Source organism: Trachemys scripta, chromosome 8 (assembly GCF_013100865.1).
Source record: "Trachemys scripta elegans isolate TJP31775 chromosome 8, CAS_Tse_1.0, whole genome shotgun sequence".
In the NCBI taxonomy this organism is placed as follows: domain Eukaryota; kingdom Metazoa; phylum Chordata; order Testudines; family Emydidae; genus Trachemys; species Trachemys scripta.
In genome coordinates this window covers 15,345,571-15,489,749 of record NC_048305.1, presented here as the reverse complement: position 1 = coordinate 15,489,749, position 144,179 = coordinate 15,345,571, and the positions used below count along the sequence as shown (strand labels likewise).

The following is a 144,179-nucleotide window of genomic DNA, read 5'->3' as shown; positions in this document are numbered from 1 at the left end:
GAGAAACCATTCCTTAAATATGGGACCTGTTCCAGCTTGTTGATGTCAATGGGAATCTTTCCACTGACCTCAGTGGGATTTGTATCATGCCCATAGAGCATATAAAGCCAGGGTATAGAATCACATCTTGACCATTAGGCCAAGTTGAAGTGCAGCATAATTTAAGTATCTAATCAGTAGCTTATTAGGGAACTATGTCCTGCTCCCACTATAACAGAGCTAACACCGCAGATCCTTTGCTATTATGGACTCAAATTCCTAAGCAATAATGAAGGAGGAGATAGCAGTAAGTGATAGGATGTAAGAGGTCCCTGCTCTAGGACCCTACAGTAATTTTCATACAATATAAAGAAGACACCACACAGATGGCGCAGAAGAATTTGCAACATCTGCTCATACCATGTAACACAGCTCATGCCTTACTCTGAGTCACTGTCAATGCCCTTCACCCTTATTCACCACTGTATTGTTCCTTTACTCTCTTATTGATACATCATTCCAAACTGTTTCCCAATGCCAGTAACCCAGAAAGGAACACTACAGCTAAATTATATTATATGATGATTTAACAGGGCAAAACAGCTAGCTAATGTAGGAGGCTTGAACATGTGATGAGTTTTTCCCATGTATTAGCGATATGGAAAAAACTGATAATATGTTTAAACAGGCTTATTGAAAGGCAAATACATGGCTACATATGTGACATAGGTTTGTTTTCCAATACTAGTAAGTACCTCCATAGATAGTGCCTTCCTGTCTTTATCATTTCTCTCTCTCTCGGTAAGACAAGCAATGTCTTTCACTCGGAAGCAGTAACATTGGCCTACCCCAATAGCATTTCAATTCGATGCAACCCTGCTAGTGAATGTCCTGTCTTGCTGTACTATCCCTTAGCACAAAGAGTTCTGTCAGTATTTGTGACAAAACAACATTCTGGTTAGATTTCTCCCCTCTCTCCCCCCCTCCCCCGCCCCACTCTGTTTTGTAGTCACAGATGTACTGGACAATGCGTGTGTTTACCAAGCGCAGTATATAGGTTAGATCCTTATTTTACCTTTTTTATTCTTTTCCCAGGGAGTGAAATGAACAGTTTCTAGAGTAAGAGTACCACGTCCCACATGTGCACCATTAGCTGATTTTATCCAACCACCACCCGCTCCTGAGCTGAGCCACTTGGCAGAACATTCCTGTAGTTAGGAAGGAAAAAAAATCTATGGGTCAGCTTCTGCATCTTTAATCAAATAAACTCCCACTTATTTCAGCTTTGCATTATGTGGGCTCCATCCTGCACCCTTTGAAGTCAATGAGAATCTGGCCATTGACTTCAATGGGGACAGGATCAGACCATAAAGGATCACAGACTTTGGCACTGTATCTGTTCTCAGAATGAGGATTCTCATATGCAGCAGGAGGACACCACATGAATTTGGGCTTTGAGATTTTCAGTTGCGTGCCAGGGTCTGGAAAAAGCTTGGAGAAGGAAGGGCACAGGCCAGTCTTGAGAAAAGGAGCATCTCTTATCACTAGCCAACATATTAATGGCTGATGCATGGCACTGCGTAGTTTACTCCTGGGGGAATTCTGCACCACTGCGCAATGCAGAATTCTGCAGAATTTAACATGCGCACAGAATTTCCTTTCCCACACAGAAATGGGCTGCAGTGCTGCCAGCTGCCACTAGGGGCTGCTGGACTTGGCAGAACCCAGCCCACACATAGAAGACACTGCTGGGGGGATGGAGAGGGAACTAGTGGGTTCCTGGCAGCTGCATTTCCCAGCTAGCCCTGAGGGAAGGAGAGGGCAGCGCGCAGGAAACTCTGTGCAGGCCTGGGACCAAGCATCAGGCTGTTTCTCTCTCTAGATCCCTAGGCTCTGGGGCGGGGGATGGGGGCATGTATCTGAGCTGGGGGGCTCCACCGCTGAGCTCTGGGGGTGTGCGGGTATCTGGGCTGGGAGGCCCCACGTCTGGGCTCTGGGAGGAAAGGGGTTTGGATGTTTTGGCTGGGGGGGGGACCCCCGCAGCTGGGTTTGTGGGGGGAGGAAGGTGGCAGAGAAACAGGAACTGGGTTGTCATAAGGGTTTCTTTAACTCTGCTCCTGGGGGAATTTTTATGTGTGTCTGTATTGTTACAGACATACTTGCTGACTTGAAATAAATTACCAAAATAATTGAAACTGGCATGCTTATGTAGTGTTATTTTGAGAAATACAATTTGCAGAATTTTAAATTTTTTGGCACAGAATGCCCCCAGGAGTATAGTAGTTAGACACAGGTAAGAACATCAAGCCCTCCTTGGCCAGAGCCACCCTGAGTTGGAGTCTTTAAGGGTGACATAATGTCCTGGGACATTCCTTCCACATTCCTCCTCAGGGCTTTGAAACCACCAAAGAGGAGATGAGCCCAAGATAATCCATCCCAAGTTTTACACCAGGCTGGATAAAAATCAATTATTAATATTTTTTTAATTTAAAATTGTTTTGATTTTTTTATTTTAAATCAGATTTTTTTGATAAAATGCTTTTTGAGGAAAAAAGAACTATCTAAAGTTAGTTTTAATTAAGATACATTATAGCTCGAAGAGATCTCATCATGGAATAGGGATTATAAATTCTGATTCTATAGTACGAGACAATATATTCACGTAATGTTTAAGAAAAGTTTTGTAAATGAGTTTCAATAGTTTATGGATTAGGGACTCAATCTTATGGAGTTCCAGGGGCTTCTGTATAGATTATTTAGGGTAATCTTTCTATGTACCCAATAGGACTCAGTGCTCAGTCTAGAAGATACCATCAGAGATGCTTAGTTTTGCAGTTCTCAAACTGTGGATTTGTGTCTCCAGAGATATCATGCAAAAAATGTTTTTAAAATAAATTAATAAATATATAAAGATGAGAAATAACAGACCTCAACCCCATTGTCCCTCTGCAAATTTGTGTACACAGAGTCAATCCCTTACCTCTCTCTAAAAGTGCAAAGTTTCAAAAAGTTCAATGAATAGAAGATTGTTGGGGGTGGAATAGTTCTGGACAAGGAGAAGAAGTCTGGAGATAAATGTGAGAAGGGAGGGACAGGCAGTAGAAACAAAAGTGAAACTGTTTGAGCAGCATATTCCAGAAGTCTTGAGGTCTTTCTCAGTGTAGCCTTCATTGATTTGAGATCTACCATACCATTCTCTCACTAGAAGGGAAAACCTATAATGGCAGCAGGCCATAAAAGAGACCCAGTTTGGGAATAAGAATCATTCAAGAAATATACGTTTGCTGATGATGTTTTAAAGAAAGTCACACTAGTGAACTGGAGGAAATCACTTAAGCACTTGGATTCAGAGACTGCTGAAGTGATAATCTCACTTTTAACAGCAGTAGCTTCTTCTGCTGGTATAAATAGAATATTTTCTTCCTTTGGACTAATTAATTCCAAATTGAGAAATCGTTCAGGACCTAAAAAAAGCAGGAAAGCTTGTTTTTCTTTTCCACATTATGGACAAACAGGAAAATGAAGGTGAAGACGACTGAGTTAGCTGCAGAAGCCAATATTTCAAGTTTTTCATGTTGACCTGGCTCACATAGTTGATTTAATTTTTGTTTTTTTAAAACAAATATTTCATTTCACTGTTTTAGTTACAAACAATTTTAACAAAAACAAACCTGATTTTAAAAAACTTGAATGTTTAACTAAATTTGAAAATTCATATGCTTGTTTTGTTAAAATATTGTATGTTTGCTGTTGAAGAAAAAAATCCAGAATACATAACGTTGTTGTTTTAGTTAAATAAAACAGTTTAAATGTCTGTCTGGTGATGTTCTCCTCCTAATACAGCATGGCAAGAAAATCCTCCAAATATTAATAATTAACCTATTGAATTGGAGATAGTTCACCTCCCAATGACTTCAGAAATATCTGTTTCAATTACCTTTGGTAAATGAAATAACCAATCATTCATTTTCTGATATAGTTGTAAAACTAATCTGAAAAGTTTTCAAAATAAATCAGTTTAAAAATGTATAATATGTACCTTCTAAAAATGAAACCTACATCTATCCCTGAGTTGTGAAGAATATGTATTAAGATTATAACAACCAACAAGAATGCACTTTTATGTAGAAATCCATGATTAAATCGAGTCTTCCTGACTAGTGATTTAAATCATGATGTAAATCAATTTGATTTAAAATTAAATCCACCCTGTTTTATACCAAGGCTAATGCAACATGGGACAAGACTTTGCGAGTTTAGCTGGTGCTATGTGAATACTCATGCAGTGCAGACATGATCAATCAAGCTCACGGCTTTTCTACAATATGCACGTCCCAGTGCTTTAAGGATCTCCCTAGTAATCCGGGATGTTACAGGTGTGGGGAAGAATACCAGACTATACTACCAGGCAGAGAAATTCTCACTTCATGAGACTACTAACTACACCAGAGTCCAACACAGCTGAGAGCCAAGGCTAAGTAACTTGGTGTTACAGCCAGTCCTGCTCTAGTGAATGCAAGTAGTTAATGTTCATCACAGGTGCAGTCCAAGGCAGAGTCATCTTGGTTTCTTTTTACACCTACCTAAATAAACCATCCAAGCTAATTAGTCCTGGGCTACTATAAGCATGTTCCTAAGAATACCACACCTGTATAATTAAATAAAACATCCTGTTCCCAGCACTGCCTGGCAGACATTTGCTCTAGAAGGAACACTGAAGCCGCACCACTGTGACATCTGAAATTTCAAACTTCACAGTGATGTAGGTAGGTAAACGCATGTGACTGATGAATATGTGCGAATAAACATGGTCCCAGATAAGGCACTGATACCGTGTGCTTGTGCTTCTGCCAGTACTATTTAAACACCGATAGACTCTGACAAACAAAAGCCCTTTTGTGCATTGTGCATCTGTGGTTACCATCCCCTGGTTTTCCGTATGGTCTAGGCTTGTGCTCAGATTATTCCAGCTTGTGCTCACACCAGCACAGCTCACCACAGTTCTAAGGCTGAATGAAGGAGCTTTCACCCTAGCAGCAGATGTCCTATTTACTTTGTCGCAAAATCTGCCTCTTCTGGTTCTGTTGCACAGGGGACAGCTTTGTGTGGCCTACCCCGAGGTCCGCGCTCCTTCTGCACCATAGGAGACAACACTATGAGGCTTCCCTGCATGCCAGGGATGGGGTAGGTTTGTGGATGGGGTGATAGAGCCACAACTAGGCAGATCCTCTGGACATTCTCCTTTCATGGAGGGAGGGACACAGTGACAGAGAGGCTGAATGCCAAACAGAGCTACATCATCATCCTACAGACTAGTGCATTTGACTAGAAATTAATCCAGTTCTAAGCCTCAGTAAAGTTAGATGAGTATTTTGATCACCTGGCTTAACTTTGTCCTGTTTCTTCCAGTGGTGCATGGAATGACAGCTGCCTAATGGGAAAGCCTCCTTATATTTATTTCCCGAATCCATTTTTTATTTTCCATTATACTTTCCCAAATGCTATAAATTTTATTTGGAGACTGGGGGCATTTGGTTGTTTCCAGCTGGCTGTAATTTTACATTAGACAGCAAAGAACAGAAGCAGATATAAAGGTATATTTTCTTTTCTTTTTTTTAATTGTAGGACCCATCAAGACAACTACAGTTCTATCCTACATCATCTTAGAACTGTTTACTGATGATGTGCCCTATCCTGCAAGTTGCTGAGTACCCGCAACTCCCATCCACTACACTGAGCATTGTGGGAGCTCAATACACCTCAGGAGGCCTCAGAACCTCACATGACTCGAGCCTATTGTCTTTTTATAGTGGAAAATATGTTATTAGATATAGAGAAATAAGCCTATTTAATTACATTGAATTCCAATTTGTCTCTACTGAGCACAACTTGTCTCCCATAAAGATTCCCTTGCTCTTTTACACATTTACGAGACTCACAAGAGCAAGGTAGCACTGGTGCATTTTTTTAAATGTATTTTCTTTTATCACAGAGCTTATAGATGACGAGACAGCTCTACTCCATATATGCATACACAGAGCATCTATAAAGGTATCCTATTCTTGACTTGGACTAGTTATTTAACTGCTCCTGCCTGAAATATACACAAATATTATAATTCATACAACTGTGTTTCTTGTTCTGTGTTTAAAAAAACCACAGTGGGTAGTATTAGTTGCCACATTATAAAAAAGAGGCAAATCTGAACAAAAAGAAAAACCACCATTTTCCTGCTACCCAAGTTTGCTGGAGACATTTATTGTGCTTTGTAAGTGATTTTTAATGCATATTAAGTCCCTGAAAGTTATTTTTTTTTAAGTTAAAACACTAATGCAGTTTTTAAAAGATTAGATGTTCAAATTTATTTGTAGCTGCCCATGTAACGTTCACATGGGGAGATTGTGCGCCCAAATGGCTGAAGCATTTGCATGCAGTTTTCCAATTTATGCACATAAACCTGCCAACTGCATGTTCAGATTAAACATGCAGGGTTTTTTAAATGAATGAATGAATGAAAAATATTGATCAGACAGTAATCCTTCAGTCTTCACTTCCTCCTGTCTATGAAGAGTGCTGTAAAAACCCCAAACATACACAACATTTTCACACAGCTAAACACAAAAGCTAAGAAATGTCTGATTTGCACATGAAAAATCATGATTTAGACCTACTGTGTGACAGATAATAAATGGGAATTATCAGGTAAAAACGGTGCAAAAACAAGCTCTGCTCCAGGCTAAAAACCCTAGGTACCGCCTACAGTCCAAAGAAATAGCAACCCTCAGAAGTTCCTCTTAAACCCATTACTCTAAGGATAGCATGCTTGAGTCCGTCATTGCAAATCAATGGCACTGCTTTAACATGAGGATTAGGTAAGAAAGTTGTAAGAAACAATTATAGCCTGCCCCTCCTTTTGTGTTAGATAATAGACAAGAGTTGATGTTTGTTGCTGGTTTCAATAAATTGAGCCCCAAATCATTGATTTGCTGATATTTAGGAACAGCTGCAATAGTTACGAGAATCTCTTTAACCAAACCTGTCAACAAAGGAGATGAAAAATATGAAAAACGTTCAAAAATTAGTGGGAAAAGGGAGAGCGTGGGCAACTTTAACCAATGAACCAATTTTCCCCATGAGCTCATTCTTTTTTTAAGCAAATGTGAAAGAAAGTTATGCATCTTCTAATAAAGGGAACTAACTATCCAAAGGTTATTTGCAGGAGGAAATCATGTGCTGTTGCTCACATTATTGGAACACCAAACATAATGCAATTTCTAATACACTAAGGCCTGTGATATTAGTTGTTTCTGTTATAACGCTTAACAAAGGATACTGGGCATATAGACCCAAGGGAACACTTTTGCACTGGTTAATTAACTTCTTAGAAGCAAACATTGCAGGGAGGTGCCAGCCTGAGTTCACTTCTTGAGCAGCAGCTGTACTCAAAACAGTATTTTATAAAGGGACTAGCTTGAATGAACTTAATAACCTTTTCCTGTTCCTAACATTGGTAAATGTTTTTATATGATGAGTAATAAGTGTCTTTAATAAACCCAGCCTTGTAAATGCTCCATATTCAAGGAGTTTTTAAAAGCCTCTTTAATCCAACTGCTACTAGATTTGGCTTATTGTACATATTTTCCGCAACACATTTGTTTATCTTTCCCTCTAATTAAAGTATACTCTGCTCTCAATATGAAGAAATAAAAGCAACAGTATGTGCTATGAAAACTTATTTCATGATGTAATGAGATGGCAGCAAATCCCGCATACTCTCTAGATATGATCTGAAAATACAGAAAAGCTACACACCGTCAAGCTACTGTAGGTCAATTTGCTTTTTCACTAAATTATGGGCCCAATCCTACAAAGTACTAAGCACCTCCTATATGATACTGAGTGGCTTCAACTTCCACTGACTTCAGGGGCACTCAGCACTTCGCAGCACCAGTTCCAAGAATAACTTAAAAGATCAGGCTACACCACACTGTAAAATGGGCCAAGATAATTCAAGTAATGAGTCATTTATATAAAGGAAGCCACCAAAAACAAATTCAAATCATTGGCTTTGTGATGGCCAAAGTGCTGCACAGTGAATGCACTTCAAACACATTTTTCTTGTAGCCTTTGGCATAAAGCAAAGTCTATGGAAGTTTTTAGGTTTAAAAAAATATCTAATAGTATTCATCAACCACTTCTTGGAAACATAATCGTGTTAAAAAAAACAAAATCAGCTGGAATGAAATGAGGAAAAATTCCTCAATCTTTTTAAGCAGTGGGGAGGTCTCCCACTAACTTGTTTCATTGCTCAGCCTTAATCCTCACTATTTTCACACAAAGGCCATGGACAATTAGCACCAAACCTTTTCCTCTGAAGCTGAACTCCCATTAGGATAGAATAAAAGAACAAAAGGACACGTTTCATAATTTCCCCCCTGCACCCCACCTGACAGTCCTCCATTCTTTGCAGACAGATTGCATTTCCTCCGACACATGGTGTTCTCCTCTCATCATCATCTCATCCTGTCTCTATCCACTTGCTTTTTCTTCCTTCAGGGGATCCAAAAGGGACTTTTAAATGGTTGCAAAGAAAAATGGTGAATCACACAAATGTTTCTAACATTTATATCAAATTAAAGAGTGGCTCCTCTCTAGCACAGCCAGTTCTTCCTGCATATAGGCTAATGATGATGTAAATGGTTAAACCTATTACTTTATTAGACTTACAATGAAATAATCTTTTGGTCACAGCAGAGGACTGGGAGCCAGGAAATCCTGAATTTGAATCCCATCTCTGCCAAAGACTCACTGTGTAAACTTGAGCATGTCAATCTCTGTTTCTTGATCTGTAATATGGCATGGATAACGTTTGGCTACATTAGGAAAGCACTTTAAGACCTGGAATGAAAGATGTTAGGGTAAATGCAAAGTACCATCAACCACCAGGAAAGGTTACATAAAAATCCAACAGTTTTACCTCCGAGCAGAAAAGTTTGGTTCCTAAATGGAACAGACAGAACACTGGGCCAAGGAAACAAGTCAGCCTTCTTGAAAGACTAAACAGTAAAGATTGGCCCAAACACCAACAGCCCCAGGCTCTAGGGAAGTCTTGTGGCTCAAACCCATCTGCACTAAACAACACATATTGGGTTTTATTTTGTTAAAAATTTCCCAATTAAAATTTCATGGAAAAACAAACAAAAGCATTTTAATCATCACACACTAAGCTAAAGCAGTTCTTAGTGAGGCAAAGAGATAATGTACCTTTCTTTTTTTACAAGCAGCTTTGGGTAGTCCGAGTTTAAAAAAAGTCTACAGTTTAACTCCTTAAGGTTGCATTAAAGTGGATTGAGGGAGATGTCAGCTCCAGGAAACTGATGCCACATACATGAATCTACCATTTCTGCATGGAAACCCAGACATTTGCTTTGCGCACTTTGATGGGGTTTTAAAAATGTTGGATGCTGTTTACGACTTTAATGGCAGGCCTGCTTAAAAGAAACAGAGCCAATTCTTGGAATCACTGAATTAAAAAAAACAAACCTAAATTAATAGTACCTCCCCCTACCAGTATTACCACAACTCCAAATGTCATTTCTAAGGTGTGGTAAAGCCTCTTTACAAGCTAGTGGGTAAAATAGGATTAAAGATGTTACGGATGGACAAGACAAAGTAGATCATCAGGTCAGTCTCCTGGAAAAATCAGAATACTGTCATCTCAATGGAAGATGTATCAGATATTAAAATAATACACAACACTGATACTGATGATATATAGTCTTTTAAATTGCATGTGTGACTTCGAAGCTGACATTTTAAGAATGGTACCAGCTAGGGCCGGCTCCAGTGTTTTTGCCACCCCAAGCGGCGAAATAAATAAATAATTGCGATCGGCAGCACTTCGATGGCAGCTCTACTGCCGCCACTTCATTCTTCGGCGGCAATTCGGTGGCAGGTCCTTCCCTCCGAGAGTGCCTGAGGGACCCGCCGCTGAATTGCCGCCGAAGAGCCGGATGTGCAGCCCCTTTCTGTTGGCCGCCCCAAGCACCTACTTGCTGCGCTGGTGTCTGGAGCCAGCCCTGGTACCAGCTCTACAAATGAAAAGAACATTTCCTTCAACAGGAGGATCAAATACAACTCATAGTCAGAACCTGACTGCTATGGCCCCTTAAAACGCACCCAGGGCCGGATTAACCTTTTGTAGGCCCAGCACCAGACATATTTGTGGAACCCCATGGGGGCAATGGGACATGGCATGGAGGACGGGGTCCCCAGAGCAAGGGGCCAGCCGGGGGCAATGGCATGGCGAGAGTGGCCCTGCTCCGCCCAGCCCAGTGCAAGGGCACTGTTAACAAACCGGCAGCCACCAGACACATACTGACCCAGCGCCCAGCCCTGTGCTGCCAGTATGCCCCTTCCTCTCAGGGGTAGGCCCACACCATGCCATACTGCCCCCCTGCCAATCGCCCCCTTACTCCCTATGCCCAGCACCCCCTTGCCCAGATTCCTATGCTTAGCACCCCCCACCCAGAGATCCACCCCCCAGTCTCACTATGCCCAGTGCCCCACTGCCCAGAGACCCCCACCACAATGGCACAGCGCCCTGCACACACACACTCCCGCCCAGCACTTCTCCACCCACAGACTCCCCACTGCCTTGCAAATCACCATCTCCGCCCAGTACTTCCCCAGCCACAGACCCCCCACGGCCCACCACAGCTCCACCACCACAACCGCACAACACCCCAACACACAGACCTGCCCGGGCCAGGCTCCCTCAGGACCCACTTGCCTAGTTGGGCCCGGCCGAGCCCCCCATGCTACCCTCTCCCCCACTACCCGAGACCAGTCCAGTCTCTGCACTAGTCCCAGCTGCTCAGTCCCAGGGAGGTAGGTGGGGTCCTGCAGATGGGGGGCACCAGAGAGTGTTCGGAGCTGGAGTCATGCTGGGGAGCAGGGCAGACCCCTGGGACGCAATCCCCGAGAGCCCACCCAGCTTGGCCGCACCCATCTGCCTCAGGGCCAGCACCCCTGCTGAGCCCATATGGCGGAGCCTGGCTAGTTCCCGACAGGTGAGCGGGACCTGCTGGCTGGGAGCCACTCACACAGGAAGGCCTAGACACTGGACTGCACCAGGTGAGGGGCCAGACCCAGCCATGTGGATGGGTTAGAGGGGTCCATACTGGGCCCCTTCCCAGTGTGGGCCCGGCCCCACAGTGCCATTGTAAACCTGGTACTGAACACACCCCAGGAACTGAGTCAGAGGGTATGTAACACCTCTCTGGAAAAAACTGTGCAAGGCAGGGCCGGCTCCACCGTTTTTGCCGGCCCAAGCAGCAAAAAAAAAAAAAAAAAAAAAAAAAAGCCGCGATTGGCGACACTTTGGCAGCAGCTCCACCGACGCTGCTTCGTTTTTCGGTGGCAAGTCCTTCCCTCCGAGAGGGCCTCAGGGACCTGCCGCCAAATTGCTGCCGAAGAGCAGAAGTGCCGCCCCAGGCACCTGCTTGCTGCGCTGGTGCCTGGAGCCGGTCCTGGTGCAAGGGAACAATTGTCACCACTGCGAAACACAACGTCCTCAATTTTATAGATTCATTGATTATAAGGCCAGAAGGGACCACTGTGATCCTCTACTCTGACCTCCTGTATAGCCCTGGCCATAAAACTTCCCCAAAATAATTCCTAAACCACCTCTTTTAGAAAAACATCCAATCTTGATTTAAAAACTATCAGCAATGGAGAATCCATCATGATCCCTGCTAAATTGTTCCAATGGTTAATTACTCTCAACGTAAAAAAATTACTCCTTATTTCCAGTCTGAATTCATCTAACTTCAACTTCCAGCCATTGGATCGTGTTATTCCTTGGCTAGATTGAAGAGCCCATTACATTCAGTATAGACTGTAAGCAATTTACCCTTAACCATTAAATTAAATAAATTAAATTTGTTAAATAGTTAAATTAATGGAGATATCCTATCTCCTAGAACTGGAAGGGACCTTGAAAAGTCATTGAGTCCAGCCCCCTGCCTTCACTAGCAGGACCAAGTACTAATTTTGCCTTAGATCCCTAAGTGGCCTCCTGAAGGATTGAATTCACAACCCTGGGTTTAGGAGGCCAATGCTCAAACCACTAAGCTATCCCTCTGCCCAACTGTTTCTTTGTTAAGCTAAGTAGATTGAGCTCCTTGAGTCTATCACTATAAGGCATGTTTTCTCATCCTTTAATCATTCTTGTGGCTCTCCTCTGAACCCACTCCAATTTATCAACATCCTTTTTACATTGTGGGCACCAGAACTGGATATGTTATTCCAGCAGCGGTCACACCAGTGCCAAATACAGAGGTAAAGTAACCTCTCTACTTCTACTCAATTGTCCTTTGTGTTTATTATGCATCCCAGGATTGCATTAGCTCTTTTGGCCACAGCATCACACTGGGAGCTCATGTTCAGCTGATTATCCACCATGACTCCCAAATCTTTTTCAGAGTCACTGCTTCCCCATTGTGTAATTATAGCCTACATGTTCCTAGACATACACATTTAGCCATATTGAAGCATATATTGTTTGCTTATGCCCAGTTCACCAAGCAATCTAGCTTGCTGTGAATCAGTGATCTATCCTCTTCATTATTTACCACTTCACCAATTTTTGTGTCATCTGCAAACTTTATCAGTGATGATTTTATGTTTCCTTCCTGGTCACTGATAAAAATGTTAGATAACATAGGGCCAAGAACCAACCCCAGTGGGACCCCACTAGAAACCGAACCTGTTCAACGACTATTCCATTTACAGTTACATTTTGAGATCTATTAGTTTTTAATCCATTTAATGTGTTGCAAGATAATTTTATATTCCTCTAATTTTTAAATAAAATGTTGTATAATACTAAATCAAAACACCTTACAGAAGTCTGTTATGTCAACACTATTACCTTTATCAACCAAACTTGCAATCCCATTTAAAAAAACAGATCTCACTTTAGTTTGATAGGATCCATTTCCCATAAACCTAGGTTGATTTGCATTAATTACATTACCCTCCTTTAGTTCTTTATCAAGTCTCATATTAGCCACTCCATTATTTTGCCTGGGATTGATGTCAGGCTGACAGGCCTATAATTATCTGGGTCATCCTGTTTCCCCATTTAAAAATATTGACACATTAGCTGTCTTCCAGTCTTCTGGAACTTGCCTAGTGCTCCAAGACTTATTGAAAATCAACATTAACAGTCCAGCGAGCTCATAAGCCAGCTCTTTTTAAAAATCTTGGATACATGTTTATCTGGACCTGCTGATTTAAAAATGGCTAACGTTAGTAGTTTCTGTTTAACGTCCTTCAGAGATACTAGTGGAATGGAAAGAGTGTTATCACCATATGATGAGATATCATCTGTTCTTTCCTCAAATACAGAACAGAAATATTTAGTGAACACGTCTTCCTTTTCTACATTATTACTGATAATTCTAACATCTCCATATAGTAATTGACCAATACCATTATCAAAATTCTTTTTGCTCCTAATGTTTAAAACACTTATTGTCCTTAACCGTGCTGGTCATAGATTTCCCTTTGTATCTCTTGGCTTTCCTTATCAATTTTCTACAATTCCTAACTTTTAATTTATATTCATTACCAGTTTCCCTTGTGTGTGTATACGTGCACGCATATACTTTTTTTTTTTTTTAAACACAGCTGCTTTCATGTCCCTTCTAGTAAGGTGTTCTTAAAATGATTCCCAATTATCATTTTCAATGCCTCTTTGTAATAAGAGGCAAAATAAACTCTCTTGTTTCTGAGCAGGGCCTGGTCAACTCAATTTTTGTTCTGGTATAACTATTTTAATGGAATCAGATATATAGGGCTTGAAGAGACCTCTAGAGATTATCTAGTCTACCCATCTCCCCACTTACCTCTGCTTATGTTGAGGGAGGATCAAGTATATCTAGAGTCTAGAGACAATCTCCCTTGGAAGCCTATTCCAGTGCTTAACTATCTCTACAGTTAGAAAGATTTTCCTAATATTAACTTTAAAGTCCCTTGGTGCAGATTAAGCCAATTACTTCTTGTCCTACCTTCACAGGACATAAAGAACAATTGATCACTGTCCTCTTTATACAGTCCTTAAGACCTTTGAAGTTCTATCAGGTCTTCCCTTAGTCTCCTTTTCTCAAGATTAAATATACCTAGTTTTTTTTTTTTTAACCTTTCCTCATAGGTCAGGTTTCCTAAACCTCTTATTTTTTTTGTTCTCCTCTGGATTGTCTCCAATTTGTCCACATCTTTCTTAAAGCATGGTGCCCAGAACTGAGCCGAGGCCTCACCAGTGCAAGGTACAGCAGAATTACCTCCCATGTCTTACATGCCACACTCCTGTTAATAAACCCCAGATTATTAGCCTTTTTTGCAACTGCATCACACAGTGCATCACAAATTGAGTCTGAATCCCCAGATACTTTTCTGCAGTACTATCCCCAAATTTGTACTTGTGCATTTCATTTTTCATTTCTAAGTGTAGTACTTGGCACTTGTCTTTACTAACTTTCATCTGGTTGTTTTCAGACCAATTCTCCAATTTGTCATTTTGAATTCTAATCCTGCCCCCCAAAGTGCTTACAGCCCCTCCCAGCTTGTGTCAACTACAATTTTATAAGCATGTTCTCCATTCAATTAGCCAAGTCATTAATGAAAATATTGAATGACTCTGGACAGGTCCCTGCAAGGTCTCAATTGATACATCCTCCCAGTTTATCAATGGTTCATTGTCAAATACTCTAAGTATGGTTTTTCAACCATCTTACAGTAATTTCATCTAGACCACATTTTCCTAGTTTGCTTATGAGTATGTCATGTAAGACTGTTTCAGAAGCCATAAATCAAGATAGATCAGGTCTACTACATCCCCCTATCCACAAGGGCAGTAACCCTGTCAAAGAAGGAAATTAAAGGTTGGTTTAGCATTATTTGTTCTTGACAAATCCAAGTTGGCAATGTATCACCCTATTATCCTCTAGGTGCTTACAACTGATCTTTTAATAATTTTGGTTAGAGGTGTGATTTATTTATTTTTAACTGAAATAGCTATGCTGTAACAACCTCTAGTGTGGACAGTTATGCTGATATAAAGGTTGCTCATAGAAATATAGCTTATTCCTCTTCCCATACAGGAATAGTTATACCAGTATAAAGCACCTTGGTATCACTATAAGTGCACCCACATTAGGGGGTTGTACTTCTTTATACCAGTATAGTTAAAGTGCTATAATTTGTTGTATGCAGACAAGCCCAGAGTCTCCTAGATCTTTTATTCCATACACAGCTAGCTAAAGGGTCCAAAGCAGCTTGACATTTCTTATATGGAAATTGAGAGATTTTTAAACCCAAAGTAATTCACTATAGGGTCAATCTATTTTTTCATTTGTGCTTAAGCCCTCTAGATTCCCAGAAGTAAATTCTCCTGTTACCCCATCTTTTAAATTATCAAAGTGAACCCTTACTGGGTCATTCTAACGGAGAAGTATAGACCTCTGCAGCATTTTCTCTACTTCACATGCCACCCCCTCCCCCCACCACACACTTAGAACCTGTTCCTCTTGCATTTCTGTGCATGTTACTTCCATTTAATGGGAGTTGTATGTATAGGGTTAGCAAGATTAACCTAAGCCTTTGATCTGAATGCAATTTTATCTAAATAAAAAGACAGAGGAAAACACAGCGGTGTGGCATAAAGCTCTTATAGGCATAAGTTTGGGATGGCTGCATTACTGAGTGAGCTATGCATGTCATCCCAAATATGTGCCAATAAAGCCTCACCATCATGTATTCTGCATATGCCATGGCATGAGAGAGAGGACATTACAACTGTCACTGGGGCAGAAGTGAATACTCAACTTAGGCTTCAAGCCACTATCCTTTTTTGTGGGGGGAGTGAGAGGGGGGAGGAAGGAAGGAAGATAGTTTACATTCAAGGAAAAATATATTTTTATGCAAGGTTGATATAAAAAAAACATGCCTGCTATTTAAACTTGCTCAAGAATTTAGAATATTGGGAGTCCTAGGGTGATGAACTAATGGGCAAGGGAAGAGGCCAAAGGTGTGCGATAAATTAAATTTAATCACACAACTGTCAGCACCACCTGTGTGGTATAAAATGGTTTAACTGCCATAAGATTTGCTTCTTAACCTCAAAATAATTATTTGAACTTGGAATTTAGAGAAGCCAGTGTGGAACTCCATTTAACAACAACAGATCCTTCAAGCCCAACCATTCACCCATTTTTACAGAATATTCCCCCCACATCCTTATATGCCCCTCCCCCCCAAAAAAACTAATGATTCCTTAAACTATAACTGATATCTTAAACGAGTAATTGAACATCTTGGGCAAGTCTTTGGCCATCAAATGAATGGAAACAGGAATGCAAAATATTCCAGTTCTCTGAATATACAAGACCAAATAAGGCCCAAACGTCAAGAGAATAAACATGAGGCTAATCTACCAAGTTTGGGCAAATGTGAATTCGAGTTCTCTAATGCTGCAGATATTACTTTGCAGGGTAAACTTAATTCTTCCTGCTGCAAATGTGTATACTTATTCCTATTTAAAAAGGAAGGCTCTGTGTAACCTGCACAGATCTTTGTAAGTTCAACTGCTCATTTGTCACAACTGTATAATCATGAAGACTATGAATAAATCATTTGACAAACAGATAGAGTTATACATTCTAGACTAGCAAAAACAATTTAAAATTGTTCATATAACCACTCGTTTCGAAACTGCCAGAAGGATAGCTAGTATTTGTACATTGCCTGAAGGACTTGACAAACTGTTTATATAAAGGGAGAAAGACCTTGAATTTCAGGAAATAGATGTGTAGAAAACTTTCTTCTAGCAGAAAATAAAGTTCCATTTGTACCACACTGGTTTGCAAGACATTAAATAGATGGTATTCGCAGCTGATATCCAGATCCCAATAAAGTTCATTTTCTAAATTAAACACTTGTCTACAGCAAAAATTGCTACATAAGTGACATTTATTAATGTTCTGCTATATTTACAGTTTTAACATAGTAAAACTCCAAAGTGAATTACCACTTGGCAGAAAGCACGAAAGTGCACATTAAATCTACACTTATAATGCATCATAGTTTTTGCTAACACAAATTATAAAAGCAAGAATTACAGGTATGTTAGGGATCATCTCAAAAGTCCCAAAGCCAACAACAAAAAAATGATGACCTCTCTTTTGCAAGGTCAAATTTTTTTTACACAAAGTTGCATTATGATCTTTGAGCTTTACACTACCAGTATATATTGCGGAAATCCCTATATAGTCCAAAAAGTATGCAGTATGAAAGTAAAATATACTGCAAGATTTAGAAGAGACTATAAAAAAAACAAATACTGGTGCCACCTTCAAAATAATACTTTCCCCCCAATTATGCCATAAAGAATCTATTGTGCACACTGATTTTACTTTCAGGTATAGAGACAGCACAGTTTTAGATTTAACAGCAGATAGATATGTGCAAAAATGTAGTCATAACAAAACAGTCTTCTAAACTTTTGAGAACACCCCTTCAAAATAGCCAGCATTATACATATTTTACACTAAAATATTGGATTCCAGAATCATTGTTAAGATGGAGAATGAAATAAAGCAAGACTGCCCCCTACTGGCTACAGGGGCATAGCTCATGCTATACTACAAATACTATATAAGGCATTATTAGTACACCACAGACTTGACTGCAATAGCTTTTTCAAACATTAGCCCACTAATGATTCAATGATTACAGAATTCTGCATTAACTATTAAAATTTTACACCTAGAAACAAATAGAAAGAAATGCTTCTCTTTTTCAACAGTACTTTTATTTATTTATTTTAAAGCAGGTGATTATTTTTTCTTCTGTGTTCAGAGTCTTGATTCACTTCCTGCAGGTGTCCTGTTACTTCTTGAGGGAGAATTCATTAACGCAGGAAGACATTTGCCAGAAAACATCTGTCAGAGAAGGATATTGAATATTGAAACTATAGTTAGATGGTTATTTTGGTTAAGAGAAGGATGTAGTTCATAAAGAGTGCAGGATGTTGGAAGACATATGACATGCATCTGAGCACAGTTACAAGATTATAGCGATGGTACAATTACACAGTAGTTTTCTGCCTATTTGACAATTTTAGAGTTCAAACCCCTTTAGAACATAAAGCAACAGAAAAAGGAAGACAACGGGCCAGATTCTGCTCTTGGTTATGCTGGTGTAAATCCATAACAACATCACTCAAGGCATTGGAGTTAACCTGTATTTGAATAATGGCAGAGCAAACTTTAACCCCATGTTTGGTTTGATTTGTTTGCGCCCCTAATATGGCTACATGCTAGCAAACATATGGGATATAGGAGAAGCCAAACCTCCTAAACTCTCTATCCTAATTACTCGGGCTGGGATGTTTTTGCACCAAGGATAAAGTATGAAACTAGTACACCTACAGTGTAGTTTGTATCTTCTGCTTGGATACTGATTTGCCCTGCCAACTGCATGCAGTCATATACCAGGAAGATTTCCAGCAGTGATAGATAACATGACCCATTAGAACACAGTATTTAAATAGCATATGCCAAGCTTTCAGCCAGGTTCATTTTACTGTTAACTACTTTTGGCTTGCACAAAGCACCCTCCCCAGTCCCTCAGAAAACTAAAACCAACAATCACCGTCCTAACAGTGATAGGTTCCAGAGCATTCTGTGCACTTCTGTCACTCACTAACAGCGGATGGGATTTTATCCAAGAACAGCTCTGTTCATTTATTTTTTTTTTTAAAAGTGATACACACTGGCTTGTAATTCAAGTTAACTAAAAGCTGTACCCTCAGAAAATCCCCACTCCAAGTTCACAAGCCACTTGCAAGCTATGATCCTTGGGCCTCTTCTGGAAGCCTGAGCCATGCTTCGGAATCTTTTACCCTCTCCTCATTCCGTGTCCTCACAAGGTCAATCAGTACAGGCATATGTGGAGAAGGTTCTGACATGCTGGATTCCATCACCAAATTTAAATGATCTAATTCTAAAAGGATCTGTTTTTTAAGGAAAAGTAAACAGAGAAAATGTAACACTAACTTCTTCATAAGGTTCCCAATACATAGGTAGTGATTCTTTCCACCACCTACCTTCAATATTACTACAAATTGTGTATTTATAATATCCCCTCTTTATTAAGTTCAGCATGTCTGGCTCTCATCAATGGTGTTATGATGTGGGTGGAGTGCACTAGCAAGCAAATGCTAATTAGAAGTAATATTTTCGTTTCTTCAGTGGTCAGCATTTTTCACAGCTATTGATTCTCGGAGACTTTAAGGGCATTTTAAAAACAAAACATGTGAAAAGTCTTCTTTGAATTATGTCTACTTCCGCTCTCTCAGAAGGAGAAGTGGCACAAGGGCAACTGGAAGAGCTGGTGTTTTGTTCCTACAAAGCACCTACACAGACCACAGAGGCACAGCAGATGTAGAAACCCCAGGGAGATATGTGCAGCTACAGCAGCTGCATGGGGACTGATCAAATATGTGCTATAATGTTTTTTAGACATATGCAATGCAGTCCAAATAGTTGACTTACACAAGTCAGTCTTTAGTATTATTGCTAAGGACAAATTAGCCTCTATTTCATCCTTAAAGCGGCATGTTTAGAGAAGGATGGGGGTATATTCCCGGGGCTATGGGGAGAGTGAAGAGGGTAGAAAGAACTTTTTTGTTGCTTTGATTTACTCGCTGGCGGTTTGTGTATATCCAGATAGGATTTCTGTTGTTGCTGGATGATCATTATTATGCTGTTATAAGGCTTTCAGGGCACCTACAGTTCTTTGTATAGTTTGTTTTAAATCTAAATAAATAAAACAGATGTGGTTTAACACAGGAAAATCCAACATTTTAGGGTCACAAAATCCTTTATTAAAACTTTTTGTCTTCTCTGTAGTCAAATATACACCTCACATATAATTATATTCAATTTGAACAAGACAAAGAATCTGAAAGGACTGTCAAAGAGAACTCACATTTCAGTATATATAGCATATATATGCTTGTCAGAACTGAATAGTCTGTGTTGATTACACAACAGTCGTCCGCTCTGGCACAGCTAGATAATATTTATGGGTAACTTTATAAATTTGACTCTTCTCCACAGCATGCACAAGCTTTGCCATACATGAGATGTCTCAGTCAAAGAGGAGTAAAAGGTCATAATTGGGGGTTCTCAAACTGGGGGTCGGGACCGCTCAGGGGGTTGCGAGCTGTCAGCCTCCACCTCAACCCCGCTTTGCTTCCAGCATTTATAATTGTGTTTAATATATTAAAAAGTGTTTTTAATTTATAAGGGGGGGTCACACGCAGAGGCTTCCTATGTGAAAGGGGTCACCAGTACAAAAGTTTGAGAATCACTGGTCAGAACCATTCTGATAAGGACTCTAGGCCCCTTCATATAGTTTTTTTTTTAAATTAGGTTCTCTATGCTATGAAGACAAATAAGCCAAACACAAACAGTCAAAACAAGCTACTGTACATAGGAACAGTTCCAACAGACAACACTCTCACATGAATCAAATTCCCACCCTCCTTGTAAAGAGCAAGCAATACTCAGATCTGGTTCTGCCAATTAAAATTTTAACTTACATACCTAATCTTCACCTGTTAATTATGGTCTTGTTCTCAGCCTCCATAACATCTATCCCAAGAATCTCCTTTTAGTATATATCAGAGGGGTAACTGTGTTAGTCTGGATCTGTAAAAAGCAACCGAGAGTCCTGTGGCACCTTTAAGACTAACAGATGTACACTAATACATCTGTTAGTCTTAAAGGTGCCACAGGACTCTCTGCTGCTTTTAGTATATATGTATCTCAATTCCTTTCTTAGCAAAACAAACCAGACTTTTGGTGACTAGCTACAATTAATATATGGCAATATAGATGTTCTTACAATATACGCCTTCTTTCTAGATACAAATATGGAATGAAGTTAAGACTACCCTTCTCAAAACTTCTGCATTAAAGAATCAGGAGAATGAGATCACCACCATGTAGTGCTTGTTCTAGATACTAGAACCAAATGTATGAATTTAATGTTAACCTCTAATATCCTCTAACTTTCATAATAAATAATTTTTAGATATATAATCAAGTTTTTTAAATTGTGAGACGGTAGGTAGGGAAATAGCAGCTTCCCTTCACTGTCACCAGAAAAAGTAAAAGAGGAATCTGATTTGAGGAAGGATGCTATAGTGATACCAGAAGTGTTTTGAAATGCTTCTCTTCAATATTTCACATTATTGGTTTATCTGAAGAGTCCAACAGAGTGAAGTTTAGGGCATGTGGAAACATCAAGGCCTAAATTTTCATAGTGCCTAGTGTTTCTGGATGCCCAACTTGAGACATCTTAAAGAAGCCTGATTCAGAAAGTGCTGAGGACCTACACTTTGAAAGACAAGCCCCTTTAATGTGTCTCAGGTTGGGCACCCAAAAATGTAGGCACAAAATCACTACTTGCATTTCAAAACAAAGGCTTCAAGGTCTATGCTACCAGGAACCAAGCAACTCCTATAAGAAATGAAGAGTCAAGTCACTTGAAGAGCAAGAAGACCAGTTGCTGGGACCAGAAATAGCTTTAGCATTCAAGTATTAAATTCATGGCTGTACAACCAGTAACAATGTGAATTTAAGAGGGGTTCAGAGGTTACCACAAACCCTAAGAAGGGGAAAACCCAAACAACCAACTCATCACATAGTAATTTCTTTTTATAGCATTTTCAGGTTCAGTTTAATAAAGCAGAACCATTTGCAATGTGTGTGGTTCCTGCCTAGTGAAGAGACAATGGAACACGAAAACAAAGCCTTGGTTTTGAGAGCCAAACAATTTAATGACACCTGATTTAAAGTTTTGTGTTTCTACTATTGCCCTGGTTACAACTGCTTCAGCTCTGTCCTGGGGAAAACTAGCTTCACGGAGCATCGTGTTGCACTCATCTGGGAAGCAACTTCTTTCTTACAGGGATTTTTTTCTGCCTCAAGAGAAAGAAAGTTAATGCTAGCCATTATCTATTGTATGAAGGAAATGCGCTAAACAAGCTGAACTACTTTAGCCTCCATCAAGGTCCCACCAAGATTTCAGCAAAGGACAAGAACAAGACAAGTTAATGTGCAGCCTAAAAGTGGGTGAATTTTAGATGTTTAAAAAAAAACAAAACAAAACAAAAAAACCCTTAAAATCATTCAGGTACTACAATTAGTTAAAGGCATGTTGGAGTGGCTTTCAGAGTTTCTCCCAGAACTTGGCAGAGAATGAGTAATACAGAAACCCAGATGAAGTGCTGGTTCTGGGCCATAAGCCAAAGATATTGCTATATGCCTCTGCTCAGGCTTGGTCTGTGACCTTAACTCATGTTGAAGGTATGCCACATGTTTCAAGCGCATTACTAGTTCTTAAAATCACATCCTCCAGGGTGCACAAGTGTACCAAGTCATAGGGATCTGTTCTGGTATTTCAAATCTTGGAATCTAAGGCATCTAAAATTCCCTTCATCAAATTCTGGAACAGATACTTGATACTTCAAATTAAACTCCTGCTGTGTTGTCATAGGGAAGCTGGACTAAGAAGCATGTACAGTAGCTGGTAGCCCAGGAAATAAAATATCAGCCACTGACTTTGGCCTATGAAATTATAGCAGAGCAGACCCAGCCTAAAGAAATTGCCCAGTAAAGTAAAACAAAAACAAAAAACAGCAAAAAACCCCTCAAAAAGTGTATAAGATTTACCTTTAGTAAATAAAGAGAACTCTGGTCCTGGGGAGAGTGGAAAATGTATCCGGCATCTTCCGAACCTTTGCATAATTGATAAATCCTCTGAGAAACAGCAGAAAGCCTAAGTGGGGAAAAAAACACATTTGTTCACTTAAGAAACAAAATCTATATAATTTCCAATGTTTTCTTCTCTACTTAGGAAAAGGACAGTCCATCTCAGAATGTCTTACAGAGCAGGCCTCTGATTCTTAGCACTTATGGCATTTAACTGAATATAGACTTGTTTCTGGACTATGATATTAAAGGTTTGGATTTCCATATTAATGATCAACAAGAAAGTTTATTTTAAGGGTAAACCTAATTACCAAGAAGTTAGTTCTACAAATCTGGAAGTCAGCTAAAGAAATCTAAGGGTATGTCTTCACTTACCGGAGGGTCCGGCGGCAGGCAATCAATGTTCCGGAAGTGCTCGCCGTCGACGCCGGTACTCCCGCTCGGCGAGAGGAGTACGCGGCATCGACGGGGGAGCCTGCCTACCGAGTCTGGACCCGCGGTAAGTTCGGACTAAGGTACTTCGAATTCAGCTACGTTATTAACGTAGCTGAATTTGCGTACCTTAGTCCGAAGTGGAGGGTTAGTGGGGACCAGGCCTTCATTGCTGATCAGGATGAATGCTTTAGTGATCAAGCCAATCTAGAAAAGGTAGTAACTCAAATAAATGAGGAATAGTTTTATGAAATTTAGTCACGTTTCTTGGAAATTTATGATTATGTCACTAAAGATCCGGTATCATTTTCTCTGACATATTCAGTACAATTCTGCTGCAATCTTTTTACAGTTGATTTTTGCTGGTTCCTGGAGTGTTTCCTACGACACATTTTACCTAATTTAAGAATCTTGGCTTGTTCTGAGTTGCTTGTACTAGGTTAGCAATTCTCAAACTGTGGGTCGGGACCCCAAAGTGGGTCACGACCCCCTTTAAATGGGGTCACCAGGGCTGGCTTAGACTTGCTGGGGCCCGGAGCTGAAGCTCGAGCCCCACTGCCCAGGGCTGGCTTTAGGCCGATTCCGTTGAATCGGGCCCCGCGCCTAAGAGGGCCCCACGCCCAGTGGTGAGCTGGAGCTGGTTCCCAAGCTCCGGCAGCTGTCCGCCCCACCCCCGGCCCCAGCTCACCTCCCCCTCCTCCCCTGAACGCTCTGCCCCCCCTTCTCCTCCCCCTTCCCTGCTTCCCGCGAATCAGATGTTTGTGCGGGAAGCCTGGGAGGGTTCAGAAACACGCGACGGCTTCGCAAGTTAAGCTGGGGCAGGGGGGCGCGAGAAGGGCTGCAGGGAGGCACGGCGCAGCCCATTCTGGCTCCGGCCCAGCGATGGCGGCGCAGCCCCAGCCCCGTCCCGGGGCCCGGCCCCAGTGTGGGTAAGTGGCATGGTAAGAGACCAGGGCCGGGGGATGTTTTGGATAAGGCAGGGGCAGGGAGTCCCACGGACAGGGAGTGGGTGGGGGGGGTGGATTGGGCAGAGGCTCTGGGGGGGGGGGTCGGGGGATGGGGGGGGGGTTGGGTAGGCGTGGGAGTTCTGGGGGGTCTGTCGGGGTGGTGGTGGTGGATGGGCTCGGGGCACTCAGGAGACAGGAAGCAGGGCGAGCTGGGTAGGAGGTGGGGTCCTGGAGGGCAGTTAGGGTGTGGGGGTCTTGGGAAGGAGTGGTCAGGGGACAAGGAGCAGGGGGGTGTTGATGGGTTGTGGTTTCTGAGGGGGGCAGTCAGGGGCAGGACCTGGGTGGGGGTCGGATGGCGGGGGGAAGGCGCTGTACTCACCGGGCGGTTCCCTACTGGGTCTTCAGCAGCGGGTCCTTCAGTACTGCAGAAAACTTGGAGTGAAGACCCGGAGCGCCGCCGGGTGAGTCATCCCTGCTGGGGCCCCGTCGAAATGGGCCCCGCACTTCCTAAAGCCGGCCCTCTGGGGCCGAAGCCAAAGCCCAAGGGCTTCAGCCCTGGACAGCACGACTCGGGTTGCAGGCCCCTGACGAGGGGCTGAAGCCCTTGAGCTTCAGCTTTGGCCCCTCTGCCCGGAGCAGTGCGGCTCAAGCTATGTCTTGTGTGTCCCCGCCCTCCCAGACAGTGGGGCTTGGGCAGGCTCAGTCTTCAGTCCCCTCTCCTGGGGTCATGAAGTAATTTTTGTTGTCAGAAGGGGGTCACGGTGCAATGAAGTTTGAGAACCCCTGTACTAAGTAAAGGAATTCTGCCATCTAGTGGTGACTTAGTTTGTTGCACATAAAGGAGGTAGACCATTATTTAGTACTTAGGTAGCACTTTCCGTCCGATGCTCTCAAAAACTGTGTAAGTATTGATGAACTAAGCTTCCTACAGTGAAAGGATAAAAAATAATTGTAGAAACATCAGAAGTGTGCATTGTGGAACCAGAAACCTTATTGTCTGTCATGTTGCTGCTTATTTTGTGTGTTTATATGTAGATTATATATCTCTTCTACATATGATTGGGATTTCTAGATTAAGAGTGTTATAGAAAAGAGATATTATTACTAATATATATTTGGTTGTGATACTTTTTTCTATACTTAACCTTATAGAAAATAAAGGCATTTTATTAAAATATTACAAATTAGAAATTAGAAGCCCCAGTCCCCAAATACACCATTTTTGATGGGGTCTCTTTCTTGAGTAGGGAGTTTGCAGGATCAAGCTCCAGAACAAAGTCTTTGAAATGGAAAGTTGAAAACGGTGATACAAGAGATTTATCTTACTTATCTTATGCACCATTGAAAGAACAGACCCAGTAAGTTTCTGAATTGAATTACTTTTGAGATAGATTTCAGTAGACGATTAAAGGGAAAAAATATATATTAAAAATATTACTTTGACAAACAACAATAAGATTTCTGGTTCCACACTACACACTTCTGATGTTATTACAATTATTTTTTCTCCTTTCACTGCAGGAGGTTTAGTTCATCAATACTTCTTCCAGTTTTTGAGAGCATCAGATGGAAAATGTTATCTAAGTACTAAATAATATTCTTTTACCTCCTTTGTGTGCAACAAATTAAGTCGCCGCTTGATGGCAGAATTCCTTTATCTAGTACAAGCAACTCAAAACATGCCAAGATTCTTCAATTAGGTAAAAATGTGTCGTAGGCAACACTCTAGGAACCAACAAAAATCAACTGCAAAAAGATGCAGCAGAATTATACTGAATATGTCTGGGGAGACTTTGGGGTGGTCTTTTCAGGCAACAGGTTGCCTTAGAAAGGTGGTCTTTTGTACCAGTTTCACTGTACTATCATTTTTATTCTTCCACATAGGTAGATTTACAGCTAAATATTAGCCACAGAGTCAAAGAACAGAATTGCTGAGTATCAGCTGGCTACAACTCCAGGAGGCATATTTGGAACAGTGACATGCATTACAGATTGATACTACAAACTTAAGTATCACTTGGTACCCATGTAACTGGTGTTTTGGTGCAGCAAAGTTGATCTACATATTTGTAGAAAATTAATTTCTCAAAGGGCCCACCAGTCCTCATGATGGTCCCAAGAGTGTCTGAGACTCAGTATAGGATTTAGAACAAATCACAGTCTACTTGCATTTTAATCACTTGAGTGCCATAGTCCAGTGATTCAATTCCTAGCAGCTACTGTCAGTGTGAGGAAGTGCTGCTCTCTGATTTTCTTACTCTTTTTTGGTGAGAGGACGTGTATGCTTTTGCTCCTTAATTTTTTGATGACAGTAGAGGAATTTAAATACACACACCAATCTAGAAGACATTCACTACCAGAATAAAATCATTTAAAAAAAGATAACATTTTGGCCGTACACCTTTAAACATCTGGTAACGAATACAACAACACTTGTCTCTAAAAGACACTTTTTGCATAACTTCAAATGTTATAAGGACTTACCTAATACAAGGAAAACCCACCAGAGCCAGTACTGACCATCAAAGTAACCAGGGAAATAGGTTGAGAACTAAAAAAAAAAACCAGAAATTATAACACTTGATACTTTCTGGGCCCAATCCTGCTCCCACTGATGTCAGTGGTAGCCAGACTGGGCCCTCTATGGTCTTGTCTACACTGGAGGCAGCATGTAGAATATGTGCATCCACAAGCCACAGTGAAAAGCAGGCTGCATCCACACTGTAGTGTGTAGTCACACGGGACAGTGAAAGGATCTAGCAGTGGGATACTACACTGCTTAAAATAGCAGTGTAGATGGGGAGGCATTTCTTGGAAGCGTAGAGGGCTATCCAGGGTATATACCTTAAGGTTCTGGTGCACCTTTACTCTTCTTGCCTAAGCAGTGCCTCACCATCTACACTCTAACTTTATACCTGTGCTAGGGAGGCATGTGGTATATGTACTCCACACACCGCCATAAGCATAGACATAGCCTTACTGTAAGAGAAGCACAAGTTACAAATCCCGATTATTAAAAACTGCTCCACTGTGACCAAGAAGACGTATACAAGACAGTTCAACACTCACTAATACCTCTCCTGAGATCAGCTAGTAGGGAGACACTGCTGAATGACAGCTCTTCCCCTTCTCCCTCACCCACCTGCTGCCTAACAGCCTCTGCCAATTTTGGAAGCGAAAGGCCAGGCTTGCAGTAGTAACCCCTGCTAACTACACTTCAAGGTTGGATGATGTAACAAAACAGCAGTGATGCCGAAGTTAAGCTCTTGTAGGTATGAGGAATCCTCAGACTTGAAAATCTGTTACTGGGAAAACTGCTTCCTATTAAATGAAAAGTGCCCTTGGTGCTGATATAATTATAGAATCCAATTTCATTATGTTGTCAGTGGTAGATTATTAACTTGATTTTTCATTTTTTTAAAGTTTAAATCAGAAGAAGGATAAGTTAGAAAAACTAGATACTAAGGCTGAAATCAAATTCACAGTTAAGGCTGCCAGTCTCTCTCACTTCATTTTCTTATTATCTCAGGAAATGGCACTTAGGTCTTCTGTATGAGACACCTGTAGTACCTAAGCACTGTACAATGGAGACAGTTATCTCACTAGATGTCATATTTGCAGGATCTGAGTCCTGGCACAAAAGGATTAAGGATAAAGTGATGACCTTAACTCTGAATCTCTTTGCTTTTGGTCTTCAGAGCCTATTTTTTTATTGGTTTCCCTTGCACAACATCTGCCTGCAATTTTTCTAGTCACAGGCTGCACACATGACATGTTTGCTTGGACAGAAATTGCTTTGACATTTTCACAAAGATATAGCTTTATAATTTTTCATTCCTTTCCCCATTAAAAGCCTTTGCTTTCCTGACCTGCTTTATTTTCACATAGAAGATTTTTTTTTACTTCAAGAATAAAACATCTGGGGTAGGTGGTATCTCTTTTAAACAAATATTGCTTAACATACAGCTACATATTACACAAGCTGCTTTACTTAATAAGAAAGAGACACTTATAAAAATGCAGCACTCCTCTGGCACATTATTCTTATTTATTACAATAACAAGGACCATCCTACCATCCCAGAGCAGTGTCACGTTACCAGCTCTCTTCAACCTCTAGACAGTCTATAACAGCCCCCATTCCCAAAGCACACTGCTAGATGTGCCACAGCAGGCAAGTTTACTGTTTCAGATGAGAATAAAGCAAGCAGAAAGAGTTATTTAAAAATCACACCTGGATCGAAACAGTCCCCAAGAAACTTTTGTGATGGTCAAGGAAACAAACAAGCTAATCTTCAAAAAGGAACTGCTGAAGGATTTAGGGCAAATTTCACTCTTGGCATGAAGAGTCAGCACAAAGCCCTCTATGCCTCACATTAGCCTTACTGTGAGTTGCCTGAGGGGAGCAGCCATGCAGAGAGGCCTTATATCCCCTGTATGCTGTGGGGGTCCGCTCCACACCGCCCTGAACAAGTCAGAGAGCAGAGATCTTTATGGAAGCTGAAATGTCAGACTGAGTGGTGCCACCAGTGGGTGTGGAGTGGCAGCAGCTACTCATGTGGGTTGGGGCACTAGCCACAGATGCATTGTACCCCTGCTTGTGGGGTGGGAAAGGACAGGATTCTTCCCCTTCCAAAACACTCTGATTAGTGCACAGTACAAAGCCCAATAACCCAGGCTTTTGCAGGTGCAAGTTTTGCCAGGCAAAAAAGCTATTTAATTGTGAACTGAGATGAGCCACTTATTAAGCAATGTAGCAAATACACAGAGGCCTTATGTTTGTCTGGGCTGCCTTTTTGTTTTTGTTTTTTTGCACTAACTTACCCTGACAATCAGGATCCACTTAATGAGAGACAGACCAAACCCTGAAATGGCCCCATATCGTCCTGCAGCTGAAGTGGTCAGACAGAAGGACAAGAAAAATCCAATCCAGTTGAAGAGGAAAGCCACTGAGAAAGCAAAGGGAAAGCAATAGGTCAAAATGGCTGGAAGCTGAAGCTAGACAAATTCAGACTAGAAATAAGGCGTAAAAAATTAACACTGAGATTAATTAACTACTGGAACAATTTACAATTGGAGTCTCAATCACTGACAATTTTAAAATCAATATTGGATGTTTTTCTAAAACATCTGTTCTAGGAATTATTTTGGGGAAGTTGTATGGCATGTGCTATAGAAGAGACTAGCTGCTCACAGTGGTCCTCTCTGGCCTTGGAATCTATGCATCTATTAAGAGCCTCTTCATATTTTTAGGCTGTCTTCTTCTCGTGTCTGTCCACCACACATCACAGTTTTTTCCAGTGTTGGGCACATGTGTAGCCCTGCCGAGATCTTCCACAGTACATGGTTCCTTGAGGAGCCAGCAGACTAACAGATGTTCCATTGTTTGTGTTTCACCACAGTCACATATATGTGGGTCACTGGAACAGCCTCACTTCCACATACTGACTTTTGACCTGCCCACTCTTGTTCGGAGGCAATTTAAACTTCACACAAGTTGTTGCAAGTGAAATGAGTGTTGGCTTCAACCAGGGTTTGCCCACAAATCTTTATGAACAGCAGACAAACTTAGATTTAATATCTGACCCTCTGTGCATTCTGAGCTGCGAAACCCTACATCCCCCCTTTTAACTCAGACTAAGAGAAAATGCCTCATGACAATTTAGCTACACTATATTTCCAGTGCTTTCATGCTCTTCCCATACAAACGCAGAGACAACTGCTACTAGCCCTTTCCTAAAATACTGAGAGCTACTTCATTTTTAATATTAATCCATTACCAACTAAACTCAATTTTTAAGAGTTCAAACAGAGTATGGGTTTGCCCCCCCAAAATAAAAAATATATATAGTTCCAGAAGTTTGACTGAACCAAATAAATAACTAGTTTTCATAAAGAGCAGAGATGTTTTAGGATTTCTCAATGACACGGTCAGCAGCATACTATGTGAATGAACAGCCTTGGAACTCCTGATCATCCATTCATTTTATACAGCCTCTTTTTTTTTTTTTTTTTTTTTTGGGGGGGGGGGAGGTGTAGGACGAGACAGCATTCACCATACTTGAGCATGCTCTAGTGGTACATTATGGAGTGGCAGGAGTCTCTACTGCTATTACCCTACGGCTAGAAATTTTGGTTTGCATTATGGGAGATATATAAGGCAAGAGTTGGTTTAGTAGTGAATGAAGAGGTGCATCTCCACATTCTTGTCACTGCCTTGTGGAGGTGAACAGCTCTTCACAACATGTTATTAATGAGGTTTATAGGGAGCAACAGAAACAGATATTGGGGGATGAGCTTTAGTGAAAAAAAGAAGAAAAAGAAGGGGATGGGTTTGTTTGTAATGAAACCCTAGACTAACTTGGAGAGTTTGATACCTGCCTGAATGGTAGATCATTTCTAGAGGAGGAAGGGAAATTTTTTCCTTCCCAGAATTTCATACTGCCATATCTAGTTTTTCCAGCTCTACGTCACGTACATAAAAAGGTTAACTTCTTCTTATCTGGACTGAGGAAAAGTTCAAGGTTCTATTGGGTACTTACTGAAGAATGTTAGCATGAAGATGCCATCATTTCCTATCCTCAGCTGGTCAGTATCATCAAAATCATCCCGTGCCACAAAGTCATCCTCCTAAAAGTGAAGAGAGAACAGGGAATGGAGGGAGGTCAGGTTTAATGCAATCAAAGTCATACAGCAAGCCTGAGGTTATGAGCTTACACAAGATTTTACGGGAAAGGACTATCAACTTGCAGAGATCACAAAGCTCACATTGCAAGGGTACAGAATATCTTTTCATTCAAGAAAAAACTCCTTAAGGACAACAACATTTCTGCATCTAAAACTTCTCCCCTTTGTACCTGAATAATTGCTAAAGATAACATAAGACATGAAATACTGACTTGTCAGGTGAGATTCCCTCTTTTAGGTAGCCCCCCCGAAAACAAATAAGGATACTCCCAATACCGACCACACAATTTATCTCCCTGTCTTTGTCTAACATTTTCCGTCACTGGGATAACATCATATGTGGTCTCAGTGGGACTCAGGCTCTTATGGGAGAAGAGCTACTAGCATTAGACAGCAGATGCTGGTAGCACTACTACCAAATGCTAGCTGCGATCAAGGAGCATGAGGGAGGAGGGCAGACAGCAATGGAAGAAGAGAAAAGGAAAATCTCTCGTCAGAGACAATGGATTTTATTATTCACAGACCAGAAAAGACCAGGAGTGACGAGGAAAGCCAAGTTACCTAACAAGGTAGGAAAGAAATCAAAATATGACCGCCTACTGTTCAAGTTTTGTTCTTCTTTGATGAGTGGGTAGGATATGGTCTACCAGACAAAGGTATGAAGTGAACCTTGACCTCTGAAGCTTTGCCAACTCCCGTTTCATAACAATGAATTTGAACTACAGGAACTCACTCAAAAATTGGGTGCTGACAGATCTTCTGATGGGAGGTACATTGGAAGTACAAATTAGTAAGTTGTAAGATAAACAGCGAAGCTACACATGTAGCCTATATCAGCTTGCCAAATTAATCAGTACTGCATGCACTAGTGCAGGGGTAGGCAACCTATGGCATGTGTGCCGAAGGCGGAACACAAGCTGATTTTCAGTGGCACTCACACTGCCCGGGTTCTGGCCGCCAGTCCGGGGAGCTCTGCATTTTAATTTAATTTTAAATGAAGCCTCTTAAACATTTTAAAAACCTTATTTCCTTTAGATACAACAATAGTTTAGTTATATATTATAGACCTATAGAAAGAGACCTTCTAAAAACGTTACAATGTATTACTGGCACGCAAAACCTTAAATTAGAGTGAATAAATGAAGACTCAGCACATCACTTCTGAAAGGTTGCCGATCCCTGCACTAGTGTTATTGACATGTCTTACATCATGCCAGTGGACCAGACAAAAAGTTTTTCAAAAAAATATTGTAGAACACTGAAAAAAAACCAAAAAAAAACCCGAGAAAAAATAAATCAAGATTTTGATTAACAAAGTATTTAAGTTAATTCAGTTATATAAATTCTACAAATGGACCTTTAGGGACATTCAGCACACAAAGTGAACTTACTCTTCCAGGAACCAAGGGAATGGTAGCTTCAGCCTTACTTCGCTCCGCTTCATCGTAACTAGGCAATGTTGTGGCCACATTGTAAGAAGGGGGCTTGGGAAACCCTGATTCGTCTTTGTAGTCAAAATATTCTGCAAAGAGAGAGTTTACATGAATTGTAGGATGTAATGTGCCTCTGACGCCGGATATAAGCAGCTCTATAACCGGCAAAGAAAACAAAGTACGAAGAAGATCATGATTTTAAAATTACCATGTATTCTTTGGTGAAAGACTGTAATTTAAACTCACATGTATTGAACTATAATGCCATAATAAAGAAAACATTAAAGCAAATTTGAGACCTACAGTAGGATACTAACAGACTTTCAGAAGGGGAAGGGAATTCACCCTAAATAAATTAGTATGACAGTCATCTTGATCTAGACAAGGAAAAGCAAGAAAAGTTGAAACCTTGTTAGAAACATATGCACACTATGATACCACATACAGATATTCTTGAGCTTTTTAAGGACTGAAACATAAGAGTTCCACAACAGATACCGAGTATGAACAAGACCACTTTATCGAGGGTGCACAAAGGCACCTCCCAATCTAGAGCAACAGAGACAGGAACACATGCTGTGCCTCCCCTGATTTCAGTAAGAGACAGAGAAAGATATATTTTCAAATTTCAAATGGTTTTGATGAGTAAAAGAAGAATCCCCATAAGGTATTCAGCCAAAGGTGGCCAGTTTGTCTGAAAAAGACCCCAGTTTCCTTTCGAATGTCTATTTACTCCTTTGAGCAGTATAAATTGGGACAGGGAGGGGAGGTTACCACAATGATGGGGCTATCTTTAATCTTCTCCTTTTTCCCCCCTCCCACCTTGGTTTCCATATGCTATCTTTATGCATCTGATGTGCCTGATTCTCAAATGTGATTCTGACTTTTTATTAAGAAAATGTGGGTGGGGGAAAAAAATCAGGATCTAGATTATGACCAGCATGAATGTGATAGCTCCTCTGAAAAGTATTATTGGCTTTTAACTCAGGTATGATCATGCAGAAAAGGTAGCTTCCTCATGGGCACTCTCCTTAGAAGGTTTAACCAGTCTCCATTCCCATTTTTACCAAGAGATTATCATGTCCATGATCATAATTATCTCTATAATGAAAATGATATAATGAATGCTAGTCCAAACCTTCACATAGTGCAGAATATGTAGTTTTGGTGCATGCATATTACATCTGTGTTGCATACACATCTATTTACAGGTGCCAATTCAAGATGCTGATTACAATCTAGAAAGTTAGAAATCATAGGACTGAAAGGGACCTTGAGAGGTCATCTGATCCAATCTCCTGTACTCATGGCAGGACTAAGTATTATCTAGACCATCCCTGACTGGTGTTTGTTTAATCTGTTCTTTAAAATCTCCAATGGTTGAGATTTCACAACCTCCCTAGTCAATTTCTTTCAGGGTGCTTAACTACCCTGAAAGTTAAGAAATTTTTCCTAATGTCCAACCTAAACCGCCCTTGCTGCAATTTAAGCCCATTGCTTCTTGTCCTATCCTCAGCGGTTAAGGAGAACAATTTTTCTCCCTCCTCCTTATAACAACCTTTTATGTACTTGAAAACTTAGGTCCACTCTCGGTCTTCTTGGTTTGGGACTTGGCTACCTTAAATACTGCCTTTACACCCATACCCAGGTGTGACAGCAGACATCAACTGGCTTTTACCAAGTCCCTAGATGTGAACTCAAGGTCTGGAGGAAGGGTGTTTTCAGGCCTGGTCTACACTGTGGAGGAGGGAAGGGGGAAAATCAATCTAAGTTACGCAATTTCAGCTACGTGAATAACGAAGCTGAAGTCGATGTACTTAGACCTACTCATCGCGGTGTCTTCACTGCGGTGAGTCAACTGCTGCTGCTCCCCCGTCGACTCTGCCTGCGCCTCTCGTGTCGGTGGAGTACAGGAGTCAACGGGAGAGCGCCTTGGGATCGATCGTGTCTAGACTAGACGCGATAAATCGACCCCCGCTGGATTGATCACTGTCCACTGATCCGGTGGGTAGTGTAGACATACCCTCAGAGGCAAATCTCTGTCTGTGGAAACTACTCCCTGGACTAAGCACCAAAAGATTGAATTTGTTAGAACAAAAGTGCAAGGTTCATGTTTTGGGGCAACATTTTATCAAATGGGTCTGAACAAAGGCATTTTTTCTAACTTTTCTGATATCTTCATTTTAAACTGATGTTTGCTTTATCAGATATGTGTTCTGATGCCACAGAACACATACTGGCTAAGTTACTGAAAAAAATATACGCATAGCCTCTTAACGGGTCTATTTCTACTGGATTTCTGCTCTAATTAGCAGAGAGTAAGAAGACTGCCATGTTATATCTGAGTTGAGCTCTCTTCCAAGCTTTCAGCTCCAGCCACTTTTTTTTTTTCTATAGTTGCAGATGACGAGTATTTAAAACATTGTAATGCATTCAAGCATTGTTAATCTACAGTATCATAAAAGCATTTGTATATACTTCACAAGACAAAAATTCAGCATAATGACCAAGAAAGAAGCCCTGAAAAAGGACAGTAAAGTAAAAGAACCAGTAAAGATACCATTAAAGATCACTGGGAGAAGCAGATATTACTCAAATACCAGATCATTACAGACCACAAATCCTCACTGCACTACCATTTTCACCTTCTTCTGTATGCTAAGAGCGCTGTAGAAAGTAACTTGAGCACCATTTTATGGAGATGACATCAGTTGATTGCCACCAAGGCATGTTTTCTTTCAAACCACAAATAACCACAATCTCTTTGGATCAGGTCCCATACTTCCCAGTCTTAATAGATGCTGCAATGTCAAACAGCAGTGAGCATATTATAGAAAAAGAAACAAACTAAAGGGATGGGAAAGAAAACCAAGAAAAAAACAACATTTATTTCCTTGCTGTTCATTTTACCTGCATTCTCCCCAGAAATGCTGCTGTAAGGTGGAGGGGCATCGTTCACAGTATGTTCAGTCTCTCCAGGCTCTTCCTCATTCTGCAACTGAACAGAATCATTTACATTTTAATAGGGCTGAAGAAAAAGGACAAATAAATCGGACTCCCCCATAACACAGAAAATTACACAATCATGGTGTCCTGGTCAAAATCCAGTTGGGTTAGTTACATTCTGCCTACCTAAATTACCCCTGCACTTTCAGGTGCATATGGCAATCTCTTCTTGTCTTAAACTGTTGTACAGAAATGCAGTGCACTGTTAAACACTTGACACATTTCACTTCAGAGGTAGCCAAAGTAATCCCATTGGTAGATTTTAATCAACGTGCCAGTTATGATAAGTTTGTATGCTAAGTCATATTTCTACATTTCTGGTTCCAGACTGCTACAGCACATCCATGTGTATTTACTGTTGTACCTTTCCACTTCCCCAGCACTAATTTAAAAGCTATCAGGTCATGCTAATTGTGACAAGACCAAATTGCACTTGTTTTCATAAAAAGAGGAAATGGTAGGAGACATTCAGTCAAAATCTCCATTACCATCTGTGGCTTTGCTAAGAAAACTGGTGCTCAGCTGAGTTATGCAAAATAAACTGTTTATCAGTCAGTTATGCTGTGGATAAGAGGGAATCCAGTGGTGAGATTTGTAACTGTACACTCTGTTTTGGATTAATACACACACACAGTTTAAACTGGCATATAGCTTTTCATATATACAGTATGTGACTTGTATTATGCAGAGTTTGCAAACATTCTTTGATCATAAAAGCTGGCAATACTGGGTTAGGCATGTCCAAAGAAGAGTGTATCAGCTATCATCTAGCTACTTCACTCTTTCTATTGCACATCACTGAAACAACAACAACAACAACAACAACACACACACACACACACACACACACACACACACACACTTGCATAACAAATAGACTCTCAGATTTAGAAAGAGTTCTTGGGTCTGAACCACTTTCCTACATCTGGAGAGAGAGAGATTTTTTTAAAAAATCATAATTAAATGACAGTAACACTGCAAATGGCAATTCTTTTCTTAATATCTTCCTGGACTACCCTTCATGCATAATAATGCTAATATCCTTGAAGCCATCTGAGACATTTTTCTTCCTTTTCTCTACTGAGACACTTATGACCTCTTTTCACTATTGCAGGGGTAGGCAACCTATGGCACGCGTGCCGAAGGCAGCACACAAGCTGATTTTCAGTGGCACTCACACTGCCTGGGTCCTGGCCGCCAGTCCGGGGAGCTCTGCATTTTAATTTAATTTTAAATGAAGCCTCTGAAACATTTTAAAAACCTTATTTACTTTAGATACAAAATAGTTTAGTTATATATTATAGACCTATAGAAAGAGACCTTCTAAAAACGTTACAATGTATTACTGGCACGCAAAACCTTAAATTAGAGTGAATAAATGAAGACTCGGCACATCACTTCTGAAAGGTTGCCGACCCCTGCACTATAGTATCTAACTGCCTCCCAAGTACTTAAAAACAAAATTTTCTCTCTCTTCCTCTTCAGCCTGCAGAAGTAACAGATCTATTACTTTTAGGGATGAGTTTCTGTTTTAGTTGCACATATGTGAAGTCCTTGAAGGTCTTGTTTTACATGAGCTTGGTCTATATCTTGTGTTCAGTATGTATCTTTTGCTGTTCATACAGTCAACAGCTAAGGCTCAAACTGCATCCATACTGCTTCTGAAAGTCAACCTCAAAAACTTTAAGGACCACATATTCAAGTAATGTATGTGTGCAGTTAATGCATGTGTGCATTGCAAACATTTGTGTGTCTAGGTTACTTGAAAATCAGGCCCTAGAAGTTTGCTAGAAAATATGTGGGGGTCAGATTAAAAAAAAAAAAAAAGTTAAATGGACAAATCACATGCCTAATTCAGTTGTAAAATTACCATGATTGCATACACAACAGGTAACTGTGCATGCAAATGGCTAATTAGGTACAATATAAAGTCTCCCTAAATTCCTCAAATCTTCATTCTGGAGATGAATTATCGACTCCACAAGCCTCCAAAATTGCCATTATTCTGACACAGTGGCTTTCAACCTTTCCATAACAAGTCTCCCTTTTCTGTACCAGGATCCCCTCCACTTCCACTGAGATCACCCTCCCCTTCTAGCTAGGATACCACTCATTTACCAATATGGGCACACTGGTAGCAATTTAGGCTATGTCTACATTTACTAGATCAGCTGCAATCAATGCAGCGGTGTCAATTTAGCAGGTCTAGTGAAGACCCACTAAGTCGATGGGAAAGCGCTCCCCGAGTACGGTAAGTCGGCAGGACAGCATCTCCCGTTGACACAGCGTGGTATAGACACTGTGGTAAGTCAATCTGACAGTGCCTTACTTGGTGACTTTGGGCAAGTTCCTTTTCTCTGTTTGTTTGTTTTCCCATCAAGCTACTAAAAAATTGCTCACAACAGGAGAATTCTGATGTAAGCACAACTTGACTTAAGTCAGAACAGTCTCCTGCTCTAACTACTATACCATACTCCCCCCCCCAATCTAATCTTAAATATATAATCTAAAAAAAGCTTTTAGATAAAAAGTAGTATCAGATTAATTTCCTGGGCATGCCCAGTTCATTAAATACTATTTTATTAGTCCAAATGCCAATAGGTAGGACAAGATGAAGTAATCTGGGGCCAAGAATGATACATGTAGTTTGGTCATTAGGGAAAAATATTCTCAATTTGAAGAATAATTGTATTCTGAAAGGAGGCAGCTGAGTTATCACTGCAGAGATTGAAGAACAGGTTGGAGAAAACACAGCAGGTAATCTAGGGAACAATCCCGTAAAATGCAGAGATTCAGACCCGATGACTCTTCTGTCTTCCCCTTCTATGAAGTGTAGGCCCCATTTCAATTCCTGAAAGTTACACTTGAAAATGAAAGCCTAAAATACTACCCAAGAAAACTGCAGCTATGTAATCTGCTGAGAAATAAACTTGCATAAAAATTCATTACATTAACAGTGAATGAGGTAAGGGTCTGGCAAATTAGATGTTCTGTTATTACTCTCTGAGTAGCATCACCTGCTATCTTAACAGTGGAAGGAAGTGTCCCACTGCCTCTCTAATGTTTATAAGTAAAAAAAAAAAGGGGGGGGGGAGAGGGGGGAAGGGAGGAGGAATTAGAGACTTGAGAGATGTAATCCCAAAGGGAGAGAAAGTGAAAGTGCTGGCTAAATGACATAATATTACAAGATATAATAAAGAAGAAAATGCACATGTGATGGAAGAGGGCAGAACAAAAAATATTCTTGCAATTAAGAAGAGTTTAGAAGATTCCAAGGCCCACAACATTCTAAATAGTTATAAGAAAAAGATTTCCCTTCTAATGCACATGGTACGCAGACATGCCTTGCAGCCTTTTTAATGTTTCCAGGCATCTAAAATTCAACTAAGTGCTCATTAACAAAACAATAAGGGTTCATGTGGCAGGAAGAATGAATCATCAGGCCTCAAGTGGCCCAACACTGCCATGACAGCACTAGTCTTGCATTTTCCATGCAAGATGGTGCAGGCACCTGGCATACACAATTAAAAATGCTTTATTATCTGCTCTTGCAAGAGATTTTTCCCCCTTCAGGCTACTAAAAAATTGCTCACAACAGTAGAATTCTGATGTAAGCACAACTTGAGTTAAGTCAGAAGCGAGCTTTTTCATTCTCTGATCTAGGCCAAGAGTTACTTTCCTTTTGATTCACTGAAGTAGTTTACTTTAAGAACATTCTTTTTTGTTGGGTTTTAAAGAAAAAACGTTGGATTAAAACGTTAGTAGATATTTAGAGTGTTAGTTTAAAAAAATCAGCTAAGTATTTCCCCCTCACTCACTTAGATATTGGAGCAGTAACGTACTGTGGTTAGAGTATGTGAGAGATGCTGGAATATTCCATTCCCAATGAAGCCATGAGGTCACTGTAGGCTATGGTGAAGGCACTCACCCTCTGCGTCTCAGTTTCTTCTTGTGTAAGAGGTGTATAACAATATTTACATATTTCACAGTGCTGGTGTGAACTTTAACCTTTGTAAAATGCTTTGAGAACTTTGGCTGAATATTTTTCTCCTGAAATGCAAAGTCTTCATTTAATAACTAAAATATTTTTATTTTAGCAATCTTTCAAAACGTACTGTTACATGGGCTTCAGATATAGTATCATTTCTGAAATATCTTTTGGTTAAACTCCATGTCTATGTTATCCACAGATCTCACACACCAATTCCAAACAAGTGTTTAAAAATCCATACCCTGGGTACTGAATAGCACATTTAGATGTGTTTTATAGATAATCAGGAGTAAAATCTGCAGTTGACATACTACTCAACAGCACTGCAAGATTACTTTTGAACAAATTACAAAAGCTATCAGATTTCCTAGCAAGTTCTAACTCTTAAAAAGCCATAGTTAGAAAACAAGAGGCTTTAGAAGAATATCAGCATGTGATACTCGGGCATTCAAAACTGAATCTAACAAATTAAATTAGAAGATTATTGCAAATGGAATGGAAAGAGACAAAATGAAATCCATTCTCCATGCTTTTCTGAACTATTACAAGGGCAATCCTACAGAACGGAACAGGTGCCGAAGCGTCTGAGTAGAAACCTGCCTTTTAGATGTTCACAGTCACAAAGCAAATTGAAATCAAACAGAATAGCCTCCAAGAAAGCCTTTGAATTTTTTCTTGTAAAAATCACTCTACAAAACCGTGATTTATTACCGCAGAAATAAATGAATGCAGATGGGTCTCTGATATTACTGCCATGACAATATGGCATCGTGCAACAAAACAAGCTCTAAATAGACCTCCATGCCCAAGTGTTCCTGAAAAAAAATCAAACTAACGGTCTCAAGATTGAAAGTCAAAGTTTTGGCCTGACCAATCTAGCACTCAAAATCATCCCTATAAGATATGGGGGTGGGAGAGAAAAAATAAGGAAATAGTTTCTAGCTTCCAAGAGGTGTTTCTAAACAAAAGAGAAGTTCTAAAATATGCCTTGATTGTGTCTATTTTAACAAGTTCACAATCAAATTAGTTCATCCACCATTTTTGAATGAGTGAATTTTAAATTACATTTGATTTTAATTTGACATCTTGTAGATATAAGCCAAGATCTGTTTCAGTACTGCTAAACATTAATTAGACCTCAGTGCCAGGAAAGAACAGATGAGCGCTGCAGTCTTAGGCCACAATCCTACAAACACTTATGCACATGCTTAACTTTACTACTGTGACAGGAACTGACTACTCATGGTAGTGAAGTTAAGTGTGCGCATAAGTGTTTGTAGGATTGAGGCCTTAGCAAAAAGATGACAATGAAGTTTAATTATTTTTTCGAGCTCAAACATTCTTGTTTTTAAAAAGTTCCTTAATATAAAGTTTCCAACTTAAAAAAAAAAATCCAATATCATTTAAAACATGCAATAAAGATGACTACTTTACCATTTATCCAATACTTTAGTTGTTATCAGTGGTCTTCTATGATTCTGTATGTTCCATTAAAATTGAATCACTCAGTTTTTGGAGGGTTAAATCACTAAGAAACCTTTTAATAAAAAGGATTCACAGACTGGAAAAATTACCATTGCCACTAGTTCACAACTGTATATTCTCATTCAAAGGAAACTCTGGTAAGTACTCAGTAACACCCGTGTCACTGGGCAGAATCTACACTCAACATGTATTTCAGTTACGGAAATACATGCTCACAACTTCTGGTGTGCTCAAGCAGAAATGCTGAACAGTCCCATAGTGATAACATCCAAGAAGCTCTAACTGCAGATAACTTTCATCTGATCTCCCATCTCATGCTGTTTCTATGGTAGTGTAAGGAGTTCCATGAGACTTCTAAAAGGAAAACACTGCAGTCACAGACTGCATAAGAATCAATACCAAAAGTTACAGCCTTTCACCACAGTGAAAATCACAGAAGTTGTGAAAACCAAGTATAAACAAAACACACTTTCAATGTATATATTGCTAATAAATTAGAGACTAGTACAGAGAGCCAATAGCCTCCCTATATAAAGGTTACAAGTAATTTCCATTATAAAGCCCTATTTCTGTCCCCCTATAACTTTGACTTGAAATAGGATATGACCTAAAACTGCCATATTTACTTTAAAGGCAAAGGAGACTATTTTTGCAATCTATGAAGGAGAAAAAAGAAACATTTCTAAATTTGAGTTAGTTATTTAACATTTGAAATGTTGACTTGTGTGTGATGTTGCTTTGGGTCCTTCCAGCTCAAAATCTCCAAACTTTCTATTATTGCTAAAACTCCCTGAAAATTCATGCAAAGAGAAAAAGTTGTAATTAAGCAAAGTGATTAACTCTTTTTTATTGTGGATAATTTTGTGTCCATTGATTTTAATGAGAGTTGTGGGCCCAAAGCTACTCACATTAATGTAACTGGAAGTTTTTTACCATCACTTAAATGAGAACAGGATCAAGCACCACAGCCCTGATCCTGCAATTTGGCACACGAAAGTGAACCTCTGTACAGCTCCACCCACACGGATACCATAGGCCTTGGCTACACTGGCGCTGTACGGTGCTGCAACTTGCTGCGCTCAGGGGTGTGAAAACGCGCCGCCCCCCCCCCCCGAGCGCAGCGCTGTAAAGCGCCAGTGTAATCAGTGCCTGCAGTGCTGCACGCTCACTCGCAGAGGTGGAGTACATACAGCGCAGCGAGAGCTCTACACTCTGTACACACAGCGCTGTGAATTCCCAAGTGTAGCCAAGGCCTTAGAATCATCTGTGGCCTTGTCTCAAAGGACAGAATGGGTGTTTTCTTCAACATTGTTAGCTCAACTGAGTTAATTTAATGCAACTGAAAAGCCATCTTAACACTCATTAAGTCACAGGTGAAGGGTCTGTCTACACATGGAGCTGTTCTGAACTCCGTAAGTGGACACACTTATTCCAGAATAAGAGTGCCTTGTTCCTGTTTTACTTTATTCCAGAATGAGTGCCTTGTTCATAGGTCTGGTCTATACTACCCACCTGAATCGGCGGGTAGAAATCAACCTCTCGGGGATCGATTTATCGCGTCCCGTTGGGACGCGACAATCGATCCCCAAATCGGCGCTCTAACTCCACCAGCGGAGGTGGTAGTAAGCGCCGCCGACAAAAAGCGGCAGAAGTCGATTTTGCCGCCGTCCTCACAACGGGGTAAGTCGGCTGCAATACGTCGAATTCAGCTACGCTATTCACGTAGCTGAATTTGCATATCTTAAATTGACTCCCCGCTGTAGTGTAGATGTACCCATAGGTTAAGCAAAACAGGAACAAGGCACTCTTATTCTGGAATAAAGTGTGTCCACACACGGAGCTGTTCAGGAATAGCTACTGCACTTGAAATTCACACCCTACCTTAATCCGAAACAACTTTCAAATGTAGAAAAGTCCTCTTACCTTAGGGTATGTTTACACAGAAAAAGCTGTGCACAGGTCAGCCACCTGAGCAAGCTTGAATCCAGCAAGCACAGATAACAATAACTATGAAGACAGTGCAGGCAAGCTTCAGAATGGGCTAGCGAGCCAAGTACGTACCTAGGGACGATGCTGGGCTTCTACTCCCCATGCTGAAGCCAATATTGTTACTCATGCTAGCTGGATCATTCAAGGCGTCACGCTGCACGGTAAAGCACATGACGCCTCTTCACTCCCCGTTAGCTAACTCAACTGAGGAAGAAACAAAAAGCACCAATACCTCTTGGAAATTTCATGCCATCAAAACTTCACCTAAATGACAACAGTACATTTACCAATCACATCCACTACTAACTGCAAGAGTTAAATAACAAGGAAATGAATAGTTGTGGACATCATAAATCTAACCGTGCCCACACAATAAAGCATAAAATAAACATGTCCTTTGCATTTGTTTTCATGCCTTAGAGATTAAAACCTCACTTCAACTGGAAAACTGAATATAACCTTAACTACAGAGTTGCTACTGATGTCTCCATAACCTTTATATTTAGTTACAACTTCTAAAGATTGCTGGATCTTCCCAGACTCTTACACACACCTACACTGCAATAAAAGACCTGCGGCATGACCCTGGCTGGCTCAGGTCAGCTGACTATGGTTCACAGGGCTCAGGCTGCAGAGCTAAAAATTGCAGCACAGTCATTCAGGCTTGAGCTGGAGTCCAGGCTCTGAAGCCATAGGGGAGATGGGCCTCAGAGCCCAGCCTCCAGCTTGAGCATCTACACTGCAATTTTTAGCCCTGCAGCCCAAACCTAAGTCAATTGACCAGGGCTCTGAGATTTGGTGCCACGGGGTTTTTGCAGCGTAGACATAACCTCATCCTGATCCTGAGCCACTCCAGAGGCTGAAGAGGCCCTCAGCATAACTTAGACAGCTCTAGAAGCCAAATTATGGCAGCTTCCTGGGGCTCCCCTATGGGACAGAGTGCTGCCCAAAATTTCCACAACACTATGTGCTATGGCCCCATTCCCAACACATCCCTCCCACTTCAGCCTTCCTCTGGCATACCTCCCTACGCCACATCTTATGAGGGGGTTCCTGAAAGACAGCCTGAAACTGTCTTCCGCAGTTACCCTGGCCAGCTCCTGTAAGCTACTCCAGCCCCTTTTCTCTAACATAGAGGAGATGGAGTGGGGTTGAGGATCTCACCACAAATTACTTAAATCTATCAAAGAAATACAGCAGACTCTGAGCCTAGTGAAAAAACAATAACCATAGAAAGCAGAATATACATTATTAGATTAATTGTTGCATCACTTTGAGAGCACAAGCATATGCTATTTTTGATCGGTATCATCTCGTATTTGAGCCAATCACAATGGTTAAAAATGCCGAAAGATTATCTTTAAAAAAAATCAAAATCAAACACCATTTTTATGTTTGTCTTATTGGTGAAGTGACTTAGCCTCCGATCGTGCACCGAGACAAGGCTCATGGCGGATATGGGGCCTGCACACAGTTCTCAGTGGAGGACTGGTACTGGGAAAGAAGACTTTTTCTTTCCTTACACTGAATTTTACCATTCATTCCTGTTGTCTTTAGGATATCTAGACAAACTCATTTTTTCTGAAACAATAACTTCCAGTTTTTGGAAGACACACACTCATAAAAACATTTTATACAAGCTAGTCGTCCCATGAACTCAATGGGAATGTTTATGCGCATAAAGTTCAGCACATGCATAAGTGTTCGCAGGAGTGGGGCTTAAATTACCATACTGTCATAATACATCTAAAACCCTTATATTTAGCTTGCCATGGACCAGCCAGTAATTCACCACTGCTATTATACAATCTGAAACCCACTGACAAATTAAAAGTAAGAAAAACGTTAAAATCAGGATTTCCACCCTCCTCTACCCTTTCATAATCCTGTAACATAAAAATTAAGTGTGTGATTTCAATGTATGAGCCTGTTCTATGGGTTGCTTTCTGGGAGCACAGTTTGTCAGTTTACCAGTTCCTGAAATTAAATATATCCGCTGTGGTTATTAACTCAGGGCTATATTTCATGTCATAGTCACAAGTGACTGATCCTTATTCACTTATTCATTACAATACATAGCAACATGGGATAAAATTGATTTAAATTTGACATCTTCAGTGTTAGAAAATGATTCTCCTCATCCTTTCTACAGCTAAATGTCAGCTATGTATCTTTATTTTCATAGCATACACTTTTGGAGCAAGACAGACCACAGCATACCAATCAATCCAATAACATATTTTTTAAGAGAAGAAAAGAAGAATTGAGAAACTAAGATTTTTTTTCCCCTTTCCTGCATGTCCCTTAGGGTCCCGCACTCCAATTACATTTACTCTCAAAGATTCTGTTTTATGGCAGCCTTTTCATGGTACCTTCCATTTTCTGATGCTCCTTTTGGAGCAGGGACGATCTTTTTAATCTGTAAAGTACCAGGAAAATTACAGCACTATAATAACAACAACCACCCTGTTATGTGCATGGTTAAGAGATTAATAGGACCTGGCAAAATGACAGCTTTGATTTCCTTACAGAGAACTGTGTAATGTCATTCTTATCAGTCAGAGGGGAATTAAAGAGTAATACAATATTCTCCTTCTAGGGAGCAGCATGCTTCCTCCACATATACCCCCTCTGGGCTCAGGACCATAAGACCAGAACTTGAATCCTTCTGTAACATAGGCTATGTTTCACTAGAAACACTGCACCAGCATAGAAGCAGCACTACATACTGTGCCACTACAGCACTTCTGTGTAGACACCCACTACAGCGATGTCAGGGGTTCTCCAATTGCTGTAGTTAAGCCACTTCCCTAAGAGACAATCGCTAAATTGATAGAAGAATTCTTCTGTCGACCTAGAGCTATCTAAACCAGGGGCTAGGTTGGCTTAACTATGTCACTCAGGGGTGTGGATTTTTCATACCTCTGAGCGACGTAGCTAGGTCATCCTAACTTTTTAGTGTAGAACTGGCCACACTCTGGCTATGTCTACACTACGGGTGCTACAACGGCACAGCTTTGATTCTGTAGCTGTGCTGCAGCATCTCCAGAGTGTAGACGCTTCCTACAGTGACAGAAGGGGTTTTTCAATTGCTGTGTTTAATCCACCTCCCTGATTCTTCCATCAACCTAGACGTGTCTACACTATGGTGCTTCTTCACATCCCTGAGCCTCGTACCTATGTTGATCTGAATTTTAAGTGTAGACCAGGCTTCTGACTCTCAGAGGCGCCGTACAGATTAATGTTTAAATACTTTGAGATCCTGAGATAGAAGATACTACAGAAGTGCAAATATTAGCGTAAGAAGTTTGGGGTAGGAGGAGTAAAGCTTTTTTAAATATCTGAGACCAAAAAATATGACTGAAAACTTTCTTAATGGTGAAAACACGTAAAATCTATATATATCTCAGATATTTAAAAAAAGCTTTACTCCTCCCACCCCAAACTTCTTACGCTAATATATATATTAAAAGACTAAATAGAGCTTTATCTAGCTTTTAGACATACGTAAAAAACCCTAACCTCTGAGTTGAGAATAATCATGAAAAATTTAATCCTAATGGGAAATCATTTTGAAAGGTTAAAGCACTCTGAAAAGAGAAAGTGCCGTTATGGTTTACTATCTACAACTTATTATAGTGTCACTACTATGACCCTGTAATAAGTAGTAGATAGTAAATATTTCATACAAATTCATTCTTCCCTTAAAAATCTAATATGTTTTTCACTGCCCATACCGTTAGTTTACTTTCTGCACTTCACTCAGCTAGAACAATTAAGACCAGTCAGTTTACCTTTCTAGTTCTGATGCACTAGCACAATGCTGAAATATTTGAATTACAAATGCAGGAGAATGTTTAAGTTCAAAATAAAGCATTATTTTAATTAGAAATATTCTAATGACATCAAAACTATTAATTTAATTTGGGGGTTGGTAATTTTCAATACCTGCCCACATGGGAAACCTATATTTTGGAGACTCTCTCACACAGGCCCTTTAAACAACAAAACAAAATTTAAAAAATTATCAAAAGGAAACCTTCCAGCAAGCTCAGATAGGACCCCTGAGTCTGCACTGCATACAAGAACAGGAAGAAAAGATAAATACTGTGTGAAACCAAAACTGAAACTAGGAACGGAAACTATATACAGAATCAAAAGATTTTTGTAATGCTTTTATACTGATCATAATTATTCTCCTTTGTTTTAATTAACTCTACATGTTGGAATGTGTGGGTGCAAGGGTCCACTCGTACTGTCAGTTGCAGGACTGAGGCCTTTGTCTGTCTAGTTTAGAGTTATGTTTCTCAAATATTTTGCTAGACACATGTTCCAAGCAATATACATTTCCTTCCCACAGAAAGCCTGAATCACGTGGAGCGAGGGGATGGAATTCAGCTCTTCAATATGTGGGCAGACTGTGGGGCTCCACTTCATCTTCTTTATTGTTAATAATAATTATTTGTGTATCACAAACAATATGCTCAGATAAGGACAGTTTCTGCCCAAACGCGTTTTTAATCTAAGCGAGTCACATAGAGAAGACCAGATGTAAAAGGAAATCTAGAAGAGGGGAAAAAAGTAATTTAAAAAACATTATCTCTGCTTACGGATACTGCAGAAGAAAGTAGTTTTTAGGAAATATCGGCATAAAATAGCGGCCCTGACAACTGGGATTGGGAGATCATTAAATGCAGTAACTTGCAACATGGAACTACACACAGACAACTAAGAAAGAAAATGAGCTGAACATCAAGACCAGGGCCGGCTCCAGGGTTTTGGCCGCCCCAAGCAGCCAAAGAAAAAAAATAACCAAAACACAAAAACAACCCAACCCGCCCCCACCCCCCAAAAAAAAGCCACGATCTGCGGCGGCAATTCGGCAGGAGGTCCTTCGCTCCAAGCAGGAGTGAGGGACCGTCCGCCGAATTGCTACCAAATAGCTGGACGTGCCGCCCCCGCTCCGGAGTGGCCGCCCCAAGCACCTGCTTGCCAGGCTGGTGCCTGGAGCCAGCCCTGATCAAGACTAGCGATATCAAGGGCAGATATTTAAATGCAGATCCATCCTCATTGTTGCACCCTCCCCCCAACCCCAACAGTCTGCAGCCAATGGCCAATTTAATGCCAGTCTACTGAGAACTTCCGTTCAATCCATCACAGGATAGGCACCAACCACTATGTGGCTGCTCGACTCATGCCCATCTTCCCATGCAGACCTCAAGTGGCATGCAAAACCTTATTCTGACCCTCTGTGCTTGGATGAGTTTAATGTCACATACATTAAATTATCTCACCTAAATTCCCACAATTAGGGATTTTAGTTTCAAACTCTTCTATCCAAAGACCTATTATGGAGAAGGTGCTTTAACCTGTCAGTGACCGTGAAAAGTCCAAAACACCCAAATAAATGTTACATCCTTGGTTTAGTTTACTCCTGACTGAAGATCACTTAACTATTAATCAGCACCAAGTAAATTCATCCCATTAAATCATCCTGATGCTAACCCAGGATTCGGCTATACTAAGACACATCGGACCCCCCCAAATTCCACTGGCACACTCCACCAAGCAATACTGTATGTGCATTCAATGCCACCCGGCACAGGGAAGCCCAATCTGTGTATGTTGTGATCACACTGATGAGCCCGGCCTAGATGATTTTGTGCAGATTTTCACGCCCGCTTGGCCAGGCTGCATTACGGCCAGGACCTCTGTTCCCGGAGGCTGATGTCTAGTTCTTCCCCCCACCTGTAATGTTTAGGTGTGTCACGGGCTCTTAGCCAAGGAACGGGCATTGACTTTTGGAATGGGGGGTTACAGTCCACACAGGAGTTTGCCTTGGATGGTCTCACACTCCCGGGCCCCTCCACACACCAGCGGCCAAGGCTGCCAGGGTTGTTTCAGTCGGACGGGAGGAGCGGCCCGGGGAGCAGTGGGGGGCTCGCGCAGCCCCACGCCCATGCAGGGGCGGCAGGTTCCCGCTGCCCCTAGGCCCAGGGCTCGGGGTGGCCAGCAGAGCCCGGGGGCTGGCGGGCTGTGGGGTCACCCCCCCCCCCGGAGGAGGGGCTCTGCTCCCCGCCCCACACCGGGTCCCACGTCCCGACCGCGACCGCTCCCTATCTCGGCCGGGGCGGGGGAATCGGCTCTCCCCGGAGCCCCACAATCCCAGCCGTGCGGCCTAGAAAGCCGCGGCGCTCGCGTACCCGCCCTGCCGGGCCCCGCTCGCGCCTCACCTGCTGGTATCGGCCGCTGCTGGGCTCGGCGGCCGCCATGGCGCTGGAGAGGGAGTGTCAGGCGGAGAGAAGAGACCGGGCGGAGGCCCCGCGGGGCGGGCTGGGGTCGGAGGGCCCAGAGGCGAGTCGGGGCGGCTCTGGAAGCGGCGCGGCTCCGCGCAGACACCCCTGCCTGCCTCCCACACTCAATGGGCGCTGCCTGCCCCTGCTGCTGCTGCTGGAGGCGGAGGTTGGCAAGTGCAGCGCTGCCGGGTCACTGGCTGCTGCCTGCTCAGCTCCAACCACTTCCCTTCCCCCCGCTGCTGCCGCCCTCCCTCAGCTGTCACATGCCTGCCTCGCCTTCGCTGCCGCACTCCCTCGCTGGCACATCCCTGCCGCCTCCCCCGGCTCACTCCTGAGCCCCGGGGCATCCCTCACACCAGCCCCCAGCCACTATTCAGCTCGATACGGATTGGGTTTAATAGGTACAAATGGTAACCATGGGGCATTCCCAGTTTCCCACCTTCTGCAGGAACCAAGCACTTTCCTAAGGGCCGGTAGGATGGACCCTGCCCTCCTCTTCTGAAATTGGTGCCTTGCACTGTCTGACACACCCTTTTGGAATGGGGGGTTACAATCCATACAGTAGTTTGCCTTGGATGGTCTCACACTCCCGGGCCCCTCCACACACCCTAGGACACATACCGGTAGTACATGGTAGTCCTGCTTAAGGGACTCGCTCTGGGTACCCTTGGTGCACAAATTCCCTCAAAAGGTGCTGGGCTGCAGACTTGGTCATGTGCCCCTTACATCTTTCTCCACATTGGTTACAAATATGGTAGCATGTCCTCTAGGGATGGTGTACCATGCACACTCCCTATCCCTGCTCTCTGGAGTTCTTGGTAGGCAATGTGCCTATTCAATTGAAAATGAGGCATCTGGGTGTCATGTTGGCCCAAGGATATGTCTATGTAAGAGCCAGCTCTTCTAGATGTTCCTCTGAGTTGCCTTGCAAGGGAGAAGAATCTGTGTGTTGCAGGAATTCTGAGGAAAAGCTGGGAATAGAACATGGATCGTCTCACTTCCAGGCATGTGACTCACACACAAACCTTCCATGTTAGCATCATGTATGATTTATATTATAAGAGAAAAAGATTTACAACCCAATAATAAAATATCCCCTCTGCCCTTGTATTGTATGATTGTATTCATTACTGATCATTAAGAAATATCTTTTTTAAAAATCAAGAGGTAACAGGTGCAGTTAGAGCTATAAAGGCTCGTTGGGATTTGCCCCTCAATGAACCGATGGGCAAGGGGTGGGGGAGCGCAAGGTGGAAGTTTCACCTAGGGAGCAAAATATCCTTGCGCCAGCCCTGACTATATCCACTGGATGACCCTTGTTCACATGTTTGTTGACCCTCCGCCCCCAAAGAATTCTAATAGATTTGGGAGGCATGATTTCCCTTTACAAAAACCGTGTTGACTCTTCCCAATAAATCGTGTTCATCTATGTGTCTGATAATTCTGTTCTTTACTATAGTTTCAACCAATTTACCTGGTACTAAAGTTAGGTTTACCGGCCTGTAATTTCCGGGATCGCCTCTGGAGCCTTTTTTAAAAATTTGTGTCACATTAGCTATAACTCCAGTTATCTGGTACAGAAGCTAATTTAAATGATAGGTTACAGACCACAGTTAATAGTTCTGCAATTTCATATTTGAGTTCCTTCAGAACTCTTGGGTGAATACCATCTGGTCCTGGTGACTTATTAAAGTTTAATTTATCAATTTGTTCCAAAACCTCCTCTAACTCTAATGACACCTCAATCTGGGACAGTTCCTCAGATTTGTCACCTAAAAAGAATGACTCAGGTGTGGGAATCTCCCTCACATCCTCTGCAGTGAAGACTGATACAAGTAATTCATTTAGTTTCTCCGCAATGGTCTTATCTTCCTCGAGTGCCCCTTTAGCACTTCAATCATCCAGTGGCTCCACTGATTATTTAACAGGCTTCCTGCTTCTGATGTAATTAAATTTTTTTTTGCTGTTAGATTTAAGTTGCTCTTCAAATTCTTTTTTGGCCTGCCTAATTATACTTTTACACTTGACTTGCCAGAGTTCATGCTCCTGTCTATTTTCCTCAATAGGATTTAACTTCCAATTTTTAAAAGATGCCTTTTTACCTCTAGCCACTTCTTTTACTTTGTTATTAAGCCGTGATGGCACTTTTTGGGGTCCTTTTACTATGTTTTTTTAATTTGGGATATACATTTAATTTGAACCTCTATCATGGTGTTTTTTAAAACTTTCCATGCCGTTTGCAGGCATTTCACTTTTGGGACTGTATCTTTTAATTTGTTTAACTAGCTTCCTCACTTTTGTGTAGTTCTCCTTTCTGAAATTAAATGCTACTGTGGTGGGCTTCTTTGGTGTTATCCCCCACACAGGGATATTACATTTAATTAGAATATGGTCGCTATTACCAAGCAGTTCAGCTATATTCACCTCTTGGACCAGATCCTGTACTCCACTTAGGACTAAATCAAGAATTGCCTCTCTTCTTGTGGGTTCCAGGACAAGCTGCTCCAAGAAACAGTCATTTATGGTATCAAGAAATATTATCTCTGCATCCCGTCCTGAGGTGACATTTACCCTTTTAATATGGGGATAGTTGAAATCCCCCATTATTATTAAGTTTTTTATTTTTATAGCCTCTCTAATCTCCTGGAGCATTTCACAGTCATCATCACCATCCTGGTCAGGTGGTCAGAAGTATATCCCTACTGCCATATTCTTATTATTCAAGCATGGAATTTCTATCCATAGGGATCCCATGGTACAGTTTGGTTCATTTAAGATTTTTACTACATTTGACTCTATGCTTTCTTTCACGTATAGTGCCACTCCCCCACCAGCATGACCTATTCAGTCATTCCTATATATCTTGTATCCTGGTATTAGCATATCCCATTGATTATCATCATTCCACCAAGTTTCTATAATGCCTGTTATATCAATATCCTCATTTAATACCAGGCACTCAAGTTCACCCATCTTAGTACAGTATTTAGACTTCTAGCATTTGTATTAAGAACCTATAAAATTTGTCACTTTTTAGCTGTCTGCCTTCATGTGATGTAGTTGAAGGGACACCTTTTAATTTGACTGTTTCTCATCAGATCCTACCTGTACTTTATCATCTTCCATCCTCTCTTCCTTAATAGGATACAAAGAATCCCCATTAATAGATCCTCAGCTGAGGGATGTCTCTGTCCAAACCACATGCTCTTCCACACCTGTTGGCTTTCCCCTAGCCCTTAATTTAAAAAATCCTCTATGACCTTTTTAATTTTACATTCCAGCAATCTGGTTCCATTTTGGTTCAGGTGGAACCCATCCTTTCTGTATAGGCTCTTCCTTTCCCAAAGGTTCCCCAGTTCCTAATAAATCTAAACCCCTCATCCCTACACAATTGTCTCATCCATGCATTGAGACCCTGCAATTCTGCCTGTCTAACTGCTCCTGCGTGTAAAATTGGAAGCACTTCAGAGAATGCTACCATGGAGGTTCTGGACTTCAGTCTCTTACCTACCAGCCTAAATTTGGCCTCCAGGATCTCTCTCCTATCTTTCCCTATGTAATTGGTACCTACATGTACCACAATCACCGGCTCCTCCCCAGGACTACACATAAGCATGCCTAGGTGTCTTGAGAGATCTGCAACCTTTGCATCCGGTGGGCAATTCACCATGCATTTCCCCCAGCTATCTATATTTCTAATGATCAAATCCCCCACTACTATTACCTGACTCTTCCGAATAACTGGAGTTCCCTCCCCCAGAGAGGTATCCTCAGTTCTAGTGGATACCATGACATCATCTGGAGAGAGTGTCCCAACTATGGGATCATTTCCTTCTGCTCCACTTTGATGTTCTCCTTCCCTGAGACTTTCATCCTCCTCAACAGCACTAGTTCTGCGTGTAGTTGCAATTTTCATTGGTTGTAAGTTGTAATGATAAAAAGTGCTCTGTCATTTCTGGAGTGCCCAGTTTGCTGTAAAGAGGAATACTCCCACAGCACACATCTCATACCCTCCTCCTACCCAGACTGGATTATTCACAGCTATGCGTTGTTAACCCAGGCACATAGCTAAGGCTCTACAAGTCATGGACTATTGTGGGGGAGGGGAAATAAGTATACCAGTGGTGCCAAGATGGCATGGAGGGCGGTATTATGAGCACACTCCTACTCCCATTGAAGTCAGTTCTGGAACTAACTCTCAATGACTTCAAAAGGAGTAGGATTGGCCCTGTGCTTTTACAAGGCCTAATGGTTGTAATGATTCTCCAGGGTGCTGTGGGAGTATGCTAAGCAGCAGCTTTTGGTATCCCTTAGTAAAGTTGTAGATTATGCTCCCTCCAGTGCAGTTTATTGGCATTTGTTGAGCACAATCATTACTACCCCCTGCTCCACCAAGACAATCCCCCTTCCAGGGCCGGTCCTACCATTTGGGCAAACTAGGCAGTTGCCTAGGGTGCCAAGATTTGGGGGGCGCCAAAAAGCGGTGCCCCCCAATTTTTTTTACAGCGTTCCTACGCCCCCTCCCCGAGCGCGCGGTCGCCGCTCCACTTCTCCCGCCTCCCAGGCTTGCAGCGCCAATCAGCTGTTTGGTGCCGCAAGCCTGGAAGGGGAGGAGAATTAGAGCAGGGGCGGCGTGCTCGGGGAGGAGGTGGAGCAGAGGTGAGCTGGGGTGGGGAGCTGCCGGGGGGGGAGCTACTGCGGGGGGGGCGCCTCAGGATGTGGGGGAGCTGTTATGGGGGCACCTCAGGGCAGGGGGAGCGGGGAGCTGCCGCAGGGCGGGGGGGGTGGCCGCAAGATGGAAGTTTCGCCTAGGCAAGAGCCGGTGCGCCGTACCGGGGCGGCCCAGCTTCCCCAGGTGGCAATTTAAAGGGCCTTGGACTCCCAGCAGTGGCTGGAACCCTTTAAATTGCCGCCAGAGCCCTGCTGCTGGAGCCCTGGGGTAGCAGCGGCAGCCGGGGGCTCCGGCAGCGGTTTAAAGGGCCCGGGGCGTTAGTGGCGGCCGAGCCCTGAGTCCTTTAAACTGCTGCCGGNCCGGCAGCGGTTTAAAGGGCCTGGGGCGTTAGTGGCGGCCGAGCCCTGAGCCCTTTAAACTGCTGCCGGCGCCCCCGGCTGCCGCTGCTACCCCTGCAGAGGAGGGGAGGGCGCTTACTGGTACAGGGCGGGCCAGCACTGGCTCTGACCCTCCTATCCTTGCCCCTTGCGCCCAAGGCCCCACCCTTTCCGGGAGCCAGAGCCAGCCCCAACCCAGCCCCGTACCGGTAAGTCCCTGTTTCTACTTTCACCCCGTAAGGCACTCAGTTTGGTACCGCTATAACTTTTTCAGTTAGAGTTGTGATTTTTTTTACTAATATAGGCCATGTTGACACTATCAAGTTTGGTCAGGTATGAAAACACCATACACCCTAACTGACATAGCTTTGCTGGCAAAACCCACTGTAGTCACAGTAAGCTGACAGAGTGCTTCTGTTGGCACAGATAACATTGTCCAGGGAGGTGGTGATAGCATGCCAACAGAAAAACTCCTTCTATTGACATTTGCTGTGTCTACACTAGGAGGTTCTGCAAATATAGCTATACTGGCAAAGCATTTGTAGTATAGACAAGGCCACAGTTACAGCACTACAACTCTAGTCTGGATGCAATTATGCTACTATAAAGGTGCCTTATATCAGAATAGTTTATTTCCCTTCCCATATGGGACTAACTATAGTGGTATAAAGCAACTATATCAGTACAGTTAAAGCATCACAACTTTTGTGTGTAGACAAGCCCTCAGAAAGTGCAGCAAAGATCTTGGTATAAATGCTTAGCTGCATTGGATCAGACTAGATAAAGTGAGTTTAAATCATCAGGAAGGTTAATTGTGTGATAAGGCACTGTACTGAGACAATGGGGATCTGGGTTGTATACCTGAGTTTGCCACAGACTCCCTGGGTGACCTAAGGCAAGCCACCTAATTTCTCTGTGCCTCGGCTCCCCATTATTGAGGATAAATTAATTGTGAGGCACTGAGATACTATGGTGATGCGGGCTGTATAAGCATACAGTGACAGTACTGGCAAGCTCTGGGCCTCCTAATGCAGCAGGGGTTTGATGGTGACTTGTGTCATTAAGCCCCTACTTCTGACAAACTCATGATCCAAGACTGGCATCCAGGTTCTGCTGGCAGGAGCCAGACAGTGAACCAGGCTCCCAGGGTGCGTAGTTTCATGTTTTTCCTTCTTATTCATCTGTTTTATTCTTTTTTTTTTTTTTTTTTTTTACACCGGGGTGAGAGGAGAAGTGGAACATGCCCAAGCAGTGAGGGATGTCAGATGGTAAAGCTGAAAGAAGCCATGTCAACTGAGGGATCTAAAAGAGGGTCCCTGGTAGTGGTGGTGTTTTACAGACATTAAAACAGGAATTTTCATTCCCCCCCCCCCCACAAAATTAAAAGCTTCTCAAGCAGCTCCCAAAGGGGAAAATCCTGGTCTCTAAACTCGGCTGGGTTCTGCTGAAGGCAACACAGAGAGTAAGAAAAATATTCTGCTTATTAGTCACCTATTTAAAATGTACCTGCTCTGAGGAGCAGAATTGTTTGCTCCCCACAATCTGCTAGATGTGAGGAAAGGAAAATGAGCCTGTAGAGGTACCATGGAGCTGTTTAACATTTAAATCACTGACAAGAGTCGACTATAAATAGGAAAACATTGAAATGTGTAAATAATCATACCTGCACATGGACTGCATGTTATATTCACACAGCTGCTCATTACACAGTGACAGTGTAAATGGACCTGCATAATATGCAGACACACATAGTACACAGAGCATGGCCGCTCTCATAACTGATGCCTACACCTGGGTATCTCTTGGATTTTTTTCCTCCTGCTTTGGGGTTTTATTTCTGCTTTGCTTTTGTCAGGAGCTGCCCATGGCCACTGTGCCTTTGTGCAGTGTGACGAGCAAAGTATCTTTTGAACAGAATGTAAAACAAGGTCCTGACCATTTGTGACCATTAAAATTTCATGGCATTTTTATGAGATGTGGGGAGTTAATCCAAGTGTCCTGGGCAAAGTCTAGTTCATGTACTATGAATTAGGTTCATTCAGCCTATTCTTGATGATTGGTTGGATATTGTGGGATCAATCCTCAGATGCAGCAGTGTTCCACTTAGTGCATCTGAGGGGCCAAAGGGCCATTGAAGACTATGCTGCAGACAGTGACAGGTCTGGGCAAGTGCCATGTAGAAGCCTTTGAACCTGATAGTGTTCTAATCACAGCAGATTGGGTGACTAGCTGCTTCCACCCAAAGTGCCATTGCTGGGAGAGGCTAGTGCTGTCGCTCTCGTAATAAATTCTTATGCAGTCTGTGTCTTCAGTATTTGCTTTTTAGAAAACTCAGAGACCTGACCACGTTACCATAGTAACAGCATGAGATGTGAGCTCTGATGAGGGTTATCTGCAGTCTAGAGGTTCTTGTGTATTGTCGCAGGGGGACTATTCGGCATTCTGTCTTTGCACACCAGAGGTTGCACATGTGTTTCAATAACTGAAATGTTTATTTAATACCGATTTCAACAAGTGACACTGGTATTGATAGGGAGATTTACCAGATTTTCCTTCAGATGACAATATGAGAAAAGAAGAACCAGGGATCAAGGCTCTTTTTTTCCGACCCTATGGACCAGAACTGGTCAGAACTTAAAACTATCACTGGTCCCTCTGATTAGCAATGTTTGCTGACATTGATCTAGAACTGAACATTTCAAGTTACAGCTCTGAGATCAGTGTTTCATTCCCCAGGGATTGACAGAAGTCATAATTCATAACCTATGAATTATCTTGAATCAACAGGTATATTTAAACGATTTAACTCACAAGGCAAAAGATAAGAAGCACCATCACACAAGGCCATTGATACAGGTGAATTTATTGGCCATTATATTTCCATCTCATTGTGTGGGGGGAAGCATGTGGGGGAAGCCCAGGCTATCACTGCAGCTGCTCATGATGTCCCCACTTTGTGGACGTTCACAGCTCTTCAGGCTTTGCCTCCTTTAGCCAACACTACACTCTTTTAAATTATTAAAATAAGAAAACCACACAGGCAGGATCACAAGAGAAACTGCCTGTGAAATTATTCTTAAAAATAAAAAGCTCTCTAAATAGGAAATAATGAAATAATCTGAGAGAAAAGCTAGATTTATAAGTGCCTGTGACAAGGTATAAAGGTGCTCCTTAAGTCCCAGCATGTAAGGGGTTACAAGGAGAGCCCAGGTTCTCTGTCTATCATATGGGGGAGCTAGGGTAGGGCTTTAAAGTACAGATGAAGCTATTACAGGGGTCATTAAGTAGTATCTTTTCCCCTTATGATCCCACTTTCTGAAAGCTAGAAAGACCTCTCTCTGGTGCTTGTTACCCAGTGTTCTGAGTTGTTCTGCTCTTATAGATTCATAGATTATAGGACTGGAAGGGACCTCGAGAGGTCATTGAGTCCAGTCCCCTGCCCGCATGGCAGGACCAAATACTGCCTAGACCATCCCTAATAGACATTTATCTAACCTACTCTTAAATATCTCCAGAGACGGAGATTCCACAACCTCCCTAGGCAATTTGTTCCAGTGTTTAACCACCCTGACAGTTAGGAACTTTTTCCTGATGTCCAAGCTAGACCTCCCTTGCTGCAGTTTAAATCCATTGTTTCTGGTTCTATCCTTAGAGGCTAAGGTGAACAAGTTTTCTCCCTCCTCCTTATGACACCCTTTTAGATACCTGAAAACTGCTATCATGTCCCCTCTCAGTCTTCTCTTTTCCAAACTAAACAAACCCAGTTCTTTCAGCCTTCCTTCATAGGTCATGTTCTCAAGACCTTTAATCATTCTTGTTGCTCTTCTTTGGACCCTTTCCAATTTCTCCACATCTTTTTTAAAATGCGGCGCCCAGAACTGGACACAATACTCCAGCTGAGGCCTAACCAGAGCACAGTAGAGCGGAAGAATGACTTCTCGTGTCTTGCTCACAACACACCTGTTAATGCATCCCAGAATCATGTTTGCTTTTTTTGCAACAGCATCACACTGTTGACTCATATTTAGCTTGTGGTCCACTATAACCCCTAGATCCCTTTCTGCTGTACTCCTTCCTAGACAGTCTTTTCCCATTCTGTATGTGTGAAATTGATTTTTCCTTCCTAAGTGGAGCACTTTGCATTTGTCTTTGTTAAACTTCATCCTGTTTAACTCAGACCATTTCTCCAATTTGTCCAGATCATTTTGAATTATGACCCTGTCCTCCAAAGTAGTTGCAATCCCTCCCAGTTTGGTATCATCCGCAAACTTAATAAGCGTACTTTCTATGCCAATATCTAAGTCGTTGATGAAGATATTGAACAGAACCGGTCCCAAAACAGACCCCTGCGGTACCCCACTCGTTACGCCTTTCCAGCAGGATTGGGAACCATTAATAACAACTCTCTGAGTACGGTTATCCAGCCAGTTATGCACCCACCTTATAGTAGCCCCATCTAATTTGTATTTGCCTAGTTTATCGATAAGAATATCATGCGAGACCGTATCAAATGCCTTACTAAAGTCTAGGTATACCACATCCACCGCTTCACCCTTATCCACAAGGCTCGTTATCCTATCAAAGAAAGCTATCAGATTGGTTTGACATGATTTGTTCTTCACAAATCCATGCTGGCTATTCCCTATCACCTTACCACCTTCCAAGTGTTGGCAGATGATTTCCTTAATTACTTGCTCCATTATCTTCCCTGGCACAGAAGTTAAACTAACTGGTCTGTAGTTACCTGGGTTGTTTTTATTTCCCTTTTTATAGATGGGCACTATATTTGCCCTTTTCCAGTCTTCTGGAATCTCTCCCGTCTCCCATGACTTTCCAAAGATAATAGCTAGTGGCTCAGATACCTCCTCTATTAGCTCCTTGAGTATTCTAGGATGCATTTCATCAGGCCCGGGTGACTTGCAGGCATCTAACTTTTCTAAGTGATTTTTAACTTGTTCTTTTTTAATTTTATCCGCTAAACCTACCCCCTTCCCATTAGCATTCACTATGTTAGGCATTCCTTCAGACTTCTCGGTGAAGACCGAAACAAAGAAGTCATTAAGCATCTCAGCCATTTCCAAGTTTCCTGTTACTGTTTCTCCCTCTTCACTAAGCAGTGGGCCTACCCTGTCTTTGGTCTTCCTCTTGCTTCTAATGTATTGATAAAAAGTCTTCTTGTTTCCTTTTATTCCCGTAGCGAGTTTGAGCTCATTTTGTGCCTTTGCCTTTCTAATCTTGCCCCTGCATTCCTGTGTTGTTTGCCTATATTCATCCTTTGTAATCTGTCCTAGTTTCCATTTTTTATATGACTCCTTTTTATTTTTTAGATCGTGCAAGATCTCGTGGTTAAGCCAAGGTGGTCTTTTGCCACATTTTCTATCTTTCCTAACCAGCGGAATAGCTTGCTTTTGGGCCCTTAATAGTGTCCCTTTGAAAAACTGCCAACTCTCCTCAGTTGTTTTTCCCCTCAGTCTTGATTCCCATGGGACCTTACCTATCAGCTCTCTGAGCTTCCCAAAATCTGCCTTCCTGAAATCCATTGTCTCTATTTTGCTGTTCTCCCTTCTACCCTTCCTTAGAATTGCAAACTCTATGATTTCATGATCACTTTCACCCAGGCTGCCTTCTACTTTCACATTCTCAACGAGTTCCTCCCTATTTGTTAAAATCAAGTCTAGAACAGCTTCCCCCCTAGTAGCTTTTTCAACCTTCTGAAATAAAAAGTTGTCTCCAATGCAGTCCAAGAATTTGTTGGATAGTCTGCTCCCCGCTGTGTTATTTTCCCAACATATATCCGGATAGTTGAAGTCCCCCATCACCACCAAATCTTGGGCTTTGGATGATTTTGTTAGTTGCTTGAAAAAAGCCTCATCCACCTCTTCCACCTGGTTAGGTGGCCTGTAGTAGACGCCTAGCATGACATCTCCCTTGTTTTTTGCCCCTTTAAGCCTAACCCAGAGACTCTCAACACTTCCGTCTCCTATGTCCATCTCTACCTCAGTCCAAGTGTGTACATTTTTAATATATAAGGCAACACCTCCTCCCTTTTTCCCCTGTCTATCCTTCCTGAGCAAGCTGTACCCATCCACACCAACATTCCAATCATGTGTATTATCCCACCAAGTTTCAGTGATGCCAACAATGTCATAGTTGTATTTATTTATTAGCACTTCCAGTTCTTCCTGCTTATTCCCCATACTTCTCGCATTTGTATATAGGCATCTAAGATACTGGTTTGATCTTTCCTCCCAGTTTTGTCCTGACTCTCCTTTCTCTCTGCCAATATAGCCCACACTCCCTCTTGTTTCCGACTCATTTCCCCGGTCTCCATGTTCCCCACTTACCTGTGGGCTTTGCTCACCTGTCCCCGACGAACCTAGTTTAAAGCCCTCCTCACTAGGTTAGCCAGTCTGTGTCCGAAAAGGGTCTTTCCTCTCCTCGAAAGGTGAACGCCATCTCTGCCTAGCAGTCCTTCCTCAAATAGCATCCCGTGGTCTAGGAAGCCAAAGCCCTCCTGGCGACACCATCTTCGCAGCCAGGCATTCACCTCCATGATGCATCTGTCTCTGCCCGGGCCCCTACCTTTGACAGGAAGAATTGAAGAGAATACCACCTGCGCTCCAAACTCCTTCACCCGTACTCCCAGAGCCCTGTAGTCACTCTTGATCCGCTCAGTGTCACACCGCGCAGTATCATTTGTGCCCACATGGATGAGTAGCATGGGGTAGTAGTCAGAGGGCCGGATAATCCTCGACAATGCCTCCGTAACGTCTCGGATACGGGCCCCCGGCAGGCAGCATACCTCCCGAGATGAAATGTCAGGGCGACAGATGGGCGCCTCCATCCCCCTCAGCAGAGAGTCTCCGACCACCACTACCCTACGTTTCCTATTCGCAGTGGTGGCAGCAGACTTTCCAGCCTTAGGGGTACGAGGCTTCTCCTCCTTTACTGTAGGGAGTGATTCCTTCTTTCCTGTATCAAGAAGAGCATAACGGTTACCTATAACCACGGCAGGAGGGTTCGGAGCAAGGGTGGAGCACTGCCTACTGCCAGAAGTAACCAGCTGCCAGTGTCCACCCTGAGCCATCTCCTCCTCCACCAGTGGTGTATCAGCAGTCCTGTGTACTGGGACAGCTATCTCAGCTGTCTCCACATGGACACTGTCGAGGAATTGCTCGTGGATACGGATGCTCCTCAACCTAGCCACCTCCTCCTGTAGCTCTCCCACCTGCTGCCTGAGAGATTCCACCAGCAGGCACCTCTCACATTGGATGGTCCCCCCAGCCTGGATATCAGTAAGTGGAAATTGCAAGTTACAGTCTTTGCAAAACCACACCAGGATCTGGGTAGAGGCATCCATGCTTAGGCACTCTGTCTGGCTACAGGCACAGGTGGAGGAGACAGCAGCAGTGCTGGCACAGGTGTTGCGGGTCTTCCTAACCATCGTAAGCCTCCCTCTGTCAAACTCCCGTCTGCAGCCCCCTGTCAGCTGAAAGGGTTGTTTAAGCAAAAAGTTAGAATGTAGTTGCTTTATAGGTATTAAGGGGAATCAAGAGAAAACAGATGGAACCGGCAAGGGACCCTCGCCCCCTTCCTGCTCCCCTTCCAAACTCCCTTGCGAAACTCCCTGTTAGCAGCCCCTGTTCGCTCTTGTTTTTTTAAACTTTCGTGTGTGAAAGCCAGCCTTGAAGAAGGGGACTTGAGCTGTGCTATAATTTGGGATGTTATTTTACCTTCCCTGACTGGTGTCTTGAAGTGCCTCCTTCAACCAAACATAAAGCAAACTGCCTCTGGGCCCTGTGGTCCTGTGTTCCATTTCTCTGTGTCTCAGTTTCTCCATCTCTGAAAGAGAGAAGATGGATTGGATAGCATGATTGACTGTACCTCTGTATTAAAGACTGGTGGGGGGAAAATTGATCCATTTCATATAAATTAGGAGGGCTCTAGGAAGTTGCTAGTACAGTGCTCAGATGGGCAAAGTTTGAGCATTTCTGATGTACACTGTGGCGAGGCTCTTGGAAATGCAGGCAAGGCAGATATGCTTATGCATCTAAAAATGTATCAGCTTGTTTGGGGTAATGTTTTAACTGACTTTCTGTTCATTTATGAACCACATGAAAGTGCTAAAATAACTTAATAGGGGAAAGGGTGGGGGACAAAAGAACAGTCACACATTAAAACTACAGAGGAAATTTACTTCTGCAAGGTCTAACTGTCTGTTTCTGAAATCTGGCATCTGCCTAATGAAAGAGCATTACAGCCAACATAAAGAACCAACTCTCTGCAGCCACAGGATGCATTACTTCATCACAAGGAGAGGGGAAGCAGAGAACTGAGGTTGGGATGAGGTGGCCCATTGGCACAACATCCATTTCTGCTAATACTGTACGTTACCTTAGGAATGGGAGGTAGGGAGTTTTGTTGTGTGTGAAGAAGATGAATCAGCCCAGAGCCTGCTTCCTTTTCCACCCTTGGCTATCTACCTACTACAGCATTTTATACCACTCACCTCACCATGGTATCTGATCATCCATCAATAATAAAATCCCTAGTACTTATAGTATGTTTGTCCAATAGATTCCAAAGCACCTTACTAAGGTGACTAACAGTTATTGTCCCCATTCCATAGATGGGGCAAGGAGGCCAAGAGAGACAGAGGGATTTGCCAAGGTCAGGCAGCAAGGTGTGCGGTTTGGATGTTCAGTGATCTAATTTCCCTTTTTCTGCCCCAACTAGAAATCTTCTTCCTCTCCCTCCCCTGTTCTGGAGGTACAGTGAAGCTGGAAAAGTGAGTTTTAGGTTTGGTTTGGAAAGAGGCAAGACTTGTGGACTGTCTGGCCCAGATTCTCAAAGATATTTAGATGCTTAACTCCCACTGACTACAATGGGGCTTAGGTGCCTACAAACCTTTTATATAAGAGTTTATATTGATTAGGAGCAGGATCAGACCCCAGAAGAAAGCTAATCTGAAGTAAATAACTGCAAAATGCTTTTAGGAGAAGGATTTAGAGAAAGTACATTTGAGAGAGTGAGAGAAGGTGGTTTCTTTCTACCCCAACCGAGACACTGCTCCTGGCTTTGCTTCACAAAGACCTGGTTGCTGAGATACCATGTACAAAAGCTGAACAGCTGGGCAAACAGACCATTACAGTGAAATGCACCCTTCTAAGAGAAGGGAAAAAAAGAGAGGAAAATGTAGGGTTTGTTGGCCTTTTAATAGCAAGGGAAAATGTGCCATTAGTTCCAAAATATACTTATTTCTTTATATTTCAAAAAAAAATTTAAATGATTTTCTGAAGAGGAATACACTCAAACAAAACATTTTCTTTAGAGATTATTTATCTGAATACACTTTTAACAGCCCAGGTACTTTAATTATAGGAAGTATTTAAACTCAAACCACTACTATTTTAAGTCCCGATCCTGCAAAAACTTCCATAGGATAACTCATGTGAGTAGAGTTAAGTACATACATAGATATTTGCAAAAGTGGGGCCTTATTATTAATTATTATTATTATTAAATTTGTACATCTTCTTCTCAAGGAGCTGCCTCAGAAAAGAGGATAGGTATTTTTAAATGAATTTTACAAATACCTTTATAATAATTTGCAATGGATTTAGCCCTACATAATTCTCTCTCTTCCTCATTTTTCAAATCAAAGATCCTGCAATGTACAAGATTTTATGAGCAGCATTAAAAAATACACCAGACATTTTTACACTGATAAGGTAGATAAGGAATTACAGAAATGTAAAGTTAACTGCACGAAGGATTTCATTTTCACCGCTGTGGTTTAGATTGTGACAGCTCTTTTGCAATAAATTTAGTTTTTCATGGGTTGGTTATTCACCCCTGAAAATTTTACTCCAAGCTTAAACTTGTTACAATACATCTTACCACAAAAATTAAATTTGTGAAGGACCGTAGGTGAGAATTCAGTAATGATCCGGACTTGCCATTAATTCTAACCAGTTCAAAATGCTACTATTTGCATTTCAGTAGAAGGAAGCCACTAAATCCTGAGATGGAACTGGAAGAAACATTGTAATTCTCCAAATGCCATTATTGTAAAATTTACAAGCCAGAGGGTTACGGGTGAGTATTTTTGAAATCTCAAGCCTCCAGGGGGGTGTAGTGAAATCTATTGTCAAGAAAGATTTTCAAGGGACAAAAATAGGGCTCTTAAGAACTCATTGAATAAATGACTCTTGTGTGGATATTTAAACAAATAAAAATGTAACTATAGAAAGATACTAAGTAGTAACACAATTTCATGTCAGTCTAAAGTAAAAGTGACCTTTTTTTCCTTTTGGGGAGAAAATGGTTTATTATTATTATGAAAACCAATTTGACTTCAACAGGGAATTTGTATTACAAATAAAGTATTACTCCACACTTCCACATCAACTCCTAGCCAAGGCTTTCAAAGGACATTACAAACATCTAATTAAGTATAACAGCATCCCACATTGAGAACTTAAGGAATAAAATGGAGTCACACTTTATCCACCAGTGAAAGGCAATCATTTCCAGGGAAGAACACAGTAGTTGCTGAACAGTATACATACAAGGCAGCAAAATACAAAAGAAAGAAAGAAAGAATATTCATTTGAAACGGCAGGGTGAATTTAGATGGAGAAGGTACTCACTCAGTAGAAGTCTTCTAGGATACCGAGGTTAATACCCCTACTCTTACAGAAATTTCACAGGAGCTTCAATGACCTGAAATTATCAGGACCCTAGTTTTATACCTTATCTGAAAGATGGCAGCTCCGGTAGCACAATGCCTCCTAGTAACATGCTAGAACCAGTGCTGACTCAGAGGGAAGAGAATAACCTATGGAATAACTAAGGCCCTGTTTACACTACAGACACTACGGCAGCACAGCTACGGTGCTATACCTGCTACAGTGACAGAAGGGTTTTTTTACAATCACTGTAATAAAACCACTCCCTCAAGAGAATTCTTCCATTGATTTAGCGGTGTCTACAGTGAGGCACAGGTCGTCTTAATTGCGTCTCTCAAGGGTGTGAATTTTTCACACACCTGAACAACATAGCTAAATTGACCTAAATTTTAGGTGTAGACCAGGCCTAAGGCCCTAATCCTGCAAAAACTTAAATACTTTGTGCACTGTGAATGGTCCCACCGACTGGCAATATCTGAGCCAATCGCTGCTTCCTGCAGTACCTGTGGGTATCCCATCTAAGCACTGACTATTGTCCCATCATGTCTAAAGGTTTCAGAGTAACAGCCGTATTCATGTCTAAAGTTAGGTCCAGCTCTGCACCAAACCCCATATAGATGCCTTAGACTGAGAGCTCTTTGGGACAGAGAACGTCATGTCTTTTAATTCAATCTATAAAGCACTGAGCACATTTTTGGCATCATATAAATAATACATAATAATAGTGACCCAATCTGCTTCGCTTGAGAGGGCTAACAGTATCATAGCATCATAGCACAAGGCAGCATAGCTTTGGCATACCGCTTGCAACTATTCTTACAATGTGTCATGTCAACCTTGGCATAGTCATTTATATCACTGGTATAATCTTCTCCTGAATACAAAATAGAGAAGACTATTAAACATGAAACAGAGATCAGAATTAAGGTGCTTTTTCACACATAGTCAAGACAACACACCTTCTTACCCAGCAGCTCACTGTCTCACATATACACCTACAAACTAATTGAACTATTTATCATACAAACCAGGAAGGAAGAACTAAAAGGAAAAAGTTACTGTTATATCTATTTTTAAATACATAGGAGGTATTCAGATACTACCATGGCCTCTGCAGTCCACCTTGCAAGATTGGGGTCCATACTAGGGTGACCAGACGTCCTGATATCTGCCGACAGCACTGCGGTTTTTTTTTTTTGTTTTTTTTTTTTTTGCTCTTTCCCTTATCTGGTCATCCTAGTCCATACACATACCTACTTAGATTAGCTATTTTATAAAATAGTGTCATTGTGGTTTTAGTTTACCCAGTATTCTCAACCCTAACCCATTCAAATCATGAGTCAGGACCCCCAAAATCATGAGACTGGCTTTAAAAAATAATGTAGTTAAAAATAAAAATAAAGGTTGGGTTCTATTTATTTGTTGTCTAGTTTCTGAGCTTTAGAATGCACTTGGGTCACATTTTCAAGCTTTTATCTGCAACCATGAGGGCTAGAACATTATTATTTTTTAAACAAAAGGTGTGGTTTACACAAATCATATGAATCTAGGAGCTGGGGCTTTAAGAAATAACCAAATATGGCAGGATTTAAGATATAATCCAGATTATTGACAATGTTTTACTTTATCAGCTCTTTTCTAAGAGATCCTTACATTTCTGACAACATAGGAACAGCCATATTGGGTCAGACCAATGGTCCAGCTAGGCCAATGTCCTGTCTTCAATGCCAGATGCTTCAAAGGGAAAGAACAGAATAGGGCAATCATCAAGTGATCTATCCCCTGATATCAAGTCCCAGCATCTGGCAGTCAGGGATTTAGGGACACCCAGAGCATGGGGCTGCATCCCTGACCATCTTGGCTAATAGTCATTGATGAACTATCCTCCATGAATGTATCTAATTCTTTTTTGAATCCAGTTATATTTTTTGTCTTCACATTTCCTGGCAAAGAGATCCACAGGTTGACTATGCGTTGTGTGAAGAAGTACTTACTTTTGTTTGCTTTAAACCTGCACCCTATTAATTTCATTGGGTAACTCCTAGTTCTTGTGTTATGTGAAGGAGTAAATAACACGTCCTTATTCACTATCTCCACTCCATTCATGATTTTATAGACCTCTATCATAACTCCCCTTCGTTGTCTCTTTTCCAAGATGAATAATCCCAGTCTTTTTAATCTCTCTTCATATAGAAGCCGTTCCATACCCTTAATCATTTTTGTTGCCCTTCTCTGTACTTATTCAGTTTCTAACATATATTTTTTGAGATGATGTGACCAGAACTGCACACAGTATTCAAGGTGTGAGTGTACATGGATTTATATAGTGACATTTACTGTCTGTGACAATCTGTATCCCTATGCTCACCCTTTTTACAAGACTATGATAAATTTTGTACAAAGTATGCCTTGTAAGGTAGTATTTGAAAACTCACAATTTACTGATCATTCTTGTCCTGATAAAATATGTGTAGCAACATTGTATGTAAAGTTATAAAATTCTACTGTATAAGACATGTTCTGAGTCTAGGGAAACAGCTTCAAACCAGTTCCCCAGAGACAAAAGGCTAGCTAACACCTCATCCCAGTGTCAACATAATCAAATGGGCTATCACCTGGTTAAGTGGCCATTCTTTGGCAGGAAGAAGGGTGTGAGTGAGAAATTTACATATTGGCAATGGAACAGCTGGAAGTTCCTGACCAAACAAACTTTCCGTCTCCTGAATCTCAGCTGATGATTTTCAAAAAGGAAAATAAGAAGTGAGAACAGAGGACACAAATTATCTCTCCCTTCATATGTAGTCACGCACAGCATTGACAATACTTGAAAGACAAAGCAAGCATCAGTCAACTGGGGAGGGATCCTGGCTGAAAGATCCAGTCAATAAGACTGCTAGAACATGTGGTGAGAAAGATCCTTTTGCTTTAAGTTCACTTAGCTTGTTAAATTAGGTATTAGTTTGCATTTCACCTTTTATTTCTTTGTAACCAATTCTGACTTTTATGCCTTATTCCTTGTAATCACTTAAAATCTATTTTTTGTAGTTAATAAACTTGTTTTACTGTTTTATCTAAATCTGTGAGTGTTTGGAGTGATGTGTTTGGGACCTTCGATTGGGATAACAAGATTTGTGCATATCATTTTCTATTAATGGATTTTATATGAACTTGAATTGTCCAGGAAGGTGCTGGGCAGTAGAAGATGCACATTACTGGGGGAAAATTTGGGACTGGGAGTTTGCTGCTGTTGTCCTGCTGGTGTAATTCATGGGTGGATAGCTAAGCACACATACAGTATAGCTGGGAGTGATTTATATGCTGGAGGCTGTGGGTAGGCAGACCAGGCATAGTTGCTCTCACAGCAAAGCAGTGAAAAAGGCACCTCAGGGTGGAAAATTGAGGGGACATAGCTATCCATCAGTCCAGACTATACCCTGGGAAATATCACACTGTCTCATTATCTATCATTGTCCTAATGGTTCCTAACCTTGTTAGCTTTTTTGATTGCTGCTGCACATTGAGCAGATGTTTTCAGAGAACTATCCACAGTGACCCCAAGATCTCTTTCTTGAATGGTAACAGCTAATTTAGACCCCATTATTTTGTATGTATCTTTAAGATTGTTTTCCAAAATGCATTACTTTGCATTCCTTCAACATTGAATTTCATCTGCCATTTTGTTGCCCAGTATAGGAGCAGCAGAAGTGCCCTAAAAGTGGGGGGACCACAGGTGCCGGAATCATGCCTCCCTGCCCCTTCTCCCCAAGCCCGAGCACTGCCCATTCCTACAAGGCCCCGCCCTCGCACTGCCCATTCCTACAAGGCCCCGCCCTCGCACTGCTCCTTCCCCCCGAAGTCCCCACCCTCGAACCACACCTTGCCCAAGACCCCACTCCTGCACTGCCTCTCCCCCCCCAGACCTATCCTCGCACCACTTCTTCCCCCAAGATCCCACTCCCGTGCCACCTCAAACCCCAAGAGTCTGCCCCTGCTTGTTCCTCTCTGCCCCCTCCCCTGCTCACCCTTATGGCCAGTAAAAAGTGGGAGGGGCTATGTTCCTCTGGTCCCCCATTCCGGAGCCCTTGGCCCAGTCACCCAGTTTTGTGAATCCCTTTGTAACTTCACAGTCTGCTTTGTACTTCAATATTTTAAGTAACTTTGTATCATTTCCAAACTTTGCCACCTCACTGTTTATCCCTTTTCCCAGCTTATTTATGAGTATGTCGAACAGCACTGGTCCCGCTAGAGCTCGCTGGGGGACATGCCTATTTACCTCTCTCCATTCTGAAACCTATTCTTTCCTACCCTGGGTTCCCTATTTTTTAAGCAGTTACTGATCCATGAGAGGACCTTCCCTTCTTGTCTCATCCCATGACAGCTTGCTTTGCATAAGAGCCTTTGGTCAGGGAACATTATAGCCCCTACTCACGCTGGTCCACATGTTGGTTGACCCCCCTCAAAGAATTCTAATAAATGCTGTCCAGAGATTGTTGTTTTGGCTACTTTAAAAATGAAGCGTTAAGAACACAGCTGCTGGTTGGTTAATAAATACGGTATTTCAGACTCTGCATGGAAGCAACCCAGGATTGTGTTGCCCAAGCACCAAGCAGCCCAAACCGGGGTAGGAGCGTTCAGGGCGAACCGGCTTCGGAAGCGAAGCGTGAGCGGCGCTCAGGCGGTTGCAGGAGCCCTGCACGCCTCTGGCACCGGCCGGAGCAGGGGAAGTGCTCGGCAGGGGGAGGAAGCCTGGAGTCCGCGCTGCTGAGTCAGCTCCTCCAACATGACCCGCCCCCAGTCATATGACGAGAGCCGCGGCTTGGGGCGAAGCTGAGTGGGGGGCGGGCGCAGCAGGGTGCGGCGCGCCTGGACAGGTAAGTGAGCCGCAGCGGTGCGGCTCCGGCCGTGCGCTCCTTGCGGAGGGGCTGCGCCGGAGAGGCGGCGGCGGCGGCAGGAGGCGCTAGAGCGCGCGGTGCGGGTGTGGCTGCTGCGGGGCGCTGCGCCGGGGCCCCGCGGGGAGAGTAGGGGCAAGAGTTCGAGTTCCAGCCTCTCACTCGGGGTTAAAATGGCGCCTGTGGGACGCGGCTGGCTTCCCTTTGTTGGAAGGGCTTTAAATTCCCGCTCCCACCTAATGTGCGAGCCCCACTGCCCGCGACCTGTAACGGCACCTGGGTAGGGGCGTTTTGCCTGCCGTACAGCGCCGGGGGCTCCGGAGTGCTGGGTCCACGATCAGTTGTAGCCTCCCGGAGTGACCGTGGGCAGGTGCTCGCTGATTGGCTGATCTGTGTTCATAGGATGGGGGGGAAGAGACCGGGTCCTGTGGAGGAAGCTGTATACCCCTCAAACTCCAAACTACTAGGGTAGGGTAAGCTAATGCTGATCTGGTCAACGTTAACTTGCCCCTTTCTTTCCCTTTGTAAGTGGTAACCCTATTTGGGCAGGTTCTGGGTCACTGGCTTGTAGTATGGCTTTTGCCAAGCTATACCGCCAAGAGTCAGAGACCGCTGGGAAGGAGAGTCAGCGTGAAGGCATGGGTTCTGTCAGATTACCCTGTGCCTCCTCTGATTTGAGGAGGGGTATCCTTAGGAATCTACGTCCAGTTTCTTCCAGATCCAAAATGCCACACCATTTCAAGAAACTGGATGCTCAGTAAACCCAAGCTCTTTTCCTGGCCCTATATGGGAATAACTTGTCTAGGGAGCAATCTAATCCTTAGTGGCTAATTCTTCTTGGTAGTATCTGCTATTGGCTAACAGTGTTCCTTTCACAGGGCCAAAGTAACTTGGTTATTGCTTCATGAATGCACTCAGATATTGTATGTACCTCTTGCAGTGAGAGGTGGAGGGAGAATGTAACTGTACAGAAAAATTGGTAGCGATATGAGTTCCCAATATTTATTTCAATGTAGAAAATGAACTCCTTTGTTGAAGCTTCTTTATTTTAGATGTGCAGGAGACAATGAAACTCATCATTCTTGAGAACTATGTGCAAGCCAGTGAGTGGGCTGCAAAATACATTAGGAATCGAATTATCCAGTTTAACCCTGGCCCAGACAAATACTTCACTCTTGGACTTCCCACAGGTAGGTTTTGAAAGAGGATTCATTAAGATGCTGATGGTACCTTCTGTTTAAGCAACTGTAAAGCATCCTGACTATTTCACCAGTTGGAGCATTTAAGTGGCAGAGTATTCCCCTAATGTGAAGGGAGTGTCTCCTTATGCAACATATAGATGGATGGTTCTGTTATTTGGGGAGCAACAGTCTATATAATTTACTTAGCTTAAGAAACCTTTCTCTGTTTTTAAAGTAAATAAATTATATAGAGTGATGCCTCCCAAATAACAATAATATAGAAGCTGATGCATTGCATGACAAAATACCCCTTCACATAAGTGGAATAGTCAATGATGCTTTGGAGAACTGTGTGCTTCCCCAATGTGTAAAATAGAGACAGCATTCATCTACTTACAAGATTAGACCCTTATTACTTGAATTAAAAGAGAATCTCCAATATTAGCTATACAGGGCTGACACACAGTTGAGCAGTTCTGATTCTGTCCAGTTGAGGGTAGCGTAGCACACACTCAGCTGGATTATTACAACTGGGCAGAATTGGAACTGCTCAATTGTGTGTCATAGCCCCTTTATGGCTAATCATGGAGATTCTCCTTTAGTTCAAGTAGTAAGGGTCTGTAATCTTGGAGCAACAGGAGCTGGACTCTATACTATTGAAGCTGAAAGTTGATGTAGATTTGTTTCCATATTATTTTTTTTAATATTAGGATTGTGATCCAACCACATTCTTGTTTTTGGGGAGGCAGCATCAGAAGTGCAACCCACTGGGCTGCCCTTCCCACCACACCATGGTGTTTGCTAGTTTGCTATATTATAATCACTAACATAATTAATGATGTATATAGCTCTTACGCAGCTCAGTGTTTCACAGTGCTGCGCATACACTAATTCCACTAACGGTTTTTAAATTTTTCCCTGTATCTCTCTTAGGAAGCACTCCTTTAGGATGTTACAAAAAGTTGATTGAGTATTACAAGAATGGAGACTTGTCCTTCAAATATGTGAAAACCTTTAATATGGATGAATATGTAGGTGAGTCATCTTATTTCATGAAATGTTGTGGTAAGGACACAATCAAGCTTTTTTTTCTTTTTTGGCCCCAAACTTTATTTATTCTGGTGAGTAAAATCAAATTAAATCAGACATTTATGTTAATTCAAAATCACTTTGTATAGAACCCAATGTAAAATGATCCTAAAACCAGATGGGGAGGAGAAAGAGAGGAGTTTGGAATGCTGTGTAATACAAATTAACAAGCTGCAACTTTTCCCTCCAATTAGAGAGATCACATTAGCTATAACTCTCTTAAAAGCTGAGTGATATACTACCTGAGTATATAATTAAAGAAGTCCCACTGAAGATGCTGTTAGTAGATTATGTGTAACATCTTTGAAGTTCCCATTTTAGCTCAGCTTTCTTCTAATCAGGGAAACTGCTACTTGGCTGGTTTGGATGGAATGCTGCAGCCCTGTCTTTAATTAATAACCGAGACAGGCCGTGCTCCAGCAAGACTGCACTTTAGACTTACTGATATGTGGTCCTATTATGTTAGATTAGGATTGCCTTGTTTGTAAAGTTGTGATGTAATATTCCCTTCTCAGAGCTGGTTCAGAGAGAAAAGTGAACAAATCCTCTGGTTATCAAGGTACCAAACATACATGCTTAATATGTGTATAAGTTTGCTCTTTGGCCCTAGTGCTATTGCATTCTCTTCCTGATTTGAGTGGACAGATTTTTTTTCTGTGAATAATCATAGTCTGAGAGCTTCGGGTTAGGATTAGACAGTTCTATAAAGGATGACTCTAACAATCAGGGAGTTCTTGGAAGAATTCCCTGACTGTTAATCAGACTAAAATTGCTTCTCTGGTTTTGGCATAGTGTTAACAAGCTTGGACTAACAATAATTCTGCAGAATGTTGTAAAGATAAGAAAAATTAGACCTGCTGTGTATCTGCTCTTTTGGAGAACCTGCTCCATAATATTAATGCACCTTATCCATGTAACTAGGATGATCTGCCTCTCTGTAACACTGTGATCTTACTGGAGCTATTGTGACTATTTTTTAAACTCACGGAAGTTAAGGAAGCCCAGCTTGAAGGGCAGATGGGGATACTGGTATTGATTTGTAATCAAAACCCCTGATGTCTATGCAAATATATGTAAAAGTTTTTATATAGGGTACTGTATCCCTCTCAAATCTCTCATTTGAGGCCTCAGTCCTGAAAGCTGTAGCAATCAGAGTGTGAAAGTCAATGGGGCCTTGGATTGTAAGCATTTGAAGCAGGGATTCTGTTTGTACAATGTCCAGCACCATGGGTCCTGTGTCCTGAAGGGGTCTGCAGGTGTGACTGGAATATAAACATGAAATAATAAATGTTCCTGGTCAACAGGTCTCCCAAGGGATCACCTGGAAAGTTATCACTCCTTCATGTGGAATAACTTTTTCAAGCACATTGACATCTCTCCAGAAAACACCCATATTCTGGATGGAAATGCAGCTGACCTACAGGCGGAGTGTGATGCTTTTGAGGGGAAAATCAAAGCAGCTGGTGGAATCGAACTCTTTGTTGGAGGTGAAAATCTGAAGGAATAACAGACTTGGAGAGAACACAGCCTTGTTTTTGCCATAATTTTAGCTAACTTTGGGGAATTCCTTTTTCATTTTGTTTTGTTTTTTGAGCCACTTATTAGATTTGCAGTCAGTAAAGCCACATGTGCATCCCATTTCCAATTAGTGTATGCGCACCTGTCAAGTGTCGCCTCTATCCATTCCCTTCTATGGTATTGATGGGGACAAATGCTATGCATAGGTGACTCACTTGTGGTGTATGTGTGTTTGGGGTTTTTATTCTGTCTCAATGAGATGTTCAGATTGTCCTAGTAGCTATTCCATCCCTGGTCAAGCCTTACGGCCATACTGGGTCAGTGGAATGTGCCTCCTGGTCAAGTAGATGGGTCTCAAAATGTGAAGAATAGACTGGCTCCAAAGTCTCAGGCTACAGGGGTAGGGGATGATTTTAAAGTTCAGCTATTTTTGAGGTATATTTGGCCAGAAGGGGGCAGGAGTGTAACTTTTTTTCACGGAAGTCAAATAGCTAAAGATTTTGTTCAAATTTATTGATTTGTTTTAAATTGACATTTCATCTAAGATCTAGATTTGAAAATTTCAGTCCAATAGGTGAATTCTTTAGAAAAGTAGTAAAAATTTGGGGGTGGGGGAGAAAGGTGTGCTAACCAAAACTGTGTTGCAACCTTTCCAATAGCAAGTTCTACCAGGTAACTGCTGTAATCAGCTATAACCCCTCTGAGACAGTGGTATCTTCTAACCTGAGGCTTTTGGGTGCTAACATTCAAGTTACTTGAGTTATTACGTCCCAAAATGCAAAGGAACAGTGTCTCTGCTCTTATTGACGTTAGTGGGAAATTTGCCATTCAACTTCAAGGGAAGCAGGATCTTGGAGCTTGAGCAAAGCTGCAAGTTCTTGTATGAAAGTAATGTGCTTCACCTGTTCTGTAGCTATTCTTAGGAGCCTATAGCATCCTTACAGTAAGAATGATGTTGGCTTTGCTTCCTATGATGTGTTAAGGTAGTGACATAGTTCTTAAACTGTCTCCAACACAGGTATTGGCCCAGATGGTCATATTGCCTTCAACGAGCCCGGCTCAAGTCTGGTGTCCAGAACTAGAGTGAAGACATTGGCTATGGACACCATATTGGCTAATGCTAGATTCTTTGATGGCGACCTCTCCAAAGTTCCCACAATGGCTCTCACAGTTGGAGTAGGCACAGTCATGGATGCTAGAGAGGTTAGAATTAAAATACAGTGACTTAATAGCATGCTCCATGGAGCATCAAACAGTTGTCTAGTCTTCAAGCAGTGGTACTTTCTGCAGCCCAGCCCCAGGCATTATAACTGGGCTTCCAGAGCGTAGTTTGCTCAACTAAACAAACAACCTAGCTACCTTCTTGAACCCTGCACAACTACCTCATAGCTTTTTTTCCCTGGGGCTTTGATTGCAAAGATCAAATTAGCCATGATCAAATTAGACACAAATTGAAGGGCTTATAAATGCAGCATGATGGCTGAGATTTGGTCCTAATAAAAGTAAAGCCATACCTGCAGGGAGAAGAAAAGACGGGTTGGCTCACCAAACAGTCATATGCATTACATCAAAATGAGCTTATTCATGTGGCTTCCATTATGCTACTTTAACATTTTTCATGTAACTATGCAATACAGTTGTATTTAGCCTGGGGGGGGCTGGGTAAGGGAGGTTTCCAGGGGACAATCTCACAAGGTAAATGTGAGAACCACTGACTTACTCAGAGGTATACCAGCAAATTGTGAGAGTCACAAGGTGGTGTGTAGTTGCATTTATTTTTACACCTGTAGTTCATAACCGTTAATCACCTCCTCTAGCTGTCTAAAGTGCTCTAGTCTATTCTTGCATAAACACTAAAGGGAGAGCTCACAGTAACAGGTGGATAAACTTTAAAATGGCCAGGCAAGCCATAATTTTACTACCTAAAACAATACAGCCAAAGTGAACTGTACCCAGTCAATGAAGTGAAATACTGCTGGGGAGGACTAAAATAGTTTTCTTCTTTGGATGACTTACTCATCTACTGCTTCAAATCACACTTGGGTGTGTTCCCTTTAAATGTACATCACAAAACCTAACAATGTTATTCCTGTGTTTTGTTTTTTGTTTAATTCAGGTTATGATTCTAATCACAGGAGCCCATAAAGCGTTTGCTTTGTACAAAGCCATTGAGGAAGGGGTGAACCACATGTGGACAGTGTCTGCCTTTCAGCAGCATCCCAGCACTGTCTTTGTGTGTGATGAGGATGCCACCCTAGAACTCAAAGTTAAAACAGTGAAATACTTTAAAGGTAAGTATTTGGCCAGATCAGGCCACTTTTTCAGTTAGCTGGGGGGGATAGCTCAGTGGTTTGAGCATTGGCCTGCTAAACCCAGGGTTGAGTTCAATCCTTCAGGGGGCCACTTAGGGATCTGGGGCAAAATCAGTACTTGGTCCTGCTAGTGAAGGCAGGGGGCTGGACTCGATGACCTTTCAGGGTCCCTTCCAGTTTTGAGATAAAGTATAGAAAAAAAAAATGGAGATATACCTCAGGCAGGGGTGGGCAAACTTTTTGGCCTGAGGGCCACATTGGGGTTGCAAAATTGTATGGAGGACTGGGTAGGGGAAGGCTGTGCCTCCCCAAACAGCCTGGCCCCCTCCCACTTCTCGCCCCGACTACCCACCTCAGAACTCCCGACCCATCCTGCTCCCTGTCCCGACTGCCCCCCCCCAAGAACCTCCGACCCATCCAACTGCCCCCCTGTAACCCCCTGCCCCTTATCCAACCCCCTCCCTCCTCCCCTACCCCCTTACCATGCTGCTCAGAGCAGCAGAAGCTCACAGCCCTGCCGCCCGGCTCCACGCTGCCTGCGTGGTGGCATTGTGATGGAACAGCAGGGGGCTAGCCTCCCCGACGGGAGCTCAGGGGCCGGGCCAGATGTGGCCTGCAGGCCGTAGTTTGCCCACCTCTGCTTTAAGGGCTACCATTTAATTTAGCAAATCTTTCCTGTCAGAAAAATTGTGTTTGAAGGAAGTGCTGTCAAATAATTCTCAACCCTAAAGGTTTAAAAAAAAAAAAAAAATCTCCACTGACTAGAAATCTATTCAGGGTAACATTTAAATGTAAATTATTTATTTAAATGTTCCCCTATAGTGTTACTAACCCTATGTTGAGTTAGTAACTCAAAACTAGAAATGGCTATTGCTTAGAAGCCATAAATGAAGAGTGAGGCTAGCTTAATTCTCCAAGCTGAGTGAAGTATGTCCCTCTTTCTGTACATAATGGAATGTAAAGTAGATTTAATAAATTGTTAGTCTGTAGTGGTGGTAAATGACTAAGTAGTTTTTAAAATTAATTATGCTGACACTCCCTCTAATATCAAGCTTACAGCAATGGGGTGAAAAATACTTTAAGAGGGTTGTGTGGGAAGGTGGAAATATAAGGATATTACTAGTGGCCATAATTAAAAGCAAAAGTCCTCCATTTATTGCACTTACTACCTCTACTTAACCTTTCCTTTTCCCCCTGCACCAGGTTTAATGCTTGTTCATAACAAGCTTGTGGAACCCTTATACAGTATGAAGGAAACAGGAGCAGAAAGAAGACAGTCTAAGAAGCCGTACAGTGACTAGTTTCTTGGGGGCTGGTATGATGCTAAGCAGGCTCTTCTCTTGGAAATCAGCACTGGAGAGGAGGAATCCCTACACATTCTTCTTGTTCATAAATAAGCAGAGATGTGCTCATTTATTGTCTCCATCTTTTAAAAGAGATGAATGTTGAGTACTTTGGGGTTAATAAATTAGATGAGGATGAGACCTTATGTATTATGTTCTAGCAACCTCGAAACTACTCACTCGCTACTGGTGAAGCCAATTGAAATGAGGTGTGTAATCTATAAAGCAAGTAAATGAACAGGAAATAAATATCCCTCAACTCAAAGGTGAGGAATATGAAAGGAAGTAAAATCAAATGGGTAATTGTAGAATGTATTACCCACACACATTTAGGTTTCTCTCTCTTCTCTTCCCCCTTTCCCCCCATGCACTTATTAATCTCAACTGCACTAGCATCATGAAATTGAAGTACTAGCACTAACTAGAGTTAGCCATTAAATAAACTTCCTCAAAGCTCCCCTGCATTAATTTGTACTATTTTAGTTTTGGGGCTTTCTTGAGGAGATGCTACTAACTTCAGTGTTCATTGATGTATATATGTTATGCACCCTCCACTTCAGCAAAATCAAACGCTGCACCTACCCTGGCTCTTTAGTATTCTCAGCTTAATGAAATAGCTGCCACCAAATGGTTAAACAGCAATTGTTCCTTATCCATCTGTGTAACTCTAGCTACTATTTCACTTTATGGTCAGAATTCTAAAAATTCAAACATTATGTGAATGCCACTGTATGTCAAGACTAAGGCACTGTCATTACAATCAAGTCTAAATATTTAATCCCCTGTCCGTCCCCTCCCCATGCCATCAAGTGTTCTGTTAGTTGTAGCACTGTAGGGCCAACTGCCCTCCCCCAAATCTTCTAGCCAGTTCCCCTCTTGCCTTTCCTCATAAATCATGGTGGTACATGCAGGGAGACCTGTCATAATTCAGCTGTCCATGAACTTAGCCCATATATTTAACCACCTAAATCCACTTTGTGATGAATGAAATACTCTACTGCTCTAGACTATGCTACTTCCAAAACTCTATTGGCTTTACCTTTATTACTACCAAAAGGGCTTACATCAGACTAGTGAAGTGTAAGTCACTGGTGCTGTTTAAGTGGGGGAATATGTATTTGTTTACATGGAAATCCTACAAACTATTCATAATGTAACTTTCTACATTAAATGCAGTATTTTTTAATCCAAATAAACTGAGTCATGTTGACTGTCTTTACCCATTAACTCTCAAAGTTTTATTAGGAATTAAAACATCCTGCAAGGCCAGACAAATAATTGTAGGGGAAAGAGATGCTGGTGTATCAAAGATAGTTAGCGGCTAAAGCTTGATGGTAAGGATTGTCACTGCCCACTGAAAAGGGATCCTGTGGAAAGAGGAAGAGATGGAAGTAGAACTGGAGGTAAAAATTTCAAGAGTAGCTAAGTTACTTAGGACACACTGGATGTCCATAGGACTTCAATGCTCTTGAAAAATTTTACGCTAAACTTTTCATTTAAAAAAAAAAGTTAATTGAGACAAAACAACCAGAATACATTGCTCACTATATGGCAGAACCTAAAAAGTGATGCAAATCTTGGCTTTCTATACATTTTGTGTATTACCACCTCTGGATGTAAAAATAGGCAGGAAAGCATGTTTACTCAATTCCAGAGCCACCTCCTTCAAGCTAGCTTCCATTGTTGCAAGAATTCTGCCTTCATCCTAAATTTGTGTGAAATTGCACCAGAAAAACTGGAGGCCCATTTTTAAAGCAGGCCATACACAGTAAATAGATATGTTCCTGCTAGAAAAGTTTACAGAGCTGCTGTAGAAAAATTAAGTATTTTGCTTGAACCATAACTTGGGCCCTCTAACAGCTATGAGTAAGATACTGTTAAATAGCTAGAACTATTCCAGCTTCCATAACTTGTATGCCTGTAAAGATTGACCTAAGGCCAAAACGTGGCTTTTAGCTGTCAGACTGTACCATATACTACGGTATTGAGCATCACAAATTATCCACAGAAGGAAATGGAAAGTTAATGTCAAGGATGTGAAATCAGCAGCAAAAGCACTGAGCCTAGATGCAAATAAGAGCAAATAATCTACATTTTTAAATAACATTTATTCATCCCCATCTTACATTCATCGTGGTAATATAGATTTACATCCTTTTTACAAAAAGGAGGGAACAAGGCTCATTTGAACCATTAAAACATTATTTTAAAGGATAAAAATTTACCAGCCTCTTTACTGCATAACATCTCATGGTTATTTCTGCAAATAATGCTTTGCAAACTAACACAGGTAGATTGAGAGAGATTAGGAAGCAGACACTTTATCCAGTCTATATGCATAATCCTTCCCTGCAAATACTTGATATGCCATACGATGAGTTTTAAAAAAAAATAAAAAATTTTGAATTGGAAACAAGCACATTCCAGAAACAGTGCTTAAATAGGAAACCTCCACCTGAATTAACTTTAGGGTTTGAATTCTTGATCATTGTATTTAAACAGAGCAAAAGAATACAGAGCTAGCAAACACTTTGCCTGGTATGCACCAGGGCTAGGCATTACCATTTTAATATACATGATTACTACAAACAGCTAAGCTAATTTACCAGCTGAAATGATCATCACAGTTGCTGCCCAGAAGCAGAATAATAATATATTCCGTAGAGTGACTTTCTATGTGCTGATATACATCCCATAATGGACACAACTGTGAAGACAATTGAGTTTACTTTTAAAAAGGTGAAGTTAGTGCATGTGAAAGGTGCTGGAATGCAAATTAAACAGTCCACACACAGGAGTAGTCAAGCTTCCCCTACCTCAACCAAGATTAAGGTGGACCAATTCCAGGCAAGGGGAATCTGTCTCCATGCGTATTCTATCTTTGATCTCTCTCAGGCTACCATGCATGATAGCGAGTTGTGTAATGGGACTCTTTGTCCCTTCCAGAAATGGCCTCAAACTATTTACTCAATTCAGCTAAACAGATATCTGAGTAAAGATTTATTTACTAACAACCAAACCTGCATATGAAGAGTTGACCTTGACTCTCTGTATCATTACCTAGCTCCTGAGCCATTCAGGCCCTGCTGTCTTATTTTGAACAAGGTATATTTCTCATTAAAAAGTCAAAGCAGCTGTTTTCTAGCCCATCTTATAGATGAAAAGTATTTCTAAAATGTAATCCAAGCCCTGTTCTCATATGTGAGTCTGTTTGTAAAACTACAGGGAGGGAGATTTGTTTTTCCAATAACTTCTTATTTTGAAGTTTGACGACAGTGAGAATGAGTGAGCTAGTTCAGCTGGAAGGCCGCACATTAGTCCCGGCCATTTATCGAGAGGTCTTTGGCCAAAGGACTTAATTTCACAAAAAAATTTTAACAACTAGAAATTGGGAAGGAAAAATATGCAGTTAGGGGATTCAAGTCACAATTGACTGTGTACCTGTAAAATTTCAGTTCAATGTTTGAGGTCACTTTTTTATTTATTTATTTAAGCACCTCATTAATATCTGAGTCAAGAAACACTGCACAGAATTTCACAGATTGGGCACACAGACTGTTTTAATATCCATCATTATGAAAATAATCACCAGACCATATAAATTCCTTCCCTGTTAAGATATGATAGCAACATGGAAATTAATTACTGAAACTGAATAAAAAAAAAAGGTGAGAGTTATGAAAACAGGAAATGTTTGTCAATAATTGTCTACACAGGACCCAGGCATTAGATCTACTCTGTGGTGGTGGAAGGACAGGAGGAGAAGGAATGGAGGGCAAAAATTCTGCAATTTATAAACCTCTACCACCCCAGTGAAGCGTGTCTGGGTTAGAACAGTGAGCCACCACAGAAAAATCAGTTTGGATCCAGGTCAGGAAATGCTATGAAAGCAACTGGCTCAGCCTCTGAGCGAGGGGAGAAATTCTTATGCTATGTTTAATGAGTCTTCCTGCAATGGACACAAGAAGCTTCACCAAAGGGCTCCAGGGAGAGCACATCTAGCCCATCTCAGCGATAAGAAAGATTACTGCAAAGTATGCAGGATGGAATCCAGAGATCCTTGCAAGGCCAAACTTCCTGGAGAAATTCCCAAACAGAAATTTCTAGGATGTGTTTCAGAAAAAGGGGCACATTATGGTATTTAGAGTTTTCTCAACTATTTTTTAAGCCTTCGGATGACAGTTTGTTCCCCTCTATTTAGCACTGGACATGTACATGGGGGACCTAAACCACTAGAAGAGGAGGGAAATGGTCTCTTCTGTTTGTGGCAATACCATCCAAATGGTTGTGTGAGCAGCCTGCAGTGTGAAGTGTTACCACTCATCATATGAAAGCAAACAAACTTGACGTAAGCAGAAGAGATTCATTTCTGGTTTCTTCAGCTTTAGGTGATACAGAACATAACTAGTCTTCATCTTCAGCATCCCTGAAGTCACCATCAACATTCATAGCTTGAAACAACCTGTGAGACAGGCAAGAATCTGTATTAGGAATCACTGAACAGCAACTTGAAATTGAAACTATGATTTGAACTTTGCAGCGTCTTTATTTTTGTCATTTCATTGAAAAGCATGCATTGCAACAGCCCAAAGTTGACTCAAACAACAGTGCCTAGCACAATGGTGTCCTGGTCCATGATTAGGGCTCCTAGGCACTATGGTAATAAAAATAAATGATAATGATAATTAAGCCTCTAAAGATCCCAGAGAGTATTATTATTAATCATTTTTATTATGGTAGTGCCTAAGACCAAACGGGAAGAGAGCCCCATTGTGCTAGGCACTGTCCAAACACAGTAGTAGAGAGTACCTTGTCCTGAAGAGTTTACAATCTAAGTGGACAAGGATAGGAGAACGGGGTGTAACACACAAGCAGAGTGAAAAATGTGATGCTGCAAACACATCAAATTAGTTCAATGATTAATCTATTTTTTGGGGTGTGGGTTTAAATTAGGAGGGAATAAGCTAAATGGAAAGAAAAGAGAAGGGAGATGGAACTTTGAAGGGAAGGTGGGTAAAGGGGTGGGGCAGGGAAGGAGAGAAGGGTAGCTGTGGAGTGAAACTGAAGAGAGGAGAGGAGAAGAGAGTGTGGGGGAGGAAGAGGGAGGGTTGGAGCAGACAGCCAACCAGCATAAGCCAGTCACGAACAATTCTCTGAACATAGATCCTTTCCCCATTTTACAAGCAGGCAAATTGAGGCACAGAAAGTAGCTGACTTTTGCTACCGACTTTCATTTATTAGAGAACAAGGAATAGAACTCAGAAGTCCTGACTCCTATTCCCTCCCATGGAAGCATCAATACAATGTCTAATATAAGAGACTCAATGTCCTAGTGCTAATCTTTAAAGCCCTCAATGGTTGGAAGCCTGGCTACGATAAGACATTGGTCTCCTTTGCTAAAATCTGCTATGATCAAAGGTTTTGTTGAGGCTGATGAAGCCCAGAGCTACAGCCAACGCCCTGTTGCTGGGAAGTTCCTACCACCAGAGGTTAGGAAGAGTTCACGTCTTGCTGCCTTTACAGCATAATGCATGACACTCCTCTTTGCACAGCATTTACTTCAAAAATGGCTGCACAATGACCAGCAACATTTCCTCTGGAGATAAATATTACTGAACACATCCACTTAAGAAAGCAGAATAAGCAATGGAGGGATGAAAAATGTGGTCTTAGTATTCATTTGATATGACACCTACATACCACAGTGAGGGGTACATTATACATGCACAGAAAGATCTAGGAATGAAATATAATTGCAAAGAATTCTTCGATCCTGCTTGATTAGCAAGACACACAATGCAAGTCAGTGAACCAAGCTTTCATGCTATTATACCTCTCATCCACTTCCCCTACCATCTACCCAAGTAGCAATGATCTCTTCTATTCTTCCTCACAATCCCAATGCTGATGGCGTTAGCCTCCAGTTCTGCAATTCCTTTATTGCTGCCTTCCTACATATTTATACCAGACTCACCACTGTGATATCTGAGCACCTATATATGAAAATGAACTGTTCCAACAACAGGGGGGAAAAAAATCCCTCAAAGGCATACCATATTTCAAATCATATCTGAAAACATTTTATTCTTTTGCCTACATCTCAAAATTTCTCTCATTTGTATTTTAACTTTGTAACTAGCTATATAATTAAGTGAAAAAATAATTGGGGGGAGGGGCTTGCAAGAAAAATGCTATACATATGGAGCTTGTATTGTGTTTGAGGGCATATATCGTGAATACGTACCGGTTAAAGCATGGGGAGGATGCATCATTGAAGTGCTTATATGGGTTCGCCCTAGACAGAGAACCCATACAAAGCCAGCAAAAGTACTGCCTGCAGCCAGTGCATGTCATCTTGTTACAACCATCTAGTTTCTGGTGGGGGAACAAACAGGGAATAGTAGTAAGAATCAACCATATCTCATGTCACTTCTAAGCCTTCAAACCTGCCTTTGTGCAACATCAGCAATCAGTATGCGACAAACGATAGAAATGTGTATTTTCAGAAATGGAACATCTGTACAGTATTTCACTACACGTCACACCATCTTTGACAGACTACAAAAATTTTAAACTATAAAAGATTATTTTATAGGCTGTTTACCCACTGTATGAATAAACGAACAATTTTATTCAAAAGAAATAACTTTTCATCACCAGTTATTTCATTCAACAATAAGGTCACCAGCTGGGCCTGAGCGCTGGATCTTCAGATCCCCAGCACAGATCTCTGCCTACTTGAATTATAGGAGTAATTATCCTCCATGTGGACTAGCCACTAAAGGGGGGAGCTAAGTTACCTAAGACAATTATGCCAGACAGGTACACAGCTATTTGTTAGACAGCAGTATAATACTACATCAGGATTTCTGGGTTCTATCTCTGACTCTGGAAAGGGACTGGCACGCACTGGTTAGATAGGATAATCAAAATACCTAGTTTTGGCATATTAGCCTGAAAAGCAATGATGCATAGTGGATAAAACTTGATTGTGCTATATTACAGACCTCTGTTTTCTTCCCAATTCTCCTTGAAGTGACTTTGGATAATCTGTTAATTTATTTGCACAATGGGAGATGAATACTTGACTGCCTTCTAGGGTTGGGATACAAGGCCATGGTCAATAACAGTATTTCCATTCATTTCAGATTTTAACAGCAATCAGGAGAGGTGAGGTTTGAAATTATGATCTTTTGGCTCCCAGCTCAGTACACTTTTGCCTAGTTTACGGAATATTTGGTAGCAAGAGAATCTCCCTGGTGTCTGCGGAATACTGCCTGCCTTGTGGTAGAGGGAGCCTGATTCAACCAAAACAGAAAACAGACCATAAAATCTAGTATCCTTGTGAGGTCTGTTGCATGTCGTCACTTCAATCTGGTTTCAGGAGATGTGTACCCACAGGAGGAGTTTCTTCTTACTGTAATGCCAACTGCTTCTGCTGGCTGCAGAAGTGAGGACAAGCTCTATTACAAGTGTAAGTCTACAATATTGGTGAATGTCGTTTCCTGTTTGTGAACCAGTAGCCTGTGTCACAGAAGCTTTATTTGGCTGCATTACTAAACACACTAGAAACCTCACTTTTTCCTGAATTGTTTGCTGGCAATTACCCAGCACCTGGGGAACTACTGATGAATACCTTTAAAAACTGAAAATACCTACTTTTTATTAAATGTAACACTCAAAAGTAAGACTAGAGTAGCCAGCAGCAGGGATGAGGCACAAATGGAATCATACGGACCCTACAAATGAAAGTCCTAATTCCCTGGCACTGGTCCCCATAGTGAATCGCATTAGCAACATAGGACAGTAACAATTAAGAACAAATGTGATTCTCCAAGTTTGGCCCAATACACTCACCTCTATATGAGTGCCACAACAAGGGCAGGCCTTTGAGTTCTTTTCTAGCCATTCTTTACTTTCCATCTCCTCAAGCACTTTCTTAATCACTCCTTTGCCATGGCGCTGCTCCAAAAATATTTTAGTGGCCTCATCTGCTTCTTGGTACTCATTACGCAAATCCATTAGCTTTTCTAAGGAGTGAAATAAAGACACAGAAAAACACATTAACCTTACATACCACACTGCATATGGAAGTCACACTCTTAGCTAAGCCAACGAGCCAAACTCATTGTAAACATAATTCAGGAGATTCCAAAGATTGCAAGGGTCAAGAGGATTCCAATAACTTTGATAGGAGAATGAGGCAGCAACAGACACCCAGAAGTTCAACCCAGCTGCTGATACTAGTATAATCTACCACCTCTCAGCTGTGGAAACTCCAGGACCACAAAACAGAACACACCAGGGACAAGTACTTTATACTTTTTAAAAAAACATGTTATGTTTGAGATTCTCAAACATAGTACAAGGAACATCTTGTTATTTCATAAATATCTGCTCAATATGCAGCTTCAGTTAAAAAAGCAACAAAATGGTAGGATGCATGAGGAACAGAATGAAAGTTTATATTGAAAATATTGCAATTCCATCATATGAATCACCTTCACTGGGAATGCTGTGTTCTAGTCACCCTACCTCAAAAAACTTAAAGTGGAAATAAAAGGTTTGTGACCAAAACAATTACAGGCACGGAGGGAAAAAAATCATACGACATGAGACTGAAAAGATTCGGATTGTTTAGTTCAGAGGGGAGAAAAATAAGAGTGTACACGATAAAGGTATACAGAATGAACAGTAGAAAGAAGGTAGATTGGACACTTGTATTTACCCTCTCTTGTAATAAGGACTGTCAAAATTGAAATAGGTAGCATATTAAAAATTGATGCAAGGAAATATTTTTTGCTAACACCATACATTTAGTGGAACTCTATCACAAGACATCAAGGCCAAATGCTCAACAAGATTTAAAAAAAGGAATGGACATTTATATAGCTAATATCTTGAGTTACATTAGTATGGATTTTAAAATGTCTGGAATATAAACCCTCATGCTTCATGGCATATGGGTAAACTCCTCAAAGGCTGGAAGAAACTTCCTGTGGACATGTTATTCCATAAATGTCCACTTTAGGGTTTCTTGCACCTACCCTCAAGCATCTGCTACCAGTCACTGTGGGAAACCGGAATGTATCCTGTGTATCATATTTCCCTCTAAGTTATCAATAATAATTTTGTTTTTAAAAACCTCAAGATATACAAATGGGTATAGTGAGCAACTACAATGCCATAACCATTGTCCTTCTTAACTGTGTCATTTGTTCATCTAACTTGTTGCAGCATGTCTAGACATTCAACTGTAAACTCTTCAGGGCAGAGGCCAGCTCTTCAACTACATTTAACCTCTCATCCTCATTACACAGAGTCCCACCACACAGACGGAGGTGTCAACTCACTTACCCCTTACTATAGCAGATACAGAAGTAGAAATGTTTCTGAGTATCTACTTAATGTCACTGTATTCTACAATGAAAGCTGCAATTCACTTTGTGTTCCATTTCCAAAACAGTGCAACTCACCTGCAGTGACTTTACATGGAGAGACTCCATGATAAGTCATTTTACAGAGGGTACAGAAAGCATAGTTGCAACTGGAACATATGCCCATGGTGCAACCTGGCTCTTGCATCACTGGAGTCTGACAGCATGGACGAGGACAATATACCACGTCTGCCATCAAGTCCAAGCTGGACTGCAGAAGTAGGCGGTCATAACGTGCAAACAACTCCTCTCCAACCAGTTCCTTAACCTAAACAAAGATCAAACAACATTATATTTGCTGGATTCAGATGTTCAATCTATTAGCTCTGGTAGAAAAAACTTTAGGACACGAGTACCAACAACTAGTTTGAATTTGCTTTAGCACATTTTAAACATGACTCTCATTCTGATCAGGAGATTACTGCAACAATCAGAGAGAAAGTATACAAGCTATTGATGATACTCTCATTAAATCTGCAGCTTCTTTGCATGGTCATCTTAAATATTCTGAAGAACAGATTCACTAGCAATTCAAATCCTTGGCACTGACAGTTTAGAGTCCCATAGTGAAAACAATTAGCACAGTAAGTGGGATCATATTAATTCAAATCGGTGTTCAAGACATCTGAAACTAATAGTGGGCAAAAAATTTTAACTCAGGAGCATGTAAGTGGCCTCTGGGTAGCATGAAAAAACTGTGCTTTAATTACTATGGTTTGAGCAAAAATCAATTATATACAATTCAGCTTTATTAGTAAGCTAGAGGTGTGCATGCATTGATTATATACTTCTGCTATTACCTGGCCAGGAGTAGCAACAGAAGAACACTTTGGTTCTGGACAGCTGAGGCAGTGGACCTGACCATCCCTGATCTGAATTTCGAAGTAGTCCTTTAAACAGGATTTGCAGTATATATGCCTGCACTCCATGAAGTACATACAGTCACTACCCAGCTTCTCAGAAAAACAGATGCTGCACAAGAACATCTTACTGTTAAAGCATTTTTTCTGCTGAGCCTGATCAAAATCCAAGATTTCCCTTATCAGACTTGACAGAGACTCCACATCCTGTATAGCTCTTTCATCAAGGATTTCTTCTTGTGCTGTTGCAGCACCGGCTGCGCCACAACCATCCAGCTCAGAGTTCAGAGGAAACAGAGATGTCCTGCTCTGCCCATTTTCTTGATGGCACATTTTTAGTTCATACGGGGAGGTGATGTTCAGGTAAGCTAGTGTTTCTTCCTTAAGAAACTGCATCCAGGCAAACAAGACCACACAGCCTCGGTTCTCTTCCCACAAGTTGTCTAAGTGCTTGCAAAGTGCAGTAAGCTAGAAAAGAAAAGTTTGAGCTTAGAACCCAAAAAGAACAGCTCCATCTTCCAGCAACTCCTGACTCATCTTAGAACAATTTCCCTCTAATATGGTAGCTTCAGATTTCAAATTTAGGCCATGAACTAATTTAGTTTAACAGGGTCTTTGTTGTTTGTACTCATTGGGAAATAATAAGAGAGCATCACTTTACATCCTCACCTGATCACTTGCTAACCTCCAAAGCATAAATCCTCAGTCTACACCTTATGCTAGACAGAAAAACTCAACTGCATTACAAAATATTAGAAAGTATTGCAAGTAATTGTTAAGAAATGTAGATTTAGAAATAAAAATCATATGATGTGATAAGTAACTTAGATAACACAGTTCTATATGCTTTACTGAACAGATTAAATAACATTTGCTTCAAGGTGACCTAGCTAAAATATTTTTAAAATATATGTCTGGTGCCCGGCCTTTTTATGTTTAAAGAAAGCCTGAATAGTTTGTTTTCAAGTCTCTCTCCTGATGGATTTTCCCTCAGAAATATCAGAATGTCAGGTCTTGTCTTCCCTATTTTTAATTGAGGACTCAACTATACATTGGGCAGGATTTCTGTTTTTTTTTTTTTTTTTTTTTTTTTTTTTTTTTTTTTTTGAGTCCTTAATTGTCAGGGTGCTCAATCTTAAATATACCTTTCCTTCCAATTGCTCCCTGCATGTCTGAATTAAATACGTACATAGAACAGAAGTTTTAAACAGTCAGTTAAAATCACTCCCCTTCTTTCTTAAATCAATTTTCACTTGCTTGATAATCTGATATCCAAATTTTCCATTGGTCCACAGAATCTTCCAGGAAAGATGGGGTAGGACAAAGCCTCAATTTCAAAAGTAAAACACATACAGGAAAAACTAATTTTGAATAATATCTTGCCTTCTTCATAAATCATAAGGCAGAAAAAATGGACACCTAATTTCCCACCAGCTTTGCAGTTACGTTTAAACTTATAAATTAAAAGCCACCTGTAGCATAATCAGAACTCATTTCCTTTCAAGTGAATAGGTAAGAACACTAATTACTGCCAGACCTACATACTGATCTAGATATTTTGGGTTACAGGAGGAAGTTATTTTTAGTGAACAACAAAAACAAAGTAACTATGATGCATATTTACAATCTCAACTTTGAAGTTCTGAGGTTAATGAAAGAAGTCAGCCTCGTTATTCTGACTGGACTAAATGTAGCACATTTGGAAGTCAATTCAAGATTCAGCCAACTACTCACCTCTGGTTTTACGTATAATGCTTTAAGTGTTTTATCATCTGATGTACTTTAATTGTGTTATTTAAAACATTAAAATCTGTATATACAATAGATATTACATGCCTGCACTAATTCATAGAGCATTTGCCTTTGGGGCTTTCATTATCAAACACTGAACACATTCTAATGTTGTGTACTGGAATAGACATCTGCTTTGTACCAGAGACTTCCCCCTCTTCTACTTTTGCCTGACTTGCAGTGAACTTTTAGTATTCCCATTTTATATAATTACCTTAGTAATTTAAACATAGTTAGGATACGAGTATTCTGCTTATCTTGCAACTAGCTTTATTTGTTTTGAGTGTTAGTTCACTAGCAGCAGTGCACTTTGAAGACAGTCTGAATTCTTGGCCAATTAGCACGTTCCCATTCATAACCTTTAGTTTGTCTCTTCCAAATTATACTAACCAATCACTGCTCATGCATTGAAACAGCTCATGCTACAATTACTGCATATTAATTCAGACAATGATTATTGCTGTTTCAGTAAAAAAGTCAAGTTAACTCAAATGTGATCACCTCACCTGAGTGCACATTTCCCAAAGACTAAAAGCCGGACATGTTAGTTGGATGATATTTTCTCTGAAAAAGCCTAATCTATGGAAAGAAACTGATTCTCTAGCTTCCTCCCTTATCTCTTATACAGCAGGCTATCGAAGGAAAATAAATGTTAACTTTAATAACTCAAAGTATAATTTACGAAGGGACACCCCTCCACATACCAAGGTTTGTGTTGCTCTTACTAAATTCTCCACTGCTCAGCAATGAACTCTAGGTGCTCAGTCTATTAGTTGCATGATCAGGCACAATGTTTTGATCACAATATTCACTGGAATTATTTGTACACTGACTACCACAATGGAGCTGGCCTGTAGATACTACTGTAATACAATAATAGCATACAAGAAATAAAGGCCTATGCAACTGAAATTTTAGTTCATTTATGGGAAAAAATCTAGATGACATGCTTCTTTCATATAAACTCACTGCTGCACAGCAAAGAATGTAACAGATATAGCTGCATGTTAGACAATTTTTATTCAAGGAATACTAGCTATTTTGCAAATACACAGCAACATTAGAAATAGCTAATGCAATAATAAAGAGTTCAATTGGAAGTATCCAGATGTGTTATACCCACTGTACCCAAACATAATGGATGCATTCTTCCACCTATGAAATGATATGGGTTGTTGTCCTGTATAATCTCACTATCTAATGCAGGTTTTTGGTTTGTGTAATTTTTAAAAAAAATGTATACACCTCATACACAGTTCGTTCTGATAATGTGTTTTTGAATAAGCAAATTTAAAATGCTTTAAAGTTACATTATTTTTATAATCCAATTGCTCTCTTTCTTGCAAGTTTGAAATTGAAGTGTCCTCAGTGAATACTGCTCTCTATCCACACATGCATCCTGGATTGTTATTTTTGGATTGCTCACAAATGCTGGGTTAATAGCATCACATGTTTACTAACATCAGAAAAGGCAGGTTAAATTCTGGGGCTATCAATCCTAACAGCATCTCTTTAATCTAGTATTGCCTTTATCAGCCTTTGGATCTCAAGATCTTTAGCTGCTATTGACAGAGCTATGTCTCTCTCCAGAGATTTTAAAAATACAATGCACTTATGTGTTCTTTCACTAAAAATTTTTGTTCTTCAAGAAAATATTTTACAATATCTTACTCTTAAATAGTAAAAAAAAGTATTTCAAGAAGAACGAGTATACATTAATACCTGCCCTTCTTAAATGGTGGAAGGCACCTGAGTCTCATGACACACAATACAAAAGATTTTCAGATATAGGCTGTATTTGCACAGCACAGTATATACATATTCACATGTACCTACTCTATAATGCACAGGATATAAGCAGAGATGAAACAGGACATCGAATCGCTATGATTGGGATTTTCAAAAGTGCCTAAAGGCCAGATTTCCAAATAGGTGCCAATAGATGCAGATAAGCACCCAGTAAGATTTACAAAAGCGCCTAAAGCAAGTTAGGTGCCTAATACCCATTGAAATCAATGGGAGTTAATCACCTAGGCACTTCTAAAAATACCACTATGCATCTCTCTGCATCTTTAGTACCTTTAAAATTCTGGCCATAAGTGACTTAGGAACAGTCACATTTTCAAAAATGACTTCAGCACTTAAGAGCCTATGTTTCTTTGACAGTCAATGGGACTTAGGCTCCTAAGTCACTTAAATGCTTTTAAAAATTTTACCCTAAATTTTACCCAAATAGAATTTAGCAGCCTAAATTCTATTGATTTTCTATGAGACTTGTGCACCTAAGTAATTAAGATACTTTTGAAAATCCCATCCTTTATCCTTAAGAATCTTGCAGCATGAAGAGAAAAAGACTGTTGGCAAAGGGCACCAATAAAAACTACTTCTTATACAATTCATTAGAAGTATGTATTACACTTCATGACGCTAATTGTTTCCTCCAACAACCTGGATGTTAAAAGCGAAGTTCTATGCAACTATTCCTTCACCTGCTGCATTTACAACTATTAGAGTATTAATTATAAAGAATTTTTTTTATGTTCCTGAAAGGTACAAGAAGTGTCAAAAAGATTTTAAACCAAACCTGGGTCTGGGAGAGCCACTTGCTGCTGAGTGTGAACACGGGCGAAGAGGCTGATGGGTAATCTGGTGGGAGTTCAAAATTCAATACAAGTGGAGGCAGAAAGCAAATTGTGTATTCAAATCCACTGTTCTGAAGACACTCTGTGGGACTTCCTGAACCAAAGACAATTGATTGATACAAGTTGAGAGAAAGATCAATAGAACTATGATTATAGGTGTTGCAGCCTAATGAAATTTAACTGCAAGATAAAGTTTCCAAGAAACCTCTTTTCATTTGATAAGTCTGAGTAAACCAGTTAAACTAAAAATTTAAGTAAACAATGTGCCTTTTTAGTGCTATAACATTTCATAAACAGTTGTGTGCTGGAGGCTGAATCAGTGAATATTGACTTTGCTAGTACTATGACCTGTCAGATAAATCACAAACCAGATAGTCTGGAAAGGCAAATCCTCAAGAATAAGGGTAAATATACTTTGTTGTTCTAAGAACAAGAAAAGGAACAAGCCTCTCTAATTCTGATAATTTATCAGTGACAGTTTTCCTTAGAGAAAAAGCAAATTCATATTTCAGAGGACTTTCCAGAGACGGGAGTGTCTAGTGGACAGAGCACAGCATTGTGGATCTGTCACTGTTTCAATGTACCATCTTGGGCAAACAACAGTTAATAGGTAAACTGAACCAGAGGCATCTCTGATGGAGTTAATAACCACTTCACAGATTGGGAAGCTTAAAAGGACACAATTAATTTGAAAAATAGTCAAATTAAAAACGGAGTTAAAGGTAATTTCAAGTTCCTCTGCCAAATGTTTAAAAGTGTGGGTTTGTTATTTGTTACCTGTGTTGCTGAATTTGACCCATACAAACAAGAGAAACTGAATGACTGCATATGGGAACCAAGGAAGACAGCTACACATGCACAATGGTGTCAGATAAACAAATTAAATCACCTGAACAAATACAAAATAATATTTTATTGAAACTGAGAGTTATAGTAATGCTCGGTGTTACCTGTAACAGTATGCAATTTTTTTTTTCCAAAGAGAAGTATCATTTTTAAATTGACAGTGTTTTTTAACTAATATTTCAAAACACGGTCTCAGGCACTACAGAAATGCAAAAGCACACCAGATGGACATGAAAATAACACTTAAAGACGTAGACTTGTTTGCTCCAAGGGTCCCCGATGGTCTAATGAATGCTCAATTCACACAAAAATATTCCAACTTTAATTTAAAATATTTTAGAAAAAAAAAAGTATTTTTAAACACTACAGATGAATTCTCCTTAGCAAGTAATTTGAACAAACCATTAAAAATTCCATTCTAGGAAGCTACTATATTTGAAATTTAAAAGTCCATCCTCTTTAGTTTTGATCTTTAAGAATAATATGCAAATACTTAAAGCAAGAATAACATTGTGAAGTTATAGGTATGAGTGATACCCATCCCAGCTGTAATTTGTTATAAATTGTTCATGACTCAAAGTTCTAAGAAGAGAAAATGAAGAATGTTTGGGTAACCACCTTTGGAACATGTGTAGGAAAATACAGACTATTTTAATAAAACCTAATTTCAAGATAATGCAAAACATCTGGACTCACCACTCACAAATATTTTGAAGTTTTGGGGCAACTCCAGACAAATTCTTGTTTCTCCTCCTTGGGCAGAGTCTGCCCTCTTAAATTCATCTTCATCATAAATACTAGCTAGAGCCAGCAGCTCATCCTCCTGAGCTTCCTTATCTTCTGAAGACATTTAACTTCTCTGCAGAATCAAGAAAACCAACCAACAAATCAGTTAGGACTAAACAGAAAAGTCAAATGGTCTGTTAATGTATATATTTAATGTTATTGGAATCAAATTTAGAAGAAACAATAAAACATGAAAACACTACCAAACATAAGTACTCTTTCTTCAGGTTAAAGATCCTGCACGTGGTCTATCATTTGTTGGCAATTTTAAAGTTATAAAAAATGGTTCTCTTCAAAACGTTGATAATGAGAGACCAACCCTTAGAAAGTCAGAGGCTGAAGAACACTGTAGAATGAAATGTGCAATGGAGTGTTAATAGTATCAAGATGACACTTTGTTAATGCTTGAGATGGAAACCACAGACCAAAGAAGGGACAAAGACAGGAGTGGGAAAGGAAGTAGTAACAGTGTAGCTCTCTTTCAGTACACTGACTATCACCTACCAGGTACATCTAAAAATATAGTTTGATTACAATTATTTCAAATGACAAGCAAGAACACACGGACCTCAAACAGACATCATGTTGGTGCATTTCTATACCGTTTCAGTAAACAATTTAAAGGAGCTCTTTTAAAAAAATCTTTGCAATTTCATTACCTTTTCAGTTACAATTGCAAAACAGTAGCAACTAGAGTTGCAGGTACTGTTAGTGACCCTGCACAGCCACGTTAGTAAGGCCAGGGCACAGACACTGCTCATTCTTCAGAAGGAACTGGGAGTCACAAGTTTTTTCTGTGGGAAAGCAAGAAGACTGTAGGTTCTGTTGCCAGGGCAGGCATGGTGATGAAGCTCAGTATTTGTCTGCTGCCTATAACAAAAAATTAGAGAGATTAAAATCCTCTCAGCATTTCCATTATGAGCTGCTATCATCAACTGTTTCACTCAAGTGAGCCTTGGCATGCACACTCAATGACATAGAGGTTTTTTGTTTGTTTGTTTTTAAAGTTTCCATAGTACACATCTCAATGATGTATGTTAGCCCTGATCTTGCAATTGGATCTATTAGTGCAGACCCCTGGGCTGAGCACAGTCCTACTGAAGTCAATGGGGTTCCATGCTAGTGGATCCAATTGCAGGATTGGGGGCTTACCTTATTACAGCTCAGAAAAACTGCTCACTGGTAAATAGTGATGGGTTGGAGGAGATCTGTTTCAAACCATTTGAAGTTATCCATGAGATTCAAATGAGTAAATAATACTTTTGAAAAAAGTCCATTCTTATACACTTCTATTTTTGTAAATATAACCAAGAAAGGTGCATTTAAAAAACAAACAAACAAAAAACAGAGAGATACAAGTCCAATTCAAACCCTTACACACTAGGAAACTCAGAGTTTTAATTATGTAAATCTGAAATCACTCCTTTCCTTTAACATATCACTGTGCCTAGCATATAAAGAACTCTGCTAACTCTCACTTGGCTAATGCAACAGAATGACAATTCTCCGAAGGACCTGCATGCTTCCCTCTCACCATGCTTCCAAACAAAACAAATAATACATAGTTTAAGCTACAACTCTCAAAAGTGATGATTAAAGTACATTTTGTGATACAATGCCCTTGATTTCACGACTTGTTTACTTATTAATTTGCAAAGGAGCTTTCAATCATCAGTACAAATTAGTGAAGTTCAGCTGTAAAAGACTGACTGTGTCTTTCTAGTCTCATGCTATGCCTACATTGCAACCAGAGGCATAATTTACATCTTGTGTAGACGTATCCAGGCTAGCTTTAATCTAACTATCTTACTTAAGAAAGTAGCAAAGACGTAGTGGTCTGGGCTGTTGAAGCCCACTGTGGTCTCCAGGCTATATACTTGCACTAGTAGCCCACACTGACATGTCTCTGCTGCTATGTTACACAAGCCGAAAATTACACCTTGGTTGCAGCGTAGATATAATCTCAGGCCTGGTTTACACAAAAACATTAGATCAACCTAGCTACAGTGCTGTGCTGCAAGAAGTTACATATTCTGAGGACTATGGCTATGTTAACTGAAGAATTCTTCTGTTGACCTAGCTATAACCTCTGAGTGGGAATTAACTACACCAACAAAAAAATTCAATTGTAGGAAGCGTCTACACTAGAGTGGCGCAGCGGCAGCACTGTAGCTGTGCCACTGTAAAGCAAACATGGCCTCCAGCTCCTGCAACACTTAGGCCTTGGCTACACTTGTGAGTTACAGCACAATAAAGCAGCCCCGGGTGCCCTAGCTCACTCTCCGTTCACACTGGCAAGGCACATAGAGCACTCTGACTCGGCAGCTACAGCGCTACTGGTACTCCACCTCGGCAAGTGGAATAATGTTTGCTGTGCCACCAGAGCGCCGCGGCGCCAGTGTGAACAAGGTGTTGCATTACTGCGCTGTGATCAGCCTCCGGAAACATCCCATTCTTAAGTCAAGTGGTCACTCTTGTCATTGTTGTGAAATCGGCTGCAAGAATGCAGAAATGCCCTTTCAAAGCTCCTTTTCAGAGAAGCCGGCTGCTTATAAGCTCTGGGAAAAAGCAAACATTTATTGTTTGCTTTGAGTATGTGTGTGTGGGGGGTGTGTGTGTGGCTGAACTTACAAGACAGCACCCTCACACACACTCAGCACCCCAAAAACCCCCCAAACACACAACACACTCCCGGTCACACTCCACTCCACCCCCCACATTTGAAAAGCATATTGCAGTCACTTGCATGCTGGGATGGCTGCACATAATGCACCACTCCCAATGTCGCTGCAAGTGCCGCAAATGTGGCCACGCCAGTGTGCTTGAAGCTGTCAGTGTGGAGAGACTGCAGCGCTTTCCCTACTGTGCTCTACCAAGGCAGGTTTAACTCACAGCGTTCTACATCTGCAAGTGTAGCCATGCCCTTAGTGCTTGTCTTTGTTGCAGCTGTTATAACTCAAGCGTTGCCCCTAACACAACACCTGTCCACGCACACAGACCTTAACTCAAGTGCAGTGACACTTTTAAATCAAGTTGGCTGGCCTGTAAGGAGATACAGCTCAACTCAAACAACCTCTCAGCTGCTCACGCAATCACACTGTGCAGTTCAAGTAGTATTTCCAACTCCCAGTGTGGCCGCTCTTGCTGGAGCCGTTAACTCTAGGGTAGACAAGTCGAGTTAACGCCACAGAGCCCACAAACTCCAGAGCAGTGTCAGACATAGAACACGCATCACCCAGGGTAAGGACGACTCTCACAGGCAAGGTGAAAGGGTTGTGAGATAACGAGAAGGAACAGAGAGTATTTGAAAGGAGACTTTTGGCCTGGGAAGTGCGCCCCTAGCAGGTAACCCCAATAGGACTTAGGACAGAAGAGTCAAGCCCTTGATTCTTAGCCAGTTTTCCCAACCCTTTTCCCAGCCAGCCCCTCTCCCCGCCCCTCACTGTCTCCCCCCCCCCCGCCAGCCCCTCTCCTCGCCCCGTTCCCCACCGTCCCCCCCCAGCCAGCCCCTCTCCCCCCCCGTCCAGCCCCTCCACCCTTCCCTTAGCCAGCCCCTCAGCACTTCCCACCCTTGCCCCAACCCCGACTTTCCCCTCACCGCTGCCCCCCAGCCCTTGTTCCAGGCCGCCCCACATCGCCCCCCACCTCCTCAGTCCCGCCCCGCCCTGCCGTCACAGCGCCCCCATATCCCGGCCTCTCGCTCGCTCCCACCTCTGCGCTCCTCGGCCCGCACGCTCCGCTCCCAGCGCCGGCCCCTAGGCCCCAGCCGAGGCGCAGAAAGCGGCTGGATCTACTCCGCGCGACTCCCTGTCCCCGGCTCTCAGCTGGGCCGCGGGCAGCCTCCACCCTGCCCGCCCCTCACCGCGCAGCCGGGCCCTAGAGCGGCCCGGGCTGAGCGCTAAGCAGCGTGGCTCGGAGCCGGCGCCCCCTAGAGGAGGGAGGCGGGCCCTGCGGAGCGGGACTGGGCCGCTGGTGACCCAAGGGCAGGGGGAAGCCGCCGGTTGGCGACACACGTTGAGGGGAAGATCCGAGCGGCCCTCGGCTGTGCCCAGCCCCGCCCGCGCGGGCTTGAGGAGGCGGAGGCGTGCGGGACCCGAGCTTGGCTTTTCCGTAGCTGCGAGTCTGGAGAGCAGGGGCAGAAAGGGCTCCCGCGCTGCAGGTTGCTAGGTGATCGGCTAGGCAGCGCGCAGCCTGGCCTTGCCGGCCTGTGTGTTGCCCCGGCCTGGCAGCGCCTGGGCCCGGCTGCACACGTCCCTACGGAGCGCTCGGGATTAAGCGGGCCCGGGGAGCAAGAACGGCTCCGAACAGAAGCAACTCCGCGCAGCAAGAGCCCGTCTGCAGCCGTCGACGTGACTTCAGTCCAAACGGTGTTGCATAGAGCTCAGCCTGGGAGTCTCTGAGCGAGCCCCGCAGCCGTGGGACATGCGTTTAAACAGGCTCCCCTCGGAGCGCCTCAGCTGACTCCCCTCAGGCCGCTGTTGGGGACCCACTTCTCCAGTGGTGCCCAGGGGTGAGGGGTACAGCAGATCCCCCCTCTTAGAGCAGCAGGTCACAGGCCAGCTGCCCTCAGAACAGGCATTTGGGGTCATTGTCAAACTAATCGAAAATGCTATTGCAACATTAAATTAAAACAGATAATGAACTGAATTATAAATGCCTCTAATGGTAGGATCTCTTCATTTCGCAAAATTACCAAAAGTAAAGGAATCCCACCAGATATTGTGTAAACTCAAACGCTTGTTTCGCTCACTCAAGGAAGTTGGTAATATCTTTTGTTGGACCTCACCCAGCTTCTCTCTCTTATAGCCTGAAACAAAAAACTCTGCTTAAATTCTCTCACTGTAAGCAATTGTGTTTTAATGTTAGGTTACTTTAAAAAAAATCAGTAATTTTAACCTATTAAGACACAGGCCCAAATGCTCAGAGACCATATTTAGGCCCTTCAGTGCATAATTTTCAAGGTGAAGGTGATTTAGACATGTAGTCCCACTGACTTCAAAACAAACACTGAGGGAGTAGGTTTCAGAGTAACAGCCGTGTTAGTCTGTATCCGCAAAAAGAACAGGAGTACTTGTGGCACCTTAGAGACTATGCATCCGAAGAAGTGGGCTGTAGTCCACGAAAGCTTATGCTCTAATAAATTTGTTAGTCTCTAAGGTGCCACAAGTACTCCTGTTCTTTTTACTGATGGAATACAAGTTAGTAGTTGAAGCATTTCATTTTTGTGTAAATTTGATATAACAGAAAGGGATGGTGATTGCAAGTAAAGGCTATTTATTTACTAACTTTGAATCTAATACAGAAACTGCTGTACATCTAGGTTTACTCATAACTTGAGCGGTGCTGTTTTCCTTGTAATCCTGGTTCTCCCAATGCAGTTCCTTATGTAATTTTGCCATTAGACCTAAGCTCTTCAGGGCAAGGACCTGATTTACTCATGATTTACATATCTAACATAATAAAGGTGCTAATTGTGGCCTCTGCCTACACTGTGAAAATAGTTTTTGTATTCGTTAAAATACTAATCTTATGGGTGACATTGCCTGTTGCCTTTGCTGGCTCCACTGATGGGTGGGGGGAAAAAAAAAAATCAAATGAACATGATTCTATAGGTTGGTTTTCCTCTTCAGAGTATACAAATGCTTTTCAGAAGTCCCAGATTTCAGCCACAGCTAGCATTTACAATTTACTTCAAATTGTGTGTCAAATTATGCTGCCTTTTCAAAAACTTAGAGCATGTTCCCAAAAATAAGACAACCCTAACCCCACATCCACAGAAGATGGAAGGAACTCTGAACTCTCTGGAGGAGGCAAGCCAACTATAGCCTAAAAAAAATTACAAAAATAGCCAGCCTTTGCACAAGATATGCCATGTTTGATCATGTTGTGGTTCTGATCCAATTTAACTAATTAGTATAGGCCAGTTCTTTGCTAAAGGACTGCACAATTTCATTGTTATAATACAGCTAAAACCTTATGACTTTACTTCTGAAATGATTTGCCATGCTGGCTATCATGAACTGGTTCATCATGTATACACAGCTTGAGTCACCTACCTCACAATTTTAGGTACAGCATAAAACTCATTTTCCTATTACTTTAAAATTAATGTTTTAAAAGTTTTGTATGTAGAGGGCTGCCAAAATATGATTCATATTTCATGTAAACAAGCTCAGTCTTAGGTCTGTTTGCAGGATCAAATGGTGCAATAAGATTCCCAATAATAAAATTCTTAGTTGTTGGCTGTCTGGCATTCTCCCAAAACATGCTCATAAAAGTTAAGCTACATTGGTCTGGGCATCTCATTTGTACAGCAGACTCAAGAATAACCAAGGCCATATTTTATGGTCAGATAAATCAAGGCACCTATTCTCCTGCTGGCCAGCATCAACAATATAAAGACACCCTGAAGTCAAACCTGAATTCAGATGAGGTTGACTCCAGCACCTGGGAAGCAACATCCCATGATCGTGCCAGATAACAGCATGTCATGTTGCTGTTAACAACTTTGAAGCAAGGCGCAATATGTAATAGGAACAATGCAAAGCAAGGATACAACAGCCTGTGATTTTGTGTCTTACAGATAACTGGTTGCAGTTCTTAAAAAAAATTAAAATTGGTGGAACTGGAGGATGGAAGGAGGAGAGATGTGTGATACTGCTGGTTTCCAGTACTGTCACTGAAAGATGAGTGGAAATATTACAGGAGTGTAGTGGGAGTATTAATGGAACTAGTATTAATGGCGCTAGCACTGAAGTGATTCAAGCTGAACTGATGAGTGCTGATGCAGTTCTAAGATTTGCTCAAAGACAGTGCATTTGGAGTAGTACCTGTACTGTTTCACAAGCATTCTAATTTTGAGTGTACAGCACTTAAAAGTGTTTCCAGTACTTGAAATGAGTGTTGTAAATACTATCAACAGGATAAGCCCCAAGGTAATTCTTAATAGCCACTCTACAGGAAATATTGCACATGTGGTAGTATCATTTAACAGCAAGTTCATTAGTCACAATCCTTTACCTTAAGATATTAAGATATATACTATTTCTGAAGCCCCATAAAATGGATTTAAGTGAGCCAGTGTAGAAGCATGCAATGTTCTAATTTATTTTTGTTATTAAAGGAACACCATTCAATTCTTGCATTTGTCTGAAAAGAGCAAATGGAGCAGATTGTACACACTGCAACTTCTTGTTCCTTCAAAAACATCACTGTGGCAAATAAAATTGAGGCTGCTGTCACTTATCAATTCATCCCCAACCCAAGTTGCAACTGTTGCCTTGACTATAACTGACAATTTAAAAAAGTAATCCAGTACAATCCAGTGCATTTATTTCTTGTAATGTGTGGATGTTTCAACTTTTGATTTAACACACATACAAATTAACGTTTTCAGGTTTATATGACAATTATCAATACTAGAAGCCAAGTCATGGGTAGAGGAGCTCATGAAAAAAAAAGACAAATTTTTCTCTTGCTGGAAGATAATTAAACCAAGCATTTCAAATGCAGGTCTCATGGAAGCAAGTATCTCTCTTTCAATGGTTAGCAACTAATCAAAATCATCCATCAGTGCAAGCAGCCAGGAGTATAAACCCTCAATCTCTCTACAAGCAGCTAATTTAACTAGGGACAAAAGTTCTGTACAATATTTAGATGGCTGGGGGGTAGGGGGTTACCATGAACATACACACTTGCATATCTAATAGCAGGCTCAGATAGTCTGAAATATAGATGTATACAATTGCTACTCTGCATATCAGATATATGAATTTGATTTTATACTCTGTATTAATACTCTATCCATAATGGAGAATGGACGCCAGCTGAGGAAGAATCTTAGAGCTCAGTTCTTAGGAACATAATACCACAGGTATACAGGTCACCTCACCCATGGCTCCATACCTTTCATAGCTATCAACTGCACAAGTGCAAACATGAAATTAGTGGAATTCACACACCCTGGAACATGTCTGTATTGTGTCTGTTAATGAGAAATAAGAACTAGATTCAAATGGTATTTCATTTAGCTTATGTTCCTCTGTGCTCTGGAAAAGAGCTAAAAACCTCACTGCCATCTCCATGTAGTCTTTGAAATATTAATGGACACTTACAACATAGCTGCTGAAAACCACAATAGAAACTTAGTGGTAAGTTAGAAGTTTCAAGTTCTGCCATCTTACTTCTTTAAAACAAGACTCTGCATGAACATAATAAAAAAACAGGATCAGTTGATGTCTGTTTCAGTAAATCTATTAAGAATTACTAGGGACTTCTAAATACACTCATTATGGCAAGAGATACAATATACTTGACTAAGTAGTAGTTAGCTACTTAAGTATTCTGACTCTCAATACATTGACCAATCCTCTCCAAACATTGCTGTGATAAAGTTGTAGTATTCACTTGCTCCAATTTATATTCAGAACATACAAAGTTGACAATTTAAAGCTTTATTGTAGTTTGTAATATAAACAAGTGCTGACATTCAGTCAATGTCCATTTCTGGGAGTTTCTTTTCTGTAGCTGTTGGAGCAGTTGTATTAGTGCCCTGTTCAGCAGGCTGGGACCCCGTGTTGGCATCTCCCTGGCCTTCTACTGGTCCATTCTGTTCAGCTGGATTTTGCTCCTCTTTAGGGATTTCTGCCTTGGGTTTTGGTTTTGTGACTATAGGATTGCAGATACCTGTCAATTCCTAAAATAAGAGTTGAGAGAATTTAAGTTAGAGCACACATTAAGGCTTATACCTACAGTCATCGCCTAAAGCAGCTTACGACAACACTAGTTGAGTGTTCCCAGCTGAAGGCAGAAGTGCCACTGCATAGTTTTGGGAGGTTTTGTTGAAAATAGTACTACTCTTCTTTTATTTCCCACCTTCCTTCCTCCTCAGAGCCTCTCTGAGTATAAAGAAATACTGGCAACTATAACAATAACTGGTAACAATAACTGTTACACTTATGCAAAATGAAACTGGTTTTATATTTCTCTGCAAAGTCAAACAAGATCTTACTTTAGTTTTAGCTTGGATGTCCTTAGTCTTTATAACTGGGTCCAAAGTAAGACTTCTCTTGTTCTGAAGATTAAGCTTATTGTTCATCCATTCCATAGCTTCACTTACACTCTTCTCCACTTTTACCATATCTGCTGCATCTAAATGGTCATACTGTTCATCCTGAAGTATGAAAAAATTACACAGCACATTTTACATTACATTTCATTTGCACAGTAAGGACACTACTATTTTAAACATCTAGGCAACATATTTGTTTTGCTTCTTCATCAAATCTTATCCTCCAATTTCAGAATGGATTGTCAGCTGGAATTTGACCAAAGGGAAACTTTATTTTACACTTAGCTGGGCAAACAAGTTTGCTGAGCAGCCCATTGTACCATTCTGAGTATGGTCAAATGGAAGAGAGCTGGCAGCCACAGAACTTCATAATGCTCTGATTTCCCCCAGTGGAGGGAACTTGTCTGGGAGAAAGTTGGTTTACAAGCATCACTAGTAGTCATCATTCCAATTATATGAACATACAAGAGTGCTAGTTTTATTCGTAAGAAAAAGTCAACATTAAGTATTGAGAAGTTAATTCCTGCCACTGCTCCCCAAACCAGGAGACTGCATTATTTGTTGGCCATTCCCACCACATCTTATACTGAAAAAAGGTGCAAAGAAGAAATCCAAGATAGCTTTTCAACACTTTCTTATAATCATCAGCAAAACATTTGAAAAACTGAAGATACCTTTGCTTTGAATGCATGAATAACTTTCATATACTGTTGTATTTGCTTCCCCAGATCCTCAAATGCTTTTGGTCTTTCCTCTGATTCTTGAAACCGTGCCTGAATAGGCTGACCCAGAGACTGAAATAAAGGACAGAACAGTTTACTGAAATTTTAAACACAGCACTGTATTGGACCTACAGTGACTTTTTAATACATGGCAGTGTTTCCCAACTTTTGAAAGCTGAGTCCCCTCCTCCCATTTTAGGAAAATGAAATTGGTCTCACACCCTCCCTCCAACCCTGCCATGTGTCGTTGAAGGCATATCCATATTGTAGCTCTTCATAATATGCTGCTTCCTTCCCTTTCTTACATGCTTTGATGGGAAGTGAAAGTTAACTATTGACATTTAGATTATCACTGGCATTCTAGTTAGCACAAAGTGAAGTGTAGGAGGCAATTCATGTCTCTGAACTATTGTTTCATGCTCTCTGCCAACTCAAGGCTTGTGTACACAAAGCAGCAATGTGCACTAAAGGGGTGTGATTTCTATAGCATACTAACATGTTGCACATTATTTGATCTGTGTAGATCCCGCCGGCGTGCACTAAAAGTTCCCTAGTCCGCTTTAATGTCCACCTCATGGGGCATGTCCCACATTTTGTCAAATACTGGTATTGTGTGCATTTCATCACTATTGTCAAGTGATAGTATAGGGCTCTACTTATTCACATATTAAAATATTTTATCAATCAAAACAAAAGCCACACTGGGGAAGCTTTGCCAAGACTAATTACAAGTTTATCTTATTCAAAAACATTAAAATAGTTAATTATACCTTTTCATAATAAATTACAGAATGATTTCAAATTCACTAGTATTCCAGCTAAAGACATTACAGCATCTTCTCCCCTGCTGCCAATACAGAATATAGCTATCCTTTTACTTCCCATTTACTTTAGATAAACTGCACAGGAGATTAAGCTTGACTAACATTAGGATTAAATCATATGGCAAGGTAGTTTTCTTCTACCCTCCAAAATTAGTCTTCCATAACTTTAAAGCTCATTTGTATAAAAACGTTTTCCTGTTATAGGTCACCTGCGTTGCCTTTTAAGAGCAAGTAGCAATTCTCACATCTACCTTTCCAAAGAGATTCAGGAGAAAGATAAAAGCCTACACAATGCAGCACTCGCATCACTAGCATTTCCTTTCACTTTAGGCTCAATGAAAAGCTTCTCCTGCCTATGCTCTTAAATTATTTTCTTCATGTTTGCAAGCACCACCACCTCCCAACTCATTTAAATAATTTATTGTTCATTAGGGCCTGATTTATAGCTTAACTTGAACTAAATTCAATTGAGACTTGAAGATGACAGTTACAGTGCTGAAGTGCCACTTACCTGGAGTTCAGTTAGTTTATCAATGTAAACTTGTTTGGGTTGGTCTTCACCATCTTCATACAGCCAATTTTCAGTGTCTTCCAGCTTCAAAGTGAAACTATTTCTATCCTGAGACCAGAAACAACCAATAGGAATTGAATACTGAATTTAGAGATCATCTCCCATAAAACAAAAGTGATAAACATCTGGTGTCATTTGGATACTCTTTTCTGAAACATGATGGACATTTTGTCTGGTCTGTTAGAATTTTGCTCTGATGAATAGAATTCAATGTAGTTTGCTGCAGAACTAAAACAAAACTCAAAACACAATGCCACCTCTGAGTTTAAGAAAAATATACATCTCTAATCCCCAAATAAAAACTTTTCATTTGAATAAACCAAGTACTGTTGCAGACTTAGAACTATTAGCCAATAATATTTACATTAAATTGGACCACACCATTTGCAGCGCACTCTCCGCTTCATCCTTTTCTCGTTTTTGAACTTTTGAATATTTCCCTTGTGTTCTGAAACACATTCTGATACAGATTTTCATTTTCTTCCCCTTTTAGTGTGTCAAATCTTTAAACTGTTATCTAATAGCCTGAAATGTGTACGTGAGATTTATCAGTACGTTCAGATGTGCATGCACTTCAAAGCTTATGTGTGTGCACGCGCCTTATTGTGTATATGTATATCTTCTAGATTGCCAATACATAGTCTTACTTTAACAGGCAGCTTTGCATATACACACAGACTAATGTATTATTGTAATACATGTATCTCATGCAATGTATTGTATTTTCCTAATAAAACAAGTTATTTTTTATATATTTGAATGATACAAAAGTAGAGTGAAATTGGAAACAAATTTTTTTGTAAAATCTGGGATTTTTTCAGCAAAAATCAATTTAAACTGAAAATGAAGGGGCTTAATTACAGTCTATTAAATATTTGTTCTCCATGTAGATATTTATAATGGGCTCTTCAATCTATCAGAAAAAAGCTATAACATAATCCAATGGCTGGAAGTTGAAGCCAGACAAATTCAGACAGGAAATAAGGTGTACATTTTTAATGGTGAGAGTAATTAATCATTAGAACAGTTTACCAAAGGTTGTGGTTGATTCTCCATCACTGAATTTTTTCTAAAAGATATACTCTAGGAATTATTTTGGGGGAAGTTCTAAATTATCACAATTGTCCTTTCTGGCCTTGGAATCTTTGAATTCACAGCAGAACTTGTGGGAGATTTGCATTGAGATCAAGGGTAAAAAAAAACAACAGTGGTCCTAAAAATGAGATTATTTTATTCACCAAGTGAGGTTGATCATGACAATAAAGTACTCCCCATTCCCATTTCACCTGGGAATGATCACTAATTAATGCAAATATTAACTTTTTAAAGTGTTATCATTTGGGTTCTAGAATTAACATTTCCCTGAGATTAATGTAGGGCAGAGGAGTTGACACTTGAGTTCTTATCTCAGGTAGTTTGCAAACTAAGAAAGGCATTCTCAGTTTACACTTGGTCTCATGTTTGGAATGTTTATTCTCATAACCATGAGGACTAGAAAGTTACTTTTCTTAAAAAATGAAAGTTACATTTCTGAAGTTACATTTCTGAATGTAACATGCAGGCCACAAACACATCCAGGGTGTTTGACACCCTTGGTTTAAAGACTTAATAGAAGAGACCTGAAATATTAGACCACAAAGAACAAAAAAGGTATTAGTCAGATTGGCGATACTTACATCTTCACTAACAAATTTCTCATACAAGCCACAGAGCTTGTCTCTCATATCATACACATATTCCTCCACTGCATTCTTGGCATCATTCCGCTCTTTCTCCAGTTTATCCTGCATGATCATTTTACCCTGCAGAAAAGAAATTAGTTCAGTCTTACTCAAGAATTAGAACTCAACTAAAATTTTTATAATAGCATTAGAGATGACATACTGAGGAGCAAGTATAAACAAATGCATGGATGCATCTGAGATGAATGAAGCCATCAGGATAGAGACAATTTCAATTGAGTATTTTTGTGGGGAAATGCATTTTTAAGCTCATCTGCCCACACTACAACAGCCATTGAGAAGCAGATTGATGTCAGCCTTTAGGGTATCTGTGCCATCTAAGTCTAAATTTTAATTGATGAATGATTTTATTCTCCTGCTTGTTGGTTCCTTGAGAAGAAACTTGCTTTCCATAAGGATTGCTGTATTTTTAGTTAGAGATGCCTATGTAAAGGCATGTAACCCAGACTTTAGGAACCAAATCCAATTCTGGGCACTTTCATTCTGCTTGGATATCTCCAAGGGAGAGATGCAGAGAACACAATTCTCCTATGGTTTGGAAAGGAAGTACTTTTTGGTAATCAGAGTGCTATCATCCTGCTCTGTTTCCTCTGCTGAGGGAGGATGAGTACCAAGTGTAAGTAGGATTTGTATCCTGAAAGGGAGAAAGAAAATGTTTCAGGTGGCTGGGACTAACCCCTCCCAGAAGCCAGGAGTCTCCAGAAATTCTCCCCCATTCTCCAACCCTTTGCAAGGTCAACACTTCCTGAGCCAGTGAAAAAACTAGCACAGCAGCACATGCGTCTGCCAACCCAGTGTCCTTAGATTTCAGCAGCAAGCCAACACATTGCTTGTCGCTCATAGAACAACTCACTTTAAGCACTCAAACTATCAAGCAAGATCACAGGCAAATCAGGAAGAGGATAAAGAGGCAGCTAAATAAGAAACATTGCCATATGGACTTGTATTTCAATGAGATAGTTTTACAACTTTGCTGCAACTGTGAAAGATGGAAGGTGGTGGTGAACAAATTCCGTATCGGACATCTAGCTTAAGACGACAATGACACCTACAGGCTAGGCTGTATTATTTGTATTACAGTGGAATGTAGAGTCCCCAGTCAGGATTGAGAACTCATTGTGTTGCTTGCTGGGGTGACAATCCCTGGCTTAAAAAAACTGACAGTCTCAGAGAGCTGAAAAAACAATTACTTTTAAACACAGAATTCAATTTAAGCGGCATACTGATCCAACTGAAAATTTGCTACCCTAGTTTTCCAGTTTTAAGACTGACTAACATAGCAAGAATTCCCAGGCCAATACAATCTGAATTGCCCAGGTAGTTGGAGGACAAGTGCTCTAGCTATGGCCATCTGAAGAGATACCAATGATTTAGTAGCAGACATTCAGGGAACCAGATGGATTGACTTTGATTGGAGCAGGTGACAAGAGCTTCAGAATAAACAACAAGCCTATAAAGCAATCCAGTACTACTGAAATAAAGAACAATCAATACGAATCAGAAAAATTTAGCTGCTGTAAACAGTGTGCACAGGATTTTTTTTATCACACTGAATTCTTTACACCGTTGTAAAGAAAAAGGAGCTACTGGTTACCTCATACTGTGGTGTTTTTATCAGTTAAGAAGGTCTCAGATGTACTTTGAAGTCTTGTGATTTGAAGTGAGCAGCCTTCATTAACTGACCTATTAGCAGCTCCCCAAATACCGTTTCTGGTGGCAAAAAATGCACTGCAAGCTTTTCTTTTGGAGTTTGTATTATATAATTAAATTGTCCCATTCCTGCCAACATTAAATGCATTTTTTATACCTTTAACATTTTTCCACTGAAAACACTAACTTGCAAGACATTAGATAGGTGCTCAGAAACTAACGTGGTAAGTGCAGTAATAAATACCTAGGTTATGGGTTCAGAAACTTAGTGTCAGTTCACAAAGCAATTTTTCTAAAATGTAACCATATTCCATATTTGCAATTGTAGAATATCCCTGTAGCAAGTTATAGCAGATGTTCATTAGGATAAGGTGTGTATTTTTAGCTGTCTCTAGTGCAGTTAGTTTTGCCCTTCTTGGAGAAAGTTAGCCATACTGTCTCCTTTTGCTGTTCATAACGTCTCACCCTCTCCTCTGCCTTTCTCCAGCTGGAAATGAGGAGAGTCAGCATGTCGTGACCAGCAGTCTCTGTGCAGACCACTTTTGTAAGACTATGGCCTAGACAGAGGTAAAAGTACCATTCAGTTATTTTACCTCATTCTCAATGAATAAGTTCAGCATATCCTTCCCTATCTGCCAAAGCAACTGATTCTCAATGGGAAGGTCCACTGTACTAGTCTTTACTTTAGCCTTCTTGGCTTGAGGAGGTTGATCCATTTTCTTGTCTTTTGATGCAGCCTGAGATGTCTGCATTAAAAAAAACAACATTCAGAGCGCAATAGTCACTAAAGCAGGGGTGGGCAAACTATGGTCTCGGGGGGGGGAGGGGGGGAGGGAGAGAGGAGACGGACACACATCTGGCCCTTCAGATGTTTTAATCTGGCCCCTGAGCTCCCGCCGGGGAACGGGGTCAGGAGCTTGTTCCGCTCAGCGCATGCCGTGGCTCCACACAGCTTCCAGCAGCAGTGGCAGCATGTCCCCCCTCCGTCTCTTATGCGTAGGGGCATCCAGGAGGCTGTGCATGCTGCCCCAAGTGCTGCCTCCGCAGCTCCCGTTGGCCGGCAACCATGGCCAATGGGAGCTGCAGGGGCAGCGCCTGCGGACAGGGCAGCACGGAGAGCCGCCTGGCTGCGCCTCCACGTAGGAGGGACATGCCGCTGCTTCCGGGAGCTGCTTGAGGTAAGAGCTGCCCAGAGCCTGAACCCCTGACCCCCTCCAGTGCCCCAACCCCTTGCCCTAATCCCCCTCCTGCCCTCTGAACCCCTTGGTCCCACACTCCTGCACCCCAGGGCCCGCACCACCAGCTGGAGCCCCCCTCCCCCCACCTGCACAACCTCCTGCTCCAGCCCTCTCATTTCTGGCCCCACCCCAGGGCTGGCACCCCAACCCCCAATTTCGTGAGCATTCATGGCCCCCATACAATTTCCATGCCCACATATGGCCCTCGGGCCAAAAAGTTGGCCCACCTCCGCACTAAAGGAACACCCAATTCAAGTCACATTCATCTTAATTTTTTTTAATACTATGTTTATTAACATTTTAAGTTACTTGAGCAAACTATCAGTCAGTGCTGCTTCATTTCTTCTGAATGGAATTCTCAGCTGCTTTGAAATTCTGTGACAAAGTCTACAGGTTTTGCAGTTTTCTAGTTTGGTGGTAAGGAAATTCTGCAACAGCTTCACTTATAGTAAAAATGAAGACTTGTTTAAATACTGTATTGAACTGAATGCAATCAATACAATAGCCTTGTGCTATTTATTTTAAAATTGAATTTAGTTTTATGCTGCTCCAAATTTTCTGTTTTAAACATGTCACATATTTCTGTATCAAAGACAAAACTACCTGGTACAAATTGTTTGGGGAAATTTGTGGTTTTGGCAGCTGAGTAGCAGACAGTGGGAGCATTTGGTACTAGGAGTGTAGCTCGAGACTGGGCTAAGCACATTTTTGCTTAAATGATCACCACTCAGCGTTAACATTGACATTTAAATAGTCAGTTTAGTGTTTGGAGTGAACAATCCTTTCAGATGAATGGGGCAGTTCACAAATCCCAGAGTTACTGTTTCAAGTTATCTGCAGTCTCCGGGAGACAGCATTGCATCAATGTATGCTCTGTTCGTATTTTTAAGGCACTAGTCGCAACTAGGAGAACTAGAAATACTTTTAAGTGAAAGCTTAGTTTCCAGAGCCTCGTTCTGTGGCAAGGGATGGAGAATGGGTCCTGATTATACATTACAGAGCAAACATTCCAGAAGGCAAAATAGCTCATCTGGTTGGACCAATCGGACAATAACACATCAAATACACTTAGTACCTCCATTTCTTCAGACTCTGCCTTACTGTCAGCTTGTGCTTGCTGCTGCTCTTCATTCTTTTGTTGCTCCTCCTGGTCTACTTGCATCTTCTGAAATTAGAAGAAAACACTTAAATGTAGAGCTACATCTCAAATACTTAGTTTTATATGACCCAGTGTAAATCAATTTAAACTTCTGGACTGGTCACTATGATTGTATAGTTAGTACGCTTCAGGTCCTGCAGTGAAAATCTAAATTTAGTTAAAGTGAAGCTAGAAACTATGTAACAGGGTTAATTAAGCCTTTGCAGCTAACCTTTATTGATAAATATTTGCCATACTGAGATTTCTAATGCATATTAGCACAACTGTTTTGTACTGGTTTTTAAAAACAATGGTTACTTACCCTACAGTAACTGCAATTCTTCAAGATGTGCTGTCCACACAAATGCCACGCTCTGTACACATGCACATGAGACTGGATTGTTTTGGCCAGGAGTGACCTTGAGGCCAGGTCTGCCCTGGAACTCCCCGACTCAAGCGCTTAAAGGGCAGGGGGCCCAACTGTCTCTCAGGCTAGGTCTACACTACCCGCCTGAATTGGCGGGTAGAAATCGACCTCTCGGGGATCGATTTATCGCGTCCCAGCGGGACGCGACAATCGATCCCCGAATCGGCGCTCTTACTCCGCCAGCGGAGGTGGGAGTAAGCGCCGCCGACAGAAAGCCGCAGAAGTCGATTTTGCCGCCGTCCTCACAGCGGGGTAAGTCGGCTGCGATACATCGAATTCAGCTACGCTATTCACGTAGCTGAATTTGCGTATCTTAAATCGACTCCCCCCTGTAGTGTAGATGTACCCTTAGTTCCTTCACCAATACCGACTCCCCTAGGAATAGGATTGTGTAGTCAAGGGGAAGGAAGGCAGGCTGTGGAATCGGTGATAACACATCTCAAGAACTACAGTTACTGTAGTTAAATAACTGTTCTTTCTTCAAGCGAATGTCCACGCAGATTCCACTCTTGGTGACTACTAAACAGTTGTCTAATTGCTTGGAGGTGGGAAACAGGAATTCTACTTAAATAATGACTACCACCAGTTTTAATCGGGCTGTGCTGCATTCAGCCTGGAAGCCTCTACTAAGGAATAGCATTTTTGGTGTGGCTTAGGCTGCATATAGCTGCTCTACAAATTTGCTACAAGAATGTTCCTCAGCCATAGGCTGCCTGAGCTCTAGTGAAATGAGCTCCAATTGGCTAAGTAGATCTATCTTGGCTAACATATCTCCTTTTACTCGGAGACCCACTAGGACAACTGTTCTCAAACTGTGGGTCGGGACCCCATTTTAATGGGGTCACCAGGGCTGGCTTAGACTTGCTGGGACCTGGGACCAAAGCCTGAAGGCTTCAGCACTCAAGTTTCAGGCCCCCTGCCTGGGGCTGAAGCCCTTTGGCTTACCCCCCACCAGGGGCCCAGGCTGGTTCAGGCTTCAGTTCCCCCTCCTGGGGTCTCACAGTAGTTTTTATTGTCCAAAAGGGGCAATCAGGGATCGCCGATTCAGGGATCGATTGAGAACCCCTGCATTAGGATAACCTCCATGAGGACAGAGAACATAGTATAAACTACAAATAGTTAGTATGTTCCTGGATTATTCTTCAGTACTCTTACTACATTAAGCATGTGAAGCCTACAGTCTTCTGGGGATTGAGAGGTTTAGGAACGAAAAACTAGGAATGCTTTATATGGAACTCTAAGACAATCTTTAGTAAAAGCTAGGGTGGAGGTCTAAGAGTAATCCTGTCCTTATGATATACTGTATATTGAGAATTCAAGTCTCCCCTGCCCTCCTAAGCTCATACAATGGTTACCAAAAAGACAGGCTCCATTGAGAGGTGGTATAGGGAACAGGTTGCTAAGGGCTCAAAGAAGGCATTCATCAATTCTGCTAAAACTGTATTAAAGTCCAAAGAAGGAACGACTCCCAAACTAGGGGGAAAACAAGCAGGATGCCCTTCAGGAATCTTGCTGCTGTAGGATGGGGAAAATCCAGTGTGGCCCTGGATCAGAGGGCATTGTGCAGATATTGTTGCTAAAAGGACCCTTATGGAAGGGACAGAAAATCCACATGGTTTCCTAGCCCTGAAACAGTCCAGTATCACTGAGATTTGGACTTCAGCACCACCTTTCTCCCTTATTTCCAAATAGAAAACCTCTTTCATTTAGCTTTGTAAGTCATCCTGGTTATGGATTTCTTGCTTTGGAGCACACCATCGTGAACAGCCTCTTTCAGTGGATGTACCAAGGCTGTCAGGTACAATGATGCTGGGTTCAAGTGCAGGACCTGGCAGTTGTTCTGGGAGACTATCAGTCAAAGCAGCTAAGGTTTTTGGGGAGCTGCACTGAAAGATTCATCAGATCCTAATACCAGAACTCCTTAACTCATGCTGGGTTTTTCAGTCCTGTGCCCTGCATCCTCCATTTTCTCAAGACCCTCAGGATCATGGGGATCAGTCAAAAGGTATACATCAACTCCAGTGTTCAAGGGATAAGGAAGGCATCTGTTAGGAATCCTGAGCTTGCATACCCACCGGAATAGAATATCTGACACTTGTTCTTATCTGTTGTAAGTGGATTTACTTTTGGAAATCCCCATTTGCAAAAGATGTTCTATATGCCTGAGTCTTATAGATAACTCATGGTCATAGACATGCCCACTAAGCTGGTTTGCCAAGGTGTTCTGAAGGCCAGGAAGGTGCAGAGCCACTGCTGTGATTTGGTTCAGAATGCACTGATTCCACAGATGTATGGTTTCCTGACAGAGTATGGAAAACATACATCTGGCTGCTCCTCCTTGACTGTTGTTGTGCATTGCTGTGATTGTCTGTCCTCACTTGTACCATGAAAAAGGCAGGAACGCTTTGCATGACAGACGGATGGCCCTGAGCTCTAGGACGTTTATGTGGAGAAGAGCTTCCTGAGGGGACCACAGGCCTTGAATCTGAAGGCCATCTAAATGAGTGGATGCATCCATCAGAGCCTTGGCAGGAAAGCGTAGAGGAGGATTTTCTGTTGCATACTTGAAGAGTGTCTTTCCACGGTTTAATTTGGAGAGGATTTCTTGTGGTACCACAACCCTGTTCATCTGGTGTCTCTGGGTAGGATGTACTGATTTCAATCATCCTTTCATGGAGCATAGGTGAAGTCTGGCATGCTGTGTGACATAACTGCATGAGGCAGTTAAAAACATAAAAAACTTTTACAGATTTTATGCAGGGGGTGAGAACAAAAAAATTCTGTTGGTCCTATTAGGCTCTTGACATTTGCATCAAACCTGCTACCTAATGGAAGCCCCAGATTGTAGGGTGGCAGGAGGAAGTGGCAGAGGGTAGTCACTAGGGGAATTTGTTTTTTCCTCACCAGCTATAAGGATCTCTGTAGCTGACTAACACTGGACAGAAGAGCACCATCTAAAAAGAGGATTTATCATGTCTGCTTCCTCCTTGAGGTCAGGAAATAAGTCCTAAAGAGCACAGTCATCCTTGAATCTTTTAGGGAGTGGAAGGCTTCCTCTGTCCTGCCACTAGCCTGATGCATCAGTGCCTTCAACACTGGTAGTCTGGCAGGCACCTCAGTTTCTTGAGTAGAAGTGACTATGGTACCAGGTCCACCAATAAGTAACTTGACACTATATGAAGTTTCAGTGCAGAGATGGAAGGCAGTCAGCACTGAGGTGGAAAGTACCAGGGCTACTGTGAGTGACACTCAGTGCCCAGGCTTTGAGTACTAAGGCACCAGGTGCTAGGGTCAGTGCCAAGGGATCAGTACCAACAGCAGTGTGGTCTGCTGATTTGGAGGGTATTACATTTGTTGCCTTGGAAGTCAGAACCACCCTATCGTACTCCCAATATATTGTTTCGCTGTCTGTCCATTTAGACTAAGTACCTCTAGACAAGTTCACTCACTCTTACGTACAAGTGCCAAGCACACTGTTGTATGCAGTGTTGTTGTGGCCATGTCAGTCCAAGGATATTAAGAGAGAAAAGGTGGGTGCGTGAGTATCTTTTATTGGACCCATCTCCCCTATATGCCAACCTCTTCACGGGCCACCTTGAAGAAGAATTTCTGGACAAATGCATCAAGAATCCAGTGATACACCGGATACATCAACGATATTTTCGTAACAGAAGTTGGTCCAACAAAAGATTACCTCACCCACTTTGTCTCTCCAAGCACACTGTTGGCATTTACCAAATACATGTTTACTTTTTGCCCTTCATTCATTTTCAATTAAACTGCAGGAGAACATTTAAATCAAAACCAAAAAACCTTGGGGGGGGGAGGGGGGAGACAAAACAAAAAAACTTGGAAGTTTACATTTACAAAACAAGTTTTGCCTGTAAGCTATCAAATACCGTTTCTTAAACTAAAGACATTAATTTTGTCTTCTTTGTTTGTTAGTTCACTGACTCATCTGAAATAGCGTTGTGCAAGGCTGGTATTCCCAAAATACAGAACTATTAAGTATGAAATAAAGGTACAGCCCTGTATTATCTTCCCTATATATTTAGCAACATTCTTAAATCTACAGCTGTGTCACCAACCCAGTCCTTTAGTCATGGGCTTTCCCTGGGCAGAGACTGACAAATGAGTGGTGATTTTTGTGATGTACACAAATTGGGAAAGAACTATCCACTTGTGACTTGCCTATAATTTGGCCCCAGTTTCAGGAAAAGCCAGAGCTAATGCATTACATTTGAATACTTGCATCATAATCTAGATTAATTAAGCAACATTCATACACTGTTCAAATCCATCTGATGCCTAAGCAGCAACGTGGGTGGAAAGGTTACAATTGTTACTTGATCTGGTTTAGAGGGTTAATGCTCTAGTCCTGGCTTTTTTCTGAAACTGAGACCAAATTATGAGCAATCAGTTTGTTCTCAGTCCCAAGTTCTTTCCTAGATGACCTCCATACCAACAAAATGCATTACCTCTTCCTCTTTCGCATGCTGGTCTGTTTCCATGGGCTCTTCATTCTCATCAGATTTGTGAACCTCTACTAAAGATGCACTGGAAACACTGAAAATACCATGGATGTTTACTCTGACTTTGACTTTCACTTTTGAACTGGATCCATCTGTTTGTGGCATGACCTTTTGAACCAAAAATTGAGCTAAACATTCCAGAAGAGAAAAAAAGGATATATTTACTTAAGATAAATAATCAAGTGTGAACATTTAGCAGATCCTGACTATTGCTGATAACAGACTGCAATTAAATCCAGTTGTGGAAGTCATTTGCCAAAAATAACTGAACCAAATGATTTATTTTATTCAATTAGTCATAGTAACATTACTCTGCTTTGCAGTTTGTCCCTTATTTCCTGGATACACTTAAAGTTTGGAAATGTGGCATTTGGAAAAATGGCTGTGGGTACTTTCAGGAAACTTTTAGCTTTTCCCAAATATGAAACTATCTTTTTCCATTTGGCATATGTTTCTCCTCCACCAATTAATGTGGCTTGGGAGTTTAGGATTTTCTTCTCCACTCACATGGCTTTAAAATCCAATCCGAGTCATACTAAAAATGTATCCAAAAGATACTAATGTGCTAACACACCATCAGTACCATAATAAGTGGGATGGGAAAGTCCAACCTACAAGATCAGAAAGTTGACAACATGCCACCCCCACCCAATGTTCTTTTCTAACTATACAGAATTAGTTCTTATTTCTTTTTCCCCCTTTGTTAAATACCTATAGCAGGATCTGGGTAAGGCAACTCCTTGGGAGAAGTATAGTAGGCCTCAAGAGTGAAAGGCTCCCTTCTGAAGAATGAGAGGACCTTGGAGAATGGAGCTGCATGATTCTTGGGGAAAACTTCACAGTTACTGTGGAAGGGAAAGATGTAAGAAAGTAGGTAGCTGTTATAACATCTAGTGGGAAATATTCAGCAAGACCTAACAGAAGCACTAAAATGTCTGATAGAGGTGGATACAGAGGTGACAATTTAAGTTTACTGGACAACATATGGCTTTACATAGGCTCATTAGCAATGATACAAATTAAAACATGGGTGTATTTAAAAAGCTGAAGCATTTAACTAGGCAAAAGCTAAAAAGATTGTTTTTTACTGTTACCACCACAAGAGGGGCAATTGAAGTTTTGGCATCTAGGCTTTAAAAACTTTCACAATAAGTGAGTCCATCTGGTTTAAGTTTCGGGAGCTTCCGTTTTGAGCCTTTTATAGGCATGCTAAAGTTTTGGTAGTGTTAAATTCTTACCTTAACCCTTCCTCTGCTGGTGAATTCCATCTTAAAGAAATAGGGTATGGTACCAAATCTGTGATAGAAAATTCTCTCACTTTGAAAGCCGGGGACAAAATAGCACACTATAAGAAACAGCAGAACGGTAAGTCCAATTGTGCAGAATGAAAATATAGGTAAGCAGTAATGCCAGACCTTTAGTTTGTTTAATTACTATTACAAATATGTTAACTCCAAGTTAAAGACATCATTTTTTAAAATATCCTCTTTCTGTTCTGATGGAATCATGTGCTTTTGCTATAGTTTAGCGCACAGTTATCAGACAACTTCAGGGACAGTCATGTTTTGTTTGTGTTCATTCTAAGGGAATCAAATTTCTCCTCCAGTTCATTCAAGACCATCTGGTGGCAAGTTTTCAGGTTCTGAATATTTTAATGGCTCCAATAGAATGTTTTTAGTGCTAACAGATGATGGAGTCAAAACCTTAAATTAACAGGGATTTGTAAGGGGCATATCACCATGGTATTCAAGTGCCATACAACAATTAAAGCAAAGGCCCTTTCTTGAGAATAGCTAGAACTAGAAACAGATGTTTTACACTATACTAATGGCTGAAAAGGCAGTTGTCAAAAATGACATAATTAGTGAGCACCTGAAACAATACATAGTATTTGCTTCTAGCTCAGGTAATACGCAAGTTATTGGACCTTTAAACTTGTCACTCTACGAATGACTTTAGCACTGCTCCAGGATTGGCTATAGCAAGCGTCACACCAATGTAATTTTTATTTGCAAGAATTTAAGTCAAGCCATGTCACCTTATTCTTTATTTGAACTATGTTTCACTTCTATAAAAAAATATGCAATACATTGAACTAAGCAACAATGCAATGTAATCTTGCTTTGCCTAATTTCATGATTACTTTAATGTCAACCTGTTCTTACTGTTATCTAAATTCTTCTGTAGAACTATCTGCCACGATATCAGTAAAAGTCTTGCAGTGGAAAAAATAATTTAATATTTTACATATTTATATAGCATCTATTGTTTCTAGTCATAACTGGAATATATACCCAACTCTAGATGACCATGCCAAGTTGTTGCTTGTGCTGTCTGCCCCAGCCAGACATCTCAGTTGATCAGCCAACATAAACAGTCTATGCAGTGAGCCAATCTCACCTGTCCACTGCCTACTTCTTAATGTTCAATCAAATCACTTCTACAACACACATGTACTTCAAAAGGTGAAAAATAAGTTTCACAATGCCTGATACTCTAGCAAGACATGCCCTTGGGCTTAAATGCTCATTGACTTCCAACAACAAAGACTCAGGAGACCCCTAGCATACAGGCAATTGTTTACCTGCAATGCACAGCCTCGTGCAACGGCCTCATCTGCGTTCAAAGTTGTACTGACTTCTTTACCGAAAAATTTACTGATCCTCTCCTTTACAGCAGGGATTCTTGTAGTACCACCAACTATTTCTACTGCATAAATATCCTCCTTCTTTAACTCTTAAAAAAAAGTAGACATACATTAGCAACTTTGTGTTATGAAAATTCCTACACTAAATTAGCAGCAATTGGTTCCTCTTAACAAGGAACAAGATATTGCACTTTATTACAATAAAATCTCTAGAAATTTTATTTAAATTATTCTAGCCACCATTAAAAGTTTTGTACTCTCACAGATATCAAAATATCTTATTTTACACAGGGATTATTTTTTAAGGAAATTTTTATGCAACTTGCAATTAGACCGCCACATAACACTAAGTGTGCAAAATTTAATTTAAGATTTGGCAAACATCTAAGGAAAGCTAAAACCAGGGATATATTTTTCTCCTGTATGTATACCATTAAACATTGTAGTCAAGAGAATGCATGTACACTTACTAGCTTGTTCCAGAACACTGCGAAGAGGTGGTTCTACTCTAGCTAAGAGACCATCGCACATCTCTAAAAATTTGCCCCTGTTGGAAAAAGCCACATGTCAAGTTAGAATCCCATGAACAAAAATTTAAATTGCAAAATACAACTGTATGCAGCTGAAATTGAAAGGCAATTTTAAGTTTGCAAAGTGTAAATTTTCTATTTCTCCATCCAGAATCCTTCAGTATTTTATAAAGTTCTATGTTTCATTTAAGCGATTTTTTGAATAAGAAAACAAGGCTGAATATTCCACAATACAAGTGTTCGAGATTTACAACATCCCTACACCCATTCCAAAAAGAAAACCCATCAAGAGTAAGATACTTTGGTATATACTTTTGGAGAGAATCCCATGTACAAATGATACCTATTCTGCCATGATCCCTCCAACTCCAGCCACCTTTTATAGTCCCTGTCCTGAAGAACTTACACTATATCATTTTTATAGCAATTACATGCATTAATTACAACAATCAACAAAAAATAATCAAATGCTAAACTGAATATGTCTCTCTTCCCTTGCACTTGAAGGTCCCTAGATTTGGGTTCTGACAGGCCAAGGCGCATGAAGTCTGAAGGTAAGTGCTCACTACTGCTGATGAACAGGGTTCAAACTTAGGTTCTACCCTAAGTGCTTACAAGCTGTTCTTAACTTGTTACAGAATATAGGGCAAGAGATGGTGAAACTTACTAACTCAAAAGTAGTGACAATCTCTATGAAAGAGTGTATACTAGTCATTTCCCCTCTTCTCCTGCTCATTGTCTAAACTATTGCTATTTATAAGCTATGCTGCTATGTACCAGTTTGTTGTTCCTTAAGTGAGAGCCTCAGTTTCCTATTACCTGTTAAATGCCAACATGAAATCCTTCTTTTAACTAGTTTCAGTGATCTAGAAAGTGCCACATTAACAGTTTAGTAATTCAAATGGTCAAATCCCCTAGTGATCACATGTACAACATACAAAGAGTCAATGTATATTTCTCCCATATTTCCCCAGAAATGTTTGTGAATGTTGCTCTGGAGGTATCACTGTACTAGTTCTAATACTAGAAAACAGGTGAACATGACACCTGTAAGGGCAAGAAGATGGTTCAATCCTCATTCCCATTCACACTGTGACCTTTGGTCAGACTGATTGGGACACTAGTAACTCAGACTGCCTGCTTTAATTCATGTAGGCTACTAAAGAGTCATTGTTCAGTACTCTTGATAATAACTCAAGTTAGAACCAGTGACCTAAATGTATCAAAGGTGATCGAAACATTTGTATTTATCTATTTTTGCAGTTTTTAAATCAACTCAGACTTTATGCTAAGCAATCAGAAGATACCTGTTCATAGTTCCAGAAACATCAATATCATTCATGAAGCATTCTATGTTCATTGGGAGATCAGAGGCATTAGCACTCATCAGCTTCTTCAGTTTCTCACACTCCTGAAATAGTCTCAGCAATGGACGAATCTTTGATTTGATGTCCAATTTATATTTTTTCCCAAATTCTTCACAAAAATAGTTAACTAACATTTCATCAAACTTCCTGCCACCAAGTGTGGTGTCAAATGCTGTAGCAAGAACCTAAAAACGAGACAAGGAGTAAAATATTTCAGTAAGAAAATGGTTCTATTTACTGATTACTCACTAAAACTTGATAGTAACCAATACATGTTAAGCAATTTCTTTGTCTGAACACACAGTTCCAGTAATTTATATTTGACATCGTAATCCTATCTAGGAGAACAACACCTGGCCGCTCCAATACAGATCTTCTGCTATGGCAGAAAGAATCCAATATATTGCTCAGCTTTATTCCTCTACTGCCACCATGGTTAGGTAGATGCTTTGTGTTGGAGCAGCCTGGTAACCGCTTTCTGCTACTAGTAAAAAAAACACCCAATTATTAACCTTTTATTTCCCTCCTCAGTGCCTCCACTTGATTCATTCCCTACCAGCAATAAAGTGTCAGTCCCATGCCACTCTGGCACATTTCACTTCACCAGGACTGCTATCAGAAGTAGTTATTTCACTCTGATGCTCCTACTTGTGCCACTGTAAAAGTGCCTTATGTATGGGCAGCAAGAGTGCAATCCTGACAGAGCTGATCTTTCCCCTAGGCTAGCATTGTAGAGACAGTTTTAAGATTAGATGATGCTTCTAGTTACCAAGTTCATAGCTTGTCAAGGATAGTATGTCATACACTGTATCTGTCTACACCAGTTACAGGTGACATGGATTACACAATACACCAAAATGGAACAGAGCAAGAAAACTCATGTTTTGACTGTCCCAGACTATTTTTCAGCAGCTGTACCAAGAAGACATTACTCACCTTGTGCAGTAACTTTGGTTCTTCAAGATGTGTTTCTCTATGGGGCTCCACTCTAAGTGTATTCGTGTTTCTGCACCTCAGATTGGAGATTTTAGGTAGCAGTGTCCGTTCAGTCTGCATGTGTGCTTTCCCTATCTCATGCTTTGCCTCGCTGCTATATAGTGCTGTGCAGACAAACCACCCTCAGTTCCTTCTCTATCGCACAGCTCATTGATAAGAGCTCCAAAACAGAGGGGAGGAAGGCAGATAGTGGAGCACCCATAGGGGGATACATCTTGAAGAACCAGTTACTGCACAAGGTGAGCTCTTCTTAAAGTAGCATCCCTATGGGTGCATCACACTAGGTGACTACAGCAGTGCCTCTAATGGAGTGGTGGGGCTTCGGAGCAGAGTCCAATACTGAAGACAGTACAGCCGAGCCAAATACAGCAGCAAATGCTAGTCACGGGTGACTGCAAAGTGTTCAGCAAATGTACTAGCAGATGCCCAAGTCACTGCTCTTCTATTTCTATGATCGGAACGTTATTGAGGAAGGATGTGGAAGTACAGACAGATCTTGCAGAGTGAGTTTGCACTCCAGAAGGAGAATAAAGGTCCTGTGTGCAATAGCAGCAGATAATACAGTCTGATATCCCTCTAAAAAGACTTTGCTTAGAGATTGGGGATCTCTTAGATCTGTTGATTAATAGGATTTCAATCCAAATAAATCCAGTCTTTTCCCGTCCTTGTCATATGGTGTCATTTTAGCATGGTGCTGTCTGCCACATTTGTTAACAGCGTTGACAACCAGGGAATTGGGAAGGGGTGAGAAAATAAAATGTTCATGTCTTTAGAGGGCACACAATTTTTTTTGTCTGCCCATTTGCACGTAAGGGGTATTGTGGCTAGTGCCTGCCACATAGTTTTCACCGGATTGAGCAGGGCCTCATTGATGGGGCACGCAATTCTATCTGAGAACTACCTCAATTCTATCAGAGCCTGAGACGGAGAGCGTATGTGCAGGCTGAATAGACACTGCTACCTAAAATCTCCAATCTGAGGTGCAGGGATGCGAATACACTTCAAGTAGAGCACCCACAGGGACACTACTTGAACAGTAAGTTAGTTCACTTCAAATTGCTAGTGCTTGCAGGAGTTTCAAGCCTTTATACAGATACAGTCCTGAGCTCTGGCGCACACAAAAAATCAATATCCCCAAATATTAAAAGGCAACTACATGTCATATATGCATTAATATGGTGATATTGGAGATTACCGTAGCAATTATGTGATTCCCCTGCCTTAAATTGTCATAACCTTTGTTCCACATAACACCTGGCACCAATCTATTTCTAGACACCTCGGTCTAGTGATAGCACTAGGGTAGCCAGGACTCCCACTGCTACAGGAAGACTTTTCAGTTAAGTATACCAACACGGAACCTTTCTTACACTACTGCCACAGTTTGAGTCATATCCCAGCTTAATGTATGATGCCTAAAAGGGTACTGCCTGTATATCCACACCAGGCTAAAAATAAACTCATTTGTTTTCTTCACGTTTAACTCCTGCAGATGAGTGCTCATTCATCTGTTAATTCACGTCTTTAAGATGACAACTCCCTTCTCTACTGCCTCTCCAATTTGCCTGAATTTCAGATAGCTTTGAAATGCATGTACCACTTGCACATGCACACATCACCTCAATCTCAAAAGGCCTCCTCATCTACCATTACTAGAAAATGGCTTCTGAGATTAGTTCCTTCACTCCCACATCTAAACTCATTCTGGTCTTAGAACCACATTCTAAGATTGATCTTTTCCTGTTGCATCATTTTACCTCCATCTCAGATTTCTCAATCCCTTTTTCAGAATATGCTGAATTCACAATTCCACACCCCCTAAAAGTGCCGTTATCCCGTTCTGCACATCAGTGCTTATTAACACTTCACCTATTTCCTTCAATATGTACCATTCCTATTGTTTCAGTGTGTTAACTTTATATAAAGTTTCCATACAATTAATTTGTTCTTGGACCCATCAGAGCACATTGTAGCCTTCTGGTTCAGAACATTATCTCAGCTATATTCCATTTAAACTAGCATTCTGTAAGACTTTAGCCTACTTTTCAGTTCTCTTGAGGCACTACTCTCCTAACTATCTGAGCACTTATCACAACACATTTACTTGTTCCTTCAACTGAAGCAGCAATATAGGATTATTGGATTTTAGAATATGTTTTTGGCTATAATGCTAACATTACTGAAGATTTTTATCTCATAGAAAGAAGAAATGTTAATACCTAATAGAAACAAGAAACAAGTGTTAAGGCAATTGTGCTTCAAAGTAAGACCCAATCTAATCACCTCCTTAAGTTGAGAAAGTTCTAAGAAATTTAATTAACTGTTGACACTTAACATCTATATTTCCTATAGTGCTCACATCATAGGTTTCAAGGTCAACAAGTCAGACCTTCATAACAATAAATTAATTCAGTAATTCCTGCTTTAAGACATGAATTTGTGGTTGAATTAGAGCACCTTTTTGAAAAAGACATCCTGTCTCCTAAGTTGTACTATTACTAAAGAGAAATTAGTTCAATTTATTTTTTATTCTCACACTATACCAAAAAGTAACTGTGGAAAACATGTTTGTTTCAACAAGCGTAGCAATGAAAACTTAAGCAGATAGTCTCCCCAGTTCTCTAACATAGGACAAAGTTGAACCTTTGGAAAGTATAAATTGCATTGCCTGCATACACTGCCATATTAAGGCAGTCAACCAAGCCTATTGTAGGCCATAAACGTAATGGTGAATGTTTTTACAGGTAATTAAAATGGATGCATAAGATTGTTTACTTTCAGTTTTCCTTTGTTGAATGCGCATACTGAAACTTGATATGAAGAATGTCCCATATCAACAAAAACAACGTTTCTTGGCTTCTCTTCTAGGGCAGGCAGGTCTTGTTTATAGATTCCATATGCAAGAGCAACTACAAAAAAAGACAAATCAATATAGTAAACAAAATGGCAGTCATTCAACTCCATTTCTGGAGTTGCTTTCCTAAACAGTACTTGTTAAAGAATGACTATACTGTCAAGATTTAATGCTACTTTTCAAAGTTATAAAGTTTGCATCTGGTTAAATAATGGACCAGATACAAAAGCCATGGCATGGAAGACTAACTACAAAAACAGTTAGTTCCTCTTATCTCTTGCATTTATTTCTTGGATGTCTATTTCTAAGCATCTTTAAAGAAGAAAATCTGGAGCTGTATTACTATAGAAAACTCAGATCCTAGGAACCTTGGAGAGCAACCAAAGTCAGATTAGTGTATAGAACTGGTAATTCTAGATGGAAGGGGTCCTGTGACAGACATAGGGAAAGAAGTTTTATAATTCCAATCCTATATACATTTTAAAGAGAATAAGATTACCTGAAGTAGTTTCATTTATTAGTCGCAAGCAGTTGAGGCCAGCAATCTGTGTAGCATCCATCACAGATCTCCTTTCTGCATCTGTATAGAAACAAGGAACCTGCAAGAAATGCACAGCAGTGAGATACATATTTAGAAGGGCAATCCTCAACAAATCACCAAAAAAATATTGCTCAGAGGGTTGGTGCACAAGCCAACCCCCCACCCCCTTTATTTATTTAAGTATTCCTGCAATTTTAAGATTTATTTTTATTTTGAGTGTTGCAAGCAAGGAAAAGTGAGTAGCTACACGGGGAAGAGAATGGTTTGATTTAATTACTTACATAATTTTCTCATGCCTTTCCACTTGATCTCACCTTTAGTGAAAACTGAGCAAAACCAGCTACAAATAGTATTATTGTATTGATTAAATCTATAAAATATATTTTACAATGTTAGCGTGATAAGCTAAACATCAGTTTTCAGGCAGAGATCTGAGTAAAAAAAGGCACAAGGTTTACTAAAAACAAGCAGGGACACTGGTTTACGTGAACCTGGTTTATGAATCTGGTTTATAAATTGCAATACAACTCCATTACCACCATGATTCTTCAATTTATGCAGATACACTATGTAGCCAAGTTAATGTAACCAAGTTTACCATCACCTACTTACAGAAACAACACAGTCAACTACAGGCTTCTTAAGGGCATTCTCAGCAGTTTCTTTTAGTTTGGTGAGGAGCATTCCTGTCACCTGCTCAATGGTGAAGTTTCGTTCTTCTTCCATATACATAACCTTTAGCGAAAAGCTCATATAAGTACGGTAAATGACAAAAACAAACAACATGCTCAAGTGATATTAAGGAGTTGACCTAAACCTGCAAAAACAAAATTTTTAAGTGGTCCTTAAAACCAAGCCTAGGGCCTGCAGCATACTTGTATAATTGCCCCCACTTCACTGCCTGAGCCATGTAGGGAAGGCACCACAGGATAAGATGACAGTTTCTCATTTTATTCATATTTACATTTGAGAATTCAAGAGATTTTAAGAGAGGCAAGTTGAAAAGGACATACACCTCCACCCCGATATAATGCTGTCCTCGGGAGCAAAAAAAAAATCTTACCATGTTATAGGTAAAACCACGTTATATCGAATTTGCTTTGACCCGCCGAGTGCGCAGCCCCACCCGCCCCGGAGCACTGCTTTACCGTGTTATATCCGAATTCGCGTTACATCAGGGTAGAGGTGTATATACAAATGCAAGTTTCCTGGGTTCTGAATGCAAGAATGTATGCAGTTGACTCTTTACTGGGCCTTTAACAACACCCTATTCCATTAGATACCACTAGACTATTTTTAAGTTAAGGAAATTCCTCCCATTGTTGAACAGGTTTTGCAACTAAAATATAAATATATTTATTGAAAACTGGTCTAAAATATTCTGCTTTTCTCCTCTAGCCTTGCAGTATATCTGAAGCATTAGTACTGAATACTATTCTGGTATTTTCTTCATCTCCCAAACTCACTATGGAGTGCAAAAGACTGTTCACACAGCAAAGAGGTTTTTTAATTTAAAGCAGACCTTGATAAACAATGGCATTCTAATAACTGAATTCAAATCCTGGATTAGCTAAATCACAAGTGAAAAGCAATCTGAGTCTTAATCCTTACTTGTGCACATCAGTGACCACTGTTTGTTACAATTGGGAATGTCTAATCAAGATGCTCAGGATTCAAAAGGGTATTACTATTCAGGCCTCAGTCATATGAAAAAGTTCGCATAGATCCTTCCCACACTACATACAATGCTAGTCAATTAAGTTCTCTACCATCTGAAATCACTTAGTTTATTTAAAGAAACAGCCAAGATAGTCTATTTCCCAACGCGGTTCTAAGCCTCCTTCATAAAATAAGAAGATTTTACTAGCTTGAATTTTAGCCTACACTACAGATCTCCCTACATTTATTAATCCAGCAACAAAGATTTTTCTAATGGAAAGTGCATTTGTAAAGAGAGAGGCCTCAGTGCAAAAGGGTTCAAAGCTAAACAGACATATGAATTGTCACTGAGTTTTCCCTATGGTTCTCTTCCAAGTATGTCTGACTCACCTTGATGCCAGCTGAGCCTGTTGGCAGCTGGACAAGTTCATATGCCAGGTTATCTTTTTCAGCTTGAACAAAGGGATCTGAGAATGCACGGCCATGAAATCTTTTAAAACCTTGTACAGTATTCTTTGCATTTGATATAACCTAAAGGGAGAAAAATACATTAGTCTGAGATGGCAGGGGAGCTTCTGAATTTCAGAGAAAATAAGCCAATAGCAAGTTTGTTTATGCTTTTCTAATTACAAATTTTGATTTGGCAAATCTATATTTTCCACCAATATAAGGTGTCTACTAAAATACGCAAAGCCAAAATCTTCCCCTTTCATCTCCCAAATGATTCTTGCAGGAATTTGTTTAGATTTTTTAAAATTCTATTTTAAAACCTTGAGCAAACGTTCATGAAAATCCATGTAAACACAGTTCACTTTTAAAAGGTGTTCTGCAAATAGCTGTAAAATTCCATCCTTGGCAATATACCTCTCTTCACTGGATTCTTCTTTCCCCTACCTTTCTCCCCACTTTGACCACCTTCCCCAACTGCCACCAACTAAGCTAGGAAGGACATTGAGCACATTAAATGTCACTTTCAGGTCCATCATCTTGTCTTGCTCTGGCCAGCCAACTCCATGAGACATTCCCGCATGATACTACTACCTACTTTGGAACCTTCCTACCTAAAAAACTTCAAGCGTTGTCATGAACCCATTTAAAATCCAAATGGGGACTTAAAAGGAGAGTCAACTTGAAGTAGTGAAAATTGTCTATATACTCTCGTTCTAAGTAACGCCTCTGATTAATTTAAACCAAGGATTAGAAGGAAAGTATCTGCTTTAATTTCTTTATATTGTGTATGACAGCACTTTGTGCATAGCCATTTTTCTGTATACTAAGTTTTCCATTATATTTACATGATTCTTTCACTAGCAACAAGGGAGAGGAAAACACAAGGGAAAGCTAAGGGCTTGTCTACACTTAAAATGCTACAAGCAGCACAGCTGCACCGCGGCAGCTACACCACTGTAGCACTTGAATGTAGTCACTCACTACCTATGCTGACGAGAGGGATTCTCCCATCAGCATAAATAATCCACCTCCCCGAGAGGCAGTAGCTAGGTCAACAGAAGAATTCTTCTGTCGATCTAGTGCTGCCTACACAGGGACTTTGGTTGACTTAACTACACCGCTCAGGGGTATGGATTTTTCACACCCCTGACCAGTGTAGTTAAACAGATATAATTTTCTACTGTAGACCAGGCCTTAGCCAAAAATTGGTATGGGAGCTCAAGGGCATGTGTAGGATCAGACACTATCTTTACTTCTTTTAAATATATGTAACTAGATTTTAAATTGACTGTCCCTTTAAAAAGCAACTTGCTCTTAGAATTTCCAAAATTTCAGTTATTACAGTTCAAACTGCATATCAACTACATCCCTGCACCAATGTGTATCTCCAGGCCGCAAACAGCTTAGTGCAACATCAGACTAAGCACACATGGGGAGTAATTCTGCATTTGACAAGAGATTTACATTTAACTCTAGCAAAAAAAAAAAAAAAAACCACACTGAACATGTGGGGGGGTCACAATTACAATATGCTTGCTGTATATGTTCAAGCATCTCAGGGATTCTGGAAATTATTTCCTAATATCTAAAGATATTTGTTCTTGAGAAAAGTTGACCGTGTTTGAAGAGTCACTTTCTGCAGGTGTCTAACAATAGATCTGGCATGAAACATCGTTTACAAAAATAAAAATTGGCGACAATCTGACTGGTAGATAGGAAGGGTTATAAGTCAGCTAAGTCTTGCCTTACTCCCTGATTAATATTTACATAACTACTCTACTTGGCTATACAAAAAACTATTAGCAGACAGTATTATTTAGGTTGTAAAGTCAGGCACTCAGAAGTTAATGACATTTATAGTTGCATGGGCAACCATACATCTGCCCCTTTTGCCTCCAGCCTGTGCAATGAATGAGGCAAGGATCCTGTGGAAAGAACAGTACACAATCTTGCAGTTAAAGCCTATCCTAATGCATATGCACAAGAGGGATGAACTAATGTTTCATGAGAAAATGGTATTTACTTTTTGAGTGCTGATTATGCAATCCAAACAACATTAACAAGTTTTTTAGTATGTAGTTTCTCAGGCTTCTTAAAAAAAGGGAAAATTCTATTATGTACAACAACAAGTAGTACACTCTTACATAACCCTTAAGTCCCAATCCAGAAGAATGACAGAATACATTACAGAGTAACAAACTGAACAGCTTAATAAAGCTCAAATGCTTCTTAAGACATTTATTAAAGATTTAATTTAGAAGCAAAAATCTACTTCAACATGGATATTTGTAGTCTCTCCATAAATGAGAAAATACTGTAAAAAAACTTTCTTTTTTTTTTCTCCTCTCACTACTGTGTTAGTAGTTTTGCTTTGGCTTATAAGCAGTTCTTGAACATACGAAATCCTTACTTGGCTTTTAGCTGCAGCTCCAATTGAACGATTCTTGGGTCCAAAGGCTATACATGACCTATAATGAGAAGAAACATTTCTGATTTAAGTCAAATTTAGAAATAAAGACTATTTCTAACAAGCAGCCACTGAGTGATTTAAAAAAAATGTATTTAAAGATTAAGCCTAAGACTAGATAAAACTGTCAGTTGTATAGAACAAGATTACTGTAATAACAATTTTAAAACTGCTATTTTCCCCAAGCTCTTCCCACTGTTAACCACTAACAGTCAATATATTAAAATGTAGGACCTACTCTGCCATTATAGCTCTAGAATAATATTTGAAGAGCATAACACTCATTATGGAGTAGTTTTCTAACAAATAGTAAACTTATGAGCAGTGAAACCTATTAATAGTCAAAGGGATTCCCTAATTTTAGTACATTAAAATTGGTAGACATTCACTATGGTAGAATAAAAGCAAACAACACACTTACACGCTTCTCTAAGTTTCATAATAAAAGTAACATTTGTCCAGCCTTAATTTTAATTTAAACATTTACATTCTTCACTTTAGAAGCAAATTCATAATTTAAAGCAACTTCTGTTTCTGGCCACTTTTGAAGGTTTGTTTGCAAAACAATTTATACAGCTGGGTAGAAATCTGACAGGAAGATGCTTGTTCACTGAGTAAATATTACAGGCTAATTTTGTCATCCATTAATGCAGGTGATCATGGGTACCCAATTTCACTATCATATTTGTGAAAATAAAAGTTATACCAGGGAAAAACTCATTTCTATAGTTCTAAATAGCTGTATAGTTGACTAATTTTTAGTTCCCATTTTTTTCAAATTTCAAGTTAACTCTTTGGCTCCAACAAGGAAGACTGGATAGAATAAGCACAAGGCAAAAAGCATACAAATACCAAATTAATCATTAGGGTTTGAATCATGGAAAGCCAAATCGACATACACAAATTCTTTTGAATAAAGTGTGTTGCTTTTTGATGCCTACCAGTTCTTTGAGATAAAAAGTCCTCATCTTTTTAGAGAATAAGAGTTACTACTGCTGGTCAAGCCTCCTTACCTGAGTATTTTAAAACTGTTACGTTAAACTGTAGGAGCCCTTATAAAATCTGAATACACTCAAAAATAAAATCAAGCAGATTTCCCACCTGGTTCCTCTAGGCCAGTGGCTCTCAAACTAGGGCTGCCGCTTGTTCAGGCAAAGCCTTTGGCGGGCCAGGCTGGTTTGTTTACCTGCCGCGTCTGCAGGTTCGACCAATTGCAGCTTCCAGGGCCGCGGTTTGCCGCTCCAGGCCAATGGGAGCTGCAGGAAGCGATGCAGCCCTCGTTTGAGAACCACTGCTCTAGGCCAAGTTATCTACAATGTTGCTTGCTAATAAAAGGATTATTTCAACCAGTTTATTACTACTAACAAGCACATTTTAATAGGCATAATTATTACACTGATCCCAATGCAGCAGACAAGAGAGTTACTCTACAGAACTCTACAGATTGCCCCATGGGAAACGAAAGAAACAGTGCTTCTGGAATATCCTGCTATGTTGAATTAGCTTAACATATTGAATAAAGAGACACCACCAGCATGGGAATTTGTCATGGTATGATTGTGTTGATTGTTTTATAGCCGTTGTTGGTGCACTATCTAGTTAACAAATGAAAGCCAGTCATGCACTTATAAGAGTACACTGTAATGAACTTAAGGAGGACATATTTAGAAACATGTCTTGTGCTTAATAACATGATTCAATGGCTTAGCCAATAAAAAGCTACCAAGTTCTGTTTTATGGAAACATTAAGGCAATAATAAAAGTAATACTGTGGACTTGTCTACACTACAAAGTTAGGTCAGCTTAATGGCATAGCACAGGGCTGTGAAAAATTTAATGCGCTTTGTGATGCAAGTAAGCCAACTTAAGCCCCAGTGTAGACACTGCTAGGTCAATGGAAGAATTCTTCCGTCAGCCTAGCTATGGAGTCTGAAAGGTAGATTTATTACAGCAATGGAAAAATCCCTTTAAATCACTGTAATAAGTGTCTACAGCGGTGCAGCTTCAGTGCTGCAGCTATGCCACTGTAACGTTTTTAGTGTAGACATAACTATATATCTTGAGGCTTCAGGCTAAACATTTCACAAGAAACCAGATTTATTAATTCAATTTGGCCCTTCAGAAGAAATTAATATAGAAGCATTAATTGAAGGTTCTACTTCTCTCCTATGCGCATAAAACATATTTAGCTAATTAACTGCAAAATGCATGAGTCATTCTGAATTCACAGAAAATCACTACGTTTGGTTTAGTTATTAATGTAGTGCTTCTACAGAGTTCCAGATTAACAGTTCTGAGACTAGAATCCTCTCTCTAGCCACAGAAAAGAGTGCTACATGGGCAGCAGCAGTAAAGGCTTTCCTACACTGCCTCATATTTGTTCTATTAAGATCCCAATAGGGATCAATTTTTTAAAAAAAAAATTGTGCTATGTAAGATTATCTTAAGAAGCCCTTATTTATATTTGGCTTTAGCTAACATTTATGTTCTAAACTGCTGCCTCATGTATGTTTTGCAGATTCCAAAAAAATCCTCAGAAGTGCTAAGGAAGAAGTTTATCAGGGATTTCTGTCTCTGAATGATGGAAGAGGAATGTTGGGAAGCTTTCCAATACTTTAGTTTTGTATTTGGAACCTATGTGGCCCATACTGGCATTACTGGTCAGATCTTAGTTAGAATTTTCTGTATATTTTAAGACACTAGGATTGTTTTCTTAAGCAACACATGACACTTAAGTTATAATTTCAAACAACATTATAGGATAAGCACACAAATTGGCGAAAATTTAGTTTAATAAACACTCATACATTTTAAATAGAAGCAGATGCAATTACAAAGACAGACATGGGAAGCTTAGTGAAATCTTGTCAAGATAGGATTTCAGAAAAGTTAAAACTCTGAACTATCATATTAATGAGTTAGAACAAAGTAACATGTGGATGCTGTGCATATATCACTTTAGTCTCCACGCTCTGGATTACATTTATCCTTTGTCTCCATGCACTACCTTGGAAGATGCATGCATCCCGTCTGTCATACAAGACGGCAGTCCAGTCAACACAGAAATTGCAGTGATTTTGCTAAATCCATTTCTTAATCTGTTTTAGTTAAATCAGCACATCTTCCTTGTGTGGACACTCAAATTGGCTTAAAGGTGCCTTAGCTTAGATATCTGCTATTCAAACCATTTAAGAGTGCTCATCCAAGCTGCACTGATTTAACTAAATCAGTTTAGAAAGATTTAGGCCTGGTCTACATTTGAAGTGTAGGCCAACCTAGCTGTCACTCAGGGGGTGAAAAATCAACACCTCTGAGCAACATAGCTATTGCCAACCTAACCCACAGCATAGACACAGTTAGGTCAATAGAGGAAGGATTCCATCAACATAGCTACTATCATTCAGGGAGGTGGTGTTCCTCCACTACTGGAAAAACCCCTTCCGTCAGTGTAGGTTGTGTCTATGCTACAGGATTATGCCAGCATAGCGATGGCACAGAAGCGATGCTGGTATAGTTCCCAGAGTGTAGACATGGCCTTTGATAAATTGGTGCAATTTCTGCATGTAGCTCAGCCCCAAGCTTCTGTTTGATGGCAACTTTAATTTTCACAATTGAGAATTCGTTTTCTCCAGGTAATTTGTTGTGTTCATTTTTGTGTCATAATATGAGCACTTCAAGAAATATCCCTTTTAGATTTCTCCATCTCAGTTACAACTGAAGTGAGCAATCTCAACACAAAAACGTTAGAGCCAGTGATTGTTTAGAGGGTTTGTGCACAATAGGTCTAGTCAACATATAAACAAACACCAGAGGGGCAGGGGAAGGCATATGGGAGACTCCATATATTCAAAGTTGAATGAACACTGAGCAAATATGCTTAGGATCAAGTTCTGCCTTGGGATGACAATCTGTAGATCCCACCAAACTTAATAAGAACCTAGCAAGCACGAATCCAAGGGTAGAATTCAAACACACAACTCATTCTCTTTAAACTACTGTACAAACAACTGTGATTAGTTGTGCAAAGTGATTTTGCTAAGGTTACAATATTTCAATATATATTGGTTACAGCAAGTCACACATCCTGACCCTGTCTTAGGTTTAAAATCTTGTTATGTAAACCAGAATCAACCACATTATTTTACTCTGCCTCCACATTGGTTCCCCACTCCCCCCCCAAAAAAAGTGTTGGATCTGTGGAACCAGGTAGTATCAAGTACATCATAGAGGAAGTTCAAGCATCACTGAGCTAATTTTAGATTACACATTGGGCCCAAAAGTTTCAAGAGTGACTAATGATTTTGGATGCCTTATTTTTCTGAGTACACAACTTGTGACACCTTTAAAAAGCTTAATTAACAGAAATTGCTAAGCATCCAATCCTCTGAGAGCCAGGCCCTCTTCTCTCTCTCAAGCCGGGCATTAAGTAATTTTACCTTTGTACATTTATGTTTCAGCCTTTGGTTAAAGCGTATTTAAATTTTGTTTCTAGGATTTTAAATGTATTTAGTGTTATTAAAATGACATGGGAATTGTTTGTAGACATTCCATGATAATTAGCATTTTACTCAGAGATGCTGGAGAACCTTTTTAAGTTTTTAATCCTCTAGTACCCTTAGTACAAATCCAACATGGGTTTATTTTTGAACATCTACTAGCTGTTGTGGCAAAACTGCACTGTATATATTGAAATGGAAAGACTCACACCCACTTTAGTGTTTCAAAACTAAAAAGCAGTAATTTCCTGAAACCTGTGAAAGATTTCTGAAATTAACCAACATCTTGTATCTGTTATTCTCTAATTGTATTAGACATTGGTTTTCAAGACTGTTTAAATACATGTTTAAGAAACAAGTCTTGACAGTAGTACTTTGTATAGAACTAGTAATGGTATAATGAATTAACATATTAGTCATACAGCTCTTCTCCATTCCTTCCTTAAAGGCAGCCACAGTTATGGCATTACTTACAAGGAAGCAAGGTGAGGCCATACTGTTGGCCATCCATCACTGTTGCCAAGGCAAGATGAGAGAAAACTGAGAAATGGAGTTACTAATGAATAATTTTACCTTGCCTAGGTAGTTTGTTGAACACAATGTGGTAGGAACTGATAGTGTTTTACAAGTGAATGGACATTTTACTCTGAAATATCACACTACTATTATACACTGGAACATTATACAAGTCAACACTTAAAAAAACCACCTTATGAAGAAGACCTGAGAGTCAGGGACCCCCAAGTTCTAATTTCAGCTATACTACTGACAATAAGTCACTTTACCTCAGTTTACCTTCTCTTGCTATTTTATTTAGTGAGTTATTTATGACCAGAAAGGAAGCCATCTTCCTCTACATTGGTACAGCATGAAGCTCACTATTAGCATTGTTGAGAACACAGTTACAGAGATGGCTCACAACAAGCTTAAAATAGTTCAGTCTTAAAGTATAGCGGACTCTAGCTGTATTTCAACTGCCATTTTTGTTTCTAAAATAAAAGCATGTGTGGCCCTTTACAGTCATGATGAAAAAGTCCCTGCCCCAATACTCCTGGGGAAATTCTGCACCAAAAAATTAATTTTTTTGAATATTTTATTTATCAAAACACCACAAAATCACACCAGTTTCAATTATTTTGGTAATTTCAAAATACCTGTTTAGCTAGTATGTCTAACAATACAGACAAAGAGAAATTCCCTCACAAGTAGAGTGTTAAAGAAACCCCTACAATAACCCAGTTCCTGTTTCTATGATTTTGTTGGATCCCTCACTCTGGGTATGTCACAGGTGCCAGCTACGTATTTCCTGGAGAAAAACTGTCCCTCCAGTCTTAGTCAATTCTCATTTTTTTCACTCTTCCCTGTAAGGTTACCATAATTCAAGCTCCTAAACAGAGGACACTGCCAGGGCAGAGGCAGCTGGAGGGGTGTACAGTTGAGGGAGTTGTGTATTGGCTGGGGCTATTTGGGGGCCCAGATGCTCACAAACCACTCCCCCCAGAGCCCAGCTGCAGGGCACCTCCCGGTCCAGATGCCTGCACCTGTCTCCAGAACCCAGCCACAGGCTCCATTCAGATTCATTACTGTGCCACCATAGGATACAGTGTGACCCCACCCTGATTCATCCTTTGAGAGAGCCAGCACAGCTAGGTTTCCTGGGCCCACTCCAGGTCCCGGGTGGATGAGGATGAGGCCCAGCAGCCAGATTGCTCAGAGACTCAGGACGTCCATCCGCATCAGGCTGGGCACTCCCTCCACTAGTGGGGGCCACAGCCCACATGCCACCTTCTTTGTTCAGGGCATGCTGGGAACCACAGCCCATCTGCACCTCTTGCGTAGGCACACTGAAGTGGGGAGCCAGAGTGCTGGGTCCAGTGGCCTCTAGCAGCGGCCAGCCACTCTGCAGTGCCAATTCTGCCTGGAAAAGTGAAATTCTGCACAGAAAATTAATTCTGCACAAATTCTGCATTGTGCAATTGCCCAGAATTCCCCAGGGAAGTACTCTTAAGAGCAGACAGACAAAATATGCATAACATACAAAGGTGGAACACGGAGACAGATTGACACATATAAGCACAGTGACAAAGGAGCATTTTTTGCACAATCTCAGTTCCATTTTTTTAATGTATCGGTCATAAATGTGACCCAAATAAGCTTGCACATGCTTCCTGCTTGAAAACGTTTGATTTTTATTTATTTTTTTAAGTTACATTCCCCTCTTCCCCACCTTCTCGCTTCAGTGGAAGTGGCCAGGCCTGGCGGCCCCTAGTCCCTTTCCCGGAAACACATGTCCCAAGCCCTGCTCGCAGAGCTGCACTGTGGTCCGCCCGCACAGCTCCCATGCACGCTACAAGATGGGAACAGTATTTAACCCACGTTGGTATCAAGAGGGGAGCGCCCCGGCCTGCAGCGAGGTCTCCCTGCGGTACAAAGATCCCGCCGGGCACTGCTCAGGAGAGCCCACACCCGCTTCCCAGGGCCGCGCGTTACTCATCTACTCCCTGCGCAGCCCTCGGATTTGGGGAGGCTTTTGCACGCTCCGCAGAGTCACCAGCGTTCCCCCACCAAGGGAGAGAGAAGGGGCCGAGCCGCTTTAAACCAGGCCCCAGGCACAGGCCCAACAGGGGCCGGCCGGGATCCATCAGCTCCCCGGCGCGCCCCCCCCCCCCCCCTCCCCGGCGCGCCTCCCCGGCGCGCCTCCCCCTCCCCTTTACTCACGGGGTGCTGCGGTCGCTGTACTCGTTGGCGACGGTCTCGATGCCTCCCGCCCGGGCCACGGCTACATAGCAGCTCTGGAAGCCCAGATCGATGCCCACCACCGACATGCTGCGGCCGGAGATGGGCTGAGGGGGGGTCCGGGAGACGAGCCGAGGGGGCCGGGCAAAGACCGAACGGCTGAGGACCACGGGAAGGGGGGCTGAAGCGTCTGGCTCGGTCCCGTCCGGCGCCTGTGCCTCACTAGTGCGGACGCAGCCGACTCAGCCCGTTTAAATGAGCAGCGGCTCCTGCAGCCTCCACTCGGGGGAGGGGGAGAGATCTCGAAAGATCCCGTCCTGTCGGAGGAGGAGGAGGGGAGCGTGGAGGTGGAGGGAAAGCCTCTCGCGAGATTCCCTCGGGGCGCTCGCTCTCTTTCCCCGCCCCCACCGTCAGGATACGGGGGCGAGACCGACTGTTGGGATGTCCTGAGCGACTCTACGCCAAACAGCTAGTACGCATGCTCAGAGAATATCTCTCCCCCCCCCTCCCCCGCCTGCATAAGGGAGGGGCAGCTGACTCGTCTCCTTCTACACGGCTCCTCCCCCTTTCTTCACTTCCTCAGGCCCTGTGCCTTGCCCTCAGCGGGCTGACAGCCTCCCCACCTGCAACGTCACCTTCCTGCTCTGCCCTGCCCCCGGGGGCCTGGTTCCTTCACAGAGCCCCGGCCTCACTCTGGGGGCTAGAGTTGGGCAATATCCAATTCTCCCACCCTGGGCTGGGTTCATGCACGAATGCTCCAGCCAGGACCCAACATTGCCCCACACACCACTGCCTTGAAATACAGTACCTCAGAGAGACAGTGACGCACACCGCCTCAGAGTCTGTTCTTACACCAGTGCAAAACCACAGTCACTCCCATTGCCTATACAGATTTGAATGTAGTTAATCTGGATTAGCCAGAATCCAGAGTATGAGTTGGATCAAAGGCAACATTATAGACAGAGAGAGATATCTGTCAGAGACAGACAAGATGGGGGAGGTAATATCTTTTTTTGGACCAACTTCTGTTGGTGGAAGAGATGAGCTTTTGAACTACACAGCTCTTCTTTGGGTTTGGGAAAGGTACTAAGAAGGGCCACAGCTAAATACAAGGTGGAACAGATAACTACTTATGCTGAACTAACACAACTTGTATTGGCTTGTTAACACCTCTGCAGTCATAGGAGGGTTAGCGGGTTATAGATTGCTATAATAAACCATAAATCCAGTGTCTTTATTAAAACCATGATTTTTTAGGCCAGGTCTACATTAAACACTCATTTCGGAATACAGTAATTACATTGCTCAGGGGTGTGAGCAACATAGTTATACAGTACAGACTTTAATCCCCTCCTCCCCGTGTAGACTGCTTCTCGTGGAGGTGGAGTTATTAAACCAACAGGAGAGCTCTCTCCTATCATCTTAGAGCGTCTTCACCTGAAGTGCTACAGCGGCGCAGCTGCCTCAGTATAGCTGTGCTAATGCAAGATTGTAGTGTAGTGTAGACCTGCCCTGTCTAGCAAAGTTAGAATTTAAGCTCCCAGACTCCTCTTTTGAAAGTGTTGTGTAGGTTTCCTTTGAGTACAAGGACTGAGGTGTCAAATATGGAGTGATCGTTTTATTAAAAGTATTTGCCCATGGGTGATACAGTGTTGTTGTCTTTTATCATTTTTCTGTTAATTTTTTTGAGAGAAAAGTGATTGTCTGTTTTCATCCACATAATTATTAGGTCATTTAGTGCACTGGAAGAGATATGCCACATGTCATAATAGACATATATAGGATCCCTGGATCTTGAAAGATGTGTTGTTTATCATAGCATTGGAGATATGTCTGCAGGTTTTGTATAGTATCAGAGGGGTAGCCGTGTTAGTCTGAATCTGTAAAAAGCAACAGAGGGTCCTGTGGCACCTTTGAGACTAACAGAAGTATTGGGAGCATAAGCTTTCGTGGGTAAGAACCTAACTTCTTCAGATGCAGGTTTTGTATGTGTTGTTATGGCAGTGACGGGTGACATTTTGAGTTGGTGGGTCCTGGTCTGCTTCTGATGAAAAACTTAGTGAGGCTGGAAGGTTGTTTAAAAGCCAGAAGAGGGAGTTTGGGAAAGATTTCTTTCAGGATGTCGTTCTCATCAAGTATGGGTTGTAATTGTTTGATGATACCTTGTCTGTGACCCCGTGTGAGGTGATAGGTGACAACGAGGGGTGTGCGGTTGGAGGTTTGTTTGTTTTTCCATGTTGAAGCAGGTTTTCTTGGGGTATTTGGGTGGCCGTTCCATTATGTGATCTTCTTCTCTGGTGGAGTGTACTGATTGGTTTTAAATGTGTTAGGGTGTATATCCAAGACTTTCACCTCAGTATAGTCTGTGTTATCTGAAGGCCTTGCTATAAATAACAGATTTCTTGGTGTTTTGGGGATGGATACTGGATCTGTGAAGGTAAGTGTGGTGATCCATGGGTTTCTTTGTATATAGCTGTCTATAGGGTTCCATTGTTGAAGCTGATCATGATGTCCTGAAAGTAGATGCTTCCATGGGAGTGTTTTAGAGAGAGTTTGATGGATGCGTGGAAGGGTGAAATCTCTGAGGGAGTTTAGGTCATCTGTCCAGAGGGTGAAAATATCATCAGTGTATCGCAGGTATATCATTAGTTTTGTGGTGCATGTGTCCAAAAATTCTTTGTCAAGGTATCCCCATGAAGAGGTTGGCATATTGGGGAGCCATCCTACTATCCTGATTGTTCCCATGGTTTGGACAAAGTGTTGGTGAATGTGAAATGTTACGGGTGAGGATGAAATGCATATGAGTTTGGTGATGTTTGGGGTGGATATGTGAGTGTTGTCCATTGTCTTGTAGATATTTGAGGCAGACAGTGATGCTGTCCTTGCGAGGGAAGTTGGTGTATAGGGAGGTGACATCAATTGTGGCAAGGATGGTATTCTGAAGGAGGTTGTTAATATTGCGGAATTTCTGGAAGAAGTTAGATGTGTCCTGGTGGAAGGTGGCCATTTGTGTGGTCAGTGATTTGAGGATAGTTTCTATGAGTCCTGATATTCCTTCAGTAACAATGCCATGGCCAGATATGATGGGTCTGCGTGGGTTCCCTTGTTTGTGTATCTTGGGAAGTGTGTAGACAGTTCAGTTCAAATATACTCTATTGGAATGACAAATTCAACAAGCATTGCCAAAATATGAGCAGACAGAAACCTTGGGTTTCTGTCGCATCAAGCATCTGCTTAGAATAAACTATATTCTGTAAAAGCAGAACTGCCAATCCCCAGTGCTCAAAAATCATGAGATTAAAAAAACAGTGAATTTTGGGTTCTGTTTATTTGCCTTCTGGTTTTTGAACCCCTAAAATGCACATTTTCTAGTTTTTCTCTAAAAAGAAGAACAGGAGTACTTGTGGCACCTTAGAGACTAACAAATTTATTAGAGCATAAGCTTTCATGGACTACAGCCCACTTCTTCGGATGCATATAGAATGGAACATATAATGAGGAGATATATATACACACATACAGAGAGCATAAACAGGTGGGAGTTGTCTTACCAACTCTGAGAGGCCAATTAATTAAGAGGAAAAAAAAAAAAAACTTTTGAAGTGATAATCAAGCTAGCCGAGTACAGACAGTGTGATAAGAAGTGTGAGAGTACTTACAAGGGGAGATAGAGTCAACGTTTGTAATGGCTCAGCCATTCCCAGTCCTTATTCAAACCGGAGTTGATTGTGTCTAGTTTGCATATCAATTCTAGCTCTGCAGTCTCTCTTTGGAGTCTGTTTTTGAAGTTTTTCTGTTGTAATATAGCCACCCGCAGGTCTGTCACTGAATGACCAGACAGGTTGAAGTGTTCTCCCACTGGTTTTTGAGTATTTTGATTCCTGATGTCAGATTTGTGTCCATTAATTCTTTTGCGTAGAGACTGTCCGGTTTGGCCAATGTACATGGCAGAGGGGCATTGCTGGCACATGATGGCATATATCACATTGGTAGATGTGCAGGTGAACGAGCCCCTGATGGTATGGCTGATGTGATTAGGTCCTATGATGATGTCACTTGAATAGATATGTGGACAGAGTTGGCATCGGGGTTTGTTACAAGGATAGGTTCCTGGGTTAGTGGTTTTGTTCAGTGATGTGTGGTTGCTGGTGAGTATTTGCTTTAGATTGGGGGGTTGTCTGTAAGCGAGGACAGGTCTGTCTCCCAAGATCTGTGAGAGTAAAGGATCATCTTTCAGGATAGGTTGTAGATCTCTGATGATGCGCTGGAGAGGTTTTAGTTGGGGGCTGAAGGTGACAGCTAGTGGTGTTCTGTTATTTTCTTTGTTGGGCCTGTCTTGTAGGAGGTGACTTCTGGGTACTCGTCTGGCTCTGTCAATCTGTTTTTTCACTTCAGCACGTGGGTATTGTAGTTTTAAGAATGCTTGATAGAGATCTTGTAGGTGCTTGTCTCTATCCGAGGGATTGGAGCAAATGCGGTTATATCTTAGAGCTTGGCTGTAGACAATGGATTGTGTGGTGTGTCCTGGATGGAAGCTGGAGGCATGTAGGTAAGTGTAGCGGTCAGTAGGTTTCCGGTATAGGGTGGTATTGATGTGACCATCGCTTATTAGCACAGTAGTGTCCAGGAAATGGACCGCTTGTGTGGATTGATCTAGGCTGAGGTTGATGGTGGGATGGAAATTATTGAAATCATGGTGAAATTCCTCAAGGGCTTCTTTTCCATGGGTCCAGATGATGAAGATGTCATCAATGTAGCGCAAGTAGAGTAGGGGCGTTAGGGGACGAGAGCTAAGGAAGCGTTGTTCTAAGTCAGCCATAAAAATGTTGGCATATTGTGGGGCCATGCGGGTACCCATAGCAGTGCCGCTGACTTGAAGGTATATATTGTCCCCAAATGTGAAATAGTTGTGGGTGAGGACAAAATCACAAAGTTCAGCCACCAGGTTAGCTGTGACATTATCAGGGAGTTTATGCTCTCTGTATGTGTGTATATATATCTCCTCATTATATGTTCCATTCTATATGCATCCGAAGAAGTGGGCTGTAGTCCACGAAAGCTTATGCTCTAATAAATTTGTTAGTCTCTAAGGTGCCACAAGTACTCCTGTTCTTCTTTTTGCGGATACAGACTAACACGGCTGTTACTCTGAAACTAGTTTTTCTCTGCAACCATTGTGGTTAGAAATGTATTTATATTTTCATTATAAGAAAATTGTTTTTCCCATGTAATCCCATGTCTCCAGAAGCTAGGGCTTTAAGAATAACACTAAATATTGTGAGACTTGTGATTAAATTGTGAGAGTTAGCAACACTGAAAGCCCTTATATTATAGACCCATCACCTGCATTCTTTTGGTTTTATGAAGGACCATACTCAGAATGTTATCACAAGTATAAAGCAATACTGCCATCCTCAAGCATACAAATATCATAAAATTGGCATAAAACCATGATTTTATAAATAATAAATGTTGGGGGGATGTGCATTCTGTTGTTTAAACAGAATTTTTAATTCTTTCATTGCAACCATAAAGGCATAAAAGTACTTGTTTTTGTTAAATAAAATCTACAGTTCTCATGTAATCAGCTGTCTCTAGGATCATGGACTTTAAGAAAAACACCAGATACCATGAGACATGATAAAATTGCAGGTGTTGGCAATATTCAAAGATTATTCAAGGCAGGACCATTGCACTTTCAACGTAAAGAGCTCTTGTCTGCTGAGATACCATCATTTTTTGGCTCACCACTATCGTATACCTGAGAAGAAAAAAGATTTTAACAGCTCACCTCATCAGCAGGTCTTCCCTAACATGTCCAAATCTCTGTTGAGTCTTCCCTCATTTTTCCTACTGTAACACCCTAAGGCCCGTTGGACTTGATGGAACTCCCTGAAGAGTCTGTCTGTTGTCTATTGATGTTCTGTTGAAATCCCAGTGGAATATTGATGGTATAAGCAGGTTAACAATGGAGGTGCATTTGTCCTGACATGCCTGGCAAGTTTATACAGCAACTAAGGAGTTAATTATAAATGTTTTCCTATATCCCCTCTGCAATGTAAAACAGTTTTGAGATCAACGGATGAAAAGCGCTATTTAGATAAGTAGTATTTATTATTAAGTAAACATTCTGCCATGCTGGGGGTGCCCAGCTAAGACATAACGGCCCCAACAGTTAAAACATAGTTGGATCTTGTTGTGCAGACTGGTCCATACCATGTTTTGCTTATGGTTCCGACTAGTCAAGCAAAAATTCAAGACTGTGTCACATTTTGAGAACGTGATTAAAACGCAGCTTAGCCCCATTTATGCTGCAAAGACAAACTATGTCTTAATTGTGTTTGGAGACTGACTGTGATATAACCAGAAGCTTCAGTGTCAGATGGATTCCAACAGTCATTAGATAAATATATAATTGAGGTCTTGGTAGAACAGGAGAGTGGACAAGCTGCTCCCTGGTACCACAGGAGGGCAGACCGGCTGCTTTCTGTCAGTGGGATAGGATTGCCGGCTGGCGGCTTGCCACAGGGGCAGGAGGCTGACTGGGCTGTTCTCTGGTGAGTCAAGACAGGGAGCAAACAAGCTGCTCTCCAATAAAGCAGGCTACTCCCCTGGTCAGATAGGATTGCTAACGGGATGCTCCCTGGTGAGAGTGGAGAGTGGACTGGCTGCTCCAGTGGGACAAGTGAGAGGAAAGACTACTCCCCACTAAAATAGAAAAGTAAGAGAAAGAAAGACACAGACTGGGGAGAGAGAAGGATAGAAATTATGCAGGCTCTCAGTTTACCCATCTGTAACATAGACATGATAATAATACTTACCTAACTCAAAAAGTGTCATAAAGCTTCATTAATGTTTGGGAAGTGGTTTTTAATTCTGAGATAAAACATACAAATTCAATGTATCATAACCACAATGTTTCCTTTTCTCTACCTCGGTGTTCACTTCTCCGCTTTCCTGCTCAAGGTTACAATGATAGGTCTAACACATGGCAGAGAAATTCACAATATTTAAAGCAGGAAGGGCTCTTACCCCAAAGACTGTTGAGTAGTCATTGCTCTGGATGTTTGTAATTCCTTATAACAAGTTCAGTTACACCCCTTTGGCAGCTATAGGTGGGCTGCAAATTGCATCATAGTGGTAATGAAAAAAAACCTAATGAAATGTTTAAGCTTTCATGTCGTTGGGTGTACAGTGCAACATCAAAGAACAAAGCTGCTCCTGTGACTCTGTGAGTAGTGTATAGTACCACACATCAGCAGTCACAGCTTAAAGTTAAAATACCATATTTCCTTTTTTATGCACTTTCATTTTGAGAATGAGATCCCCTGCAAGGAGATGGGTTGGAGTACATCACCAGACTCACGTCACGGGGGTGTTAATACTAGTGTACTTGAGGCTATGACAACCTCCCAACACCTGTCTGTAGCATGTGACTTGCTCACCCTCTGCTATGACAGCAGTATGTTGGGATTCAGCCAGGAACCGAGTAGAGAAACAGATACTGCATATGTGGGAAAATAACTCACAAACCCAAAAGAGAATGTTCTGAACAATACAGTGTATAAAACCAATGAAAAAAACAATCCAAAACCAACTAACCTATGGCAGTCTGGCCTGGCTGACTCTAGGTCGCTCTGAGATAAAATCCTGACCCAACTGAAGTTAATGGCAAAACTCCCATTGACTTCAATGCAGCCAGGATTTCATCCTTGAAATAAATACTGTAAAGAGTGTTGTTAAGGAGCCAGAGCAGGAAACAGAATTTGTTCTAATGAATAGAGTTAGCATTTATTGCTAGACGAAATTAAAACAAGTACTTACACAGTACAGAGGTAAGAAAAAGAAAATAGTGTTAAAAAATCATGAATCAGGTTCCAAAAATTCATGAGATTGGCTTAAAAACTCACTAGATTTTCAAACAATACATTTTGGATACTTTTTTATTTGACTTTTGGGTTTGAGCCTGGGTCACTTTTTCAATATTTCCTCTGTAA

General features: G+C 41.2%; 4 protein-coding genes across 8 annotated transcripts; 1 reads left to right on the top strand and 3 right to left on the bottom strand.

The window, feature by feature from the left end:
• Positions 1 to 16,995: 16,995 nt before the first annotated feature.
• Positions 16,996 to 49,328, bottom strand: NDFIP1 (Nedd4 family interacting protein 1). Its single transcript, XM_034779030.1, has 8 exons — positions 49,029 to 49,328; positions 35,235 to 35,322; positions 32,283 to 32,413; positions 30,747 to 30,834; positions 29,029 to 29,153; positions 26,690 to 26,756; positions 22,788 to 22,893; positions 16,996 to 17,984 (listed from the first exon to the last, which is right to left on the bottom strand). The coding sequence occupies exons 1-7, from the start codon at positions 49,065 to 49,067 to the stop codon at positions 22,790 to 22,792; spliced, it is 642 nt and encodes a 213-aa protein (XP_034634921.1). The 5' UTR covers positions 49,068 to 49,328; the 3' UTR covers positions 16,996 to 17,984; positions 22,788 to 22,789.
• A 20,215-nt stretch (positions 49,329 to 69,543) lies between these two features.
• GNPDA1 (glucosamine-6-phosphate deaminase 1) lies at positions 69,544 to 78,658 on the top strand. Of its 3 annotated transcripts, none has more exons than XM_034778189.1 (7): positions 69,544 to 69,702; positions 70,781 to 70,910; positions 71,835 to 71,936; positions 73,295 to 73,477; positions 74,527 to 74,711; positions 75,625 to 75,799; positions 77,024 to 78,658. In XM_034778189.1, exons 1-7 carry the CDS (start codon positions 69,631 to 69,633, stop codon positions 77,119 to 77,121), a joined length of 945 nt encoding a protein of 314 aa, XP_034634080.1. In that variant the 5' UTR covers positions 69,544 to 69,630; the 3' UTR covers positions 77,122 to 78,658. The 3 variants fall into 3 exon arrangements, with proteins under 3 accessions (XP_034634080.1, XP_034634081.1, XP_034634083.1); XM_034778190.1 differs by having other exon boundaries at positions 69,567 to 69,702; positions 70,773 to 70,910; XM_034778192.1 differs by having other exon boundaries at positions 69,684 to 69,702; positions 70,759 to 70,910.
• Positions 78,659 to 79,252: 594 nt separating this feature from the next.
• RNF14 (ring finger protein 14) lies at positions 79,253 to 97,417 on the bottom strand. 3 transcript variants are annotated; one of them, XM_034778186.1, is made up of 9 exons: positions 97,237 to 97,417; positions 94,185 to 94,395; positions 93,436 to 93,598; positions 91,836 to 91,987; positions 87,401 to 87,928; positions 86,640 to 86,868; positions 85,021 to 85,193; positions 83,408 to 83,538; positions 81,568 to 81,625 (listed from the first exon to the last, which is right to left on the bottom strand). In XM_034778186.1, exons 3-9 carry the CDS (start codon positions 93,587 to 93,589, stop codon positions 81,568 to 81,570), a joined length of 1,425 nt encoding a protein of 474 aa, XP_034634077.1. In that variant the 5' UTR covers positions 93,590 to 93,598; positions 94,185 to 94,395; positions 97,237 to 97,417. The 3 variants fall into 3 exon arrangements, with proteins under 3 accessions (XP_034634078.1, XP_034634077.1, XP_034634079.1); XM_034778187.1 differs by lacking the exons at positions 94,185 to 94,395; positions 97,237 to 97,417 and having other exon boundaries at positions 79,253 to 81,625; positions 93,436 to 93,589; XM_034778188.1 differs by lacking the exons at positions 94,185 to 94,395; positions 97,237 to 97,417 and having other exon boundaries at positions 93,443 to 93,581.
• A 3,418-nt stretch (positions 97,418 to 100,835) lies between these two features.
• HSPA4 (heat shock protein family A (Hsp70) member 4) lies at positions 100,836 to 136,577 on the bottom strand. The gene is made up of 19 exons (XM_034778730.1): positions 136,165 to 136,577; positions 128,894 to 128,951; positions 126,424 to 126,564; positions 124,987 to 125,109; positions 124,333 to 124,432; positions 123,755 to 123,888; positions 119,924 to 120,168; positions 118,557 to 118,633; positions 118,024 to 118,175; positions 116,678 to 116,784; positions 116,151 to 116,284; positions 115,386 to 115,567; positions 110,418 to 110,507; positions 108,698 to 108,850; positions 106,389 to 106,514; positions 104,653 to 104,760; positions 103,270 to 103,389; positions 102,536 to 102,697; positions 100,836 to 102,220 (listed from the first exon to the last, which is right to left on the bottom strand). Exons 1-19 carry the CDS (start codon positions 136,269 to 136,271, stop codon positions 102,014 to 102,016), a joined length of 2,526 nt encoding a protein of 841 aa, XP_034634621.1. The 5' UTR covers positions 136,272 to 136,577; the 3' UTR covers positions 100,836 to 102,013.
• Positions 136,578 to 144,179: the final 7,602 nt, after the last annotated feature.

What these genes read in the sequence shown, in the direction of transcription:
- HSPA4 (XM_034778730.1), bottom strand. Translation starts at nt 136,271, where the DNA reads ATGTCGGTGGTGGGCATCGATCTGGGCTTCCAGAGCTGCTATGTAGCC. An exon ending in CAGTGTTCTGGAACAAGCTA is followed by an intron (nt 118,176 to 118,556) that starts GTAAGTGTACAT and finishes CTTTTTTTTAAG; the next exon opens with AGTTAAAGAAGGAGGATATT. An exon ending in TTCATGCATTCAAAGCAAAG is followed by an intron (nt 102,698 to 103,269) that starts GTATCTTCAGTT and finishes TTCATACTTCAG; the next exon opens with GATGAACAGTATGACCATTT.
- GNPDA1 (XM_034778189.1), top strand. Translation starts at nt 69,631, where the DNA reads ATGACGAGAGCCGCGGCTTGGGGCGAAGCTGAGTGGGGGGCGGGCGCA. An exon ending in GGTGCGGCGCGCCTGGACAG is followed by an intron (nt 69,703 to 70,780) that starts GTAAGTGAGCCG and finishes TTAGATGTGCAG; the next exon opens with GAGACAATGAAACTCATCAT. An exon ending in AACAGTGAAATACTTTAAAG is followed by an intron (nt 75,800 to 77,023) that starts GTAAGTATTTGG and finishes CCCCTGCACCAG; the next exon opens with GTTTAATGCTTGTTCATAAC.
- RNF14 (XM_034778186.1), bottom strand. Translation starts at nt 93,589, where the DNA reads ATGTCTTCAGAAGATAAGGAAGCTCAGGAGGATGAGCTGCTGGCTCTA. An exon ending in GTTGTGGCACTCATATAGAG is followed by an intron (nt 83,539 to 85,020) that starts GTGAGTGTATTG and finishes TTCCCCCACCAG; the next exon opens with AAACTAGATGGTTGTAACAA. An exon ending in TCCTCCCCATGCTTTAACCG is followed by an intron (nt 81,626 to 83,407) that starts GTACGTATTCAC and finishes CCTGTCTCACAG; the next exon opens with GTTGTTTCAAGCTATGAATG.
- NDFIP1 (XM_034779030.1), bottom strand. Translation starts at nt 49,067, where the DNA reads ATGGCGGCCGCCGAGCCCAGCAGCGGCCGATACCAGCAG. An exon ending in CATTTCTGGGGAGAATGCAG is followed by an intron (nt 32,414 to 35,234) that starts GTAAAATGAACA and finishes CTCTCTTTGCAG; the next exon opens with AATATTTTGACTACAAAGAC. An exon ending in TTCCCTTGGTTCCTGGAAGA is followed by an intron (nt 30,835 to 32,282) that starts GTAAGTTCACTT and finishes CTTCACTTTTAG; the next exon opens with GAGGATGACTTTGTGGCACG.